The 142,052-nt window shown below is 42.9% G+C and overlaps 7 protein-coding genes across 7 annotated transcripts; 3 read left to right on the top strand and 4 right to left on the bottom strand.

The window, feature by feature from the left end:
- Window positions 1-1,668: 1,668 nt before the first annotated feature.
- CUNH11orf97 (chromosome unknown C11orf97 homolog) lies at window positions 1,669-5,813 on the bottom strand. The gene is made up of 4 exons (XM_088522135.1): window positions 5,714-5,813; window positions 5,197-5,301; window positions 2,847-2,972; window positions 1,669-1,764 (listed from the first exon to the last, which is right to left on the bottom strand). Exons 1-4 carry the CDS (start codon window positions 5,802-5,804, stop codon window positions 1,751-1,753), a joined length of 336 nt encoding a protein of 111 aa, XP_088378261.1. The 5' UTR covers window positions 5,805-5,813; the 3' UTR covers window positions 1,669-1,750.
- Window positions 5,814-7,321: 1,508 nt separating this feature from the next.
- Window positions 7,322-8,910, bottom strand: ANKRD49 (ankyrin repeat domain 49). Its single transcript, XM_010212600.2, has 2 exons — window positions 8,513-8,910; window positions 7,322-7,801 (listed from the first exon to the last, which is right to left on the bottom strand). Exons 1-2 carry the CDS (start codon window positions 8,765-8,767, stop codon window positions 7,340-7,342), a joined length of 717 nt encoding a protein of 238 aa, XP_010210902.1. The 5' UTR covers window positions 8,768-8,910; the 3' UTR covers window positions 7,322-7,339.
- Window positions 8,911-9,501: 591 nt separating this feature from the next.
- MRE11 (MRE11 double strand break repair nuclease) lies at window positions 9,502-31,566 on the top strand. The gene is made up of 19 exons (XM_088522337.1): window positions 9,502-9,585; window positions 9,975-10,107; window positions 11,089-11,249; window positions 11,865-11,952; window positions 12,686-12,827; window positions 14,279-14,393; window positions 15,539-15,724; window positions 16,190-16,361; window positions 17,058-17,138; window positions 17,662-17,788; window positions 19,497-19,597; window positions 21,085-21,258; window positions 22,981-23,043; window positions 26,125-26,341; window positions 27,147-27,230; window positions 29,257-29,312; window positions 29,760-29,827; window positions 30,219-30,297; window positions 31,390-31,566. The coding sequence occupies exons 1-19, from the start codon at window positions 9,566-9,568 to the stop codon at window positions 31,438-31,440; spliced, it is 2,118 nt and encodes a 705-aa protein (XP_088378463.1). The 5' UTR covers window positions 9,502-9,565; the 3' UTR covers window positions 31,441-31,566.
- A 4,197-nt stretch (window positions 31,567-35,763) lies between these two features.
- On the top strand, window positions 35,764-40,290 carry GPR83 (G protein-coupled receptor 83). The gene is made up of 5 exons (XM_088522164.1): window positions 35,764-35,806; window positions 36,735-37,081; window positions 37,975-38,100; window positions 38,673-38,806; window positions 39,608-40,290. Exons 1-5 carry the CDS (start codon window positions 35,764-35,766, stop codon window positions 40,230-40,232), a joined length of 1,275 nt encoding a protein of 424 aa, XP_088378290.1. The 3' UTR covers window positions 40,233-40,290.
- Window positions 40,291-57,830: 17,540 nt separating this feature from the next.
- PANX1 (pannexin 1) lies at window positions 57,831-74,787 on the bottom strand. The gene is made up of 5 exons (XM_010218857.2): window positions 74,592-74,787; window positions 67,737-67,876; window positions 61,810-62,033; window positions 60,155-60,816; window positions 57,831-58,072 (listed from the first exon to the last, which is right to left on the bottom strand). The coding sequence occupies exons 1-5, from the start codon at window positions 74,770-74,772 to the stop codon at window positions 57,987-57,989; spliced, it is 1,293 nt and encodes a 430-aa protein (XP_010217159.2). The 5' UTR covers window positions 74,773-74,787; the 3' UTR covers window positions 57,831-57,986.
- Window positions 74,788-77,993: 3,206 nt separating this feature from the next.
- On the bottom strand, window positions 77,994-111,594 carry HEPHL1 (hephaestin like 1). The gene is made up of 20 exons (XM_088522313.1): window positions 111,425-111,594; window positions 102,437-102,681; window positions 101,432-101,644; window positions 99,488-99,667; window positions 98,777-99,031; window positions 97,833-98,001; window positions 97,029-97,168; window positions 96,725-96,856; window positions 93,730-93,941; window positions 91,496-91,646; window positions 90,008-90,220; window positions 87,478-87,691; window positions 86,106-86,245; window positions 84,871-85,011; window positions 81,806-81,912; window positions 81,038-81,260; window positions 80,197-80,336; window positions 79,403-79,562; window positions 78,276-78,356; window positions 77,994-78,196 (listed from the first exon to the last, which is right to left on the bottom strand). Exons 1-20 carry the CDS (start codon window positions 111,592-111,594, stop codon window positions 77,994-77,996), a joined length of 3,489 nt encoding a protein of 1,162 aa, XP_088378439.1.
- A 15,326-nt stretch (window positions 111,595-126,920) lies between these two features.
- On the top strand, window positions 126,921-141,183 carry LOC104571727 (transmembrane 4 L6 family member 1). Its single transcript, XM_088522364.1, has 6 exons — window positions 126,921-126,985; window positions 129,928-130,107; window positions 134,168-134,233; window positions 139,797-139,942; window positions 140,717-140,903; window positions 141,125-141,183. Exons 2-6 carry the CDS (start codon window positions 129,937-129,939, stop codon window positions 141,143-141,145), a joined length of 591 nt encoding a protein of 196 aa, XP_088378490.1. The 5' UTR covers window positions 126,921-126,985; window positions 129,928-129,936; the 3' UTR covers window positions 141,146-141,183.
- The last annotated feature ends 869 nt before the right edge of the window (window positions 141,184-142,052 follow it).

A 142,052-nucleotide genomic window follows, 5' to 3' on the forward strand; every position in this document is an offset into this window, starting at 1 on the left:
CAGTCTAAGGAATGCCAAGACATCTCTACAATTATATTACAACCTTCTCCTGGAAATTAGAATCATTTTATAACACAGAAGCCCCTAAAGATGCCAGGTTTTGCAGGAAAATTTTGTGCTCAAGTGACTCAGTGACTTCTGGATCATAAAATCTCCATCACTGAATAATGGTTGGCTACTGCATCTGAAGAAAGACACTACAAGGATATGAATAAAAGAACAAAGAAAGAGGGAATAACTCCCTCTCTAAGCAGAACTTCCTTCAAAATCCCAGAAATACAGATCTACATTTACAAAGGCAGCTAGTGATTTGGCATGTTTGTTTTGAGACATCAAATGGGCCCAGGTATTCACAGGACAAGAGTTCAGCAATCTGTAAAAACCAAGATCCTCTATGAGGGATGGGTGAGACACCTGCATAGTGAAGCCTCCACAGCCACTAGTAACTTAAAATGTATCCTGTGGGATTGTTTTTAAGAAAAGGCAATAGAAGGAAGAAGCAAAAATAAATGCATTAATTTCACTAAATCCAGCAGCATGGACATACTTCTTTTTTTTTTTCTTTTTCCTCTTCTAATTATTTCTTCATCATTTCCCCTCACTTTATTGAGTTGTTATCTTTGCTTGGCTTAACTGTGTTCTCTCTGCTTCTCCCACCGCCTGTTCCCTTTGTTCATGCCTCCTCTCTCATTCCTCTTAGTGGTGCTTCTTCCTTTTGACTTGGGTGGTCTTTCCTCCTTGCCCTAAAGCTGGTAGGTTCATCTCTTTTCTAGAAACTTCTTTTGGGTTCCATTTCCATAGCCTGAATCTAGTCCATCTCTCTCTCTCTCTGTTAGTATTACTGCTTCATTTTTTGCCCAGTTCCTCTCACAGTACATGCAGTGTGGATGGAAATGGACTGCTGTAAAGCCAGATTGCTTCCAGTTTTTCCCCTCTCCTGCATCTCCTGTCATCCCTTCTCCCATTACCAGCCTTTCAAGCTGCAGAAAAGTCCACATAGCAACAGAGGACAGACATCACTTGTTTCTAGGGACTGCTGCTACAGACAAAGGCACAGCTGGTACCCAAAAGGAAAACTGACAGATATTAATTGCAGCAGCAAAATCATCTTGAATAAACTGTCTGATTTTTGAGGCTGGGCTTCTTTTGTGGAACTTGGTGGGAAACGGAGGCAATCAGGATCTTTGAAAACTGTGTGCTTTCGCTAGAACCCTTATATGAATATGAGTTTTAAAATTATACTGGCATTCTTCTATGATTCAACTAAGATTATTTGGCCTAAGTACCTACCACAGGTAACTGAAATTAGCAGATGACAGATTAAGTATGCTTTATAACCAAAATATTTATGCAAGTGTTACCCCTGCAATAAAGGCAGCCATGCCAGAAAACTATACTGGATTAACCATTACTCATACTAGTAATAACTTAATTCATGCTGTTGTAATTACACTCATATAACTTCCATATGCAGGCAATGCTGTGGTACAAAATGAATAATGGGATATACTAGTATTATGAAACTTAAAGCAAATAGATCTAGTTGCTGATTCTTTGCATATTTACCCCTTCTAGTCGCAGTGCTGATAGGTGCCCATATAGATACCTTTATTATTTTATTAGTTACCTGATATAGTATAAACATTTTACACTTTTGAAATTAGGAGGGTAAGAAATGACTGCTGTAGGTGTGATAATCACAGATGCTTCTGCCCTGCCCAGTGTTCTTCAAAAATGAAGATGCTGCTTTTCATGAAGCCCATCCTAAAGAAAAAGGTGCATATACAATACAAGTTAGCATGTATTTTATGTTGAATTAATTATTTTAAGAAGGATTTTGTCTCAGAATTATGTCGCACTTTAAAGTAGCTAGATAAGGCACCACAATGTATCTAAACCCCTTATCGAACATGTTTTCAGAGTACCAGTGAAGTGAAAAAACAAGATGTAAATTAGATATATCCAGATGTCTTATTTGTATGTTACTTGATCATTACGGCCAAAAGGGGCTACTTCTTAACATGTTACTATCTCCAGGGCTCACAGGATCAAGATAGCAGAGATTTAAAAAAAAAAAAAAAAAAAAAAAAAAAAAAAAAAAAAAAACACGTGCTGAAAGTGAAGTCATGCAGCCAGTTATATTTTAACATCACTGGTCCGCAGGAATGTGAGACAGCACCTTAATTGCAAAATATGCCAAATTTCTATTCTGCAAGCTCATGGTATGAACATTTTTCTTCTTAAAAGGCTTATGAATTCCACAATTCCTTTGGGTTGGAAGTTCTCTCTTTCTCTCCTCAACAGAGTTAATACATTTCCAAAAAAAGAGAGGGGTGAGAAAGACTACACTAGAACACACCAGCCCAGAAGGAACTTGGCTGCTCTGCAAAGGCAACATCCTAGTGAGTTTAAAAACCAGATGCCCCAGAGCAGCCACTAAGAGCAGGCAAATGCTGAGATACCCCAAATCACACCCAGACCCGTATTTCCAGGAGATGGGCTGTTTTGAATTGGTTAAGGCAGGATAGTAAAAAAAACACAGAAACACAAGGTTCATTATCCTTGCCTAAAAGTCACTGCTCAGTAGTAAGAAACGAGTGGTTATTCTAGATGTTTTAGCAAGGTTTCAGGGTATGAGATAAGGTGACTAAATATAGTGATTCTAAATATGTTTCTTAAGCAAAGATTTGAAGTCACTTATCTACTTGCTAAAGGAAGAGATGAATTATGGCCTTCGAGAAAACAGATTTGCAAGCAAGCAAGATATCTATGAATTATAAAACAACACCTCATTTTAAAATAGCAGGGTGATACTGTAGTGAAAACTTTTGATTATTAACTCTTACTTTTCATTCCTTCATGCCTTGAGTAGAATTTTGGTTGTAAAAGTAAACTGTTTCTGTCCTGTGGTGCTGGTTTCAGGCCTCCCATGGGGAATTTTTTTTTCACAGTCCAAATTCCTTCCAGAGCCACTGTTAATTTGTTAAAATAACATTATGACTAACTACTCCAGTTTCATTCAAAAATTAATGCAACTGTTTAAGAACAACCACTTTGGTCAATAATTAGAAATGTTTAAGGGCAGCACCATAATAATCCTCCATATTCAATGAAAGGGACCTTTAGAGAGCAATTCAGATTGCTAAAGGTATATGTCTCTCTGTACATCTGCCTTTTATCAGAGCCCAGGCCAGTTAAGAAGCATCTCTAATTCTCCGTAGGGATACAGGAAATGAAAAGGAACTAGCTAAATAATATGCACATCATCATCTAATTGACTTTATTATACATAGCAGTAAGTGTTGTAAAGAATAAACCCCATAAAGAATATTGTTGCAGTGGTTCTATTTTATCATCTGAGCTATTTTAACCACATACATGTGATCTGTCACATACATTTCATGAAGGGACTCAGAAATCATGAGAACATATTGTGTGATCCATATATAAGCTTAAACGGAAATGATCAGACAATTTTGATCCGCTGGCAGATGAACAGTGAGACATGGATGTGTTAAGTTCTCAGTTACACTAGATAAATAACAACAGTGTCATCAGAACAAGTAAACTTGGGCAATTGTGCTAGTTGTTCAGATCCCCTTTACAGTCACTAGAAAAAGAACAGACACTTTTACAGTATGAATTATGCAAAGACAGATGTCTAGGTCAAGTCAGAAGAATAGTTTTCCAAAGTGCCTTTTTTTCTCTCAAATTACTATAAGCAGAGCCTACATAAGCAGTTCGAGGTGTCCACAGAAGAGATGATAGTGGGCCTGCTCCAACAAAATACACCTTAAAATAAGCAATAAACAGCTTTAAGGAAATGGCATATTGTAGAGCAACAGTTATCAAGAATATGAGAGTAAGAGTTCAAAGCTAAAGTGCTAATGAAATTTCTGAATGCCAGTAGAAACATTAATGTAGGCAGATGATTCCCTCTCTGCACAGGCCACATTTCATCTGAAATGATCAGATTTGTTATTTACATTTTAAAAGAGAAGACAAAACAACTGGTGAGTGTAAATAAGAGACCGAATTAAGTGCTAAATGAAATATTTACATGGAAAGATAAGAATTTAAACTGATTAACCTAACACTGGGTATTACTGATCTTCGTTACAAGTTAATTCCTCTGAAAGGAAATCCTCAATACTAAAGAAGGCGCTACAGCATAACTAAGAAAAGAAATAAGTTGAAATATGTATATCAAAAATAGAAACCAAGCATGAACTTAAAACACAACCATTACAACAAACTAATGAGAGAAGCTGAGGAATAACCAGCTTTATTCAATCCACTGCATGCACAGTACCTAGTGTGGCCAGTAAGTGCAATGAGACTTGGTAATCAATCAGATAAGCTATCCTATCCTTAAACACAACAAATTTCTGAAAAAAAAAATCCCAAAATTAGATTTAAAGACATTATGGCTGCAGGAGACCATGATGAAAGTCCTACGCAGGTCACAGGGCTATATACTGATTCCTGCCTCAAGACTAGTAAGTGAACTTGGACCAGGCCTAAAGGGTTAAAGTGGAAAATATTTAAAATTGGTTTTGAAAGTAGAGAAGTTAATTGATTACTGTTAAGTTGTTCCAGTATTAAGTACCCTTTTGTAAGAATAAATAAATTTCTACTTTGCTTTTTACCTCCAGTCCTTACAGCTCGTGATATTTTATCCCTCAGCCAAAGGCTCTCTGCTCTCTTGCACAACTTGCATTCCCTTGTCTACTGTAATCAAGCCACTCCATACCTTTACGCTGCCTAAACAAGGCTGATTTCCTAGCAATTTTCCACTGTTTTCCTGTCCTTAACATTATCACAAGAGTTTATTTTCAATAGCAACTTCACTTTTGAACAGAACTAGATGTAATATTCTGGTAACTACAGCACTTCCTTCAAATAAATTAGTAATATAACCTCCCTACTCGTTGATACTTGTTTCCATTTTATTTAACGGATATGGAATTATGCATTAACTATGCTCCTGTAAGTTCAGCCTAAAATCACCTACTAAGGACTATACACAACTTCCTTTTCAGTTCTAAGGATTTCACATGTTATTACATAAATGTTCAGGCTTTGTTTTTTTTTTTTTTTTAAGTAATATTTTCACCAGAATTCTGAGGAAAAAAAAAAAAAAAAGACTTCATTTACCCTGACAAACACTTTGCACTTGGCAACGGTGACGGTTACCTGCAGCTGGATGTTTAACATGGCATTCCTCTTTCCGAAAATAAAGCTCTTCTTCAAGTATTTCTTTAACCCTCCTAGGCGGCTCAACATAGACAAATTTCTTCCCTGTTTGTGAAACACATTACAACAGAAGCAGTTATTTTAGAACCTAACAAATGCTAACGTGCTTTGTCGAGTGCAGTTTCACTTCACCCTGCTCTACTCGTAAGCATCTTTACCACGCGTATTTTACGGCTATATTTAGAGGCGTTCGGGTGGTCCGGCTGCCCCAAACCAAGTGGCCGCAAGTGGGAACCAAGAAGGGGGGCTCCCTGGACCGGAGCCGCGCGGGTGGAGGCGGCCGGGCGGGGCGGCCTCCCCAGGGCGGGCAGCGGGCGGGATAAGGCGCCTTCCTCCCCCTAGGCCGCCGCCGGGAAAGGCGGCGATGCGGCCGCAGGGGCAGCGGGGCCGGGACCGGGCGCGGCGAAGCAGGAGGCGCGTCCCGGAGCCGCTCCCCGCGCAGCGACGGGCGGCTCAAATGGCTGCCCGCCTCCCGCCGCCGCCTCACCGGGCCCGCCGCCCGCCTCCTCGGCCGCCGCAGCCGGCTGCTCCCTGCTCGCCGCCCGCATGGCCGCCACCGCGCCCGCCAGCGTCCGGTTGCCACAGGAGCGCGGTGAGGGCGGGGCGGCCCAGCTCGGCCCCAGGGCTGTCCCGGGTGGACGGGGCGGCCCAGCTCGGCCCTGCTCAACCCGGCCCCGCCATCTCGGGGCCGCCCTCAGCCCGCCCCTGCCATTTTACGGCCGCCTTCAGCGCGACCCCACCATTGCAGAGCCGCCTTCAGCCTGTCCCCCACCCATCTCGGGGCCGCCCTCAGCCCGCCCCCGCCATCTTGGGGGCCGCCCTCAGCCCACCCCCGGCCATTTTAGAGCCGCCTTCAGCCCGCCCCCACCATTTTAGAGCCGCCCTCAGCCCACCCCCAGCCATTTTAGAGCCGCCCTCAACCCGCCCCCACCATTTTAGAGCCGCCCTCAGCCCGCCCCCGCCCTCTCAGGGCCTCCCGTTCGGAGTGGGGAGTCTCATCCCGTGGGGGACCCGAGCCGGGATGGCTCGCGAGCGACCCGAGTTCCCGAAGGAACAATAGATTGACAAAAATAAAGTCAAATGACTTCCCTTTTTTAAGATGCTGGAGGTAGAACTATCATTCAAAGTCATCAACCTGATTTTAATAACATACTTTTCAAAATGAGGCACCTTGTAACATTCCTTATAGGTACAAATTAGACTGTCAACTCTCCTTTTGCTGCTGTTAATCTCTGAAATTAGAGAGTAGTCAGTGATTACTGCAATAAATAGGAAGTGGCACCAGATGGCAGCATACACAGGACAGACACACAAATGAGTTGTTCTGGTACATAGCTGAGATAGCTCTTTGATAGAGCTATCTTGCACACAGTAGAAAATGAGTCAGAAATGCACAGCATCATCAATCCCAGTGCAACCAGTGATGATTTTGGAAACGCGAGCTTGCCTGCCTGCTTCCTCAGATAACAAGATACACAACTGTGTGTGTATATTCTTCTGTAGCTGCTTGATTTAGTAATGTATATCTAGGTGTGTTCTGGAAGCTATTACTAAAGCTTAAATAATTACAAACGGAAAGGGGAAGGGCCATGCAACATTCATTTTTGAGTAACTCATTTTCTACAGATATCCAGAAACCAAACTTCCAAAACACAGAGCATTAAAAAGGAATCTTACACAATGCATATTTCAAAAGTGTGCATCAAGTCTGTGCTAGCAGCATCCAGAAGGAGCTTGGGAGGAATCACATAGTAAGGTGGCTGCACAGGCCAACAAAACGTTTTGCTATAATTTGTAGTAGTCAGTGACAGTATTTCAAATCTTGTATTCACTTTTCAGCTCCAGTTGATCTACAAATAGAAGCAAGTTTCTCCGGTTGTGAATTGTAGATGAGAAAGCTGAAGCTCGGAGCTCGCCCTTATGGCGAAAACCTTTGCTGCCCAATTCTCATACGCTGCTTTATATCACATGCTGGGCTAACAGCGTTGGTGAATTTCTGCCGCTGTTCTTCTAATCTACCCTGATCAGAAGAAAAAAAATCAACCAACCAACCAACCCCCTCTGCCTTCAGAAAGCAATTGTTTCAAAATTTTAACACACAATTTATGCAGTCGTCTGCTATCTCAAAAAGGTAGTGATAGACATCAGTCCTCCTAGCAATGTCAAGGGCAGTTTCGTCCAAGCTGTTTTTCAGGTCTGGTTTCACATAGCGATTCATCAGCAAAAGCAGCAGGATATCTCTGCTGTTCTTGTTTCCTGCAGCAATATGCAAGGGCGTGAGCAGCCCGTTCGTCTGCGCGTTGATGTCTGCGCCCTGCTGCAGCAGGAACGAGGCCACTTTCGTGTTGTTCCACTTGCAAGCGCTGTGCAGGGGGGTCCAGCCGTCCACGGTCTGCGCGTGAACATCCGCCCCTTGGGCCACCAGCTCGTGGGCAACGTCCAAGTGGCCGCTGTAGGCAGCTCGATGGAGAGGAGTGTATTGGTCTTCGTCACGAGCGTTAACTGGAGCCAGCTTTTGGGAAAGAAGCCTTCGCACTGTACTCAGCTATGCAAGGAGAACATAATTCAACATGAAACTCTGCAAGTCTGCAAGTGAAGTATATGGCTCCTACTGTTACATGCTTTATATGAAAAAAAAAATGCAAAAAAGTAAGTTTATACTAGTCTCTAATATGTGCAGCATGAAATTTAAAAGTTAAAGATTTTTTTTTTTTGGAGGGGGGGGATCATTTGTTCTTTCAGAGATAAAGCTTCATCTGTCTGGCACAAAAATACACAGCCATACCCCCCCACTGAGTAGTTTTAAAGTTTATTTATAGTGCCTTTGGAGTGCCTTGGCCTTGAACCTTCTAGAGAGGTTAATATCTCCAATCTCCATATTGCAACTGGATTTTGTCTAAGAAAACCAACGAAAAGAAATGTATATAAGGATATAATAACAGGAATTTTGGTCTTCTCATCCACCTTTAAGCAGAGGAGAAAAAGCAAAAGCCTTTTTGCACCAAAAAGATAGGAAAATAGCCACTCAGTCATTAACTTCTCTGGATATGCAGCTTCAGATAATATAAAGAAAGATCAGATACACCTTTTTTAACTCCAATTAAAAGACCCTGCGTAAAGGAAGAATCTTGCATGTTTTCACAGTTTAAAAAAAAAAATTGTACACGTAAGGTTTTTGTTCATGAAATAAATTACAGCTATCTATTCAAAATAGCATTGCTGTCAGTGATACCTAGGAAGCAAACGAGTGCCTTACCCGGTTGTTTTCAGCTGCCCACAGCAGCAGTTTCTCCGGATTTTTTTCCATCTTTTTTTCTTGCATTTCATACCATTCCTCACTCTTTTCTTGTTCGTCTTCCTCATCTTCCGACTGTCCCGACCAACAGCTCTGAGTCCCCACAGGAATCAGGTGCCGGTGCGTTTCAAGCAGTTCCAGCTGGTTAAAGCTCTCCGTGAAGTCCGATAACTGCTCGCTCTCATCCTCCTCATCCACACGCTGGCTCGCGCTCATTTTTGGCTAGCACCTGGAGCAACCAGACATACAATATTGATTTCCCCCCTCTTCTGCTGCTATCACAATTCTTTCTGCATCATTTCACATTTTTCCCTCTTAAACGCAAAGCTGCTCTCGATTTTTCCCCTGTTGAACAGCAAGGCTCGAGAAGCCCCCGTCTTTTCTCCTCCTGGATATCGCCAACGCTGATTTTCCCAGGTTTCCCCCTCACACAAACCCACCTCCCACCACAGCGGCGCTGCCGCCTGCGCCCGGCGGAAATGACGCAGCAGCTACGGGGCAGGGCCCGCTCCCCGCCGCCCAATCACAGCACCGCTCCGCGCCCAGGCGGGCGGGAGGGCGCCCGCGCGCTTTGAGCTGAGCGGCTCTCGCGAGAGTCCCGCGCGGTTCCCGCCGCCCTCCTGGGTGTCATGGAAACGCCGCGCGGGAGCAGCCGGCGGGTGAGGGACGGGCCCGGGTCCGCGTTAGGGGGCGGCTGCGCGTTGCGGCCGTTGGGGCCTCGCGTGGGGGCGGGCTCTGCACCGCGCCCGCGGCTGAGCTTACTTTCTGCAGCCGAGCTTGGTTTCTGTTTAGTTTCTCCAGGCGAGCTTGGTTTCTGTTCTCTTTTCTAATCGTTATTTATTTATTTTTTAAGGAGTACTTACTCTACCTGTACTATTAAAGCACTATTTAAATAATCCGTTCACGCTTTCTCTCCGGGCACTCTCCAGCATCGGTGAAGCTCGCCGCGCGCTCCCCGGCCTGACCCGCTAAGGCGCAGTGGCTGGAGCCCCTGCGAGGAGCCCTGGCAGGAAGATGAGCGTCGCCAGCTCGCAGTAAGTGCCGGGGGTTCCGTGCGCTGGCGTGGAGCCTCCGGCCTTTCGCGTGTCCTCTTAAGAGGAGCTCACGTTCGCACCCGGGTTCTCTTCCGAGTCCTTACGCTCATCCCACCTTCCTCTGTGTGTGCGCGTGTTGCAGTGCAAGCAGAGGGCTTGTGTCATTGCTCCTAATCTTATTAGAGACAGAAAACATCAAGGATTTTCTAATTTTTCTTGTTAATTCTTCATTTTGAAAGCATTACGGGAAAGAAGATTGTGCAGACATTTTTTAACAAATACTTCTGTGTGTTTAATGACTTCAGATGGAAACAGCTTATCTAAATCAGTTCTGTGCTGGAATTCTGAAGTGTTTCGTTCTCTAACACCAACTTTGCTTTTTTACTCAGGGATGACGAGGATGCTTTTAAAATACTAATTGCAACTGATATCCATCTTGGGTATTTGGAGAAGGACCCAGTACGTGGAAATGATACCTTTGTAACTTTTAATGAGATCTTGGAGCAAGCTCAGAAAAATGAAGTAAGTAGTACTTTTTGGAAAATAAAGCAGTGAGATCATAAAAAGTCCATTAGAACCCACTAGAATGTGCTAGTCCTGGTGCAACCTTAGTAATAACAAACTAAATTTAGTTATTTATTGCAGCCAGTTACATTTATGTTAGTAAAAAAGAAATACTTATTCTCTTGAGAGTGATTTTAAATTAAAATTTTGGTAATGATAACAGTGATTTTTAGCATGTCATCTCCAGTTCCAGGGGAAGGGAAAATAATAGGGAAGAGTGAGGGTAACGATAAAAGTCTTCAGACACCTCAGAAAACAGGAATCAATTAAATTAATTTTCAATCAATTAAAAAATTTTCCAGTGTTTTCACTGTTCTTAAGAATTGCTTGTGTTTTAGTGAAATGCACAATTTCCCATAGTCTTGATGCACTTTTCATGCCTGTTTCTGAAACTAAGTTTATTCAGAAAATAAAACTAATATCCACTCAAAGTAATGCAGATATAGGTACCAATATCCTCTAACTAGTATCGCAGCAATGCAAGGATATGCATCTCCTCTTGACTGTCAAGTAAAATATTCAGGAACTAATTTGGGACCATTATTAAGACACTTCATTTAAAAAAAAAAAAAAAAAAAACTTTGCTGCTCTGCCCTATATATATTCTCTGGAGATCTTCAAAACCCGCTTGGATGCAGTCCTGTGCCACGTGCTCTAGGTGACCCTGCGTGTGCAGGGGGGTTGGACTAGATGATCTCTAGAGGTCCCTTCCAATCCTAAGCATTCTATGATTCTATGACATTACTATTTTAATTTGTTTATTTCATTAAATAAGGTGCAGAATATCTGCAGCTATGAACTATTGTTTTACCTGTAAGTCAGGTATGATGAGAAAGGTGGGGCTCCTTAAAAGACGTAACGTAAACCATTTGTTAGCAAGTCTTTTTAAGGAAATACAAAATGCTGTATTAAAATAATGGAGCTTCTTGTTGCATGCAGGTGGACTTTGTTTTATTAGGTGGGGACCTTTTTCATGAAAACAAACCTTCCAGAAGAACAGTACACTGCTGTCTAGAGTCACTAAGGAAATACTGCATGGGTGATCGTCCTGTTCACTTTGAAATTTTGAGTGATCAAGCAGTTAATTTTCATTTTAGCAAGTAAGTATTTTTCTGTATATTTTGGTGGGACTTATTAGCCTTGCTTATGGGTTCATGTTTTGTGGATTTATTATTTCAATCTCTCTGAATAGAATCTTAACGTTTTAGGCCTGTGTGGGACTATTTGTAGCATCATCTTATCCGTGATCTTTTATGATCTAAGTCCATAAATGGCTATGCATGATTTTTTGACAGACTTCTAAATGGGTTATAACCCTTTGTACTTAGGTTCCACCCTGTCAGTATGATATGAAAAAAAATATGTGAAATGCTGTGTTAAAATCAGTGGAGTTCTGTGTGCGTAAACAAAGATTGCACAGTGCAGTCTGTTCTTGCGCATACCACAGTGTGTTTCACATTTTTTCCCATAATTGTGTCCAAAAAAAAAAAAAAAAAGAAAACCTCTCTCTTTTACCCTACTGTTAGTGGGACGCTCCATTCCAGACTGTGGATAAGAATAGTCTTACACTGTGCAGCGTATACTTGTAAGCATTTAGTATTCATTTATGCCACTCTCATGATGTATTTATGATACTGATTTGAAGAGAATATTGGCAATTGTTTGTAAACAAATGTGTGGATAAAAAATTAATTTCTTTCCTCCTTCCTGATCAGGTTTCCATGGGCGAACTATCAGGATGGAAATCTCAACATTTCTATTCCGATTTTTAGTATTCATGGCAATCATGATGATCCCACGGGGGTAATTATCACAGTTGTACCATATTGAAATATTACATGAATATTATTATAAAAATACAGACTTTGTTCTTTGAGAACAGACTACCTGCAGTCTGTTTCACTCTTCACTTAACTTTCTGTAAGTTTTTAAGAGCTCTCTTAGTGGCCACGCCTTGAATGTGACATTAAAAAACAAAAGGAAGGAGGGAAATTAAGGGGTCTGTATGGGCTACATTTAATTTACTACAATTAATTTAATTTGCACAGAATTCTGTCATTTAGAATGCCATTCTTATGTCAAAAAAGGTAGACCTCCATATGGTTTCTAAAAGAAGTTACGTTTATAGGTTTATAGACTGTAAGTCTTTTTTTAAGGAAAGTAACTTGTTGATTTGTTCCTAGGTAGTGCATATCATGGTTTCATTTCTTCCATTAAATGACTGTATATTTTCAAGGAAGCTAACTTAATTAGGATCAAGGAATTATTTGAAAGTCAGCAACTAGAAGTAATCAGGAAAAAAAATGTATGTTCTGCATCACTAGTTATGCATGTGGTATCTAATAGTTACTAATATTACCAGCATATCATAGAGAGGAGTGTTTTAACAATGAACGTTTAACTTTGGAGCTACTGCTAAATAGTTAATTTAATTAGGTTCTTTTTTTGTAGTATTTGAGAATATTTTTGTAGTATTTTACAGTCTCTGTAAATGTTCTGTTGAAGACTTATATTTGTTTCTTACTATTTTCTATAGGTAGATGCACTGTGTGCATTGGATATTTTAAGCTGTGCAGGGTTGCTGAACCACTTTGGACGTTCATCTTCTGTAGAGAAAATAGATATTAGCCCCATTTTATTGCGTAAAGGCAGAACAAAAATTGCACTCTATGGCCTAGGTAAGTGTCACTGCTGCGATGAGGTTAGACTCATTTCATGTTGCTGAAGTTCAGTAGGTCCAAATGAAAGTGGAACAAATACAGTGCTGCAGTAAATACAGACGTCATCTAAATAATGCTGAAGTTAAATGTGTCAGTTAATACGGAATTTAAGCTCATCAATTCTATGTGAGTGTTCTTGTTCAGAGAAGTACATGCCCTGGCTCTGCCTTTATTTTGTGACTTTGCAACAGGGCTGTTGTGTTAATTAGATTTCTGCCTTCATTTTTGCAGGTCCCCCAATATTTGGTGTCTCTTATCAATTTGGATGGTCTGAGAAATGGCAGCTCTTCCCCTTTGCTGCAATTTCACTGTCAGCCACAGAGCTTTGTTCTTATAAATCCTTTAATAACTGTATTTCTGTCCTTGTAGTCTTAAGTGGACGCTGTTTAAGTTAGCCACAGTGCCTGTTCATTGAGTCAAGCCAATTACACTCTTTAATTTCTCACTTTCTTTGTATTACACTTACTCTCTTCTTTCCAGGTAAAACTTTAATACTGAATATTTATGTGCTGTTTTGTGAGTTTTTCTTTCTTTCTTTCTTTTTGAAAGCCTAAACTGTCTGAGCAGAAATTTAAGGTCTGACCTGCCTTCTAATTCTAATATCACAGTATAAAGTATTGAAAAGCATCTGAACTCTAATGCTGAGAACTGCTACCGGGAAATGTAACAACTTGCTTAAAAGATGCATCTAAGTGTACATTCACAAAATATTTTTTGAGCTTTTGACAGGATTGTGGATCTTCCTGATCTTCTCTGATTTAGAGAGCATTTGTTTTTGTCCAAGCAGTATAAGCTCTGTGCAGGATGTTATGGAAGTGCATTGTAAAAGCTGAGTGTGCAAATTCCCTAGGTGGGAATTTGTTTGTTCTACCCGCCTTGTTAAAAAAAAAAAAAAAAAAAAGGGGAAACGGACAGTTGCATGTTGTGCAGTAAAGCACAGGCTTCTCAATAATCATGGTTTCTTTTTTATTTTGTAAGAGAATTTCAAAGTGAGTTTGAGATCACTGTGTCTAGTTGGTTGTATCTTTTTGGAATCATCTGTGCAACAAAATATCCTTTTTACTCTGTAAATCAAACAAAAAGCGCATATTCAGCTGTTCTGCACAGATGATGGTGAGAAGTCTCGAAGTAGAAGTAGTTAATGCAAATGCTTCTGGCAGTTATTTAAGGAAGATATCATCTTAGGCCACTAAAAAAGATGACATTCTATCTAGTAAAATAACTGATTTAAACTTTGATCTGCTCAAATTAATAATTGCATACCTGACTTATTGATCTCATTTTGCCACAAGGTTTTGTTATCTATGCTCTAATTAATACAGTTGCTGGTAAAGATGCTATAAAATGAAAAGTTGCTTTACCAAATAAAAATAATTTAACACTCTGTATTTTATTTTTATTTACTCTAGGAGCCATTCCAGATGAGAGGTTGTATCGTATGTTTGTCAATAAACAAGTAACCATGCTGAGGCCAAAGGAAGAGGAGGATAGTTGGTTTAACTTGTTTGTGATTCACCAAAATAGGTAGCAATATTGCTTGAATTACAATGACTTTTAAGTTCACTGTATTGTTTCATTAAACTGCCTTTAAAAGAATCTGAAAGAGAGCCAGATATGCTGAATGCTACTTGTACCATTGAGTTGCTCAGTTTTTTTTTTTTCCTCAATAGCCTATTTCGGATTTTTTCCCCCAAAATAAAACCATTCAAAATAAAACCATTATTTTACAGCGGTTCTTGCTATAAAATGATCGTAAAGCAGTTACGGATGTTGGAAAATTGCTGCCTTGACCTTCGTATTTGAAGTTAAGGCCAGATTTGTATTATAAAAGGAATAAAACTAATTTTTAGTCTACATGTTGGAGGTGAAAAGAAAGCCAGCTGTAGATGCAGTTACATGGAGTTTGCTGTGTTAGTTTGAGCTATAATTTGACAAGTAGCAAATCTGTATTTGCCCTTCACAGTTCACAGTTCCTAAAAGATTGGTGAAGTTTTACAACATTTTGTGCGATTTGGCCCTCCATGTTCTTTCATACAGCTTTTCCTGAATGAATAAGAGTGCAGCCCTTGTGTGAGAGGTGATGGTGAGGCAGAACGGCTGAGGAAGCACCGTGTGCTGCTCCCTGCCCAGTAATCTGAAGGACTTTCTCTTTTCCTATGTTAGGAGAGCTACCTGCTAGTTATGGAATAATAAAGATGAAAAGGAGGGGGCCATGGAGGCTGTCTTATGTCTTTTTAAATTGGCCTTTTTGACCTCACTGGTTTTAACCAAAGAGAAGGAGAAAGAGTTGAGGTGCTATAAGCCATTCATACAGAGAAAAACTGAAGATCATGCAAAGGAGGAAGGAAGGAGATCCAAATGAAAGGCTGGAGATAGAAAAACCTCCATTTAGAATAGAAAAATGCTAAGGAAAACTCCTTGTGTAAGTTGAATATTTTTCTGACTTGAATCAGCATACATTGCCCTTTTGTTAATCAAACACTTTAATAATTCATACTTGCATGGGAAATAAAGAGTACTTGATGTGAAATGTCAAATATCCTTACTGGGATGTCCGTATCACTTTACATCATGCTTACATGATTTATGTTGTGATTATACTCCATCCCTTCCTCCGCTCACCCCCATGATTATACGTATTCTCGTTATTTTTCTCTTCTTTTGAACAGGAGCAAACATGGACCCACCAACTACATTCCAGAACAATTTTTAGATGACTTTCTTCATCTTGTTATATGGGGTCATGAACATGAGTGTAAAATAGCTCCCACCCAAAATGAACAGCAGCGTTTCTATGTTTCTCAGCCTGGAAGTTCAGTGGTGACATCTCTGTCCCCTGGAGAAGCTGTGAAGAAGTGGGTAATTTCTTTTTGTTGGCTGATTTTGCTCCTGTTTATATCTTGCCATGTTTCTTTTCTGTATTGTTTTGGTAAGGACATTTACATAGCCAAGAATAATACTTCTACAAAGTATGTACCTTCAGAATGTAACTGAATAACTGAAGCAGAATAGGAGCCTATAGCAACTTTGCTTAGGATATACTTGGGATTACATCTAATATTTCACAAATTCAGCCCAACTCATCCATGAGTTGGGTTCATCCTTGAACTACGAGACGCTGTTTATATGTGCCAGTATGTGGAACAAGCACAATATAACTTTTAGAATAGTTTGGGAGTCAACCATTAAATACAGATTTGAGGCCTTCCTACAGCTTTTATATTTTTGTCTCTGTGAAACAGACATGAACCTAGAACAAACTTTTTTGTACCTTAATTTAGTTAGTTTTTTCTTATAGTAAGTTATGCTTCTCTTTGCAGGCACATTGGTTTATTGCATGTTAAAGGGAAAAGTATGAAAATGGAGAAGATTCCTCTAGAGACAGTGCGAAGTTTCCACATGGAGGATGTTGTTCTAGCTGATTATCCGGATCTTTTTAATCCAGACAATCCTAAAGTAACTCAGGCAATACAAGCATTCTGCATGGAGAAGGTAATTACTGTGCTCTCAGCATATGGGTAGGAATGTTCTGTGGCTAGTTTAAAATTAGAAGATAGAAATCTTATTTCTTGCCCTGTGGATCTGAGTTTGACCGAGGCTGTGTTTCCATAGGAACCCAATTTTGTGCTGTTCCTTGCAGCCTTGGTGGCAGTGCTGACCTCCTGAGGTGAGCTGTGTAACCCCACCTGAGCGTGGGGCAGCGGGGCCCACGTTGTCTGGAACCAGCACAAAGACACCCAGCAAAATCCTGCTAGCCAGAGTGTGCAGGGTGCCATGGCCTAGGTGACTAGGGCAGCGTTCAGGCTGCTCTTGGTTCTTTGGGTCTGGATTAGTCTCTTGTTGCTTTTCTGAAGAACCACTGGTTCAACTAAAATGCTGTAAAATAAGAGAGTATGAATGGTGTAGGTACTGCTGGGCTAACTGTCTGAAAGATAAACCTTTTGTTGTGGGGTTTCTTCCCCCATTCCTATGGCTTTTGGCTGTATCTTTATAGGTAGGTGTGTACAGGATTCAAGGCCTGTTATGTAGTTCTTTATTTTTATAGCCTTGCTCCTCGCTTCACTCTCAAGCCTAATTTTGAATTGGATTTATTTGATCTATACTGGATATATTTTTAAGTTATATTTGAAGGATTCAGACATCTTCAAAAGAATAAAATAAAAATGAAGACTTTGTTTGGTTTCGTAGGTTGAAATGATGCTGGATAACGCAGAAAGGGATCGTCTGGGAAATCCACGCCAACCAGAGAAGCCTCTTATAAGATTACGAGTAAGACAGTGTTCAGTGTGGGTTGATTTGTTCCAAAAAGTTACTGTGGCATGTTTAAGTAAAGTCATGCTGTATGCTTAAAATTATAATATGTACAATCTCATACTGTTTACAAGCAAATATACAGTCTTTATCCCACAGGCAGGTTAGCCTGTTTTGTAACTAATGTTTTATAGTAAAAGATGAGATCGTAAGTGTCTTTCACTGCTACCTTTCTGATTGAGGGTTGATCTGATCAAATGGTTATTTGCAGAGTGGTGCTTTTTGTTTACTTGTTTTTTGTCATATTGTTGTGTTTGTTCATAACATCTGTAAAGGCTAGGAAAGGAAACTAGCTGGCAAGAGGTTGGGAATCGGGGATTTGACTAGCTATTCTACATAGTATGGTAAAGCATTAATTCTTATATGTGTATATATATATATATATTTACATAAATTTTGCCTTTGAAGGGTGAAAAAAAATTCTTGGTCTATGTGACTTCTCTGGTTTTTTCATCTTTATTATTTTTCTTTCCTCTCTCAGGTTGATTATACGGGAGGCTTTGAACCGTTCAGCGTCCATCGTTTTAGCCAGAAGTATGTGGATAGGGTAGCTAACCCGAAAGACATCATACACTTTTTCAGGCATCGTGAACAAAAAGAGAAGAACGGTAATTAGGAAGGAAAGAACCACTGACTTTCCTTGACTTTTAATTTCCCCCCATTTCATATTTTTGGAATTTTTGTTTGTTTAAGAAAAACACATTTAAAAAAGCTTTGTGTCTGCCACCTTATTTCTTGTAAGAAGAATAGAGATGTAACTTGACTCAAGTATAAATATTGCACACAGATTCCTCTTCTGTTTCTTGGGTTAGGCTTAATTTTTCATATTTGGTGCACCGCCTTCTGACAGTTGTTCATAAATAATTCCCTTTTTTCCCTCCCAAATCTTAGTGAGTTGTTTACAGTACTGCCTATAGCCCCCGATAGGCAGAAGTCTCTTCCTAACTGAATTATTCTGTGATTCTATAAGTAACATGAAGGGCATTAAACACCCCATTTCGGGGATTTTCAGCATGACATGGTTGACTTTAGGGCACCCTATAAGAAAAAAAGAAGTCTTGTGCTCTTCCCCTCCACTTCTTTTCTTTTTTTTTCATTTTTATTGGTTTAGTAAATAATTAGTTTATGCCAAAAATAACAGTAAAGGGAATGTGCCTCAGTGACCTTTTCATTAAAAGATAGACAGCTCCAATATGCAGCAGCGTTTTGTTTGCCCTAATTAATCATGGGTATGAGATGCCTTTTAGCTTGCTTTTTCTACAAAATAAATAGTAGATGCTATAATACCTCTCCCTGTGCCTAGAATTTTAAAGAAATGTTTAATGAACATTGACAGCTTTGCCCTAGTGCTGGATCAGGAGTTACTAATGCATATGCAGCTTGGTGAGAACACACAGAGGAACTGTTAATATGGCACATTAGAGTTTATGTACTCCAGTTACATTGGCAGTTTTGCTTAAACTGACACTTCTGTGAAGCTCAAAACATTGCATACTGTAAACAAAAACTGCATTTTTAGTGAAGCTTTAGCAGTTTTAATTTTTTGTTGTATTACTCTCTATTTTATGGGTTTCTCTTTTTTAACCTCTACATAGTTTTCTTAACATGTTCAGAGTGTGGGTAGCCATCACACGTTTTGTTGGTCAATGCATTTTCATTTGTCTATTTTCTGTATCTCACCTTGTGTTCACCTTTATAATACAAGCTAGATAACTAGTAAAGCAATCACCATTCCTTGAATGTTTGCCTAACACTGTGACTTGATACAGGAAGATGCTACAACTTTTTTTAGTAGTCCAGAAGGTTTTGCTGTTTCTTTTGTCATTAAAAAAACAGAGCTAACAAAATATTCTGTTTTATGTTTGCATGTAACAAGTGTCTAGACACAGCCTGGTCCTTTTATATTATTTTGCATGGTAAACAGCACCTCCAATTGATTATCACCATTCTCCGTGCCTGGAAGGTGGGGGCAACCTCAGTGAACTATGAACCTCTCCTCTCCTATATCAATAAGCATGCTTCAAAAGAAACTATAACAAGAGTTACACATGTAAAATTCCTCTGGTTGGATGGGTCCCTTAATTTTCTCCCAGTTGTGGTCTGTTAGAGTTCAGCTTTAATAACCTTCAAGACATAGTGTTCTGTTTCTAAATCTAGATACCTTAGAGTTTGAAGAATTTTATTGTGTTAATCTATCTCATTTATCCTGCGTTAACCGTTTTGCCTATGATTGTTGGAGGGTGATGCTGACTAAAAGCTGCTCTTGAACAGCTTTTGAACAGTCAATGATAATGCAAATATGCTTTTCTGTCCTAGAGAGTGATCTTAATTTTGGAAAACTGGTTAGGAGACCTTCTGAAGGGATGACACTGAGAGTGGAGGACCTTGTAAAGCAGTACTTCCAGACAGCAGAGAAGGTACCTTTATATCTTTTATGAGTATGTTTCTGCTATATAGTGTTTTCATCATCTTTGAACATATTACTTTATTAATGAAAGCAGCATGGCCTGAAAGCAGCGTGGCCTGGACATACACCCCAACCAATTTCCTTTCTAAATGTATCTGTATTCCTTTATAAAGCACATATCTGACAGGATAACAAGTAGGTACTGTGTGTAGAGTATGTGAATTTGTGCTGTTTTGGCTCTTAAAATCTCTTCGTATGAGCTTGCAGGATCTGCCCTGTATTAAATTATATGTCATGGCCTTACCAGAGGAAAATTCAGCATTCTCTGAGAGAGAAGCAACTGTAATTTACCTAGGAGCAGTGTGTGGCTGTAGCAGTTTTTATTATTAGCTGACTTGAAGTAACCTGTTACCTTGCAGAACTTTGCTTACAGTTGTGCCATCAGGCGTACTGTAGTTCCACGTTATATTTAAAATGGAGGGAGTAAGACGAAGAAAAAGTGCTTATTTAGGTGGTCATTTTATTATTTGTTGTTAAATTCTTGTTTTTGTGATAATTAGAATTTGTTCTTCCACTGAGCATTTTTTATCAGGGAAGGCTCATCTCCTGATGTAGCTCACAAAACAGTTCCTAGGAGGCACCTAGAAGGATCAGAAGTATTTAATAAGCATATGTACTACTTATTGCCAAAAACTTATCTGTAATGTAGTTTACAAACAAACCAGAATGCAGCTCGAGCAGGAGTATCCACATATCTCTCCCCTTAATGTGCTGGGGAAGGAGGGCAGAGGAGAGAAGAGGGAATGGCAGTGAAACAGCACTTGTAGCATCTACTGCTTTGACTAACTGGCATCCATAGTAATACCTAGATGAATGAATAAAAACTACAGGTGCTTCCAGAGCTACATCTCAGTAGAGCAGATTTCTGCTCAATAAATCTTGATGCTTCAAAATACAAGTTTGCACAGTTCTGAAACTGCTACTTTTTGATATTAGAACTTGACAATAATTTCAAGTAACTTGTCTTTTCTCTGTATTCCATTATTAATAATTCAGTGTCTGTTTTTAAGGATTTTTTTTTGCAAGTTAATCTTTCTTTAGTTTTAAAAAAAAAAGAGGAGACTAGAAAAGAACATAGCTTACCTTCTCGCCTTCTTCAGTAATACCTTTGAGGCAAATTATTTTACATATGTAAATTGTCATTCATGAGGATTGTAATTTCTTCACTTTTCATGAAATATTTTTCTGTGACTAACCTGGAAAACATTAAGTGTAACATGCTATTAGCAGGACGTTTGTAACTATACTATAAACAACTATCTGTTTGTTTTTTTTTTCTGTGCTATTCTTTGATCGAAATCTTCAGTTCATAGTTGGTTCAAGTTTTCTTGAACCAACTTAATGTAATATTTATCAGAAACGGTAGGAATACTACCTGTTTATTCTAATGGTAGATGTTTCTCAACAATATATATATATTTTTTTCCTTTTATAAAGAAAGTGCAGCTTTCACTTCTAACTGAAAGAGGAATGGGAGAAGCAGTGCAGGAGTTTGTGGACAAAGAAGAAAAAGATGCCATAGAAGAGTTGGTGAAATTTCAACTGGAAAAAACACAGAGGTTTCTTAAGGAGCGTCGCACTGATGCAGAAGAAGAAAAAATAGATGAGGAGGTAGGATACAGTGTAAATCTTAATTCTTTAGAAGAGGCCTACCCAGACAATAGAAACATTAGTATTCAAAACTGCTTTAAGGGCTATGCCTAGCAGGAAAGTGGGTCTTGTTTGTGGTCAGTTACTTTTATTCTGGAGCTAATGTGTTGGTGATGAAGTTTAAATAGATATTTAAAAGCTTGAATTAAAACTGTATATGAATACATAGAATTTGCTTGCTGGCTATTACACTGTTATCTTAGATACAAAGAACCATTCACTCTAATCTTTCCCTGAAGGACTTGAGTCTAAATGACAAAATATATCATCTAGGTAACTAGTACCTTTCTTGCAGTAGATAGAATTGTGTAAAATGATGATATAAGCATATGATATGTTCATGTGTTACTGTTAGAACACACGTCTTGAAAGTGTTAGCTTTGGCATCTAAGGGCATGTCGTACTGCGATAGACCAAAGCGCTCTCAAGACCAGCGTGCAGTCTCCAGCTTCATGTGCTTAAAAGATTAATCTGTCCTTAGCTTTTCCATCGTGGCTTAGGAAAGAGCACATGGACAGGGCACTGTCCCTCAGGCGATCTGCTACCTCCCAGCTGCTTGCACCTTGAGATTGTCTGCTGCCAAAACTCCTTTCTGTGTGTCTGCTCACCCTTCATAGGCTTCCTCATCACCTTCTTGAGCTTCCACTTGAACCTGTGTAAAGCACAGTGTAACAAGGAGATCTGCAGCTCAACCGCGTGCCATGTAAAGGACCCCTTGGGTGTGGTGGGGTGGGGGAGAAGGTTGCGTCTTCTTGCTTCTTGTTTTAACTCTTGAGAGGTTGAAAGAAGCCATGAATAATCAGTGCCTTCAAGTTTTTCTGTGCCACTTTGGTGGTTTTTTTTTTCCTCTTTTGGACTAATATCATCTTTCCTTGTCATATCTTTTCCTGTACTTGATAAGCTGAACTTTTTTAGTCTTACATACATTGCAATCTCTGTCTCCTCACAATTTAATTTCCTTCTGATTTGCTTCTACATCTCAACCCCCTCTTTTCTACTTATTGGTATTTCATTATCTGTTATTGCTTAATTACCTATATTCTGCTCCTCTTGAAAAGAGTCTCCTACTTTTCATCACGTAATTATCTATTTCATCATTCTTCCCCCTCAGTGAGGTAGTGACAAGAGAGCTAACAATTAACATGCAAGATTCTTAAACAGCCTATAGTGTAGTTATGGAAAGGAAGCAGAAAAAAAAGGCTATTGACAAAATGTTCAACTATTACTACACTTCAGTTGTCCTGCTTGAGAAGCTTCTTGAGGATTGGGGAGGACAGAATTTTAACTTCTTAGCAAGTATTATGACTTTTGAGTCTGTGTGTGCTCTAGACCTTTGCATTTGCTTTGGTCCAGAATCTTAATTCAAGTTACTTTGTACTACTTTCACTTGACCTTTTAATGGCAGAGTATTTAGGTCCTTTCTGTGTCTCCCGAAGTAGGAGCTTACACTCCACTTGGGAATGGAGCTGTTGCTCTGTTCTCTTCAAAACTTGCTTTTCAGAATAGTTACCATTCTGCTTCCATTCAGAACAAATCTGCAGTGAAGGTGCTTTATTTACATCTCCAGCAGCAAGTCAATTGAGCTTCAATTAATATTTCAGAGAACAAGACTTCTCACTTTCAGTGGTTGAGACGCGTATGAAATAAACTACTACTTTCATGAGACTTTTTTTTTTAATTCAGGTGCGAAAATTTAGGGAGAGTAGAAGAAAGAATGCTGAAGAAGAGGATGAGGAAGTCCGCGAGGTAAGTCCTTTGAATTGTGAGTGTAGGGTATGGAATGGATTGGTGACTTTGGCATATGAATGAAATTGCTTAATAGTACTAGAACGTGATCCTTGGTGAAAAAGTGCTAATCTGCCTAGAAAAGATTAGCAACTTGTTGAAATCATTCTTGGTAATGATATGTGCCTAAGCTACTGCTTGATTTGGCTTCTAAAGTCTTTTGTGGGTAAATTCTTTTGAGCTGAATGTCCAGTAGTCAGGTGCCCTTCAGGGATCTCTTTCAGTTTAAACTGTTTGTGATTCCATCACTAGTGGAGGTGTGGATGGGTCCTATTGAGTGATGTGACTGGAAGAAATGAGTTTTTATGGCCCTTTAGTGCTGTGTTCTTTCTCAACAACCCAGATCTTTAGTCTCCCAGAGATTTAGTTTTCAGTGGTAGATGTCTTTCCAAAGAGAACTCCCAACCACCAACCTCGCTGGTTCCTTTGCTTCGCAAGCTGTTTGAGACTTCAGCTGTGTTACGGACTTCAGGAGGGCCAACTTTAGCCTCTTCAGAGACCTCCTCGGAAGAATCCCATGGGCTAGTGCTCTAGAAGGAAGGGGGACCCAGGAGAGCTGGTCAGTATTCAAGCAGCCCTTCCCCCACGCCCAGCAACACTGCATCCCTGTGTGTAAGAAGTCAGGCAGAGGGGGCAGGAGACCTACGTGGATGAGCAAGGAGCTTGTGGCAATGCTCAAGCAGAAGGCAGCGGTATACAGAATGTGGAAAAAGGACAGACCCCCTGGGAGAAATACAGGAACGTAGTCACGGAATGCAGAGATGCGACAAGGAAAGGTAAGGCACGTTTGGAACGCAGTCTGGCAAGGGATGTTAAAAATCACAAGAAAAACTTCTTCAAATATATTAACAGCAAAAAGGAAGATCAGGGAAAACGTGGGTCCGCTGGCAGACGGGATGGGCACCCTGGTTACAAATAACACAGAAAAAGCAGAGTTGCTCAATGCCTTCTTTGCTTCGGTGTTTACCAAGGGCAGCCCTTTAGAGTCCCAGGCCCTAGGGACAAGAGAAGAAGCTGGTGGAGAGGAAGACTTGCCCTGGGTAGAGGAAGATTGGGTCAGAGAGCACCTAAGGAAACTCGATACCCACAAATCCATGGGCCCTGATGGGATGCACCCCAGAGTTCTGTGTGAGCTGGCGGATGTCATAGCTAAGCTGCTCTCCATCATCTTTGAAAGATCATGGAGAACGGGGGAGGTGCCGGAAGACTGGAAGAAGGCCAATGTCACACCAGTTTTCAAAAAAGGCAAGAAGGAGGACCCAGGCAACTACAGGCCAGTCAGCCTCACCTCCGTCCCCGGAAAAGTGATGGAACGGCTCATACTGGCTGTTGTCTCCAGGCACATGGAGGACAAGAAGGTGCTCAAGAGTAGTCAGCATGGATTCACCAAGGGGAAATCTTGCCTGACTAATCTGATAGCCTTGTATGATGAAATGACCGGCTGGATAGACGAGGGGAGAGCGGTGGATGTCGTCTATCTCGACTTCACCAAGGCTTTTGACACCGTCCCTCACAACATCCTCCTGGGCAAGCTCCAGAAGTGTGGGATAGATGAGAGCACAGTGAGGTGGATTAGGAACTGGCTGGATGGCAGAGCTCAGAGGGTGGTGATCAGCGGTGCAGAGTGCAGTTGGAGGCCTGTAGCTAGCGGGCTCCCCCAGGGGTCAGTCCTTGGTCCAGTCCTGTTCAATTTATTCATCAATGACCTGGATGAAGGCACAGAGTGCTCCCTCAGCAAGTTTGCTGATGATACCAAACTGGGAGGAGTAGCTGATACCCCAGAGGGCTGTGCCGCCATCCAGAGGGACCTGGACAGACTGGACAACTGGACGCTGAAAAACCTCATGCAATTCAACAAGGCCAAGTGCAAGGTTCTGCACCTGGGGAGGAATATCCCCAGACACCAGTACAGGCTGGGGACCGACCTTCTGGAGAGCAGCTCTGCAGAGGAAGACCTGGGTGTCATGGTGGACGACAAGTTGACCATGAGGCAGCAGTGTGCCCTCGTGGCCAAGAAGGCCAATGGGATCCTGGGGTGCGTTAAGAAGAGCGTCTCCAGCAGATCGAGGGAGGTGATCCTGCCCCTCTACTCAGCCCTGGTGAGGCCGCATCTGGAGTGTTGTGTCCAGTTCTGGGCTCCACAGTACAAGAGGGATGTGGAGCTGCTGGAGAGAGTCCAGCGCAGGGCCACAAGGATGATCAGGGGCCTGGAACATCTGCCCTGTGAGGAGAGGCTGAGGGAGCTGGGCCTGTTCAGCCTGGAGAAGAGAAGGCTGAGAGGGGATCTAACCAGTGTCTACAAGTACCTCCAGGGAGGCAGTGAGGAGGATGGTGCTGATCTCTCTTCACTGGTGGCCACCAACAGAACTAGAGGAAATGGCCAGAAACTGAAGTATCAAAAGTTCCATAGGAACTTAAGGAAACATTTCTTGACAGTGAGGGTGAGTTGACAGAGCACTGGAACAGGCTGCCCAGAGAGGTTGTGGAGTCTCCTTCTCTGGAGATCTTCCAAACCCACTTGGATACAGTCCTGTGCCATGTGCTCTAGGTGACCCTGCGTGTGCAGGGACGTTGGACTAGATGATCTCTAGAGGTCCTTTCCAACCGTAAGCATTCTGTGATTCTATGACTGCAGTGAAATTTTGAGGAAAACGTTGGCACTTGGGATGAGATTCAACTCTTCTAAATTGCTCTAGTTCACACCAAAACACCTAATGGTACCAGTGAAGATCTACATATGCCAGATGCACATACCTGGCATAAGATGGTCTGAATTCTTAGCTGAACTTCACTGACCATAATCTGTTAACCAGTTCCATTCTGAATGAGGGCTTAGGTAACTACTTCACATATACACATCAAAATCAAATAAGATTAATATTGACCCCACGTTTTGATAGATTTCCTTGCCTTTTGTGGAACTGTGGCTTTGAGTCTTCAAAGTCTGAACTGTATAAAAATATATATTGCAGCTAGGATTTAACCTTGCTGTATTTCATCTTTTAAGATTCTTTTCCTATATCACTTACTGTTCCCTTTCAGGCAATGACCAGGGCTAGAGCGCACAGGTCTGAGGATACAATTCTTGCCTCTGCCTCAAGTGATGAGGAACTCATGGATACCGGGATCAAAGCCCCTGGAGATTCAGATGATGGCCTCCCTTCAACCGCGAGTCGAGGAAGGGGTCGGGGAAGAGGTAGGGCAAGAGGTGCAAGAGGACAAGCTTCAGCAGCAAGAGGATCATCTCAAAGGAGAAGAGGTAAGAAAAATCTCATTTCCCTTAAAGGAGGAGATTCTCTTCTGATGCTTCCATGAAGTGCAAATTTGTTGTTTAAGAGCTCCTACTGAAAAATTCTGCACAACTCTTTTTAGTACCAAACAATATATGATTGACTGTTGTATAAAGCTTAGGTTGTGACTTTTTCCATAGTTTGATAGGATCTTCATTCCCTGTCCAGGAAACTTAGAAGGCTCGTAAGAGTTAAGAAATGTACTGTTGGGACATTCTGTCCTGCAAAATGCATGGATATACTGTTCCTCTGCTAACAGTAATGCAGCAATATGCTTCTTATAAAGAGGAGGTACAGATTGACTCTGTCCCAACACATGTGACGTCACTGACTGGTGATGGAGAAAATGGGGAGTGTTTCCTTGGCAAAACAAATTGACTCCTTGGCTGTATACAGTTATGTACTTTACAGTGATTGTGCCATGTCTGTTATGGAGGCCAACTTAAAAAATAAATTAAAGGTAATTTGGGGTCTTGCAATAATATTCTTCTTTGGCTTGTCTCAGCAAGATGTACAAATTCTGAAAGTGAGAAATTGAGGAGCAGGATGAGCTGAAACAAAGACAGTTCTCTCAAGAACTGATCATGTATGTCTTGAAACTATTTTTATAAGCATATGAGCCAACACAGTTGTGATGCAGTGAGTGTGCTTGCATGCAGGACAGCTTGAACTGAAGGGAAGGAAGAAGAATGTAGGTTAAGTGACAGACTAAAGAAAAAAAAACAAAACAAACCCCTTCTGAACAGAACTGCATACTGCTTATTGTTCCTACAGGAAACACTAGCCAAGAACCAGCTACTAGTAGCAGAACATACAAGCCTGTGTCTGTGCCTGCTAAGAACATGTCTATCGTGGATGGTATGTCTACAGTCTGTCCATTGATTTACTCTCAAATTGTAAAGAAACTGCCTGGTTTATGGTGAAGTCTCTTAATTGTCTTTGTTTCTGTTAGTCAGATTCAGCTAAGAGATTCTTTTGGCTCCGGTGAAATGGGATAGCAGAATGTGAGAGACACAGTTGACTCTCTGGTTAGACTTTCTAAAATATAGGAGTGACATTTAACTCTGTAACCAGCTGGCAATAAAATGCAGTCAGAATGGTATCTTCAGAAATGAAGGGCCATGTGTGATCAGCAGGTTCTGGCTTTATGAAGAATTACTTTGTTACAAGAATGGAGGAGGTTAATTGGAGGTGATCAGGATGGTGAAAAAACAGAATTTGGAGAATACAAATAACAAATGCAGATCTGTTTCTTTTTCATAGTGTAAGAAAAATGGAAGATAATGTAGCAATGATTAAGAATGAAGATAGGTTCTGGTGTGGTTTGCTTGCATAAATCTTGAATGATTCACCACAAAAAAGTAAACTCATTCACTCATTGTTGCTTCATAAAAGCAGCTGCATTTGGAAGTTATCTTTATCACCTGGTCTTTAAATGGCCTCTTTGCATATGGGTAAAAGTACATACACTAACTCAAAAGATCTCTTCAGGAAAATACCATGGCTTTTGGATAACCTGAGGTTCTAGTCTTGATTTCCTGAAGCTCATATATTAGAGTGCAGCTTGTCAGGAAGCTTGTGATGTTGATACTGTGGAGTCATTGTCATCAGGGCTATGCTATCAGTGCTGTATAACACATATCACGTGTGTTATATTGCTGAATTCTTTGCCCATTCTTTTCTGTCATAGAAACAGGCACTTGCACGTATAGGTGTTTGCTCTTGGCAAAAGCAGATAGAGCAGAGTTGCATCTGTAGATTAGTCTTACACATTGCAGGTCATGGCAAGGCAAACTGTGTATGTTAACCTACATGTGATACTTGCCCAAATCCCTAATCCTGAACATACCAGGGTTTACAGACTCTTCTCCTCAATTCATTGCTGACTCCTTTATATGGGCCATTGTCATAGTTCTGACACTGCTTCTCAACTCTTTGGCTACCTTCACAGACCATAATGTTCATATGCCAGTTTGTTTTCTTGACTGTAAATTATTACAATCTCCAAAAGAATATTTTCAGAGGTCTGGGTCTGAAGTTGTCAAACTGCAACATTAAACTAAATGCCAGATGGAGAAACAGAGATGCAGGCATATAGAGAGTCCTCTGGTTTCGAGACCTTTCAGTCCTGTCTGCACTCAAGTATCCTGTTCTTGGAAAGGAAAGAAGCAGCTGTCTCTAACCTTCACACACGTTTTTTCAAAAAAAAATAGTAAAAGAGGGGTTGCAATAGTATGATGAGGATTTTAACTAAAGCATCCGCTAAATGAGTTGCTAGCAAGTTGTGTGTGTGTGTGTGTGTGTGTGTGTGTGTGTGTGTGTGTGTGTGTGTGTGTGTGTGTGTGTGTGTGTTGTGTGTTTGTTTTAGAGGCTGATTAGCTCCTTAAAGATCTGCGTGCAACCTACAGTCAGGTGTTTCTGGTTCCTAATTCCAGTCAGATGTTCCTGACACAATTTTTTACCTCTTGTGACAGTAGGGCATAACTATTCATTTTCTTTGGCATCTATTACAAAATTCACGCTTAAAAGCCTCAGTAAATGACCTAAAATACTGCACAGAAATCAAGAAATTTATCGAATGTGGGAATGTGTAAACTAAATGATAAACATACTTTTCATCTTAACCAAAGCTTCCTCCCCCGCCTTCCCCTCCCCTATTTTGGCAAGTACCTGCTGATGCCTGGGGGGCTTCTGAGCCTTTGAGTTGCAGATTCTAGGAAGAGCTTAACTTAGGCTTTATCTGGCAAGGAGCTGTGCTTGGCTTCAGGTTCTCTGCAGAAGAAATGCATGTTAAGCGGGTTTTAGTGTGAAAGGATCTGCATAACATTGTTTGCCTTTTATTATGTGAACACTTAAAAATATTACCTTTGTTTTTACTCTTTAGCCTTTAGGTCTGTGAAACCTCAGTCCTCCTGGAATTCCTCTAAGTCTTATTCAGAGGTGAGAAACATCTTGTGGGAGTGAAGCTGTGTAACTACTGCCTTTTGCAGCCTTCTGATTTAAAATAAATATCTGGTCAGAGCTTTTGTCTAAACCAATGCAAGTTCCCAAGCTATTGGTTGCAACAATAAGGTTTTGGGTGTTAATTTGTAAATTTTGTGTGTGTGTGTGTATTGGGTCTTTCAGAAAAATACAAAGACTGTGTTTTACCTGTGAAGAGTCCATAGTCTAAGGTATGAAGAGAAGGTGCCTGAGGGTTTTTTTGGGTATTCACAAGATCAAGGCGAAGGCTTGTGTTGTAGTTGCACATTGTACAGTTGCAGCCTGGAGCCCTCTGGACTGGGTGTTTTAATGTTATAACTAAGTAGGTATTTAGTTAAAATTATCTCTGTAAGAATGCAAAAAGTTTTATACAAACTTTATAAATGGTCTTTTTTTTGTTTTCAGGACATTATAGATCTTGACTCTGATGAAGAAGAAGCTTCAATTGCTCCTTTTTCCAAAGGAAATCAAAGGTTGGTACATGTATTTTGTTAAGTCCACCATGACTGCCGTATTTCTGATTGGGAATCAGCAGAATTCAGGGTTCTGGTTCACTAACTGCAAAAACAGATTAGAAAAAAAATGAAGTGTTTACAGAACTTATGTACCCTTTGTTACTTCCTGATGTGGATGACCTTCGTATGACAGAAGGTCTACTGACTGAGAAAACCTAAGGCAGAGTTTCATAGTCAGAATTCGTAAGTGTATTTAAAAATTTGGATCATTTATCTCACTGTTATTTCTGTTATTCTCAATTTCTGTATTGATGAACCAGAGCTGAGTTAAAGGGCGAGTTGCTGCAATGCCTGGTATTTGAGAACGCACGTGTAACTTCCCCCTTTCTTTATCTTTGCATATTTTAAGGTTGTCGACTCCATCTTCACTTAGTAAAAGGAGTTCACAGAGCCAGATATCTAGAGGAGTTGACTTTGACTCAGATGAGGTATGTGGTATAGTGGTCTTCTACAACATAAAGTATACCAGAATAAAATTGAGTTTGGGAGTTTTTTTCACTAACAGTACTACATTATTGCAACCAGTTTTAAATTAAAACATATTCATAATCATCAAAAAGTCGTCAAGAAAATATCTAGTTGGTTTCCTTTCCGTCCCCTCACTTTGTTCTTGATATTCAGTTGTCACTCCTGAAAAGTGTGAAATAGGGTGAATACATGCTATAAGGTTACCTGTACTAGTACATAGTTCTGTCCTTGGAGTTATTAATCTATTTTAATTTTGCCAAACCAAGAATTTTACTTTTTGCATTTTTAAAAAAATGTTAATCTCCTACCATTCTTAAGCATTACAAATCATATAAATACTTAAAAGAATTCCAAAATTTCACATGTCTTTTCTTGCTGTATATGTTTGAGGTGCTAGGAAGAAGCTACTTTGTAATAAGTAAACAAGTAGAATTTACTTTATTTTCAGCTTTACACTGAATACAATAAACAAAATATCAAGAACTATGCTGTATTTACCTCCCAGACTCTCTGTTGTTATATATGGTCAGATTCCTACCTTAAGGATGTCAGACATTGGCTACTTCAGGCCAAAAAAATGTAAAAATTATCCTTTCTCTCCACTATACTACTTTCTACTATACTCTTTTGGTACCAGAAATACAAACCTGCATGTCTTCCTGAATGTGCAAAAGATAGTGTTTTCGATTCTTGCATTTCTCCTTAAATTATGATGGGTGATGTATAGGCAGATATAACTTTATTTGAAGTATCTTCTGCTCATAATGATGATATTTTTCCTGATCATATCTGGAATCCATTTTTTTTCCTGATTTCCAGGCAGCTATTCTGATCATACTGACTTAAGTTTACTTTCTGTTTTCTGCACCCTTGTAAGTTGGACTTCAAATTCATGGGTAGTCCCCTGCATACTGAAAACAACAAACATGGGTCTGTCAGGAAGCATGGTATAAAGTAATGCACCTTCGTAGTTTAATCTAAAGACAGTCTCACTTTTTGTGGCTCAGAATGCATGGCTGTTTTAGGGATCTGTATCTCTTTACAAATTGCAGGATGAATTCGACCCATTCAAGAGCACTACAACATCAAGAAGAACTAAATGATTTCAGGCTCACTACATGAGAGAGGCTGCTAAGGAAAATGGAGAACTATGCAAAGCATGCGCTGTAAAGGATGGTTTGCCTTAAATCTTCACTTCTTTGAAATGTTTTATTTTAGTGGTACTGAATTCAGAATGGTCAGTGTGTCGCATTACTTGATGCAGAGCATATCTAATATTTACACACTTTTCAAAGAAGTACTGCCTGAAATTGCTAATTCTTTCCAAAAATTCTAAAAGTCCATTTTCTTTCTAAGGTGGTAATGTAAATAAGACATATGTTTCCTATTAAACTTCATTCTTTTGGGACTTGAATTTTTCGGAGGAGTAGATTTAGGGTAATACGCAGGTATGGAAATGGGCATGGATTTGGCCAGAGCAGTGAACTTTGTATTTATTTGTAGTTTTGATGCAGTTACAGTTAAAGCCATAAAGAGTAGTAATTTGACCCAAAGATACAGCTCTCAATGTTAACCCTGGAAAATGCTGTAATGCTTTCAGCATACTAGGAGGAACAGATCTATTATTGTGTGATTAAACGTCACAGGATACAGGAATGACTTCTGCTTCCTAACTACAGGAGAGCCAAAGACTTCAGGTCAAATTGCATTGTCAGCTTCTTACCTTTTTAAATAAGATGTAGGGCCTAGACCCCTGCAGCTGTGTGAGGAACGTGGTTTCAAGAATAAAGGAATTGTGCCAGTAAAGGCAAGACGTTGCCTCTTGCTTTTTCTTAATTGATATTTTAGTAACTCTCCCGAAATGTCTTTGTTGTTTTTCAAAATATTCCTCCAAATTAGGCATTTAAAACAGAATACAGTGAGGAAAACTCCTGCTATGGAAGGAGCCAAGGCCTAGACCTGTTCCTTCTTTGTCTTTTCCATCACTAGATATCTCTTCATGACCCCTTTTATCCCTAAAAAAAAAACCACAGAAGTGCTGAGCTGTCATAGCTTCAGCTTTCCAGGCAAGAAAGGGGCCAGAAGGATTTATCAGCAAAGCCCCCAGCACATGAGAGACCCGCTGTGCTCACTGAGTAGCAGCAGCCTCCCTTGTGCATTTATTTTCCCCTTCTCCCTCCAAGATGCGGGGTTGGCAGGTGGCTCTCGTTGCATGTGGCTGTTGTTAGGCACACATATACTGCATAAGGGACTTAAATGAGCATTGAACTTCCGGAGGGCTTCCATAAGAGCAATCAAGACATTTGAATTTCTAGTGTGCAGCTCAGTAGCAGTTTACAGAGCAGTATGCTCTCACTGAAGGTGTCGGGGCATAGTTTGGTAGTCCCTGTCTTCATTAAGAGCTCTTAAAGCTATTATGATGTTACCTATGCAATAGACAGGCTGCTGTAAAATCCCTTCAAGAGAAGGGCTGTTTGTTTTTTGTTTCTGTTATTTTTTTTTTTTTTAGCCTTTGGGTTAAATGGTGAATATCACATGTATGGACTATGTTGAATCAGAGGGATTAAGAATTTAATACGCTTTGCTTCTTTATGTTGCTATGCAAAATAAACCTGTTTTCTTATAAAGATTTGAGAAAAAAATAGCTCGTTTTTGTTTCCTGAAAGATTTAAGGGGAGTCCTTTTTATAATGCTGCGGGCTCATCCTGGTCAAAGATTTTCAGCAGACGTATGCAGGATGAACCGAAGTCACTTCAGAGTCTGTGTGGTGGTTCTTCACTTTAACACTAGGGTTTTTTTTCAGTCAACTGTCACATTCAGAAAAGATAGGTTTATGCTGTTTAAACTGCAGCAGTTGGCAAATTGTCTTTGATGAGACAATGATAGCATCTTTAATTTCAGAGAGAAAAGCTGGGGAGCATAGAAAGATAGTTCTAAGGATCAAGGTGCTTGTACAAGGACAAGACACTTGATCTGTGTTTCTCTCACACAGTAGGAGCACAGTGGTCAATATATGGGAAAGAGACATTTCTCATTCATGTAACTTACAACCCACCTTCCCCCAGGGAGCTCTCTGGGCCTGGGGACGGTGTTAGACAGTGGCAGGAGGACAGGACTCTGCTGTGCGGAGGCCACCAGGGAGCAGCTGAGACAGGACGTGGTGGCCTCAGGAAGCCTGTGTGGGCTGGGAGAGGAGACTGCCCTCCCACCCGGCACAGCAGCTCCCCAGCCACCATCGAGGGGCTCCGGGGGCGAGGACACAGTGATACTGCAGGAGACTGTCCCCTGTGCCTGCCTGCAGAGTGACACAGCAGCCTTGGCCTCATGTCACCGCTGCAGTGGGTCACAGGGGCCTCCGCGGCAGTGCCAGGAGCTCCTGGCTGGGCCCTGCACTCTTTGGGTGACCAAGGAGGCGTGAGGTGGTGAGGGCTGCTCTGCAGCCTGAGACATGGGGCAGAGCTTTCACCACTTGCCTTTTCCCTTTGGAACTGATGCCTCAGAGCCTGCGGTTTGAGTCCTCATCACAGCTGTGCTGTGTAGGGAAGGGTGAAGAAACAACTTCCCCAAGAGCAACTGGTTCCAGCTCGCGGAGAGACGCTGGTGTGAGGGACTAGACTGCAAGGGCACAGGGCCTGCTGCTCTGCTTGGGGATGCAGCAGCTGCCTTGGCCTCTTCCACGCTGCCTTGGACAGGAGGATGTCCTGCTGTGTGCAGCCAGCTCGGAAGGTGAGGCCTAACTGGCTGAGGCACCTGGCTGTGCATCCTCGGCAGGTCCTGTGCTGGTGGGAACGGGGCTGGCAGCGCTCCCTGCGCAGCCGGGGCTGCTGCCCTTGGCAGAGGAGGGCAGCCGAGCTGGGAGAGGTGTCACAGGGACAGGTGCTGTAGCAGCCACAGCCCCAGGGAAGATGTGTGGCTTCTCCAGAAGGTGCATGCGCTGCTTGGAGTCGAGCTGGGAAGTGGGATCGGGAGCCGGGCTGGGGCTGAGGGGCCCCCATTCCGGGGCTGTGCTTCGCCGTCTGCTCGAGCTTGCCTCTCTCCTGGCTCTCTGCAGGGCCGGCTCTGCTCAGCCCTTCACCTCCATGTACTCGGGGGCGGCAGGAGCTGAGCTGAGTCCCCCACAGTGGGGACTGCAGTGCTCGCTGTGGTGCCCCTCAGAGGTGGCCTGAGCATCGCCTTCACTCCTGTCCCCTGCCTCGCTCTGCGCCTCTGCACAGCGGCCCACGGGCCACCCACAGGCCTCATGGAGGAGCAAGGGGGCGACGGCATCTCCAGCCCAGCCACCCATCCCCGGGAGCAGGACAGCCCCATCGCAGAGCTTCCAGCTGGCCCCCTGTGGACACCTGCATCCTCCTCAGCAAGGCGCAGAGCCACAGAGGCCAAGGCACAGGATCCCCTCCCAGGCAGCCGCTGCTGCTGTCCCCAACATCCCTGGCCCATGAAGGAGCGAGGCAGCAGGCAGCATTATCCCAAAAGGAGACGAGGTGGGAAGCAGTTGGCAGGAGCAGCTGGGGAAGGGTCCCCAGTGCCTCCCGTCAGTGCAGCAGCAGCAGCAGCCTGGAAGGCAGCAGATGAACAACAGGCGCTCACTGCCCGGGTCCAGCCGCAGCTCTCCTGGCCCTGTGCACGGCCCTGAGCCTGCATCCCCGCTAGCCCGGCGCAGGAGCAGAGCTCCAACAGGGAAGAGCCTCAGGCAGCCGCATCCCCAGGGCAGCCTCAACCAGCATCTCAGAACTCTTCTTCTGCTCTTAGCCCCTGCTCTTCTTGGGGAATCCTTGGCTTGGGTCATTTTCTTTGGCAGCAACAGGAGAAGGCTGAGCTGTCTGAACCTGTGCAGATGATGAGCAGGATGAGGCAGCCGGAGAAGGGCAGCCCAGCGCTGGCTGCCCCCAGCCCTGGAGGCCAGCGCAGCTGGAGGTGGGACCTGAGGAGGCCGTGAGTGCAGAGCTGCTCAGGGCGGCCTGCGCGGGCCTTGGCCTGTGCCAGAGGCAACACCCGGCCTGCAAAGGGCACCTCGCAGCGCCCCAGGGCACGGGGAGGGAGCCCTGAACCACTGTTGCGTTGCCCACACCGTTCTGGGGATGGAGGGGACATCGTGTCTCTGGCAAAACACTGGTGGCTGCTTCAGGTCCTCTGCAGGGCCTTCCCAGACCTCCTGGTGGATGAGCAGCCACCCTGCAAGCACCCGCTGCCTTCCAACTGTCGAAGCGCAGGAGGGGCCAAAAGCAAAAGGCTCTGACTTGAACTATTTGTTGCTGATAGCACCTGCCTCTTGCCCTTGCCTGCACCAGCCTGGAGGTGCTTGTCTCCCTGTGGAACATTGTATTTGTGGCTCTTGGGCTCCCACTGTCTTACATTTCCTAATGCTTTGCAAGAAAAGGGCCTGGGAATAAACACGCTGCAGGGCTCTGAAGAGCTTGACATGCAGCATGCGGCTGCTCGTGGCTGTGGATATTGCATTCCCCAGCCCGGGTCAGCCCTTCCAGTCCTCCTTTCCTTATAATCCCCTGTTTGTGACTACTACTGTATTTCTACAAAACCTAGATTGTACCATTTAGGATCTATTTTTTATTCCATTGGCCAAGAGACAATCCCTGCCAAACGAAAGCCTAGATATTTTTCTCTTTATGTGTGGAGAAAAGATCTTCGGAAAAAATAATGCAAACCATGATTCACCCTGACTTTTCACATGGATATAATAAGCGTTTTTAATAAGGGCTTCAGCAAAATCATTTATGAGTCAGGTGGCATTTTCTTTTGCTACAAGAATGAGAGGAAAGCTTCCAAATGCAGTAAAGCATCTTGTTATTCTCAGGTCATCTGTTGGCATACGCCTATTTCTATGCTAGTTAGTAAATGTTGCTGTGTTGTCCTGCTGCTATTGATGAGCTGCAGTGTTGTTGTGCTGCTAGTGATGAGCTGCAGCTTTCCTGACGGAGCTTTAACAGTGAACTTTAATTTGGAATTTCTCCTGGAAGATAACAGGCTGCCACACGCAGTGCTGGTTTATAAACGAGACAGAATTTGCACGAACTCAGTGACGGCTGTTGGCAGTGAAGAAGGATGCTGGATTGGAAAGAGCGGTTTTGTCTTTCTCCTAGAGAGCAGATGAGATTGCCCTGCGGGAGTGCAATTGTGCATAAAACGAGCACGTCACAACAGCAATATTATGCAGCCCAATGGGCAGAGATCCTTGCTCAGAGCATGTGTAGGATGGGAGCTTGCTGAAGATATAAAAGTAGCCAGAAGCGGAGAGGGAAGCACACGGTGAGCGCGCAGCAGAGCGGTGCTGCGTCTGGCAGCCGTGCCGGCTGCGCCACCGACGCCGTGATCCTGACTCGGGAGGACGGGGCAGCCTTGCAGAAATGCGGCTCCATCTTGTCTGTCTCTCTCTGCCTAGTTAGTGCCTTTGCGACATCAGGAATGTTTCCCCTTAACAGAAGTTTGGAGGAGCCTTTTGAGATTCTCAACATTTCCAGTTTCTTTTCCTGGGATAACTACAGCCTGGCTGACTGGCAGAGCTTCGTGGGCAGGAGCCGGTATGGGGCCGAATTGCAGAACCTCACGGCAAAAGCCCTGCTCATCGCAGCCTACTCCTTCATCATCATCTTCTCACTTTTTGGCAACGTGCTCGTCTGCCACGTCGTGATCAAGAACAAAAGGATGCACTCAGCCACCAGCCTGTTCATCATGAACCTGGCCGTAGCCGACATCATGATCACGCTCCTCAACACGCCTTTTACGCTGGTAAGAGCGGGACCGAGACTCTTCCCTCTCCTTTTTTGTTCGAAGTGTGAAGTTTACTAAAGGAGAGTTGTAGAAACAGCTCGTCACAAGGAACTGCGCTGCTGGGAAGTGGCAAGTGACACTGCAGTGAGGGAAAAGAGGCAGCTGGAGCTGTCAAACTGCCATAAAGACAATTCAGGCACCTTCCTCTCCTTACCCTGTTGTAGGCAATGCATGAATATCTTACAGGCATCTTTCCAGTCCCAACTATAGTGATTAGAGGGCTCTTGGGAAAACTCACTATGTCCTTTTTTCTCTAATTATTACCTAGTTGAAGATCTGATACTGTCTATCTGTTGAAAGTGGTCCTGGTAGCACCTGGTACCAGGTATTGTCCAGGTATTGTAGGACAATAAAAATCTCGTAGGGATTTCTTGGTGCCTTAGCATATGGTCTTTTTTCCCCTTTGTCTGAAATATTTCCAATATAATACTGTGAATGATCATTTTACAAGCTGTGTGGAAAACCTGTAGCTTGCTTGGAGCTGAAATGAGGCATAGAGGTGAGCCATATCCTAGAAGGAAATCTTATGAGGGGAAAATTGATGGATTTGGTGACTAAACTGTTGAGAGAAATATTGTGAATGGAGCAGAACAAACATCTTAGATGCTGCTTTGCTGCATTGTCCTGGAGCCACTAGCCACTGTTCAGGGTTCAGCAGGCAGCAAATCTTACGAAGTAGTAAGAGGGAGACTGAAAGAAATGGGGGATGCACTTACATGAGTTGGGACCTGCTATTTTAGAGAAGCTACTAGATAGTATAAGGAATTTTGTGCTACAGGTGTCTCTCATAAGCATGTCTATGGTTGGCTGGGGTGTGGGGTGCACAAAAGCTAACAGTGTTCTAGTTTTAGGCTCGTTTTGTGAACAGTACCTGGATATTTGGGAAGGGGATGTGCCACGTCAGTAGATTTGCACAGTACTGCTCCCTCCACGTCTCTGCCCTGACCCTCACAGCCATCGCCGTGGACAGGCACCAGGTGAGAGCTCTCTGAAGGAGACGGCTCGAAGTTCAGAAGCACTTCCATTAAGTGAGAAAGTGTGATTCCATTTCATTCAGTTCTCAGTTCTCAGATTAATGCAAGATGCATGAAAAATTGTCAGTGTAAGGGAGATATTGCTCTCAGAGCATGGTAGATACGTTAATACCATGGCCCACTTGACATGCAGTCCTCTGGAGCCTAGCAGAGCACTGTATAGACATCTATGCATATGCAGTACTCACATTATCCAGGTTTCCTTTGCTCTCTGGGATCTCTCACCCCTTACTGCTCTGAATGATGGAGAGCTCACTGAACCCAAGTTGTGCCAGCTTGGTGCAAATACTGCAATGCAAGCATAGGGCTGGGATTTGATTTACCATTTGTATGGAGAAAACTTTCAGGCTTTCATGCCTGAAAGCAGCTTAATGTCAGTGGCACCTGGGTGAAGACAGCACACCTTGCCTGCTAAATTTCTATTTAAATATTTAAGGCTGCAAGATAATATGAAAAAAATAGTGTATTTATTTCCTGAACCAGTATCACTCTGAATACTGATTTATTTTGCACAGGTTATAATGCACCCTCTGAAACCTCGCATATCTACTGCAAAAGGTGTCATCTACATCTTTGTAATTTGGATTATGGCAGCTTGTTTTTCCCTCCCACATGCTATCTACCAAAAACTCTTTACTTTTGAATACAGGTAAGGGTGTTCTCTGTTCTCTACTTTCCATCTACAGTCTCCCTGGGAATCAAATTCTCAGTGGGGATTTGTTGACATCTTATATTAAAAACCCAAGCTTATGTATAGGTCAATCAGCTATGGATCCGGTCTGATTCACATCAGGTGCCTTTTACAGTAGCTGATACCATGCTCTTGTTTCCACTTTTTTATTCTTTTATCCTTATTCTGTTGCACTAATCACATGGAAGAGGATAACAAGTCAGAGGACCTGGCATGGATCCTGAATCTCTATAAAACTGTCAACTTACACTATGTACAAATCCAATGTATTTGGGTAGACCAGGAATGGGGCAAAAAGTAACAAGTTTTAATCCACTCTTTAGCCCTGGAGGAGTGACGGAATCTGCCTATCGGCTGCTTGTTCTATGCAAAGCTGTTGTCAGCTTTGGTGTTTGGAAAGCAGTTGAATGGCCCTTCGTATGTGCAGAGACGGTTTCTGTTTGTAAAAGGACATTTGCCAAAAGGCAGCAAATAAAAACTAGCTTCTGTGCAGCTGATAATTTTGTAATTAATGACATTCGCAAGACTACCCTAATGACGTGAATGCCAATGGGATATTATCATCTCACTGCTCACAGGCTGCTCCATGGTTCAAATCCGTGGGCATTAGAGCTTCACTTAACCATACCAAATCTCCCTAAGTGAAGGGTCGGCCTCAAGGCTTTTTGACACAAGCCTCCTCCTCCTGTTTCTGTTTTGCTCCTCCTGCAGTGCCCTGGCATATGTACACTCACCTGTGTCTGATATCTTCAATTGCAGTGAGGAAGTCACCCGCTGCCTCTGCCTCCCCGATTTCCCTGAGCCAGCTGACCTCTTTTGGAAGTACCTGGACTTAACAACCTTCATTTTGCTCTACGTCCTGCCCCTTTTGATCATCTCTGCTGCCTACATGACAGTAGCCAAGAAACTCTGGCTGCGCAATGTCATTGGGGATGTCACCGCTGAGCAGTATTTTGCCCTTCGCAAAAAGAATAAGAAGACTATAAAGATGCTGATGCTTGTAGTCGTCCTCTTTGCAGTCTGCTGGTTTCCCTTAAATTGCTACGTTGTCCTCCTCTCCAGCCAGACCATCCGCACCAACAATGCCTTGTACTTTGCCTTCCACTGGCTCGCAATGAGCAGCACCTGCTACAACCCTTTCATCTACTGCTGGCTCAACGAGAGCTTCCGATCAGAACTGAAGGCTTTGCTCCACATGTGCAGAAAATCTCCCGGGCCTAGAGAACACGGGCTTCCCTCCAAAGTGTCATCCTGCCAGCTAGCATGGCCGGAAAACAGCAACTTCAAGAAATTGTGTGTGCCCCATGTCCATCCATCAGCCTCCAGTATTCAGTCGGGAAAGACAGACATCTCTTCAGTGGAGCCAATAGTCTCTGTGAGCTAGACAGTGCCCTGGGAAAGCTATAAGGGCTGTAGCCAGGTTTGACTAGAGCTAAAACAGTGGGGAGAGGCTGAGCCCTAAACTACTACTAGTGACAATACTAGTAGACATGTTTGATGCAGATTGATAATGAAAGGGAAGAGAGCAAACTCTTGCTAGCAAGGAAGGTTTCCTATGTTTCTCAAATTGCCTTCGGATCTCTTTGCAGGAAGGGGTTCTCTGCATGCATGTCACTATGTTATCTGCATGACTAAGACATTTTTATCAATGTGTTTTGCTGGTATTTAAATACTAACATGATAATTTAGTCACATGAAGGGCCCTGCCTCTTCTTAAAGCCTCTTAGTAACAACATGGGCAGCCCAGTACAATTGGTTATGAAGCCTTCTCTCCTGAAATGGGAGCTGGCAGATCAAGATCTTGTTGGATGTTGTCTATCTTGACCTCAGCAAGGCTTTTGACACTGTCTCCCATAATATCCTCATGGGGAAGCTCAGGAAGTGTGGGTTGGATGAGGGGACAGTGAGGTGGATTGAGAACTGGCTGGATGGCAGAGCCCAGAGGGTGGTGATAAATGGGGCCGAGTCTGGTTGGAGGCCTGTGGCCAGGGTGTCCCCCAGGGACCAGTACTGGACTTAGTGCTCTTCAACTTGTTCATCAGTGACTTGGACAAGGGCACAGAGGGCACCCTCAGCAAGTTTGCAGATGACACCAAGCTGGGAGGAGTGGCCGACACTCCCGAGGGCTGTGCTGCCATTCAGAGGGACCAAGACAGGATGGAGAGTTGGGCAGAAAGGAACCTCATGAGGTTCAACAAGGATGAGTGCAGGGTCCTGCACCTGGGGAGGAGTAACCCTAGGCACAAGGACGGATTAGGGGTTGACTGCTGGAAAGCAGCTCCGCGAAGAAGGATTTGGGAATCCTGGTTGACAACAAGTTGACCATGAGGCAGCAATGCGCCCTCGTGGCCAAGAAGGCCAATGGGATCCTGGCCTGCATCAGGAGGAGCGTTGCCAGCAGGTCGAGAGAGGGGATCCTGCCCCTCTACTCAGCTCTGGTGAGCCACGAAGATGATTGAGGGCTTGGAGCATCTATCATATGAGGAAAGATTAAGCAAGCTGGGCCTGTTTAGCCTGGAGAAGAGAAGGCTGAGAGGGGATCTGATCAACATGTACAAGTACCTGAGGGGAGAATGTAGGGAGGATGGGGCCAAACTCTTCTCTGTGATGGCCAGTGACAGGACAAGGGGTAATGGGTACAAAACACAGGAAGCTCCATCTCCATGCGAGGGAGAACTTCTTTCCTGTGAGGGTGCCAGAGCCCTGGAACAGGCTGCCCAGAGAGGCTGTGGAGTCTCCTTCTCTGGAGATCTTCCAAACCCGCTTGTGCCCTGTGGTCTAGGTGTCCCTGCTTGAGCAAGGGGGTTGGACAAGATGATCTCTAGAGGTCCCTTCCAACCTCAACCATTCTGTGATTCTGTGAAGATCTATTCAGAATGAATGAACAGATCTGTTTTGCAGGTTTTTCTTTCCTGGCAACACCCTCAGAGAGACGAACCGTTAGAAAAGCACTGAAAAACAGAGCAGTCTTTTACATCATAAACACTCTTTCTACTGTAGAGCTGGAAAACATGCGAGAAGTCATGCCTATTCTTTGCACAAATAGATGTTGAACACCAGCTTGTTACTACAGCATCTTTTGGCACTGTTACCTCACACAGACTTTTTTTCTTTCACAAAATAGCCATGAATACTGAGAAAGATTTTCTTCAAAGAGGACTAAAACCCTCAAACTGCTTTTGAAGGTGTTGGACTGTCTACAGTTAGAACAATGCTGGTTAAAAACTATTTGGAGTTTGGATTAGAAGCTTTGGATCAGGGTATCTCTGTGTTACTCATAAGTGACAGCATAGGAATCCCCCAGTTGGACTTCTTAATTTGCCTTTGCAAGTTGCTCTTTTACCTGCAAAGCACCTGGGTGCTGCTCAGATCAGACAACTGAGACATTGCATCCCCACTAAGACGCAGGCTGTCTGCAATCAGTGCATAAATGAACTGCCTGCAGAGAGCAGATGATATCTATGACAGCAAGTAATAAAAGAAGAACAGTTTTCTGCAGGATACTGACTGATGAGTGAACAATTCTGGTGCATTAAAAGACGATGAAGATGTGTCCTTCATTGAACCACTAGGTTAAGAAATTAATATGCTGTCTAGAGTAGATTACAGAATTCAATATACTGAGTAGCAGAAAATCTGATTGTGAACAAGGGCAGCAGGGGGAGGAATAGTCAAGAAAAAAGAAGGTATCTTGTATTGTACTGGAAAGAAACAATTTTCCCTGTTTTGTGGAAATTAGTTTGAATGTCCCACTGGGGAGCTCCATTCCACATTCAATGTGCAGCGGCTAGTGGTGAAGAGAGAAAAAAAATCTTTTATCTAAATGACCATACATGAAAAAAAAGAAATTATTCTTTGCAATTAACTGTAATAAATTTACATTTGTGAACTTGTTTCAAGGCTTGTGAAGTTTTTTTTTCACACATAGCAGATAATGGAACAACTGCCATTTCTTGCAGCCTGCCTATCTTCCTGACCTGTGCATGTCTCACGTCCCCTCTGTCACCTTGACTTTTTCTTTCACAGATATTATGAGTTATAAATCAAAACAATTCCTTATTTCAGTTGCTCAAGAGGCAGCCAATATGTTCAGTGTAGATTTTAAATTAGTATGTCAAAGCATGGGAGAGAAGCTGCGACCTAAGCCCATTTCTGCTCCAGAAGGAAAAGTGAGCTGATGGATTGGAAAAACCCTCTAACATCAGTGTGGGAAGTCAGCCCAGGCCTTCCAAAATGTGTACAGTGAATATTCTCCTTCCATTTTTCCCTTTGCCTCCTCCTTCCTTGTAATTTCACAGCTCTGCTTTAATTTGAGTCCCTCATAACCCCTTGCAGCCATCTTTATCACTTTTTAAACTACTCAAACTTCTCCGTTGGGTACTTAAATATTTCACCAAGGGAAAAGACAACGTGCAAGTTTCTATATGTGCAAGGAAGGAAGCAACACCATAGCTGCTGCATTTGGTTCCCTCTCTCAAAAGAGAAACGCTCTGTGTTTATATGTAGTTCACAGGAGCAACTGTTCACTCAGTGGTATCAATGTGGAGGGAGAAGAGAACTGAAGAGAAAGCAGAGAAATGACAGAGAGCGGGAGAGCAGCAGGATGGAAAAGATCAGGACACAGAGATGGGACACATGGGCAAGTGGTGGTGTGAGAAAAGGAGGTATATGGACCTCTGCTATCATCCTGTCACCTTGTTTTTGTCACAGATTTTGTAAATTTTGAGCCAAACCATTTCATTATGTGTTTTGTATTTGTTTGTGTATTTATTATTTTGTGCTCGTTAATAAAAAATCTTTAATTAATAGCAATCTACTTGGATTTTTTTAACAGTTTTACTCAGCACAGACTAGGAATGAACAGGAGAACTTCCCCATGAAAATGCTTCAACTCTTCACAGCATCTAATCTTTTGCAGGGTTCTTTATGGCCATGAAGAGCTTGAGAGATGAAACCTACCTGGAGATGGACTTCTGATTAGAGTTTAGCTAGAGTTTCATCGGTAATTTGATCTTCTACTCTGATCCCTCATAGCATTTTCACATTTGTGAATGAACAGGTGGCCTCAGGTTGATCAGCACTACGTGGTGTCTGTCATGTTAGCATCATCTGCTGGCTGGGACCAGCTGAGGAACACCTAGGTGATGCTCCCTCAGAAAACTAATACAAGGAATTTTCAAAATATAACTGTGCTACTGTCAACACTACCAAAGCAGGGAGGGACAAATCTTATTTTGTATCCTGGATTCATCTCTCTGTGCTTTACATCCTTCTTCGTTTCTTTGCCTCTTTCTAGGTTTCTTGGTTGCTTTCTTTCTCATTCAGTAAATGGGGTGCAGTTGTTTCCAAGCGCATGCATTTATCACCCCTATAAAAGCTCCTGGGACTAGATTCTTGTATGTAGCTTTGCTTGAGACTCAGGGATGCTAGTCTGAAGTCAGCTAGGATGCTCTCTTTGAAGCTGAAGGTAACTTTTAGCCATCATAAGGAATATTCTGTCTTTGGGTGCAGTTACCGTCCTTTGAGTAACCATATATGCAGCAGCTTGTCAGAGCACCAAAATCCTCCGAGGCCTCCAGTCGCCCTTGTGCTTGCTCCAGTTAGGCCTGGACAGGCTCCTGCAGTTACAATTCTGGGTCCTGTACCACAGTGTCGACCATAGAGAACATCTCCCAACTCTGCCCAATACCCTGATGGATCCAGACAGAGGGGAGCAATAAAGCACTGATTTAAGTACAGATGATAGGGTGGATTGGACAGAGTTCCTTAATGGCTTCATCAAGAGCTGAACCAAAAGTGCCCAGTAGAGCTATGAGCTAGAGCAAACAAGACAGAAAAATGCAGAAGGACAAAATCATGGTTAAAGCAATTGAAATGATGCCCTTGTAAACAGCTTGTTTCCCTGCCTATATTTAATACTCTGTGCTACAATGTACCCAGTGTACCTATCAGGGAAGTTTCTGATGAGCAGTTGCTAATGCTAATTATGTATTCTTCATTTTCTTCATATCTGATTTGGGATTCTGGAGAAGAATTCTGCATTTCAGCAGAGCTGCTGAAATCAGTGGGGGCTGTTCTTTGAGCACAGCAAGAGTACTATAACACGAGCTGCTCCATAAACATCACATCCCAGGTAATTTAAATTGGGCATCCTGACTTCATGGGTAGTTTTTCACTCTACCTCAGTCATGCAGCTGATTAGAGGGGTTCTTTTAAAATGTACATGCAGTGATTTACACAGCGCTCAGAAACCCTCTTGGTGAGTGTGAGAGGATGGTGATGAGTGACGAGGAAATAAGATATATGCACAGGGCAGAGACTGTCTTCTTCTTTCTTCCCTTTTGTGTGTGTTTCTCTGCTTGATGGATCTTGACTTTCTGTTACTTACTTAGCTATAGCGCAGTGATGCACAACCAGGTTGTTTAGTAATTAACCTTAGAAAGGCAGATCAGAAAGGACAGTCTATGAAGGGACTTTGATGTGAGAAGGGATTAGTTACTCTGGAACACTGTATGGATCATGCTGTTGGAAAGCTCTTCTTTCCCCTGTAGGAATGTAATGCATCAGAGCTGAATGCAAGACGTTATGGAATAGAAATGACATTTTATTTGATTTGTTTTTCTAAACAAATTCATTATATCTCCATCCTCACTCATATATTCACAAGCATCAAGATCTCTGCATCAACATGGCTTGGCCAGGATCACTTCAGTGTGATGCAAAGGCTACTGAGTCATTACGTCCCTCAGGTTCTTCTTGACTGACAAGATGGAACTGGGCTTTGGACAGATCTTTTCTATTTATATAGAAGTGAACAATTATTAAATTATCTTTTCCGTCAGAATCTTGCCTGCTTCCACTGATCTCAAACAAGGACACAGCCTGTTGTCTTTGCTCCCTCCTTTTGAATATCCTTATAGCTACAGACTGTCTTCCAGACAGTCTTCTCTTATCAGACCTGGCCCACTATTATCAGCCAAGACGTGAGCACTTAGGAAAAGTCCCCAGGAAAACCAGTCTGCGCCTGAAGCAGACTATGAACACGAGACATGGCCACCTACTGCAGAGTCGGTATGCGAGGCACTGAAGAACTGCTTATTAGAAGAGAACTACACAGCCTAAGCACAGGAGCTGTGACAAAGAAAGCGTGTTCTTCTAATTAGAGATTGTATCATTGGTCATGTAGATGATGGAGCTCAGTTTTGCACGGCTAAAATTCATGACAGTATTTCCTAAGCTTTCAGAGGATAGCTCTGCTGTTTCAATTATTTTAAGATAGTGGTATGATTTTTCTATTCAAAGGGGATTATTTGTATTGACAATGCTATTTTTTTCCATTTCCTTGAAATATATCGTAAGGCATCAGTCCTTTAAAAATTAACTTGCAGATCCCACGACTGGAATGTTAATTCTCTCTTTCTATATTCTATATATGCTCTCTCTATACCTCTATATCCTGGGTGTTTTATCCAGTTTCTCCATATAGAACCGTACAGGCAACTTGAAAGGGAGTAAAGACTAAGCCAGGCTGTAGGCAGCTTGTTGCATTGTGAATACAACTCAGGGCAGAACAAGCCCTTGAAGTCTTTCTTGCACTTGCTCATGACAGATGAGGCTTCCCTTGCCTTGCCTTGCTTGTCTTACCTTCATTCCCTTTTTTTCCCTTCCCCTCCTTCTCCTCAAATTCGGGTGATGCTACAGCAGAGCATCTCTGTTTTAGCAGCTGCAGTGGCAAGAGATGAGGTTGGGTGACTACTGTCACCCCAGTGTCACCCGAGCATTCAAGCTACCTGCTTGCTATTGAATCTAATGGCTTCCTTATTACTTTTGTTATGAGAAGACTTTTCCTGTCTCCGCTGTCTCTTCTACATATATCAGAGTTCTTCCAACCTTCCCTTGCAGGTGATGTGCCTTTTCCATCCTGCATGTGTTTTTCTTGAAACAAAAGTGCTTGAACAGAATGGCTTATCTTGGATACTCTCTCACCTCCTCCAAGAGGAACAGAAAAGTCATCCCATGCCTTAGTTCTGACACTCCTACTAATGCATTCCAACCTGATGGGGGAATTTGGATGGGAGGGCAGGGGGTTGTGGAATTCTTTATTATTATTATTGCACAAGCTCTACATAGATAACTTTGTGAGTTATCCCACAGTGATCCCATATTCCTACATTCCTTATGTCTATCTGATTGCTATCCATCTGATTTCTCCTTCATAAATGTAGTTGCTCTTTTGCATTTGTCTTTACTCAGTTTCACCTAGCTGCATTCAGACCACTTCTCAAATGATTTGTGCTCTGTAGTGCATCATCCATCTCTGTACTGAACAGAGCAAACCTGCAGTGCGCCACTTCCAGCGCCTTCCCAATTAAATCCTCAAATTCAAACTCACTCCAGACTCTTCATTATAGTATTTAATATCCACTTGCAGTAGTCCAAAGTCCTCTAGGAAGCAGGCAAGCTCTGCATCAATCTCAGATCTGACATGGTGATGCTCAGCAAGAACAATCCACAACTGCTTTTATTCCACTACCTGGGTTTCTTTGTAACAGAGGAATTTCTGTTGTAGCTGAACAAATTACAAGGGCCAGCTGCCTAGCAGGTATAAATGGAGTATTTTTCTTGATTTACTGTGGCTGCTCTAATTAGCCATAAACCGGGATAAGAAACTCTGGTGTGATTATCCTGGAGCACTGGAGGTTTGGGAGAAGCTAGATCACGGATAAAAATCTTTTGAATCACATGAGTCACAAAATCACTACTTCCTTATAAAAGGTTTTCAGTGTATAGCCAATGCCAAAACTGAGGCAACTATTTCGTAAAAGAGGAGAAAATAAACAGAAAAAATACTATGTGCTATTTCTTAGCATTAACATATTGTATGTCATGGCAGTTCAGATATGGCCGAGACACAACCTGGTTTCCCATAGTAAAAATCTGTCTCTTTAGAACATGTGGGGCTGTGTATCAGTCATTTTGTCTCTGATGATACATGATACCGATGCTACACAGTCCAAAGCCACAGTTTGTATTACCCAAAGGAAAGGCACGGATAATGGAATCATTGCAAATATATCTGTTGGAGGCAGGGTTATTTCATGCTGTTGAAGCACAGCATACAGGTAATCCACTGGTGTTAGGCCTTACTGAGCTTTAAAAGAAACAACAAGGTGCTACTGTATACTGTCAGATGTAGACATTTGTTTCAAGAGCTTCCGGGGTACTTCACCTTTCTAAATAGTCAGACATGTAACCAGTATCTGGACACATTGATAAAGCTTTAGAGCAGTAGTTTTCCAAGAGACTAACTGTACTATTTAGAACTGTCTTATTCATAAATCTCTCGAGACCTGGTGGGAGGGCACAGCCTGCCCAGCTGCTGCTGCAGTCCCCCAACCTTGCACTGAAGCCATTGAGCCACCCTGTCCCAAAGCCCTCTATGGCTGGTAGTCATGACTAATTTACCCTCTTATTTCTTTATTTTCCTTTTAGCACTGACACTAGAGGAAGACGAGATCCTCTCCTGCTGTGTTTCTCTAATGGGCAGTAGTGCAGAAATGTTGCTAGGCTAAACCAACAGGTCTTCTGATGTCAGCCTCTCATCTTACTGTTGATATTTTGGTCTGTGCCAAGGGATCATTAGACTGGCAGTGCAATCCCAGTAAAATAAGGGCTGGATCTCTCCAAATTCATTTACATGTGAATGTCTAAATTGCTTTAGATTTTGAGACCTGTATCAGTCAGGAGAAGATAAATGGAGAAGAAGATGAGGAAAAGATGGATATTCCCCCCTCATCCCAGCAGCTGGAGTTACAGGAGCTCTAGGCATCTGTGATGGACAATTATTTAACAGAAAGAAATTTAGTCTCGAGATCTGTCAGTTGTGTTGTGAAACCACTCGGGCTGGTGCTGTGAGAGCATGATGGATGGGCACAGAGGTGGGGTTGTTGGGCAGGTTAGATTTCAGGTGGGAATGTCTCACAGAGCCTGAAAAACAAAACAATCTTGCTTCTGAGTTTACGCTGCTCAAAATTGTGAAAGCTCCAGTGCTGCTGAGAGCCCTTGAAGGGGGCACGGGGAGCCAGGAGGGCACACGACTCCTCTCCTTGCTGACACACAGCCTCCCACCAGTGCCCATCACGGGGAAGCCCCAGCTCCTCGCTCTCCTCCAAGGAGCTCCATACGAGTCCTCCCTTCTCCCATGCCTTGCAGCCAGGCTGGTCTGTCTGGGGCTTCACACATCCCATCCGGATGGGCTGAATTCTCCCATGCTCCTCACACTCCCTCCTGTCAGCCCCCTCGTACCATCCAGCCCTGCAGAGGGGCTCCTGCCTGCCCTGCCCCAGAACCGGTCAGAACGGGTCTGAACCAGCTGGGCAGCCCTGGTGCTGTCCCCACGCCTCACCTCCCTGCCTTCCCTTTGCCACCGTGTGGGGATTTCAGCACTCACAGCGCAGTGAGGCTGACATGAGGATGTGCATCTCACTCACCAGCCAGGGCCTTTCCTCCCGGCTCTCTGTTAAACCCTTTCTTGTGCTTTAAATGCACTGGAAGTAATGTGAAGATAAACTTCTTATCACCACGCAATCAACAGATTCAAAATATCTCTGGGGCCTGAGCCACATCCTCTGACTCTTTGGCTTTATGCAGAGTTCATTTGGGCTTTCGTTAGAGAAAGAAAAGCAGTAAAATTCCATGCTGCATCCTTTCTTTTCCCAAGAAGTGCATCCTCTACAGACTGTCCTCTAGTTCACAGCCTTGGAGGATTTTCTGTGAGTCACAAGGAGCCCATGTTAGTTCAGAGCTCCCACCTATCGCCTTAGGCTCAGAGCTTTTTGGTGATCCTGAGAGAGACAGGGATGAATTCCATCTGCTGTACGGTCATCTTGGCAATATCCAGAGCAGGAGAAAAAATAACCTTCATCCTTAAACAAATGCATGGAGATTTTCACCGCCTTCAGGTCAATCTCTCAGCCACCACTTAGGTGTCTCCCTTCCCTGCAGGATGGATATGGTAGTCAGGGCTCTTTAGGATGGCACAGTCATATCTATGAAACTAAATAAGAAGTCTAGGAATGTTTCCCTAAGGTATAAACTCACTTGTTTCTCCAGTGCATGGGGCTAGAGCAGACTACCTATGTCATGGTACTCTTGACTCTAGGCCCCTGGGGATATCCCTGCAACCCAAGACAAAGTTATATTTTTGTCCGTCCTCCGCTGGAGGACGGGATGGGCACCTTGGTTACAAATAACACAGAAAAAGCAGAGTTGCTCAATGCCTTCTTTGCTTCGGTGTTTACCAAGGGCAGCCCTTTAGAGCCCCAGGCCCTAGAGACAAGAGAAGAAGCGGGTGGAGAGGAAGACTTGCCCTGGGTAGAGGAAGATTGGGTCAGAGAGCACCTAAGGAACCTCGATACCCACAAATCCATGGGCCCTGATGGGATGCACCCCAGAGTGCTGCGGGAGCTGGCAGATGCCATAGCTAAGCCGCTCTCCATCATCTTTGAAAGATCCTGGAGAACGGGGGAGGTGCCGGAAGACTGGAAGAAGGCCAATGTCACGCCAGTCTTCAAAAAAGGCAAGAAGGAGGACCCAGGCAACTACAGGCCAGTCAGCCTCACCTCCGTCCCCGGAAAAGTGATGGAACGGCTCATACTGGCCGTTGTCTCCAGGCACATGGAGGACAAGAAGGTGCTCAAGAGTAGTCAGCATGGATTCACCAAGGGGAAATCTTGCCTGACTAACCTGATAGCCTTCTATGATGAAATGACCGGCTGGATAGACGAGGGGAGAGCGGTGGATGTCGTCTATCTCGACTTCACCAAGGCTTTTGACACCGTCCCTCACAACATCCTCCTGGGCAAGCTCCGGAAGTGTGGGATAGATGAGTGGACAGTGAGATGGATTAGGAACTGGCTGGATGGCAGGGCCCAGAGAGTGGTGATCAGCGGTGCAGAGTCTAGTTGGAGGCCTGTGGCTAGTGGGGTCCCCCAGGGGTCAGTCCTTGGTCCAGTCCTGTTCAATTTATTCATCAATGACCTGGATGAAGGCACAGAGTGCTCCCTCAGCAAGTTTGCTGATGACACGAAACTGGGAGGAGTAGCCGATACCCCAGAGGGCTGTGCTGCCATCCAGAGGGACCTGGACAGACTGGACAACTGGGCGGTGAAAAACCTCATGCAATTCAACAAGGCCAAGTGCAAGGTCCTGCACCTGGGGAGGAATAACCCCAGACACCAGTACAGGCTGGGTACCGACCTTGTGGAGAGCAGCTCTGCAGAGAAAGACCTGGGTGTCATGGTGGATGACAAGTTGACCATGAGGCAGCAGTGTGCCCTCGTGGCCAAAAAGGCCAATGGAATCCTGGGCTGCATTAAGAAGAGCATCTCCAGCAGCTCGAGGGAGGTGATCCTGCCCCTCTACTCAGCCCTGGTGAGGCCGCATCTGGAGTATTGTGTCCAGTTCTGGGCTCCACAGTACAAGAGGGATGTGGAGCTGCTGGAGAGAGTCCAGCGCAGGGCTACAAGGATGATCAGGGGCCTGGAACATCTGCCCTATGAGGAGAGGCTGAGGGAGCTGGGCCTGTTCAGCCTGGAGAAGAGAAGGCTGAGAGGGGATCTAATCAGTGTATATAAATACCTCAAGGGAGGGAGTGCAGAGGACGGGGATGGTCTCTTTTCAGTGGTGGCCACTGATAGGACTAGAGGAAATGGCCGGAAACTGAAACATCAAAAATTCCATAGGAAATTAAGGAAAAATTTCTTAACAGTGAGGGTGACAGAGCACTGGAACAGGCTGCCCAGAGAGGTTGTGGAGTCTCCTTCTCTGGAGATCTTCAAAACCTGTTTGGACGCAGTCCTGTGCCACGTGCTCTAGGTGTCCCTGCGTATGCAGGGGGGTTGGACTAGATGATCTCTAGAGGTCCCTTCCAATCCTAAGCATTCTGTGATTCTATGATTCTATGATTTTTGTATGCTTTTCAGTCGAAATCACTATAAGAGCCTTGCCACAGTCCACCAGAATAGCTTTTAAATATATGAGGTCAAGGAAATATTTGGGGGGATCCTGGAAAGGTACCAACTCTGAAGGTGTAAAACTTGATGCAGAATGTTGGAGAGATGTTTGGGCAGGAGGAACCACCCTAGGGACCCCTATAGTCTCATCTCTTTTGGGAATTGTTCCTGAAGAGACCTGTCCCTGGAGGCCTGCCCAGAGTTTGTCTTGGAGAAAGTCAGTAGGAACAGTCCAAAATACAGCTTGGGAATGAGTTAATAGTTTACCAATGAGGAATCAGGGTTCCAAATCTGGAGCTTGGTCCCTGGCACTCTTTTATTTAGCAGTAGAAACATATTCCCTGATGCTAAGCAGATGAAAGGCCCTTGGTTCTGTCTTTTATCCTGCATCTCTGATGGCACAGAGGTGTTCTGAGTTGTGAAACATCAAGTAATTCTGTCATCCCAAATGTAGTACAATTAAGGGCAAAATAATAATAATAATAATGACTCTTTTGATGCTGTTTGAGAAATTTTACTTCTGTTGTTTTAAACACTGGGGGATTTTAAGTGTGCGACAGCTTAAGAAATTTAAAACCTTGCACAAATACAATGAGCTCAGGCTACTACTTTCCAGGGCCTGGATCCCCATTCAAAAGCCTTCAAAAGCACCTGCTACTCTCCCTGAACTGTGTGGAGAAGCTAGGCTCTTACTTTAGAGGACTAATCCAGGAAGCACTTGAGATATAGGTGGAAGTTCATGCAAGGGTTGTCCCTCAAGACAAATTCTACTTTCCAACTGCCCTGCGCTACTGAAGTGGTGCTACTGGATTATTCAGTCAAGGGCAGAGTATATCTGACCCTCACACAGGGCAAAATGCCTTGGTACCTCTGCAATGCACATAGAGGCTATGCAGACTCTAGTGCTGTCCATCCCAAAGCAGACACTGACAAGTTTCAGTTTTCATTGTGTAACTTTAATTAGCATTTTCCCTTAAACCAAGTCAATGCTCCCCAGAAGCCTGTAACTGCAGGAGGGAAGGTAAATCTGAGGGCCTGAGGTGGTCTGCGTGCAGCCCTGTGCTTCCCTTCCAGCAAGTCTGTCCTCTTTGAAGAACCACAGTGCCAGGAACTCCAAGGCAATCGCCCTGCAGGAGAGCGGCCAACCTACCCCATGTGGGAATGAGGGTTTCTCACCCAGAGCAGCAGCACATAGTGCTGCCTCCTCCTGACCAACAGGCTTGAGCTGAGGAGCCAGTGGCAAGTGCGTCAGCTACTTGCCATGAACTGAGCCCTAAATAGACACATGCCAGGAGGGAGCTCTGCAGTCGTGCTGCTTCGGACCGGCCAGCCTTGGAGCTCTCTGGGCTTGTTTCAAAAGAACATCAGCTTATGTCACGTGAAAGAAAAAGTCCTGTTTTCCTGTTTTCTATTTCCTGATTATAAAAAATGTCTTAGCTCTTGAGATATGTTTTTTTTTAAAAAAAAAAAAACAGGATTTTTTAAAATTCATTGTCAAAACATCTGTGAAAGCTGGTTAAATTATTTTGTGAAAAAGCTTGCGGTTCTAAACTTTTGGGAAATTTACATATAAAATTTACATCTTGGCTTAAAATTAAAACACATCTTAGCCAATTTCATGCTCTGTAGTTCCCTGTTATTCTAACATGAGATTAGAAAAATGAACATATTTTACTCACTAGTTTTCCATAGAGTCAATATTTCTCTGATATTGATAGAAAATTAATGTTGTGCAATGTTATAATAAACATACAGCTTTTAAAGGAAAATAATATGACAAAGTGAAACTATGACTTCATTGTTAATTTTGCTTTCCAGTGGGTACATTTATGACACATTATTCAGTTGTGGGATGTCACGGGAGTTTGTCCTGATGCTCTGCTTTATTTGGTGCACAGGAGGGCAGTGTTCAATAAGCAGTTACTTAATAATTTCTCTATGTTCTCTGTGCATATGCACAATATTCCAAGCCTGCTCTGAATAATGGAACCTTCCCGTGATTGTGAGTCCCAGGTGCCAAAGCTCCCTCTGAAAGCAAGGGAAGTGGGATTACAATTCAACATTTCACCAAAGACATTTCAGAGCATTCCATCCCTCATCCCTCCATTCCAGGGCTGAGCTATGATGAGCATGGAGCTGCAGCTCAGGACAGGCTTGTGTGATGATGCAAGATACGCTCCCCAACATCTATTTTTTAACATGATCTTTACCCCTTACTTTGATGCAGTTCTAGCAATGTGGTTAAAAGACAAACATTTATGTCAAAAAGTGGGAGCAATGCCCCTGAATGGAGGCAGCCCAGTTTGGTGACACTTCACCAGCTGGTCTAAGGAGAGGAAGAGGTGAGAGCTGCTGCTTTTTGTGGACCTTTGGCAGCAGCTGTGAGGCTGGAATTCATCTGTGCCTGTGTGCAGCAACTGGTGTGTGCGGACACATGCTACAGGAGCAAGCACATTGCCTAAAGCTGGGAACCTGCTGCTGCTCCTGTGGGACTGGTACAGAGGGTGGTGCCTGGGCTCCAGCTTTCCCTCCCTCCCAGGAGCCAGTGAGCCCAGTCAGGGCTTGGAGAATTCCTGCTAGGAATTCTTGCCAGGATGGGTTGCGGGTATGAGAGTGGGGAGATGCTCTCCCTCCTTTAGAGAAAGACTTTTTTTCTCCAGAGGAAGGAAGGAAATCTCTCTGGGAAATAGCAACTTGTGTCTGCAGAATGCTGTACCTCATAAAGGCACTTGCAGCTGGGAAAAACAAGGAATCCCTTTCTTCTCTGCAGCTCAAGGAGGCCCCTATCAATGGATAGATGTGATGGACCTGCTTCCTCACAAGGAGTATCAAGGAGTACCAGCTCTCCTGGCTCTGGCCTCAGTATGAGGAGGTCCAAGCTTCTTCCCAAGTGCCCAAGTTGAGGTGTTTCCCAGGACACTGTGTGGTTGTGTGGGCCTCTCTAAGTGTCACCAAATACCAGGGAGCTGGGGAAGCTTTTGACTTGAAGAAACCTAGACAGGAATATACAGGAAGAGGGCTTAAGGGCTTATGTTTTTTTTCCTTCAGATAACAGAACAAAAAAATCATATTTTGGGAGCGTGCAGAGATCCAAATGAAGCCTGGTTTCCTATTCCCTCTGGTTTGGGGGGTATAAGTGGATGCTGTCCTAGCAATGGGATCCAGTTCTTGCCCATTCTTGGAGGGCAAGGGAAGTCCAGAACCTATTCAGCTCATGGAGATAAAAGACCTAAATTGAAATCTAGCTTGTCATTCTAAAAGGGCAAAATAAAGCAGGAGCAATCCTGTTAAAATACATGTAGAACTGAGCTAGGCTGCTGTCGCAGCAGATGTTAAAAGCAGCAAGACATAGCTGACATGCTCAAGCAGGCTGAGACTGGGGCCCACTTTTAAATAGTAACTTGCACAGTAAATAAGCTAGTATCATGTGCTGATGTTTTCTCAACAGTGGCACTTTTAAAAGTTAAGCAAATTTTGAACTAAAATTGTCAGAGTAAAATGAATTATGAGAACAAAAATTAAACAAACACAGTTTTAACTATTGTCCAAAGAGTTTGCTTGGGTTTCAGCAGGCTGTATGTTCTGTAATAAGGTTTTTAAGATGGCAACATATGGTTATCCTTGGAACCTTAAGTCACTCACACTGTTGTAGTTTACAAAATTGATTTTATTTAAATAACCAAGAAATAACCATATATTTTATTCAGCACTTTAGAAGACATCAAGACAGTAAGTCATATTTTTAAATACAAATGGGGAATTAGTAAAAGGTAATGTCCACATCCGACACGAACATGCCACTGTCAGGAGCTTCAAGTTTTAAACACTAAGAACTCATTACTTATCTCAAACACCTCAAACACATGCACATCACAAAATCTTAGTATTGCACTACTGCTCCTGTACACCACATGCAGGGCATAACGTGAAGATAACCGAGTACGATTCACTTCAGAGCAACAGCGCGTGTGTGGCCGGACTGGAATCACTAGTGGGTGGTAAACACTTGACCATATACGACCATACACGATCATATAGTCCAGGGAAGAGAGCTTGTCTGCTTCTTAGGGTGCTTGTACATTTCCCTTTCCAGAACAGAGACTGGTTTTAAGTTCCTGGGAGAAGTACACAGGAAAATGCAGCAGTTCAGTGCACCACCATCCAACATAAACCCTGTTTCTTGCTGGTAATGCAGCAGACGTTAGAATTGTAGCCATGCTGCTGTCCTATGTAAAGAGGTAGCATAATATTATGGCTTTAAAGACTTTCTCTTAAATAAGGCTTGTCTGAGCTGAAAGTCATACAACAGCCAAAGGGTTTTTATAATACTAACACAAGGTATATTATGACAGCACTTACGGATCCACTTGTTTAAGAGCAGCTGCCAAATTCAAGTAGGTTCATTATCTCCTTGAACTCTCCTGCAGCACATCATAAAGATCAGCAGTTCTGTACAATTCTTAACACTGGTTACTTCTGTCTTCCCTCATTCTCACTAATATCAAGAAAGCCATTATTTAGGAACAGAAGAGTGGATGCCACAAATGGGCTGGAAAATGGAAGGCTGATCTAGCTATAAAAGAGGTACTACTTTATTTAGAAAGACAACCTGAAAGAGGAGATAGCAAAGACATTGCGATTACAAAATCCTGGACAATATGGAAAAAACAGTCACCATATAACACTTGTGAAGGATACACATAACCACTGTTGTGGTTAACCCTCCACCCTTCCAATCTTGGGTCTAAAATTCATGAAAAGGATTTCAATGTTAATTGAAAGTAGAGGTCTCAGGAGATAGGGTGTGGGGGGAGAATACATGAAAATTCAAATGCTGCTCTCCATAAGCAGCTAATTAGCACAGTTTTACAATTTACAAGTACCTCTTTTGTTTGTTCCAACTCGCTTCAGCATCTTGTTTTTATAATTAAGTCACAGGGGATCCCGGAAGAACGACCTTTCCTCACACTTACATTTACCTCATTGTGGCTGCAGGGTGCTTGGCTCTGCTGAGGCACCCGAGTGCTACTGTAATACAAATAAATTCTTCTCAAGTATGTTTTGGAAGACAGCACAATTAATATTGTGTTTGCTACTACAAACATATTTTAAAAACTTCCACCCATACAAAAGTTAAAAAGCAATTTGTGCAAATGGTTATAAAAATTGAACAAACTGATCTTCCACCCAATCTCTTAAAAGGCCTTATTAATTATTAAGATCAAAACAACTGAAAATGGTAATTAACAGAGCATTTACTTTAAATGCCATTAAATTTTGTTTAAAAAAGTTTGTTAAGGCATTATTTTTTTTCTTTTATGAATACTTAGAAAATTCAGAATCCCTAGAATCTTCATTGTTCCTTTATACTAAGTCTGTTTGGAGTTTATTCCATCAGTGCCAAGAAAATAATTCAAAGCCCTTCACTGTTGAGATGACTAATCAAGACATCTCCAGTAACCCAGGTGATTCAGATTTCTCCCCTGCTATGTTACAAAGAGAGCTGAACACAGCAACGTCCATCTTTCCTGTAAAGACCCAACCAGTATTTCAGTGGCCAGCCACTGACTCGTATACAGATGAACCAGGCTAATATTAAAAAAAAAAAAAAAAAAAAAACTTAACAGGGCAGAGAGCTTCCCAAATGCCACACTTAAACTCCAGAATTGAGATTGCTGCCTCTCGTGGTTCCCTGCTTACCCAAATGGGATATTTTGCCTTCCTGAATACTTTCAGCATGGAACCAACAGAGACATTTCCCAGAGCAATGTCACCACCTCTTTTTAGTATCTACAGTTATCTTTCCCATTCCTCTGTTTTGCAGTCCTACCTCTTACTGATGCAGCTTTAATTGCATTCAGTGCAATTCACTTGTTACTCAAATTCTTTTGTTGTTGTTTTGTTCTTTTTTTAAAAATAAATAATAGAATCTATAAAATGCCTTTTCAAATATGTAAATGATGATAATGACATAGCAAGTAGTCTGCAAACCACTTTGGCCTCTGAAGAGCTGTCAGGTTATCAAGACGGTTGCGTGCAGGGCAACACCTTGTGTCCAGCGTAGCGAAGGTGAAGGCAAAGCCCTCTCGAAACGCAAAGCTCCTGCCTGCTGCAACTGGAAGGCATCAGCACGAAGCCTCTGTAAGTCTCTGGCGAATCCTTTTATCTTCCTTTGGACTCTCGTTGCTACTCGCATCACGGTCTGGCAGGACTAAACAGAAAACAAAGCCATTAGCACATCCTCCTTCACACCTGCAACAAAGACAGTGCCCCCAGCAGCTCCCCTGGGCCGCACTGGAGTGGCTTCCTGCAGCAGAGCAGCAGAAGGAGAGGCTGCAGAACAACCTCAGCTTCCTTCAGGCTCCTTGGGTGCCACGCTGGCACGAAGGGGCAGCGGGAACCCTGAGGCTGCAGCGCTGCCCAGCCAGACCCTGAGCAGCATCTCCAGCACTGCAGGAGTTCTAGGCCTCAACTGCATGGACACAGGCAGGGCCCCTAGCTGTCCCAGAACAGTCAGGACGTGGCTCTCAGTGCCCAGGAACCCCTGCGGTTTCTGGAGCCATCATCTACCCCTCCTCTCTTTCCACGTTCACTTCTCAAAACACACGAACATCACTGGCAACAGAGGAAAACACAGGCAATGGGAGATGCTCTGCTGATGTAACATGAAGTCCACAACAGGAGCCAGTCAAAATGAGAAACACATGCCAGCTGGCCAGGAGAGGGCAGCTGCTTTTCCTAGCACGTTTAAATAGAGCTGAAGAAGAAAATCGTGATTTTCTTTTGCTCTGAAGAAAAGCAAACTAAAAACCTTTGAAGTGTTTTTGTGAAATTAAAGCAGTTTCAAAAGCTCTGGTTTCCATAAAAGGTAAGTCAGATTTCCTATCAGTGTTTTCAGCTCAACAAGCAGAGATCTCCACCTTGTCCATCCGCCTGTATTTTGGAAAAGGGACGCATTTAAAAGGAGAAGTATTCTCTGTCAGAAGTACTCGAACTGCTCTACGAGAACTGCCTGCCAGAAATGCTTTTTCTGCATAGTTTAAAATAATTCTGAGTATCTGTTCCAAATTCCCTGTTTGTAAATTCCCTTCTCCTCCTCCAAACCTCAGTCTATGAGAGCTGCTCGACCCTGGCATAGAGGAACTGTCACCCTTTGGAAGATGCTTCCTTGTATTTAGCACAGGGCAGTCAATGGCAGAGAAGGTAGATTCCAGTTTTTCCTGCCTTTGAAATAGTCCTTTCGCTTGCCCTCAGTGTTGACATTTGCTTACTCAGGCCACCTGAGCCTTTCCATTCTGGAGCACCTTCATTTCTAGAATTAAGGGCTCTTGGGGGTGGCAGCACAGGGGTCTGAACTCCTCGCTCAGGGGACCTGGGTGCCCTGGCGCTGTGCAGGACAGCTACGACACTGGCTGTGTTTGCACCACGTGGCAGGACTGGATCTTCAGCTCTCGGTGCCTCTGTCTGGACGTTTGTTTTCTCTTCCATAACTGTCCTAGCCCAGGAACTGATGTGCCACATCTGAACTGTTGGGAATATCCCAAGAACAGGTGCACTAATCCAGACTCCGACTCAGAGGATTTTGTCAAAAATCACTTTACAGTCATTGTTCCTATTTCTGCTTAAGGAGGAACAAGAGCATATATGGAGACCCCAGTTTCATTTCCCACCTCCTGTCCTCTTCTGACAATTCTGAATATCAGAGTTGTTATTTCTATGTTAATCTCAGATTTCTGCTATTCTACACTCACCCCAGGGACCTTTTTTTGTGGGTTGGAGGGGGGAGTATGTGTATGAAGGGCAGACTAAGCTCTTTCTTTCTAATCTCGCAGTCTTTCAAACTCTTAATATTTCAAACCAATCTCTTAAAAAATGATGTCCTGAAACTACTAACTTTCTCATTTGCACTGATCTTCAAGTGCAACCTACTGCAGAAGAGTTTAGTGTTCTTCAGTGCAGGTGTTTGCAGGGACTACAAGTTCAGAGCAGCAAAACCCCTTCCTCCTTGAGCAGAGATGTCAGCGAGGACACCACCAACCCAGCAGACCCTTCAGCCTGCAGCCTGTGCCAGGGACTTGCAAACCACAGTCTTCCTGTATGAAAATGAAGTTATAGCCGTTAGACAACAAGGTCTAAACAGACCGATTTCCTTATAGAAGGCATTAAAGGTATTGGTAGGCTGAAGCCTGCCATATTATATGAATGGATTTTGTATTAGTGGATTCCTGCTGTCAATATACTAGCAGGTCTGTATTTTTTTTTCCTTTTTCAAGGAAAAAACAGATCACCTTACCTTGTAGCTCTGTAGCATCTTTTTCTAGCTCTTCTGCAGCTGCTTCTTCAGGCTTCTTTGGCAATGGCTTCCCATCTACAGTATCTGTCTTAATAGTACCCAGGTTTATCAAAAGTTGCATGACATCAAACTTCTCAGAAGCTGCAATGTTCTCCAGCACTTTGAGGCATTTAAATGATTTAAGTTCACTTACATTTTCCTCAAGAAAGAGGAGGTAAAGGCTTAAGTCATCAAAACTTTTTGACTTAACTTTCAGAATATCAAAAGTTGGCAGGATTTCATACACTTTAAGAATCCTTGAATTCCAGCGGAAGGGAACAAACATGGCATACACAACCAGGGGCATCACTAGAAGATAGACTATCAAGTTAATGTAGCTGAGGACCTTGAAGACCCCAACAGCAATAAGTTTGCATTGAACCCTTTCTGGGACACTTGTGTCATTCTTCAAGATTCCTGTTTTGATAGTGCAGAGAAACTCATCACTCAGAGAGGAGAGGCTAATGTAATAGCCCAGGTAGAGGCATGCAATGAAAATAATCACCAGGGTCAGTAAACGGCAGATAACATATTTGATAATTAAAAACTTGGAAAACTTCTTTGTCTTCAGGTATTGCTCCACAATTGGGTATTTGAAGTGGCTCTCTGATATTTCCCACAAACTGAAAAACAGGAAACCAAACCACATAGATCAGATACTGCAGCATTCTTGTCTTCCTCAAATTTCAAATAAAGTAAATATTCTAAAATGGACACAAGCTTGGATTTTCTCTTCCTGTGACAAAATAAAGGTAGGTTAATTGAAGCCAATGGAAAAAAAATAGAATAAAGCAGATATATGAAGAGTACTGATAATTTAATGCAGAAAGGCCACTCAGAAGCTGAATGAGAGCATCAAAAGAGATCAAGCACTTGAAGGCAGAAAGAAGCCAAATATTTCCCTCTCTTTAAGAAAACCTTTTGGTCTTTTCAAATATAAAATATGCAAACTCAAGAGGAAAAGCAGCCTTCCCAAGCACACGTTAGGTTAACAGTGCACTGAGAGGTTTTTTTTTTTAACTTGCAAAGACTTTACTATATATATATTAAAGAACAGCTCACTCAGCTCCCTACTGCAGTGCTCCTATCCCCCCACACAAAGAGATATAGGACCCTAGGATAAACCAGAAGCTGGATCTGTTTGAAGCAGTGCCTCAATTTGATCAGGGAATGTTTTTTTTTCTTTTGATATTTGTTTTCCATCCTCTTACTTTTTGTTTTAAAAATAAGATTTGCAAATCTGAGGAGGCAAGAGAAGACTAGTAATAAATTGTGCATCACAGGATGTGAGAAACTGCCAAGAGCATGGAATAAATAAACAATGCAGCCATCCCTGTTTCCTTACTGTGTGACCGTAAAACTAATTAACACCTGCTACAACAAAAGGAATCCGGACAACCTCAGGTAATTAGTTATCTGAAAAACAAATGTTTTCTTTGATAAAAGAAAGCTATGAGGTCCAACTCCATGTGCACCATAATGATTTCAGATATATCTTTTAAATTGATTTTTAAAATGTACATTCAATTTGCAACAAATTTCTAGGATAATTCAAATATTATATTTGTTAAGAGCTTGAGAAAAAGCACAAAGAAACCGAGGGCTCAGTGTCTTACCTCTGAGTCAAGTTTTCATTAGCACTTGGCACCACATCAGCAGGGTCCTTGGTGTCTGCACTGCAGATGCATTTAGCAGCCTTGATTGCCCTGTTATAGGCTTTGTCCAGCTCTTCCATAATAAACTTCAGGTCTGAGGAAAGATGTGGAGCTGCCGTGAAGCGCCAGAACAAACAGGGCAGGTACAGCAGGATGGCAACCAGCAGAAGGATGTAGGGGAAAAACTAGAGGGGAGAAAAATACGGGATTAGGTTCCACCGCAGTATAAAGTCAGCCAAGTACCATCAGTTCCTATAGGTCTCCTATTCGATTTCCCATGATTTTATTTAAATACTTCTATTAAAATACATTTTCGTGAAGGGACGAAGGCATGTTCATTTGGCTAGCCTGTAAAACACACTTGTTCTGTTCATTAACAGTAGTCTTAGATGACTGAAAAATTGTTTTGAATCATCAAAGTGTGAGGCCTTGAAATAACAGGCAGAAGTGAAAATGCAAAGTCACGGGACACAAGTCAGATTTCACAGCAAAAGACTTGGGTTATGCAGCCCACCCAACTAAACTTCACAGTCATGCACAAGGACTTCTCATTTTAAATACTCCGTGGTATTCATGCAAGGATCAGCACGCAAAGTTCGCCTTTCTTCCCTCGTTAATATATTTACTTCTGTGGAACTGAACACACAAATATGAAGAGCTACTGTAGTTTTGGATAGTTTGTAGTCTTTGCTGCATTTAGATTAAACAGGAGTGCCGCTGAGCTCAAGAACTATAAACACAGAGATATGGCAGAGCAAGCTCTGCCCTAAAAGTAAAACTCAGTTTTATTTTTGCTGCCCTGTTATCAAATTCCTTCTCAACAGCAAGTTCGTAATGCTAGATTTAGGGTGGCAAATGAAACTGAATCACTGAAGAAAGACTTCCTAAAAGAGATTAAAACAGATGCATCTGGTCCAAGACAAAAAAGGGACCAGATCTGTCATGAGCTATTTGGAAACCTGCAGCTCCCATACTCCACCCAGCCCTGGAAGACAGAAACTATCATCTTCCTGCCCCATAAGAGCTTTGGAGATGGGTGTATGAGGATGTGAAGATACAGAGTCTTCATCCGCCCTCTCAGCACCTGCACCAATACATTGTGCGAAAGTCTTCTGCTCTAGTACTCACCCAAGCAGGTTATCATTAAAGGTTAACATTAAATCAAAGTCGTACATCAAAATGTGAACACTTCACAGATGTGAACATGTTTCATTACATCATTGACCATAACTCTGTCAAGCAGTTTTAAATCAACACAGGCTACTATGAACTAAGATGAAAAATAATCATTAAGGATGGAGTCTGTACTCTGGGAATCTTGTATCTGTTTAACATACTGCACTGCTTTTGACCATTTATTCAATTGCATACATTTGCTCCTCTCCTGAAATTACTTGCACAAACTGAATACATATTTTCCAAAACAACTCTACTTTGATAGAATTTGTGACTGTCTGTATTCAGGTAAATATTCAGAACGACGTGAACTGCATTCACTCCATTTCGGTTCCCAGTGAAATGTGCAAAGTCTTTCACGCACTACAAATACCTGAATGAATTCCTAATATTCTCATGGCATGATTTTTGTCCTCTTTTATTCAGAGGCCACGGAAAGCAGCTGTCAAGCATAACTTGTGCCACCCACAAAAGCTTAGAAAGGCATCTGAACAACTGGGGTTAATACACAGCAATAAACTACTGGTTATGGACAGGGATATAGGGAGAGCCCGACATGCACAACACATTTCTAACACCCACAGTATTTACGGGTATTTACAGAGAGAAGAGAATCATTCCCAGGCTGTGAAGGACCTGCAAGTTACCAAGCTATCCCTAAGTCCCGAGGCCTCCTTTCTCTTGCCCTAAAAACATCCTTCTACATTTGCAGAGGCTGACCTGGCCTTCTTGAAAACATCTCTTTCAGTCCTATCAAGTTAAATTTCATAAACTAGTTAACTGTGTAACCTAATTGAATGTCCATGTATAGAAGAAAATGCTTGAGTAATATATTGGTACGAGCAGATGAGATATTGGAATCACACAGCTGTCCTTTAGAGATGTGTTGGCACCACACTATTGAAGGAAAGAAAAATCAGATAAAAGCTCCAAAGAGTAACAGAACATTCCCAGTTCAACTAAGATCCAGTAAAAACACAGCAAACAAATTTAAAGGGTATTTCTTAAACTTCTTTACGAACTGAAATATGTGTGTCATCCAAAGAAAATACTGCTAAAACAAAAATAAGGCCTCTTCCAGACACCTAGCAAAACTTTCTGTAAAGAGCAATGTGACCTAGAAGGCATTTTCAAGGAGATCCACACAGAACTTGCTGAAATCTGGAGACAACTTGTAGAAGATGAGAACAACTTTAGCGACATTCACAAAACAACTCCCATTACATCTGCCATCATATTTACTCTGAGCAAACACTACTAAAGTGACTGCAGGCTTTCAGATTCCACCATATTTGGGGGAGGTAAAATACTAACTTTAAGTACAATAACACAACATTGTTAAACTGCACCCACAGGCCTGAATTGGAGTCTTGAGAAAATTCACTGATATTGAATACTAAACAAAGAAACACTGGAAGTTTTTTACTCAGTGGGGATCAAAATATTTCACATAAATAATATTATGATGAAATAAATCTCAGCTTCATCAATTCCTGTTTTTTACACTCCATTGAGAAGATTCTAAATACGGGAATTCCCTCCTTCCCAACCTCACCACCAGAATAGGCTAACAACAGCAACATATTTCCTCATGCAAAGTTATTTAGTCCCCTCTGGACATAATCATATCCTTGGCAGAGTCAATGGGAGACTTTTCATGGGTTTTCAGGGCAAAAAATGTGAGCTATAAGTGACTCACAATTCTAAAGTTTGCCATTTGGCTCCAGATCTGAGACTGCAACCCAAGCAATTCTTTTTCATATCCCATCCACTCCTTATTTATTTTCTGTTTTGATACAGCTTGAAACACTGTATTTCTCCAGCCTCAGTTAGCAAGAGTAATGATGTGACTAAACATTCATCTACCTTTTTTCCTTTTTTTTTCTTTTTTTTTTTTTTGCACTGACAGCCCTTAATCCTCCTGGGTGGGGCTTCATAGCTGAAAAATGAAGAATCCTCAGGCAACTGTAATGTTGGATAAACAGTGAGTAACAAGAACCAGGTAACAGCTGTGATTATAATGATACCAACTACATAATGAAGGATCAATTTTTTATCTGTAATTGTAGATAAGCAAGTCAGAGAACAATCCACAGGCTCACAGGAAATCTCTTTTAGAGCAAAATCATGATGACTTTGAACAAGGTGTCACTTCACACACACAGACAGAACGATTCTTCATATTCAGTGCTCTGAGCAGGTCCTACCACATTTGCCCTTCACTTTCCAGAGATCTAAGTGAAGAGACTGTTTTTTCCTTGCTGTGTTGTGCTGTGACAAAAGAAATATTTCTCCTGTCTGTCAGACACACAGAAATGTGCAAATGAACATTTTCCTTTATTCCACACTGGTACTATGGCCCTTCCTCAGAAGAACTGTTCCCTCTCTTTGCCTCAGCTTTCCTTCTTCCTCCTTGATGCTCTCCAATTATTAGCAGTCCAGAAAATACAGTAACTAAAAAGCCCTTGAGGTCTGGTGATCAGAGGCACCCCCATTCTAGCAATCCAGGTTTGAGAGCTGGTCATACCTAGTATCCTGTCCCCTCTCCCCCACCACCAGCTTGCTTGCTTGCCATCATGCCTAGAGGAGACAGGATGATGCTGTGGTCACCTTCGCACATTTCTTTACTTTTCTCTAGACTACAAGGACCAGCAACGGGCAGATAACCTTTTTAAGTGAAGAATCAAGGCAAGTTTTATAATAAATTGTCAGGTGGAGCACTCATCCCTAGGAACGAGAAGCAAACAAGGAGAAAAGAGAGACCAAACACACAACTCTCATCTCGTATCTACATTGCCTGCCTTTCCTTATAACCTCTCTTTAGAAGTTAGTAGCTCAGTTCTGGTACTTCAGACAGATACAAGTAACATCTTGAAGGAGTTCAAGTCTCCCAGAAGAAAAGAGAGACATCAGAAAAAACATGACTCCTGACCACTCTATTTCCTCAGTGACAGGCCTGAAGATGAGTCAGATGAGCATCTTGATATCTTTATAGCTTACGAGGATGAGGAAATCTTAGACTAAGATTACAGGCAGTACATACCACACTCCCTTATTATCCACGTGCAAATGTAGTTTATTTCTTGAGTCATGTTTTTGAGTACATAATTCATTTTGCTTTCTGTTAAGGCACACTCAATATTAAGAGTTATTTCAGGATCACTGAAAATTCTCAAGTATTCTGTTTTTCAAGGAGCAACAGTGCTCAAAGAGCGCGCAGCTCACTAGAGAGTCAGGCTCCCCAGAGAACTGCAGCATATGCTCCTCTTCTCCACTCCAAAACAAGTTTTCAAACTTCAAATTTGTTTTGGGAGACATCTACCAAGGCAGGACTGACACAGGCAAAAAGCTGCACTGCTGCCTGGGATGCAGAAAGAAAAACCTACAGCATTTTCTTTACAAGAAAAGCTGTATTTAACAATCCCTGTGGTCCTTTTACTTGCATCCCTGTCCCTGCACTCCTGGGAAAAGCTACCTCTCATCTGAGCGTCTCTCATCTCACTAACATCACTGTGCTCCCACAAAGGCTCTGCACATTTTAAAGCCCGTTACATAGCCCAGGTCTGCGGAGCGATGAGCTCTGCAGCCCGCTGCTTGCACAGCAGACAAGCACGGCTGTGTTTCCCTGCACCCCGTCAGCTGCACGTGCAGCCAGCAGCTGCAGGCCCCACAGTGGAAGAGCAGCCAAATATCTCACAGCAGCAGCGGGCACTGAAGGCCGGGGTTAGGAGCTGTAACACTGCTCAGCCCCTGGAAACTTGCTAAGTGTGAGAGCTGATGAACAAGCAGCAGGATATTTATTAATAGTATCCAAAGAGCCTGTGTGGCTTCCACGGAGTAGATCGGGGGAGGGGGGGTGGCTAAGCATGGATTTAGGAAGTCCACATTGGCACCCAGGCTCAGCCCCAGGCTCTGACTCAGCTGTTCAGATATATTTCGGTCTACAGGGCATCCAAAAGGAAACATCACATGGCACTAAGCTACTGCGTAGGAACTGTGGACACAGCACCCCTGCATCAGCTCCTGAGACAGCAAATTCATGTGGGTCGTGCCATAAAAATATGATTACTTAAGCTATTTGTCATGGATAGGAAATGAAGAGACTTATAGTCAACTATCAACAGATGACTATGGAATAAAATTTATCTAAAAGAGACTAGGTAACAGTAGCTCTGTCCCTCAAGAGAAAGGGAGAACAGTGCAACAGTGCACGTCCACATCTGCAGATGGAGGTTCCTGCCTTGTGAGATGTCCCACCAGCCTTGAGTGGCCTCTATAGAAGGTCTGACTGAGAGGAACTGGAGCAGTAATGGAACAAAACAACATTTAGCCTAAAAATAAGCCTGGGTTTTGTCTTATTTCATAATTTTAAAATAGCTCCCGACTAAAGTCAGGCAGCCAGCTCCAGGGCAACACATCAACATTAACATTATTCTCGTGTCAGATAATTGGTGATATTTGTTATTGTGCCAAGACAGATCCTTTATTTAAAAGCAGAAAATGTTGATGCTTTTGTTGATGCTCTTCTGCTCAGATGAAATGTTGATGCTCTTCCTGTCCCACCCTGCTTGGAAGCAAGAGAAAGAAAACTTCTTCTCTAAAAATAAAGTCAATTCACAGCCAAGCACTACAGCAGAGGAGGAAGGAGAAAGGTAAAGCAAAGGCAGATTTCTGTACTTCAGCTTTTCCCAAAGAAAGAGATCTGAACATACTTTATGAAGCCACAGGGGGATATTTTCCAAGTTGTTCTGGGATGTCTGCTTTTGCTGCACTGCTGCCCAGCAATAGGAGTCCACATAAGCAGCTTGTCGCCAGGAGAAGGAGCTGGGTGCAAAACAGCTTATCTGAGCACCTGAAAAACAAAGCAAAACTTATCAGATATTGGGAAGATTTAAAACAGAGAAATCAAGTTAAGAAAGAAAAGCTCATGCTTGGGTTCACTGTTATCCCAAGCTACTACATCAGACAATAGATGGAAATACGGCGGTTCTGAAAAGTCTGCAGAGCGGCTCCAGTCCCCAGACAGCATCCAAAGGGTTACACTCCCACACGGATTCTCTGAGGCCTGCTGGGGGTTGACCTTTCCTACCTTTCTCCAAAGAAGGGATATTAGAAGCACCTGTCTGTTATGCCTTTTTTGGGTACATATTGTGGGAATGTAACCTCCCTGAGGCAACTCTGTCATCGCATTTGACTCAGTTTGGCCAAAGGGGAACCAAGGGGTATCAAGTGCCACCAGGGCAGGCTGGTTTCCTGAGGAAATGGTTTCCACGATGCCGTGCACAGGTTACACAGGTGGAAACAGGGATTTCCTTTTGGCAGAGCAATCCTGGTGTCCAGGCTCTCCCAAAGGGCCCGGCACCTCTCTTCCCTACACCGTATCTCAGTGTGGACCATGAGTAGGTATCAGTGGTTCTTTATAGGAAAGCTAACAAGAGTTTTTGTAGTTTTTCCTTTCTGAAACTCTGATATTAAAGAAAAAAATAATGTTTCCAACAGGCTTCCCTCAGTTCTGATTGCTTTGGGGTTTTTTTGTGCCTACTTTCTGGTCTGTCTCAGAGAACAAGAACTTGCTTTATAAGAGGAACTTAACACTGTAGCTTCTGTGTTGCAATGTAGCAGAGTTGAGGAGCGTGCTGAATAGAAGCCTTCCCTTCTGAGTCACTCACAATTATTCCAAGGCTGCATGATGTGGTTTGAACTGTCACAAGCCTCCCTTATGGCAAAAAAATAGATATATATTTATCAGAATAGAGCTCAGGGGATTTAACAGAGCTCGCACAACACCAGCAGTTTCACCATATCCAACAGAGAAGCTCCAAGAGTTTCTACTTCCCAGATACTTGCCACCTGTGAAAGAAACCTGTGGGAGCTCAGGAAAGACACTGAAGGGCCCATTTATGCTCTGCTCTCACTATTAACAGAACTCCTGGTACCAACACGAGTCAGTGTGTGAAACCATCAATACGGGGCCCTTCCAGAGGGTGAGCAAGAGGAGTGCTCAGCACCACACGCTGCCCTAGGGTTCCCCTCTGATGGGAAGGGCATTACAGCACCACCCCACACATGGGAAACCACTGGTCAAGTGCCTAAGTTAATGATGAAAATGCCAAGTTTCCATCGGTTTTCCATTTTTTTCCCTCTCTACGTTCTGAAGGAGCAATATCAATAACACACAGACAATTTAGTCTGTGCTTGGATTTTCTAGAGGAAGTGGTGAAAGAAAAAAGAAAAGTTGCAATTTTTACTGAAGTACAACATAGGCAAAGGGCCGAATTGTTGTCACAGAACCACTATGAACATAAATATATATGTAAATACATATGCACGCCTTGGAGCTAGTTTATGAAAGGCTGAAGGTCCTCTGCTATGAAAGAAATGGCCTCCCCGAGCTGGGGATGTGAGGCCAGTCCCAGGTCTCTGCTCCCACAAGTAACAGAAAGGCAAAAAAGTCCCAGCGAGTGCTCATGGACTCCCAAGTCCGTAATGATGACAGGGAGATACAATACAGAGCGAGAAGGATGAGGACTGAGAAGTGGCTGCCTTCACGAAGAGGCCGCTTTGGCCAATTCTGTGACCACCCTGGGCAGTGCATCTTTCTTTACACCAGCATGAGCCTCTCTGCGAGTCAGGGCCTCCTCTCCATGCTCAGGTGACACCTTTTCACCCACTTTGCCCAAGTCCTTGGCCCGGTTCAGTCACTAAGTGTCTGAGAGAAGATGTCCCCATCGTCAATGGGATTTCTTAAGAGTTAGAAGTACAAGCAACAAGTCTGCCCTGGCTTCTCTATCGCAAACAGACATGGAAATGCTGCTGCAAATGCTCAAAGAGCAGGATCTGAGCCACTTCCCACCCTGCTGCGCCTGCTGATGCTTTCCAAAAATAAGAAACTTTCTTCCATCCTAGAATGCCAAGGGGAAGCTCAGGACCAAAGGAGCTGGTCCCAGGATGGTACTGGCCTGCTCTGCCTGTGTAGCGGGTGACTGGAAGCAGGGCAGGTTTCCTGCCCCAGGGTTCAGCCGCTCTCTCCCTGCTCAGGCACCTAATAAAGCCCCGCAATAACTGTGAGTACTCTGAGAACTGATGTTCATCAGAGGCTCACTGCTGAGCCGGGGTCTGCAGGCTTGTATTTCACAGCATGGAACCTCCAGTTAATAATGATTTGTTTTCTGATGCCCTGCAATCACTAGGAAAAAAGAAAGAAAGAAAGAAAAAAGATTCGCATAGGTTTGGATTATTAAAATTGATCGCTCCTATAATTTTACGCCATGCAAAATGAATTAGCCACAATACCACAATACTTGATTTTATCTAGCAAGAATTATCCACTTTATCAGCCACTAAAGAAGAAGCCACAAACAAGAAAATCAAGCCACATATAGGCAGTGCACAGTGTGCTTCAAGGCACCACACAAAGCACATGCCCCGCACCAATATTAAAAACTACGAGAAAAAAAAAAAGAGAGACAAAAAGATGGATAAGAAGCACAAGAAGAAAAGTATGGAGAAAAACAAATAGGTCCATAAGCTGAAATAACCTGTTCATTGAGGTTTACTTTGGCAATGTAGTAGTGCAAAATATAAAGCTAATGCAGCTTACAAAAGAGGAAAAATTAAAAGTAAGGAGAAAAAAAAAGATATTGGTAAATAGTCAGACATCCTTGGTGACATTAATTTGCTCTGAAGCGCTTCTCTGGACTCCTGGTTTTGAACCCCGGGCCCAGACACTGCAGGGGGGAGCAAGCGGAGTGGGGAGCAAAGTGTGTTTGTAATTCCCTTCCCCTGGAAGGCTGCAGGCGCCTGGTGCTGCTGTTGATGCTGTGCTCCTGCTCGCTTTTCTGCTACAACCAAGCTAGCCACGGATATTTTGCCCAGAATTGATTAAAACCTGGAATATCAGCCATAACTCAGAGCTATTCTTATTAAAAAATATAATCATACAACAGAAACTCAGATGAACTACTGAGTTTAACAAGGCTGAGTGTGCCCACATCTTTAATTTATTAATTTATTTCCCCTCCCCCCCTCTATAAATAAATATCCATATATATGTCACTGGTACTGTTTACGTTACTGTTACTGTAGTACCTGACCATCCAAACTATATTTACCCAAAGAACTCCCAAACAATGTAAGAAAATAACATATGGAATATAAGGAAATACATTATTCAAACCCTTGTGTTCCAATTTTTATTTCCATTTTCAAGTTCCCTATGTAAAAACGTATAAGACAAGGACTGGAAGTGAAGAGGTAACAGGTGCAGGATTTCAAGCCTTCTCTTTGCCAGTGCCTGGAGCAGCAGAGCTACCCAGGACAGGCCCAAAACAACCAGGGCTAAGCAATACCAGAAAAAAAATCCTTAAAACCCTGACAGACCTGCAGCTGATGACGGTTTTCTAAAATGTAACAGGGAATAATGTAACAAGGTTATATTGCACCTCCTCCTGCTGACCCTATGAGGCTGCTGATCCCAGGCAGTCACTGCAGCCAGTAGCTGACGACTGTTCTGCACAATTAACAACCCGTAGAACGAAAATTGCTGCTATCTAACACTGCGCTGTGACAAAATACCAAAAGGGAGCAGAAAGTGAAGCCGACAGCAGCAGCCAGCCAAGCTGCCAGGATACGTAGGTGGGAAGGATGCAATTATCCCAACAGAAATAGGATCCGAGCACTCCTTGCTGGATAGCGCGTACAATTTCTGCACCTGGAGACAGGGATATTTTCACGCTGTGACTCGTGTATTGCTTCCACAGCCACTGCTGATTTAGAGTTGCCCTTTTTCAGACCTAAAATAGACCCTACCACCTTCTCTCAGCTTAGCGCTCCTGAAGTCTTTCAAGGCACAAGTGCCTAAGGAAGTGTCTGAAAGAAATCCCACCACCACTTCCAGACTTAGGCGTATCCAGCTGCCAAACCCTCCAGCCTTCCCTCTGCCCACCAAAAGTGTATCTTAATGAAAACAGCTTTGATAACTCACCCAAGAAGCCTGCCTGTTAGGCAGTAAACACTGCGCGAGGAAAGGGAGATAGCAACAGAAATGGGATAGGGCAAATGGAACAGGCAAAGGGCAGCACAGCCGATACAGTATCACTTTCTATATAGAAACCACGCAGTGCAGTTCCACCTCGCGCTGGGACCTTGCATGTCACAGGCTTCTTCCATTTTTCAAATAGAAGAGCTCTGTTTTAAATGCCATTTTTTTTTCTTATAACCTCTCAGAACTACAAGCAAAAAGTAACACACGGCACATTCCTGACCTGCAAGGTTTAGTGCCTGTTTTAACTGTTGCTTCAAGTGTGTGTTGTAGGCTCAGATACAGTTTGAATTATTTTAACACTGAAGGATATAATATATATTGTAGGCTGAGGACTAAGCACTTGATTAGTGAAGATGAGAATTTGTTAACTGATAAAAATGAGAGAAGCATTAAAACACCCCGCACCAAACTCCGCAATGTAACTATAGTTTTGAGCTCTATATGAATCAGCAAAATGGGAAAAAAATCTGCAGAGTAGCACAAGGTAAGAGGGCTCATACACAGCCACTCCTTCAGGCAGAGGTGGATCCTGAGAGAGATTTTAGAGGGGAAGCAGAGGAAGAACTGAGAGGTCCCATCCCCAACTAGCAAACCTGCTGTGTTCACCTGCACTGTCCCGTGAAACAAAAGCCTCTTTTGCACTGCTTCAAGAGGAAGAAATGAGAACACATCAGCAGTGGATTCAGGATTAAAAGCAGCAAGCTGTTCTGCAGAAAGACTTCTGCAAGATTCTGCTTGAAGAGACCTTCCACAGGACTCAGATCTGGTCTTGTCTGGTTGCCCAGGATTATTGCAAGTGACAAAACTCTGCTTATGTCTCCTGCACTTGGTGTGTGCCTGTTCCCTGGTGAGCAGTCTGCTATCTGGTTAATGCTATTCGTGATGCTTTGGCAGATCCACCACCAATCCACAGACCAATCCATTACTACTCCCCTGACAGCACCTTTACTCAGGACTATGAAACACATAGCTCAGATGCAAAACAGGTCTACTGGGCACAAGACACTGAACGCCACTGAACAGGTACCTGCAGCAAAAACAGCTATTTCTGCAAGTGCAGAAGTCCTGTGGCTCACTTCTGTCTCAAAAGTGGCAGGAGTGCTAATTCGCCTAAAAAACCTTAATTCAGGTAGTGCCATTTGAATTCAGAACCATTCTTACATGAAGCATGATTTTTATAAGCAAGCCTCTGGATTATAAATCCAAGTCACCTCAGTCACTTCTCAGGTGCTGGAAGGGCTGCACAACTACTCCTGAAACTTGGGCAGAGGAAAGAAGCACAGTAAAGTAATTAGTTTTAAAAAATAACAAAAAAGATAATTTGGCCTTTCTTGTGTAAAAGGCACGTTGAGGCACACATCCCTTCAACGGGACTTGAACTGGAAGAGTTTCAGAAACGCTATTCCCATCTCCCACCCAGTGCCGCCCCTGGGAACCAGAGCCTAGCAGCTCAAATCCGAGCAGCAGGTGACCAGGCTCAACACACAAACGGAGATATCCTCCGTCCAAACCCAGACGTCTGGAAATCCTCCCAAGCACCTGCTCCTGACGGCTCATAAACAACACCAAACATTATTGCAAAGCCCTCCAAGCACTGGGAACCGCAGCACTGCGTACGGGCAGTCCTCAAGGCACAGTCCAACCGGCTGCTTATGCTTAAGGCTGATGAGCATTGAGACATGAACAGACCCAGGTGGCTGTCACCTTCTCCAGGCCACACAGTGCAACGTTGCCTATCCATGTGGCAGCTGAGCTGCTGGTGGCCTCGCTCCAGGGGTGTTAGAGAATGACACCAAAGAGGTCACATCACCTCAGCGTTTGGATATTCATCAAGAAAGAGCAGGGAATGAGGAAGGAGAAGGAAGGACCAACCCCAGTGCTTGACACCTGGGCAAGACGCGCTGTGAGCAGGCGGTTGGCTCCAGGAGATCTGTGCTGCCTCCCATCCCTGCCCATAGCCCAAGTGAACCTGTTGCTCTGGTCCCAGCACCACAGGGGCACGGGTGCTCCGGAGGGGCCGGTGGGAACCGCTCCTCACCCGCACACACCGCAGCCTCCACCCAGGGCATCCTGCAGGCAGGTGGGTGCTGAGCCCTGGCCCTGCGAGGGCGTCGCTGCTGAGGGCAGCCCTTGGGTGGGCTGAGACCCACGAGAGCTAATGGTGCCCCAAGCCTAGGAGAGGCAGCAGGCGAGCATCCAAAGCCATGTGCCAATGTCCCCTGCGCAAGTCACCTCATGCACACATGTGGTGTGGGGATGCCCACCTGCAGGATGTGGGACACGCTGCCTGGAGAGTTTGGCACCCCATGTCCAACACACAAAACACCCCGTGGTAGCAATGGAGACGCCCCTTCAGCACCACCATGGCCCCACTCCCACGGCCCACCGCGACACCCACAACCCGCAGGAACCGCCGTGTCCCCAGGGCCACCACGGGGCCGCCGGGGCCGCCCGGCTCCGCCAGCCCGCCCTCCTCCTCCACCTCCTCCGCTTCCTCCCCTCCCGCGAGGAGGCCGCCGGTTACCGATGGAGATCTCCTGGGCGAAGGCGAGCGAGATGAGCAGCAGCGGCAGCCCCACGGCCACGCAGGTGACCATCTTGTCGAGCGCCAGCTCGAGCCGCAGCCCCTTGAAGCGCGTCTCGGGCGGCTCCTTCAGCAGGAAGTCGGAGAACACGTACTCGGTGGCGATGTGCGCGATGGCCATGGCGGGATCGACCCGGTTCGGCCCGGCCCGGCCCGGCCCGGCTCCGCACGGCCCGGCCCGGCCCCGCAGCGCCCCGCGCTCGGCCCGGCCCCGCCTCCCGGCCCGGCCCCGCCCGGCGCGGTCGCAGCGCGATCCGCGCGGCCCTTTCATCAGCCCCACGGTGGAAAAGCCTTTTGTTTTCGCTCTCGTTGAAGGGGAATTTCCCGCATGTCCTTTGCCCGCTCGCTGGGCACCCCTGGGAAGAGCCTGGATCCCTCTGGGAAGAGCCGGAGTCCCTCTTTCTCCTCCCTGCCCAGGCTTTGTGCACAGGGCTGGGATCCCCCAGGCCTCCTCCGCAGGCTGAGCAGTCCTGGCCTCTCCTTGCAGGCAGCCGAGCCCTCTTCTCCACCCCAAGTTTGGTGTCCACATCTCAGGTTGCTTCCCGTGGGAGCCACTGAGGGGCCCTTATGTTTAATAACCTGCCTGGCTCCGTGGTGGCCCATAAAGCTGCTGCGAAGGGAGACAAACTGCTTCTTCCTCAACACTGCTCTAATTTTATAAAACCCTTATCCCATGCACTTCCAGTGTTCCTTCGCCTACTGGCAAGTGTGGATCCCAATGCACCATGCGGAAGCCACTCTCCAATCCCGCCTCACTTTCGTGCTCCTTTCTGTGCCCTCCTAGGTCCTTTTCTGGACGGGATTGAAGAATACAACTCAGCCCTATTCAAATCCCAGGTGCACCATACATTTATTTAATAGCTTTTATTTATTTAACAACAATCAGTGATGATTCCTGGGCTGCTCTGTCCTTAATTCCCAATGACCCCCAATATTCAGTTACCTTTCTGCCCACTAACGAACACTGAGCTGACATTGAGCTACACACCGATCTTTTAAAAACCTATTTGAGGTACCATTTCCTTTAACAAAAAAGTACGGATTTTTCCATGAGGTGTTTTGTTCCTTTGACCACTTCTGGGTTTTTTAGAACAGTTTCTTCCACCTTGTGCTGCATGGGTGTCAGGGCTATTCCTTTGCAGTCCCCCAAGTCTCCTTAGGAAAAATGTTTAAAGTTAGTGTCATATATATGACATATAGGTGACATAGGTGACATATGCCACCTTTGGAGCTTTTGGTGCTGACAGAGTTTGAGTTGCTATAGGAGTTAGCAGTGCAGCCAGTTCACCCTTGAAGGCCTTCAGGTCCCCTGGAGAAGACCATCTGCTCCTGCTGAATGGTGGCTGCTTGTGGTGCTCTTTGCTCTCTGCAACATGATACAGATGCCACTTTTGGATGCAGATGTTTTAGCAGCTCCCCACACTGAACACAGATTCAGAACTGCATTTCCATTTCCCGCCTTTGCTTGTTTTTCTCTTGAGTTCTCCTGCTTTATCATGACGGTTCATTGGTCTCACAGATGTGGTCCCCCCAGCTGAAAGGGCAGGTGCAGGATTGCGCTACTCAGAGCATTTATTTGGGGTCCACCCCAAGATGCACAGTCGTGGTGATCCTCTAGCAAAACACATCCCTTTGGGCTGAGGCCGGCCACGCCATCCCCGCGCTGGATGCCCTGCAGGCAGGTGGTGCTGGCACCAGGGCTGGTGCTTTCCATGCTAGGCTGTCGCCTGTGCAAGCAGCATGACACCTCTCATCCCTTTGGACCTTTGGACTCTTCATTCCTGTTTCACAACCACCCTGTAGCAGTGTGCCAGATAAATAAACTATGACAGAAGATTCATGGAAATAACCAGATTTTTATCATCAGTGCAGTAAAAATATATTTATGATCCTGTTTGTAGAAAGTCATCTGCATTAGCTACTCCAGAAGGAAAATACCAAATAATTTGTTTTATTAACAGTGCATGTTTAAGTGGAAGACTTTAATTTTGTATGTGTACAGTTAGGGTTCTGTAAACGCACAGAAAGGAGACCTTAATGCTAGTGTTTCCATAAAATAGAAAGTTAAAAGGATTTAGAGTATCCGTCCTTGTCTGCTTGAAGGGCAGATTCAGAAAGTGATAGTGGAAGTGCTCACTGCTATGATGTAACTCCAGCTTGGACTCAGCCCTGCAGTTCCGCCTCGGCGAGGCGGTCGGTGTGTGGGTGCACTTGCACGTGGCTGAGGAAAACAGAATCAGGAAACGACTGAGAAGCACCCAAGAAACTTCCACATTCATCCAGGGCACCATTAAGCTACATTAAGAGTGATGGGCAGCACCTGCTTTTGAAAATACTGCAAAATATGGAACTGGAAAAAAGAATTTTAAAAAACCCCACCAACTTGAATTTACATTGAAAGTCAAACGTGGATAAGCAGTTTCACAGATTGAAGTATGTGTCTGTTCTGGAATTCCTCTGAAAGAGCTGTAGGTGACGTAAGCAGCTGGCTGGCAAGAATAAACATTATCTAATTAAAAAAGAGCTATAAACATTCAAGTATCACTAGGTCCAGCCTGATTCTGCCAAGTCTTCCTCACAGAGGGCAGTGGCAGCCTCACAGTGACCTGATCCTTCGTTGGGACTGAAGCGCTGCTTGGTGTAAAGAAGAGTTACAGAATCAGGAGCACAATGAGCAGCAATTACAAAACCAAATAACTTTTTCATTGATTGCTCAGGGTTAGATTTTTAAAGGGATTAGCAAAAGCAAATAGGAACTAACACCCACTGACCTTGGGTGCTAAGCTATATGGTTAGGTATCTAAATACCTTTAAAAATCTGTCTGCAGTGCACAGCTTCCTCATTTAACAGGGCAAAATAAAAGGGCATATCTTAATATCATTAGAATCCTTGAGCTCAGTTCTGCTGTCAGCCTGGCATGAGTCCGGTTTCCCTGTAGAAAAGCATGAGGAGTTGCAGATTGACATCTGCACTTTCAGAAACCAGCACGCTTAAGGCAGTCACTTGCAGTACTAACTGGTGTGAGCCCAGTGCCCATCTCGGAGCACACGGACACAATTCTGCCCTCTCCTTCCTGCTACAAAAACCCTTGGCAGCCGGTGCAGCTGCCAAGAGGTGTGGTGCTTCGTGGTTTGATCTTGGGCAAAGCTCAAGTGAACTTCAGAGGAGCAGAAATGGGGAGGAGTGGTGTGTGGATCATGGAGTTTAACCCTATGGCTCACGTTCACTCTCATGAGCGCTGGCTACAGGGCAGGACCATCGACGAACGTCTCGCTTCAGTTTTCTTAGCAGCATAGAAGGAAATCTGGTGCAGCTCTGCGGATGATGCTGGAGGTGGGAATTCACAGGCAGTCCGCCAGAAGCGGGCTCTTGTCCTGCACAACACTGTAATAGATCCTGTTCTCTTGGCGTGTGAGGAGGCAGAAGAAGATTGATGTTGTTGTCAGTAGAACAAGTCCAATGAAGAAAAGGGCTGTGAATATCAAGCTGGCTTCTCCGAGACTCAAAGTTTTGCCAAAAAGACTGGCTCCTTCCCTGTCATAACCTGTCAAACAAGAAGTAGTTTATGAGAAACCTCTGATTCAGTCTGATGAGTTTTATTTGCTGTTTGTAAAAATCCATACCCTCTTTATTGGTCCTGTTTTCTGTAGTAATAGTATCGTATGTGGCAGTTGTGAGTCCTCCTTCTAAAGGAGCTTTACGCTCTGTGTAGGGAAAGGAAAAGCTTAGTTAAGCTGAAAGCCTTATTACAAAGATATTTTTTTTCGTTCTGGAAATATAGCATGACATAATTCCTTCTACCTTGGTAATCTTAATAGAAATTTTGATTAGATCAGCACATTTTTAACAGATTGCTCTAGGTAGCTGTCTGAGTAAAGTCTTTCCCCACGAAGATCTCAGTTACTTCAGTTCTGCATTTGCTTGTCCATTTGGCATGTCACAGTCAGAACACGTATGAGGAATATAATAAGTTCACCCTCTCCAAGGAAGGAACATTTTGGCAGCATCTGGCATTATCCTTGTCCCACTGCTAGGACAGGATCAGAGCTAGGAGGGCGCTTGCTGGGTGCTGCTGCAGCCCCTGCAGAGGAACGTAGGAAGAACTGACTCTGCTGTGCAGCTGGGGACCCACAACAGAGCTGTTGGACCCCAAAATTCACTCAGTGAAATTGGGTGATGTGCAGAGGCCCACAAGCACTTTTGGCTTTATGTGCAAGTGTGCAAGGGAGCGGCCAAACCTACCCTACTATCCCAAAAGGTAAGCTCACCCATGAGAGCAAGTGTTTCCCACTTTTCTTGGTCAACGGATGCTTATTTCTTGGGGCAAAGGGGAGGCTGAACAACCATTTTCTGTAACCTGTTGCATCTTGATTGGTCCCTGGCTGTGTGGGAACATGCTCGAATACCCCATGGACAGGCAGAAAGGAACCAGCAGCATGCCCACCTGCTGGCTCCATGTGGTGGGGGTCCGCAGCTGCTAAAAGGCAGCTTGAGGTGGTCTTCTGCATCACCTACAGCTGGTCCACAGGCTACCACTTTCTTTGAAGGGGTTTTACGAAGCAGCGAAGCAGAAGCAGAGTTAGAGGTGGTTTCCCTGTCCCTAAATGATGATAATTGGCAATTACAGGTGCCAGCTGGGCACAGCCAGGGTTCAGGACTGACATCAACTATTGCCCTTTCCTGCCTGCCTTTCATCTGAATTGCTGTGATACCCCCACGGAGCCCTACAGCAATATTTCTGCTACTGCACCTGATTTATTGATGGTGTAGGTTGTTTCCATGCCAGCGTGGATGTGGTCGGCTACATGACAGTGCAGGAGCCACGTTCCAGGGTTTTCTGCTATAAGTTCAACTGTCTGGAAAGTCCCAGGAAAAAGGTCATACACGTCTGCTCTGTGGTCCTTGTCTGTCTGTGGCAAGGCAAAACGAGCACTGTGAGAGTCTCACTCTGCTCCAACACGGCCCCATGCACTGAGATATTCCAGTTAGACTGCTAGCAACTTGAGGCAGGTGGGAGGCTTCTGGTAGGTTTGTACTATGTCTTATGCAGGGGTCTGAGGCTCATGGGCTGTCCTCATTTAATCAGTTAATTAATTAACAACAGGAGACATTTCCTAAGGACTTAAGGTCTTAGTGGAGTGCATTTCTCTGAAAGTCAGATTCTTCAAATAGTCCTGCCAGCATCAAACTGTCACTGCTTTAAACCATAATGTAATCAGGCAATACACACTCCAGCATCCAGGCATCTTCACTTATACCTAAGGGGCAATGTGTAATTTAATCCACCTAATCATGTCCTCTGCTGATGACATTTATACATGTTTCATAACAGGCCCATAGTGGCAGAAGCTCTACTGAATTCTCAATCATTCTGTACTTTCTTCCCATGCAAAACTCCTGCCAATCTCAGCATTAGCCCAGAGCTATGAGCACAAGGTGCACAAACACAACAGAATCTGGGAGGCTTTGCAAAAATTTCTGATTGTATTGTAAAAAACAAACAAGCAAACAAAAACCCCTGCAACTTTGATTTATTTCACCAACCTTGAAGATGAAGGTCTGGGCATGGAAATGGACTGTATGTACATCAACTTCATTGCCCATTCCTATCAAATACCAGTTTGTTGTATCACCTTCATTCATCGTTAGACTCAGAAGACTGTTATAGATCTTCCCGTTGATTGCTAGAACAACAAAACAGGATGGATCAATCACTATCTGCTTCATGTCAGGCTCTGTTCTGGCTTCCTTGGTGCAAGGAACAGGTAGGGAGGATAGGACAGGCACCACGCAGCCAGGGCAAGGGCTCTCCAGGGTGGCTGCCATCCTGGCAGGGAGACAGAGCAGTTTTTTGCTTCAGTTTCCAAACTGTGTATCATTAAAGTGCACATTAATTTACCTTGAAAAACACAGGATAACATTTTAATCTGTTAAGACTGAGCTCCTGGGCAGAGAGGATTAATGCCAAGAACCCACAAGGAAGCAGGAGGAATTGAACTGTTGCCTAAAATGGGCACAATGTGTAGAAACAAACGTTTTGTTTGGCTTGGGCTGCTCCTGCCCCCATTCAGTCTGTTCTGCCTGGGCTGATTGCTACTCTGGCTACAGTTTCCAAACACCATCGTCACACTCCTACCACGCAAGCCAGCAGGGAATGCAGCTCCGAAGTGACAGAGAAGTCTAATTTTAACCACATCTTAAAATTAAATTAACTTGTTAGAAAAAAAATATCTTGCTGGGTCTCATGAAAATTTCTGCTTTCCAGTTTTGCACTTCATGAAGATGTCACATGGCTGGGTGGTTGCAGGCTAAATGTGGTGTCTTCCTAAAAGGGCTGTCAAAAATAACCCCCTATCCTCTTGGCTGCTGCCTGAGTCCTCCATACCATGCTTGCAGTTGCCTTCCACAAAGTTCTTTGTGTGATTAAAATCATCAGGATTCTTATGAAGGTATGTTTCAATGTTTTCTTTCAAATACCAGGATTTATTTTCATCGAACACCATGAATAGAAGTGTAAATTCACGATCAATGTCTTTCCTTAGACCATTTTCATTTAGAATTCCTTTTCTGCAAACTACGAGAGGCCCGATCAGACCGCTGTATGTGTCCTGGAATAAAATGAATATTTGTATTACAGATTTGGTAGCTTATCCAGATTAACTACACATGAAATAAAGATGAAATTCAATTTTCCTATCAGGCAAAAAAAAAAAAATCACTGATCTGTCTAATTTGAGAAATCTTTCTCTATATTTTAGATTTTAAAGACCCAAAACAATGTTTTTCTCCCACCCAAACTCCCTTCAATTACACTTTAAGAAGGAAATTACACTGATTCACCTTATCCCAGGGTTTTCAATAGATTACATTACCCAAAGGCGGACAATATTAAATATTACAATATTATCAAATATTATTATATTATTAATATATTTTATGTATTATATATGTGATTATTTAATTATATATAATTATAATTATTATATTATGTATTTTATATATTATCAAAGAATACAAAGCATCTAGCTTTGTAAGTTCTTCCTCTAGCCTGTGGTCCTTAAATAAATGAGAAACATTTCAAAAACATTATGCAAGATAGGATGCTTTGTCCAAAACAATATCCAAAACAGTGTGATGACTATTTCCTGGTTACCTTTACAAAATTTGCTGTTGAATAGTAAACCCAAGTGATACAGTTTGGATCTGTTTTCCCTGGGCCTGATCTTTCTGGGACGTTCCACCTGTAGGTATTTATTTCCTCTGAAACAGAGAGAGAACAATTTCACCGAAAGCAATTGGATTTGGGGAGCTTTGAGTAGTAACTGGATCCAACAGCCTCCCAACTAAAAAGTGATCTGCATTGCACAGTTTTGCCTTTAGGTGTCAGGCAGGTCCCAATGCTGTAAGTGAAGGCAAGTATGACCCAAAAAAAGAGTTCTGCAAATGATGCTGAAAACAGTGGCATTCCCCAGAGCAAAGTCTGGAGATTTCACTTTTCGTCTTTCTTCTTGGGCAAAACTTTTAGTAGATAAATGGTCTTTGAAGCCAATGTTTAAAGTTGTCAGGAGCCAAATTCCAGAAAATATTCCCTTGGCTGTCTCATTTAAATGTCACTGCCTAAAAATAGCTTGTATTTGAGGGGGTTAAAAACAACATGAAGATGTCTGCTCATGTATGAAGATGCCACAGCACAGTTTATCTGATGTCAGCATCTCCAGTTTTGTGCTGACCTTTTATTTTACAAAATAAAATAATTGTATGGACAAATTATGTATGTTGTGTTCCTCCACTTCGATTTTTTGCTGGTGTCAGAGGGGAAGATAGAAAACAAAGATGCGGTCAGCACCTTGTCCTTTTAAGTGTTGGACAAATGTTGAACAAGGCAATTTCTGGCCCAAAGATCTTCTAGGATCACATAACTTGAGCACAACCAAGGCTACACTACAAGTCAGGAGAAACCAAAGAAATCATGAAACTGTTGGCCTTAGTAGAGGTGCTACCCAGCAGCTGTCAACAGCTGTGAGCATCATGACAGAGGAGAGTTTTCAACCTTTATTTCTAAAGCAGCTGAGGTAGCTTTGTGCTGCTGAGATGTTAGATCATTATAATGGATTGTGTAATATTGTGTTTTATGGTATGGCAATAATTGCAAAAAGAGAGATGATGACTCTCAGATATCATATTGCGTAGGATAAGGCTCATATAGATGCTGCAGTACCAGTTAATCTTACAGGATGAGCCCCTTCTGTGAATGATAGCAGGGGTTTAGGTACTTAAGCAGAGATTAGCAAGGCTTTTAGGACGGCATCTTCTGTACCGTCTAGCCCTCATATTTTGGGTGTACCAGAAAGGTGTTTGGCCACCCTCCAGTTCATGATGTCTGCGAGTGTTGCTTGTTTGCAGGTATAACAGCCTATCCAAGACATGAATGCTTCAGGAGATACTGCTCAGAACAGGTCAGCAGAGTTTTCAACAGTAGTACCTAATGTGCAGGAGACAAGTGAGGGAAGATGGCTTTTTCTTCAACACACTTAAGATTTTCAAGGATATGCTCTGCCAAGAGAAGTAATCTTGCTAATGTCACAGTATCTTGGAGGAACAAAGGAAACTTAAATCCTGGAAAGACTGATAAACAAGAGAAAAGTGGATTTCCCTCTTTTCTTTTGGTTAAGTGGGGCAAGAGACAGAAAGAGGATGAAGCTTTGGCAGCCAAGAGACGCTTTGATGTAGGATCCTGTGAGTCTCTCCCTGCATCTGTCATGAACGTGTCATGCACTGTTCCTTTAGGAAACCGGCAGTGCTCTAGGAATTATGAGTCTGGTAAAGCATATATATAACTGATGACTTGCTCAGTATTTAGAAGGGATGGGCATGAGGAGCTTAGCATGGACAGTCCAGCTGGGGTTAGGAAAGCCGGCTAGCAAGGAGCTAAGCAAAGGGACTTCCAGATGATGGTGTCGAGGACTGAGATGCCCAAAGACTATTCTTGTTCTGAGGTGCTTGATTAACTTGCTAAGTGCTATTTCTGAACATCTAAATAAAAGTCAGTGCTTAGACCTTGCTGAAGAGGCCTTTTCTTTGGCTTATTTTCAAACCCGACCTGTGCTGATGCCTTTCTTCATCTAAGCCTGCTCTTCATTCTTAGGATGCTCTTACCTCATCCTGAGCCTGCTCTCGTGTGGCTATGAGAGACATTGCAGTGTTGCCTCTGATATTACCCCACAGCTGTCAACAAAGGAGCATTAAGACCAACACAGAGCAAAGAACTAAACAAAGGAATTACATAAACTAGCTCTGTTTTTTTATATATTTACCAGAGGTATGCATCTGTCAGACTCCAGCAAGCCAGACACAGGCTTGGGTCTGGCCATGAATTTTTGTGTGACTGTACTGTCTCAGCATAGCTACACAAAAGAAGCACCTTGCAAAGAGGCTGGAAGAGCTTTTCCCCCGCTTTGAGACTGAAGCTCACAGATACTGTGAAAGAAAACTCCAGGGGTAATAGAAAGCAAAGGTGGGTGCATTCTGGGTTGACTATAATACCCATTTTTGAGTTTGCCTTTCTATTATAATGTAGAACTCAATATAATAATTGAAAAAAATATGCAATTGTTAAAAAGGTACTTCTCCAAATGACAATATAAAAAAATGGATGCTGTGAGAACTACTTCCTTCCATTCTCCTGACTAAAAGCTGAGGCATATTTGACACAGTTTTTCAAAGACTTTTAACTGATGTGGCAAACAGCTCGATTTTACGTTTTAAGCCTCAGCTCTGAATGGAGATGCCAGTTCTGTGCAGATTAACAAAGAAACACAGTCAATATTTCTGACTGCAACTTTACCACTGAGTCACTCCATTTTGTAAATACTATTTGAGTGCCAGTCCTGAGTCAAATGCAACACTAGCCTAGGCTTCTTTTGCAGGGATTATGGGCTCCCTCCTGCTTTTTTGGAGGAGATCCAGAGATACTACATTACTGTGTCTATCCCTCACGAACAAAGATTCGCTCTTGCCCTAACATGCTTAAGTAATCAAGAACCTACATGCTTGAGAACACAAAGAATCGCATATAAATAAACTTTGAATGTACACTTGGAAGAACATAGAGGTATGAGGAAGCTTGAAGCAGGGTATATTATACAAGTATTTTTATAGCAGGTTTTTGTAGCTCAAGCAGAAAACAAACAAACAAACCCCCAAAAACAACAAACTTACCTGGTAGGGTAATTGGTGTCTCAGCCTGTTCTTCGCAACCCACTTCTTCTATACCATGTGCCGTTATTGAATAAGGCCGGCTAGCTTTGTTCTTAAATACAATCAATATAGTCTCACCAACCTCTGCATGCAGCAGTGGGCCTAAATTAAAACAAGAGTCTCTAGTGATTAATACAGCTATTACAAATTGAGAAAAAAATGAAGTTAATCAAGAAATATGTTTTCTATTATTATTTATAAGCTATAATATTAGCTAACCTTGAATTTAAGAGCTGTCCTCTGTGAAATGCCATGGCTGTTTACAGTGCAGATTAAGAGAATTTTTTGTGATCTGCAAGCTGATTCTGTGAACAAGATTTCCAAGGGTCTCTTCAATAATAGATTTCTGACAGTTCAAAAAAATCACTGTTTTAACAAACTGAGTACTTTGGCCATAGAAAGAAGCAGTGGTCCTTTTCAAAAGCCTCATGTTTACTGTTCTTTCAGCTATGCCGTCAAAATCTGTCAGTTACCCCAGCGGACAAAACCGATCTTTTTACTTTTTGGGTGATGAGAATTGTTCACTCTGGAGACAAGTCTTTGGGTAATACTTTTTTAGGGAGAAGTCTTGTGAATAGTTTTTGCAACTCAACTATTTTTTTTAATTGGTAACTGCTTTTCTTTCTTTTTGGGGAAAATTAAGCTACTTATTTTTTTGGTTTTGTACTGCAAAAAAAAAGGAAATGTCCCTGCTCTATGCAAAAAAAACCAGTACCATTAGAAATATTTTTAAAGAAAGTTAGTCATTTTAAGAATAGTTGTTCCCCACTTCTCATCCCATAAAACACGAGTTGATAGTTATTTTATAACATGCACAATCTCAAATTGTGTAAATTTTGATCTGCACAATCCCAGTACAAACCAAGCACCTTAACATCTTCTCTATTCTACAAGCATCTCCAGATCACATGCTCTGATCTAAGGCAAATACTAGAATTTCCATTTTCACTTCCTCCCTGTAAGAACCTCCCTGTAAGAAGAAAGATAATCTTTCTTCATTTGGGAATGAACCATTAATTTGGAAAATGTCTTTACACTCAGCACTTAGTTAAACAAACTGGGTGTAAAATCACTGATAAGCAGGAAGAGGTGTCAGTGCAACTTCTTTTCCTTTCCAAAGCTGGGGAGAGCTTCGTTTTTGGAAAGTGATCCTCTCACTTTTTAGGCTCAGTCTGTGAGCCCTGAGAGCTACTTGCCCATGATTTCCAAATGTTCCTCCTCCTCGGTCCTCACTTTGCGCTGGGTGAAGTTGCCATTTGTGTACTCCCTGTAAACAACCTTCTTGTATTTGGAACCAATCAGGTCTTCTGTTTGGCTCAGGAAAACATGCCCATAGCTGCAGAATAAAAAGGTGGAAATTAAAAACTTTATATATCCAAAGACTAGTAAGTGTTGTGTTGTTCATAACAGATGCAAACAGAAGCAAAAGAACATACAGGTTGGTCATATATGGTGATGTACTGCAAAAGATGTTATGCAGCAAATATCAGCAATAATCCTTGCTGAAAGCACACTCTCTCCAGACAGGTAAAGCCTGGAATATATTGCACTTATCACCAACTTTTGGAAGCACAAGTCCTTCACCAGAGTTGACAAAGCAGAAACAAAGTAAATGTAGGTTTGGCCACTCTTTCCAGCTCTATCTTTCATTCCAATAAGAGAGCGTCTTTTCCTGGAAACATCAATTCCCCAATTATGGTGGCTGCTTTCGCTGTCTTGTGTATTAATCAGCCACCTGAAGATGATAACTGCAGCCAGATATGCAATACAAAATGCTGCTATCGTTTGAGACAGGGGCTGTGTGTCCTCACCCAGCTGGGCTGGCAGTACTTAGAGCAGTGCTGCTGCTCTCCTGCACGGGCCGGCACCTACATTGTGCCAACTGCACCCAGCGGTGAGAAACGTCTTTTTCTTTCTGAATCTGGCTGAGGATGCCTTTCTTAGCACCCAGGTTTACCAGTACCACTGCATTTTTGGTTGATGCTCCTGCTTGGTGAAAGAAGACCGACTTGCCAGCAGAGGACACTCCCAACTAGCTAAAGAGGAGAGTGCTCAACACTCTGAGAGCAGAGCTATTGCATGCTGTGTCATCTCCAAGGCCCGCTGCCAGAGCAGTTTTCAGGTTGTGTCACAACATACATAAAAAGAAAGGCTCCATCAATACTCATTTAATTTACGTATAAGAGTAACCTTTTAGCTACTGGAGTTAAGGTATTCTCCAAATGCATTTCTTGATCACCATTAGAAGAGACTCCACTTGTGATGCTTCAGGTGTGTTTTCTACTGCTTCCACTGTATACTTGCTTTTTTATTGAGTGCCATTGCTGAGCCATATTTCTAACTTTAGTCTTCCAAATGTTTCCCTTTTGTTCCTTTAAGTTGTCACCAAAGGCAAATGTCTCAGAGCTGTCCATTTTTAAATTACATTTTCTCTCAGGGAAATTATTTGATTCAGCAAGCTGCTTTCTGAAAAGCACTAGGTGAGCTTCATGGGAGGATGTTTCCAAGTTCCCTCTCGAGCTATGAATGTGTCCCATACCCACAAGCCTTTTTTTTTGCCTTCAGTACCTTTCTTCATTGCTGCTTATGTTGTAAATCTTGGGTGCCGAGCTCTTGTTTGATGCGTAGTCCCATTCCACCTCCTCTGCAGCGATGTAGTACAGCCTCACCCCACCATACTGCTGCTTGGCTGGAGTGCTATTGCGGCAACTGCTAACTTCATAAAGATGTTTCATCCCACCAACAAAGTGATCAAAAGTCCTGCAGACCACATTGAATGTACCTGGAAAGGAAAGCTCTTGAGATCTAGGTAATCCTAGCAACTCAAAAGCTGGACAGCAAACTCAGTCTGGTGCACTGCACATCTCTGATCTGTCCACAGGCAAACATAAACCATGAAGTAGCACAAAAAACCTAGAGAGTGGATATTTATGTCACCTGGAGGCCTACTAGCTTGTTGCTAATTCCAAAAAACACCCATGGGGGCCTTAATAGATGAAGGGACAACTAGACAATAAAATTTATATGCTAATTTTCTCCTTTAGTCACTATTCTCCGTGGCCCCAAGACTTAGCATGATAGTAATTCAGAATAACATTTGCGTGCTGAACTGCAAAAACACGCATAAGACTTCTCAGGGTTGTGGTCTATAAAACCTAGGTTCTTCAGGTACGGGCAAAACCTGAGTGCGGATGCAGATCCATAAAACAGCAAGTAGTGTTTTATTCCCTCGGAAAGGTTAGTCTATTTTCCCTCAAAACCTCCATAACTTCTTATTATTTGATCTGGGATAACTTAGCTGGGAGAGCTCTCAAGAGCAGTCAATTGAATGCCTAGCTTCAGAAACAAGCTTGTCAGAACGTCTCTGTTATACTTGCATGTCTCTGCCATGGGCTCTGGGTTCCCAGGTAGGATGTGGTGCTGCCAAGGGAGGGCAGGGCACCGGGCCCGGTTTTGTGGCCATGCCTACAGGGAGCACTGGGGGACACAGGTCACAGCGTAGACTAAGAGCAAGGGGCAAATTTAGCTCGAGGCTGCTGAAAGACATATTGTTGGGTGATTATGGACATTTTCTCAACAGGTTTGGGATGGTTTGAGTTGGTGTAGTGTTTCTGATGACACTGGGCTGGCCTCTGGAAACCTTTGTAGTGCCTGCTCCTAGCAGGTCAGCAGCTTAGCTGTGGAGCTCCAAATATACTTGTAAAATTAGAAGCAAAAGGTCCCTGTACCCAATAGTACTAAGTGTGCATTGCCAGCACTGATAAAGACACAGCCAAACAGCCTGCCTGTGTCAGAGATACCATTTCCTTGTCCCTGAGCAAAGAGCCCCTGTGCTGGCCTTGGAGTGCACGAGAGTCTGGGCCTGTGTGGTTGCTCAGTGTAATATGGTTAATTGAAGCCCCTTAAAAACTTCATAATTCAGATATAGATCAGACATGCAAGATCCATTATAGAAGAATACTTCTAATGAATGGCAAGATCTCATCCCCACAGGCTTGAGCAGATGCTGACCACAACATGGCCCAGTGTAGATCTGCCTGCCAACACTGTCATGAAGCAGGAAGGCATTTTCATTGCTGTTGAATATTGAGGAAGCTGAGGAGTTCAATGAGTTACAGATATCCGACTTTGTAAGTGAGTGATGGAACCAAAACTAGAGGTGTAGCTTCCTCCAGTCTGGGTCTCAGTCCCTCCCTGGTGCTTCTAAGGAAAGTTATGAAAAAAGTAAAAGATCAGTTAGTTAAGAAAACTTACAGTTGTTGGATACTGCAAAGAAGTGAAAATTTATTCGTTTTCTCTTACTGCCAGTAGAGGGTTAGCAAGAAATAAAAAAATCATAAAATGTCTTGCTTAGCCTGCTTCCTGCAGGGCCCTTTCATGATAGATGGTGGAGCTGAAGGGATATATGCAAGGAAAGAATCTGTCACCAGATTCTTCTGGTGTCAGGTAGACCCCAGGGCCAGGTGTCTAACCCTGGGCTTGCCGCATGCACACAGGTCCAACAGTTATTTTTACCGGCTGCTCGGGCCAAAGATGGCTCTCAGGATGGATTGCAAAACTCTGGTGACACCACTGATTTAAACAGAAATGGAAAGAAAAGTGACATTGCACTCTAGCTTAAAGCTTATCTGAAGCTTCCCCAACCAAGAAATCATAACGTTAATCTTGAAAAATATATCCCTGGATTATACATGAAAATTAAAAATACTCCAGAAGAATCTCCTATACAGTAGATACTTTTGAAGTTCTAAAATATCTTTAAAAGTATTGACTATCTACATGGCAGAGAATTCCAACTTTTCTTAAAAAAGCTTTTTTAAGAGTTATGGAAATCTTGTGAGCATCCCTTTAGCTATCGGTCTGTCTGCTGATCTACCTTTCCGAAGACTCTGGTCTTTGGTACATATTTAACTTACAACTCTTGTGCAAAACGTTCCCCAGCCTGATTTCTCAATTATTTCTCAATTATGCTAAGTTTCCCACAGCCCCTGCACTCTCTCGTGCTCCCAGAACAGATTAGAGCATCTCATTGCAAGTGTTATTTAGGCTGCCTGATTTCTGCAAATGCCACAGCACTAAGATAAGCCCAGGAACATACCCACACGGTCTGGCTGCATCAGTGCTGTTCCTGATAAATGAGGAAACAAGGCCAGGCCATCCCTTGTTGTCCCTCTCAAGTTGATGGTGTTTCCTTGGAACTGAACTCCATGCATGTCGTAGTGACTGCCCAGCCCAATGAGATGCCAAGAAACCTTGTCATCCTTGCACATGGCCAAGCCTGGCAGATTACCAAACAAGTATCCATTGACAGCTGAAGGAGACAGAAAAAGTCTGGTTAGTAGAAGACAGATGGTATTTCAGGAAATAACCTCCCAGCACATTTGTGACTGAACAAGTCCCAGCACAAATTAAAGGGACATTTGTGAAGCAAAGGTAGCTCTGACTGACCCCAAATTAATGCTTCAGTGCTATTCCTGTAAACTCTGACTGTCTACACTTCTTTTTGGCCAGTAAAATGGGATTTTATACTGACGTAGCTTTTCAAAGTTCTTCACAGACACCAGTTAAGTCTATAAATTAGGTATCTACTTTCATTCTAGAGAAAATATTATCTTGTCATGAGGTCACAAAATGGACCATAAGGAGTCTGAGTTACAATTTCAACTCTGAAGCAGCATTCCTGTGTGATTTTGACATTCGATTTCCACTTTGGTTTCTGTATGAATCTCCTTCCTTCACAACTGAGGCTGAACTCACTAATTCTTGAAAACTTTCTAATTCTTAGAAGCTCTTCATGATCACCGGATAAAAGATACTGGGGCAGAATTAAACTTTGCTGTGGGATAACTCATCATAACATAAGAATACAATAAATAGTCCAGAAAGCCCAATGATGAATTTATAGGAAATGCATTAAAGCAGGTGGAATCACTCCAGGGTGCCCAGTCATGGGAGGTGCTCTATATACTGTGTGTTTCATGCCCTTTGCTTATTATCTGTTGATGACCAACACATATTTTCAATGCTGTCAGGAAAACTAAGGCACAGAGAAGTTAGGTGATTTGCTCAAGTCTGTCATGTCTGAAATAATTATGAGGATGTCTACACAGAAGTGATGCTTTAAAACACTATTGGCCATTTCCCCAGTCTTTGCTCTTCCAGTCCCAGAGACGGTCACTGCTCAAGAGAGACTTGGTAGAACACAGTGGGTGGATCTTCATTAGCTGATTCACTGTAAAGTCCTGCAGCTAAATTTAAATCACCATTGAATGTGAGCTTTCCTGCAGCTAGTGTCTGACTATGGCACTATGCCTGGGTGTCCTGTAGACCCAAGTGTAATATCTCAAAGCTAGACTCTGTCCCTTTTCCCCAGGTATACTTGATAGGTGGATGTGTTGATTTTTAATGGGATTAAGGATTCCATGTGAATTCAAAAGACATCAGAAGTTGACTGTTGTGTCTGCCAGCTTTCTCCTTCACCCTCAAGTGCAATAGAGTCATCTAAGAATGATGATAAAATCAGCTGGCTTGTCTTCCTATGTGATTGCAAGAAAGGTCTTACTGACAGATGCTTGATTTTTCATACCATGCATTTTGTTGGATTCTTTGAAATCTTCATTGTCTTTGTCTACTTTTGAAGGGTCACCAGTAAAGGCTTCAATATTTTTATTCAGATACCAGCTGTCATTCTCATCGAAGATTGAAAAGAGCAGATAAAATTCTCTGTCTATTCCTTTCTGTAGCCAGGAAGAAAAACAAGGCATTAGACATTAAAACCAAAGTGTGTGCAGAAACACTCAAATAAAAAAGGCTTTTTTTAACATAACTTTCCCTCAAACATTACAATAAAAACACAAACTGTTACAGTAGTTGTCAGTCTTATTCTTGTTATGTCCTTATAGAAAAGGAGACTGGCACTCTTCCATTAGCCAAAAGATTAAACCTAGGACAATCATGATTTCATGTCTAAGGATCTTGTGTTCTACTCTGGTTCTTAGAGTAGAGTCTTCTGGTTTGTCTAGCTGCTTTTATTTGTGTTTGTTAATGTGCTTCATAACATTCTTATAGGTGTTTTCATTTCAATCTCTACTGCATAATTTAAAATATAAAATGATACACGGTTCTTCAGTACAATATCAAAGTCACAAATCTGGAATTCTGAAAACATTCAGCTACAGATTTGGACCAATAGTTTTCATCAGACTCTATCTTAAACTTGGATCCAGATCTGAACAACCCAGTGTACAGGCAAAATCAGAATCTGGTGGGAACTTCAAAACTTGTGAGACTTGTCAGGCCTAGACAATTGCTTTGTAAAATATAAGGGAAGGAGGAAAAAGGTGGGAATCATAGAATCACAGAATGCTCAAGGTTGGAAGGGACCTCTAGAGACCATCTAGTCCAACCCTGCTGCACATGCAGGGTCACCTAGAGCACGTGGCACAGGACTGCATCCAAGTGGGTTTTGAAGATCTCCAGAGAAGGAGACTCAACAACCTCTCTGGGCAGCCTGTTCCAGTGCTCTGTAGCCCTCACTGTTAAGAAATTTTTCCTTAAGTTCCTATGGAATTTTTGGTGCTTCAGTCTGTGGCCATTACCTCTAGTTCTGTGGGTGGCCACCAGTGAAAAGAGGCCAGCACCATCCTCCTCACTGCCTCCCTTGAGGTACTTATAGACACTGATCAGATCCCCTCTCAGCCTTCTCTTCTCCAGGCTGAACAGGCCCAGCTCCCTCAGCCTCTCCTCATAGGGCAGATGTTCCAGGCCCCTGATCATCCTTGTAGCCCTGCGCTGGACTCTCTCCAGCAGCTCCACATCCCTCTTATACTGTGGAGCCCAGAACTGGACACAATACTCCAGATGCAGCCACACCAGGGCTGAGTAGAGGGGCAGGATCACCTCCCTCGACCTGCTGGAGACGCTCTTCTTAACGCACCCCAGGATCCCATTGGCCTTCTTGGCCACGAGGGCACACTGCTGCCTCATGGTCAGCTTGTCATCCACCATGACACCCAGGTCTTTCTCTGCAGAGCTGCTCTCTAGAAGGTTGGTCCCCAGCCTGTACTGGTGTCTGGGGTTATTCCTCCCCAGGTGCAGGATCTGGCACTTGGCCTTGTTGAATTGCATGAGGTTTTTCACTGCCCAGTTGTCCAGTCTGTCCAGGTGCCTCTGGGTGGCAGTGCAGCCCTCTGGGGTATCAGCTACTCCTCCCAGTTTGGTATCATCAGCAAACTTGCTGAGGGAGCACTCTGTGCCTTCATCCAGGTCATTGATGAATAAATTGAACAGGACTGGGCCAAGGACTGACCCCTGGGGGACCCCGCTAGCTACAGGCCTCCAACTAGACTCTGCACCGCTGATCACCACCCTCTGAGCTCTGACATCCAGCCAGTTCCTAATCCACCTCACTGTCCACTCATCTATCCCACACTTCTGGAGCTTGCCCAGGAGGACATTGTGAGGGATGGTGTCAAAAGCCCTGGTGAAGTCGAGATAGACGAAATCCACCGCTCTCCCCTCATCTATCCAGCTGGTCATTCCATCATAGAAGGCTATCAGGTTAGTCAAGCAAGATTTCCCCTTGGTGAATCCATGCTGGATCCCATGCTGAAAACCAGGGATGTGGAAGGGGCAACGTTGCCTTCGTTGGGAATGAGTTTTGCCTTCCCCAGGTCACCTTGCACTGTGAAAAATGACATTTCTCATGAGTTTAAACTCTAAAAAAACTTTACTGGGTATGTGGAAAATTGGACCATATGGGAAAAATCCCCAGTCTACCTGCTTGCCATTTGGAACAAGGCAAGTGTCTATTTTGGATACCTGCGTCCCATCAGGGTTCAGTGTGTTTTTCCGACATACTAACAAAGGTCCCACAAGGCCGGAGTTAGTATCCTTGACAGCATCAGTTGCTGAGTAATACAGATAGGTCAGGCATGGTGGGTCACTCTCTGTTGGGCCTCCGTTTTCAGGCACTCTCCATCTGTATGTGAATGTCTCCCCTGGTTTAACATGGGCTCCCGGCTTTGGGTATCCTGCAAGCAGGAAATTGAGAAGTGCAAAGGTTACACAAAGGTTATATTTTTCGATAATATAAGCACATAGCTTGAAGTCAGACCTAGCTGCTGGTTTCTGCTAACAGGTTCCCTCTTCCAGAAAAAGCTGAACCACCATCCCATAGCCTGGGGACTTCTGCTCTAACCCTCAGTGTGAAGCAACATTCCAAGCCCATTCCCAGCAGAATCAGGTTAGCTCCTTCACAGAGGCTGATGCTTGCCAACAAGACATTCAGAGCACCTCCTTGCTCTTCATTACCTCCTTCTAATGCTTGCAGCTTGCCTGCCCTATCATGAGATTCATCTAAGATATAAATACGAGCTCTGACTTTTCATTAAGCATCAACAAAGCAATTACAGTAGCAGGTGAAGCTAGAGCTGGAGCTGGGACTGTTTGGAACTGCAAACCAAATCTGACCCTTATAAATGTTTATTTTTAAATGCACAGCCATGAACAGGAAATGTTCTGGAACAGGAAAACAGGAAAACTATCTGTCATAGTCTCCAAAGGGCAGTTGCTCTTGCTTCTTTTGGAAGCTTATTTTAAAGGATTTAAGTGTTTGCCTGTGTGCCATGCACAGTGGGGAGGTAGCACCATTCATAATTTAGCCACAGTGTTGGTATTCACTGAGGGAAGACTGAAAAAAGTGACTTGAAAGGGAAATTAGGAAAAGCAGTCAGCTCTGCACCCATTGTAGTTCTAAACAATTTGTTTCATCTTTGATATAAGGAAGATCAAACCAGAAGTTTAATTTAAAGCTGAAGCATCCATTGACTGGATTTTCTCAGCCCAATCAGATGTGTCTGTCAGTAGGGATACTGCACTGACCTAATTTTGTGTGTGCTGCTTCAGTTATTACCGAGATCCTGGAATGCCTCAGGGATAATCCTCTTGAAGACTCAGACAGGAGTGAAAATATTATTACATTTAAACACATACTAGGTGCCATAGACCACAATAGCAAAACAGAGAGTTCCTGCAATATTATCCGATGCTACAGAATTCATCCTGCAACAGCACTCGGTAAACAGAGGTTGCTTGAGAGAGAAAAAATAATTGAGAATGGATAAGCACCAAATGCAACATAGAAGAATACATTTTGAGACCATATACGGAAAAAATAAAAGCTGCCCAGTCAGCCTTAGGTATGTTTAGCTAAAGTGTAGCACATGAACAGTTTGTACATAGATAATGTGCAGCCTTTGAAAAATAATGCTCCTTCAGTGTAGAGCTGCAACCGCACTGCATCTATACACACTGGGAGGCAAATACGGAGGAAAACTAAGACATGAGGGCTACAGGGAGAGATGAAGGGGCAGAAGATTATTAGGAAGAGATAGATGTGGTTTCCTCTTCAAAAACCCAGAGGTGTGCAGCTCATGCTGCTGCTGAACTGTAGGATTTGGGTTGATTTTGCTCCACACCAAAGGGTGCAGTGCCAGCAGACACTGTAACTGGGAAGCGTTAAGCAAAAACATGACAAGAGGGTGAGCAGATGGAAACCACATTTCTATCAGGGAACTATATCTGCCTTTAGTAGTGTTTGTGAGTGTATAGTGGATTTCAAGGCTGAACCTAAGCTATCTTGTTTCAAGATACACTGGGGCCTGCTGCCAAATGTGCTCCAATGCAAGGTCAGCAACTGCAGATGTTATAGGATTTGATGAGCCTTCTGTGTTGATTTTAAAAGTTTTTGTTTGTTTGATTAGATGATTAGAGTTTTGCATGTTGATCTAATTCTACTGGAACAGTTCTCAAAGAGGGATTAGGTCCTAGGAGTTTCTTCTGGTAAATTGCAGTGGAAACAAAGCAGTTTAGACAAGTGTTCAGACAGTTCAGGCAACTACTTTCCCCTCAGTGAGCAGTGCTGCAAATGCAGCAAAAGAATTATTTTGGAGACCACAATATTCTCTCTACAGAGACTACAGAGAGTCTGTACAGATTCAGCTCAGCTAACTTTATTCCCCTAAAATTTATGTCACTAACCCAGGTCTAGGCTTCTTCTACATTCAGTGAAGAGAGGCACCACCAGAGAGCAGCTCACTGTCTATTAGGATAGGTGTTCACAATAAACGGGACTTCTCACTGTCTGAAGGGATCGTTTCTTGCCACTGACTACACAATTAGACAGATCCTAGATGACAAAGACCCCTTCCTGTGCCCAGTATAGGAGGAAGCATTCAGTAAATGCTCCGTTTCAACACCCATATATTTACAAGGATTATTAAGAATTGTTGCTGCTTCAGACCCCAGGCTGTTCATATCAAAGACGCTTCCCATGCTGCAGATCCTGACAGCGAAGGAAGGGGAATGCAAAGCTGGACTCCAGAGCAGGACATGAAGCAGCCCAGATCATATAGCTCTTCTCAAAGACTCATCAGGGACACGGTGCTAGAGCCCAGGCTCCTCTATTTTGGAGCATGCCCCAGGCAGCTCCATTAAGCGCAATTGAATGAATTTGTTTATAACTAATACAAGTAGGATTTGGTTTCTGCTGTTTATTCATCATTAACAGATAGACACCAGCTAGTTTCAGATGCCTTGTCTGGTATACACCCAAGGGAAAGAATCACCACAGGAACAGATTAGGGGAAGGCGCAGCCCTGCAGGCTGTGACATAAGAGCTAGATATAAACTAACCAAATGATCTCTCCTGTGCCTTAAAATCCATGGACAGGACAAAAGTTGCAGAGCGACAGAAGAAGAGCCTCAGACCCATGTCTTATGGATGCAACAATGCAATAGTAGTTTTAAAACTCACCATCTAAGTATGGAGCACCTTCTGACAGCTTGCTATAGCTCACACCGTGGGCCATAATGCTATAGCTCCTCTTAGCTTTGTTAGCAAAGGTAACCAGCACTGTATCTCCCACTTCAGCTTTTATAACAGGACCTGCAGAAATGAGAGTAAAGGAGCGTATCAGAAGAACTGCCAGCTACCATGTTTTCATCTAAAGAAGAGAGGGCTGATCAGCAGCTGTATGCCCAGAATTCCTCTCTGGATCCAAGTGGACTTCTTCATTCAAACTTGATTGAGTAACACGATGGGTAAGTATTTACTATACCAAGTATTCCCAGGTGTTTCAGTTCCTCTGACCGCCTCTTCCTTTTTCGGAACGTTGCATCAGTATATTCCACATATTGAACTTTCCAGTATTGCCCTCCTATTCTGTCAGTTCCTTGGGTAAAATATATTGCAGATTCACTGTGAAGTTGGAAAATCAGACAGGTTAAACAACTGGAGGTGAAAGCAGAACCTTTCCTTTGGAATAAAGTTATTCCAGCCATGGGACAAATGATCCTCAGATTATTAGTTTTCATATGATTTTCCAGCAAGCCAAGGGAGATACTACTGATCTGTACTTCCGTTAGAAATTAGTTAACTTATTTGTGTTCATTGTGCATTAGACTTCCTTACATTTGACTCCAATTTAATTATGGCAAGACCTATGTCATTATATTTACACTATGGATCTCTCTCATCCTCTTTGGTTTTTTTTCCTAGCATATAACATAATAAAGTTTATTATCATGAAAAAGAGATTACCACTATGGTTTCTCTGAGATACTGATTGAAAGTGGAAGAGCTGCCTAGGCCATCTAGACTTACTGGGATTCATTCGGTCGATCTTTGTGTACCTCATCAGGGTTCACTTTCCCCATGCAGTTAGAGGAGCAAGATAAGCGCTTCCAGAAGGCAGACTGGAACATCTCACAAATCTAACTTCTCAACAAGGTTGTTCAAAAACATTCCTACCCTTTCAATTAAAATTAATAGTAGTGTAGGACCTAGCCCTGATGACTCACTGTAAAAGTCTCTCCCAGACACCTGAAATTAAAACACAACACGAAAGGACAAGAAGGCTTACCTGCCAGTGGCATTTAAACCCTGCCCAGTGAATTTATCATAACCGTCAGGTCCATAATTCCAGAGCACTTCTTCAGCAGCAATATAGTATAGTCTTTTGTGACTGAGTGGTGTAGGCCGAGAGAAGTTTTTCTGGCAGAACTGAACATCATACAATGCCTCCATGCCACCTGAGAGGAGAAAGAGTCTGGAGACAGCTCTTGTGCCAGCAGAGTCAACAGTCTCACCAATACAAATGTACATTTGGAAGTCTCTAGACAGGAGCTGTGTGGACTGGAAATTTCTACTTTTATAGACTCCCTATGCCTTCTCTAGGCCAGACCCTATCACTCTACCTTTGCACCCACAAGTGAATCCCACTGAAATCCATGATCAAGCTTTTAAAAGTATTTTTTTTTCCCAATCAGTGACTGGTTCTAATTATACAACAGCTAGTATCATAACACTTGGATTATAGTATGTGCTTTGCATCTCCCACACCAAATAGCTATCACAGCGTCATTTTCAAGTTTGTTCATGCAATTGTCTCCTACCAACCCTCAGGGAAAAATGCCAATTTTTGTCAGATTTCTCTAAAATCTGTCAGGATTTTTCTCTGATTATCTCTTTCTATATCAGAGAGTGAATATGAAGGCTCTTCTTACCACTCATTAAAGTCTCCAGTTTACGTAGAAAGTGCACTGTCAGCATTGGATTTAGCAAGCTTTTCTCATATGCATTGCCTCTATTTATGATTAAGTCATTTGTAGTAGCTGAGGATTTATATAATACCGTATATGTATAACTTTCATGGATGGCTAAATTCATACTCATATGTACAAGTAGACAGAAAAAAAGCTCCAAGTCCTGCTCCCCCTGGAAGCTGTACTCTCAATTTTCTTTTCCTAGCATAAGGCAAGCTGAGTGTTGTATCTGAGATGATCAGGGAGATCTCTAGCACTGTACCTCGTAAATGTTCATTGACCTGACAAGTTATCAGCCACCTCCCAGCATTTCCAGGAGTCATCTCCGCCGTGATGAATGTTGCTGGAAACAGCCCGACGACATCTGCCCTCTGGCCTCTGTTGGTGAATGTGTGGCCATAGAAGTACGCAGCGTGGATATCTATCTCGCTTCCCATTCCAAACAGGTGCCAGGACATGGGATCGTTGGCACACATCTCCAAGCCAGGGAGATTGCCATAGATATATCCATTAATAGCTAAAAACAAAAGTATGAGATTTCATGAGGGATGGAAGACAAGTGTCTCTGACCCCCTTTCTAAGGATGATGCATTGCAGACCCTGAAGCATCTGAATGTCTGCTCTGAGTCCACAGCTGGGTTACTTGCTCACAGACTTCTTGACAGAGAACAACAATTTTGAAACGATTTTAGATTTGAAAACTATGATATCAGCCAAGTGAGTCTAGTTGGCTCTCTCTTCATCACCTTGCACACATGCCAATGTATCAGGACACTGGGAGAACAAGAGTCATACTTCGAAAAATGTTTTGTCTTCTAGATGTCATGCGGCCTATCAGCATGGCAATTTAACCTCCAGACCTGTTTCATGATGAGAAAGGATAGCTATCAGAGAAGACAAAAGGTCCTACTGAAGTGAAAACAGACAGGTCACTCCTAGATATTGCTACTATATGCTCAAAAGTCCTGCTCACCATGCATTCGGTTGCTGGTCTGGAAACCTTCATCCTCTTTGTCCACTGTGGTTGGTTCTAAACAGAAGGTGTTTATATTCTGATCAAGATACCAACTGAAGTTTTCATCTACAATGCTAAACATCAGGGCAAAAGCGTTAGCAGCACCAGTCCTTTCTATTGAGGTGTCATCTGCAGTTCCTAAATTGTAAACAAAAAGCAAAGTGCTAGGAAAAAATCTTGGAGAGATTTGAATTTAAAAATGACAATAACTTTGGAGCGCATGGGGACATACAGTGCTCTACCCTTGATGTAAAGGGCAGGATGCATCTCAGCTAATTTCACTCTTCTGAGACAGTTTCATCCCCCTCTACAGCCTTTAAACACGTAGGTGCATCTGGAAGTTGATATTTTACAATCACTTTTTCTGGACATAAGTACAAGTAGTGACCAAAAGCTGCTGTTTCATTTTCCTCATCCTCATCCCAGTCCTGACCTTCATTCAGTGTTATCAACTTTGTGTCCACTCAGTGAACCAGGTCACGAACCTGGTCCAGCTGGAAACCAGTGATAATTTTTAACTAGGGATTAAGGATAGGCAAGTTGTAGCCTGTAGTTCTGTTGCATGGAAGTTGCTGTAGAAGCAGGCAAGAGGCAAATGGTCTTCTGTACGCACCACTCTCCATGAACTAATGAGGGAGCTTCGGGGATCATCTTGGCATAGACAGTTTCTAAAAGGTCAAGCACAGGATGAATCTCACCTATTTACGCTAAGTTCAGTATCATTATTTGAATAATCATTTGTGAATAACATGAGAACTTAGGAGTGGTTATACTGGGTAATCTATTATTAAACTCTGACAGATTTCTAATTCATCTAATTACCTGACCTACCTCTGAACCTTGAAAACTGTTGCATCCCCCTAGCTTATAAAAAGGAGTCCCGAAGCCTGACCATCAGCTCTGTGAATAGTCAGGCACCACCTTCCAGGCAGAGAAAGAGCAAATCATCATGCAGAACCAGAACTCAAATTCAAGACTGAACTTGCAGATAATCTGTCCTTTCAGGCTAGGATTGTTTTTAATATGCTTTTCTCTAGTTTTGCTTATTGTCCCATAGTTATCAGCTCAGTTTCACATATTCGGGTGGTTTTGCAGATTTCAAAGGCTCCCTGGGCGAAATAAGTCGGAGAGATTTTAATTATCTGAGTTAAGTTAGAGATCAGGGCCATCCTTTCCACAATGAAGTCTTTCTCTTCTTCTGAACATATGAAAACTAACCCAGGTATATGTTCTGAGTATAAAATTAGGGTTGAAGGAAGGGCTGGAAACAGGTGGTCAAAGAATTACTTGTACTCTAGGTGGAGAAGGGACGACGGCTTAGCTGACAAGAGAGGAGAAGGCTGGTATGTGATTCCTGACCATTTCTGCATAAAATTAGCAGACTATAATGAATATGAGACAGGCAGTCACCTCAGGTGTTCAGAGCACATTCCTGTATAATAATCATGTTATTGGAAGATACAAATATATAATCCACGTAGGAAAAAATAACAAAGAACACTGGGCTTTCAAGTATCTAAATACCAATACCAAAATAACCCTCCCAGCCATAATTTCATTTCCTGGGCAATGAGTCTTTCGACTGTCTTGAAACGATGCCAGTTCTGGAACATTTATTCTGGTCTGGGTCATGACCAGCAGACTGCAGAACATGCTGCAGTTCTTCCATGAGCTGAGACAAATCTCTTGTGAAGCCAAAGGGGAGCAGGAAGGGACTCGTCCCAGAGCTACAATACCTACCCTGGGATGCTCCTGGAATGGCCCAGCTATTCCTTGCCCCTTTTTATGGGCTATGTAGGGATAGATTCTAGACCATCAGGCTTATACCTGTAAGCAAAAATGACTGTTAAGATGCCAAGCTTGGCAGAGGGGCTTGCTTTGTCAATGGTTCCAGCTCAGTACCTTTTTTACAAACCAGCAGTGGCCCAATTAAACCAGATGCAATATCTCTTGGTGTGTCAATGTGAGAATGGTAAATCCAAGTCAAGCAGTTGGGGTCTGACAAAGTTGGGGAATAATCTTTCCTTACTGGCCATGTGTACGTGTAGTTTCCACCAGGAACAACAAAATCATCCTCTTTGCTTTTACCACCGGTTCCATCTGGGTAAAGTGCTCCTAAAGCATTAAGCAAAAAGAATAAACTCCCTTTTAACCTCCTTTATCAGAAAAACTGCTTTCTCTAAATAAATATGTAACTTCTGTTTTATTATCACTTTCAAAAATAATAGCAACAGCCACAAACACACAATCACTAAGAAATTGCAAAAAAAAAAAAAAAGAATGTATGAGGAAACTAATAGCATTGAGAATTAAAAACATCATATATCAGTAGGCAATGGCTTTGAAAACACATCTAAAAGGCCCTAGTTTTTCCTTGGCTCTTTACTTGCATCAGGCAATCATTTGCATATTTTGTCAGCTAACATTCTATATCTTCATGGAAAATTGATAGGAGTAATGAAGGTAAACAAAACACATAATACCTTAATTGAAATACACATGCATAGTTCTTGGATTCGAAAATTAAATCATGCATGTTATAGCCCTGTCAAGAGGAAGCCATTTGCTTACAAGAACTTTATGCATGCAGATAGGCTAGAGGTGGGAAGAAGGTACTTCTGTGACTAAATTCAGTAGAAGAATTCAGGATAAAAACTCATCTAACCTGTTTTGGTTTCAGATCTGTTCCAGGCATCTAAGGATTCTGGCAAAAAGTTTTAAGAGGTGAGGCTGTTCCTCTTTTTAGTCACCAGCTGCTATTGCCAATGAGTTTATGAGGCAGTGATCCAAAGTTAATGGCCATAGTAACAAATTATTAACCAACTTTTAGTCATGATAGTTACTACGTAAAGGGGAAAGGAGAAGGGAAAAAAATAAAGGAAATTAAAAAGGCAAAACATCTTTTACCTTCCGAGTCCTTGTCATAGAAGACCCCATGTGGATGCACAGAATATGGTCGGGAAGCGAAGTTCTTTAAATGGATGATAAAGACATCCTCTTCTTCAGCCTTCAGCACAGGCCCCAGAAAACCCAGCCAGGCTGCTTTGGGGATCTCCTGGGTGTAAGTGTCATCTGTGAATTGTCTAAAAATAGCCTTTTTGTACACACGCCCTATCCGGTTGGCTCCTCTTGTTGCATATACACTTGCAAACCTAGTGTTAGGAAGGGAAAATAATTTAAAGACAAAAAGCTCCTTTTGGAGATATTAAAAGACGTGCAGTTCAGATAAAAGGCTTGCTAAAGATCAAGGCTTGCCTTGATAAAAGGCTCATGTAAGCCTGAGATATATCATCTAGCTGACGGAATAAAGGCTGAGGAATCAACCTGGACAACACTAACAGGTTACAAGAAAATTTTGGTGCTCTAATAGTTACTCTACTAGGACGTCTGGTCATTAGCACAGTTAATATAAGTCTTCACTTGAGGAGCAGCTTCTCAGGCATTTCTGTAGAGTTTTAGTACCTTCTCCCTCTTTGGCATGACTGAAACCTCACATATAAATCTATGATTGTTCAGAAGGAAAATAGAGCTAAACTAATTCAAGGATTAATTCTAAAACAACAACAGCAACTATAATCATCTAGATATTCTAAAAACAAACAAACGAACAAACAAACCCCATAGAATATTTTTTTGCCTGAAATGCATAACTTCCACATGCTAGAGCCTATGCTTTATAGCCACTTCAAGGGATGGAGAAGCCAGCATACGGTCAGTGGTTAACATATTATAGCTATTAAATATCTGCTTCATTAGAATCCTGAACTTTATTTGTAACCTAAACCAAACCACTGGTTTCCATTATGCCCTTTCTTTCTTAGATCAAAGAGGACACATACCATCAAAACCTTCTTTTCCATGCAGGCACTTGCATACTGTGATTAAATTGTCTCCTACCATTCTCTTGGACAAATCAAGTACACTGAGATTCTTTATTCCACAAATCTTTCCTGAAGCTCTTTTCTGAATGTTTTCCAGTATTTCAATATCTCTTTTAAAGTCTGAACACAAGAACTTCACACAATACTCAAGTAATACTCCAGCTAGAGATGCTTTCAGTCGATATTCCTTTGCTTATACAGCTAGGAATTAGGTTTGCCATTTTATCTAAAACATCATATTGGCAACCCACATTCAGTCTACCTCCCCTTAAGTCTTCTTTACCTCTCTCTAGCATGTCTTTTAAGTGACATACACACATTTCAAGTCTATGTTTTTCACACGGTGTTCAAATTACCCCTCTTTACCACACAAGAAAGCGTAAACTGTGCGACCAATTTAGTCTAATTCAATGCTCCATGAGTTTTTGCATCCCCTGAAGATTGTTTGAACTTTTATATTTTCCAACAAACTCATTAAAAATGTGCTAAGTACTCATGAGGTATCATTTGCAGTAATATGACAATTTCCTATTTATTGTAGATTTTTGTAAGTGACTGTTTTATCCCATTTTTCTTTCGCTGCTTTTTTACAGCTTTGGTGAACATTGGGTGAAATATGACTTAAAAAGTGCAGCTGTATGCTATATTTTTTTTGACATAAGATCTGCAGCTTAGTCCCCTGGCAAGCCATCCCTGTCTGACACTATTATACACAGTATCTCCACCATTTAAACTAAATCCTCAAACTGATCCAAATTTAAAAGCTTCCAGAAAGAATATTTTTTCCATTTGAAAGTTATGGTTCAAGACATAGACAACCAAGAGCTATTTTGGCACAGAGAAGGCATCACCAAGGATACCACAGTGGCAGAAACACTCTGCTAGGACAGAGTGCAAGGGATAGAGGTTTCTCCATCCTACCACACACACATAAAAGAACATATATCAGATAGACCCCGAAAGCCTGATTAAGGATCAAGGGCCAAGAAGTGTGGATTTTCAGTGAATTAGCTGCTTCACGGTATTTGTCAATGTGCACAGCATGGCCTAGCAAGTTACCCCGCGCTCACTCAAAGGTAGGAGATATCTTCATTGCCTGAGGGGAAGAGATAGCACTAGGAAGTTACCACATCGCAGTAAGGGATAGCAGTAACGCAATGCAAATGCACACACATCCTTACCTCACGGCAGTGTATTTATATGCCCATGCCGTAATTCAAATGATAAGTTAATGTTAAAAATTATTTGAAATAATTTTTCTCTAGAAAAGAATTCAAATGGAAAAAAAACAGATTTTTTTTAGACAAAATCTTTTCTTTTTCATAAGCTATCAAATATATGAGACGAGTTTCTGCAATGCTGCTATGTTTTCTACCTGATGACAATCCCTCTCTCCCCTGGCTCTCTGCCAGATAACATGTGTGTGCTTTTTTCTTAACCTCAGAGCCCTGGGATATGTTGTCTTTTCTCCAGAAGAAGTGTGCCCTGGGAAAATGAACACCTTTTGAGTTGCTTTGGTGAAATGTTTGACATGAACATAGAGCAGGAATCCCAAAATCCAATTAGGTACCAGGTTCAAGAACATATTCTGAAAACTTTTGAGGTTTAAGTACCAGAGCCTTTCTGGTGCCTGAAGCTGTCTACAGATCTTGTTCAGTAGCATCTCTAGGACCTGTGCCAACCTTCCACTTAAAAGCATTTACGAGCCGGGGAAAGAAGTTCTTTCTGGAGTCAGCTTTCTGAAAGGAGCCCTACTCAAATTCTCCATGCACTCAAACTGCAGTGACTTCACAGTGGCGATGCCTGCTGCCAATGCAAGAGCTATGGTCAGTTGAAACACTGGGGTGGCTCTTCTGCTCTGGGCACCAAGAGCAATGGAGCCAGCAAAGGGTTTACAGTAATTTGCAGCCTTCATTAATTAAGGTTTTCATTTAATTGCGCTAAAAAAAAAAAAAAGAAAAAAGAAAAAAGAAAAGAAATTAGCATCATAATCTAAACACTGTGTTAAAGATTCAGGCTCATTTGTATCTCCATTTCCTGTACTTTTAGAGACTCACAATCTCTAAAGGATGGAAGCATTTCCTACTGCAGGTGCTCAAGTTTTGGGAGTTTTTTGGAGCACAGAAATTACAAATTCATTTTACCTGCTTGCTGGAAAGGTTCAGAATCCAGTTCTTCTACCTATGCACACATACACACTTGACCATATCCCTATGGTTGCCCTCAACATACAAGGAGAGAGCACATTAATTATCTGAAGTTCCAGTCTAGGCCTCTAATTTTCCACGCCTCATACAGGAGGACCTCCACGTGCCCACCTCAGGTTTGTGAGCAGCTAGTAGCTCTGTGCCTCTTATATGTGCTGTGGTACTGCACATACAGTGCTTGAGACCCTCTGCAGGATGACTGACTGCTCTAGAATTGGCAGAAGCAGCCACAGAAATCTCATGCAAAGGATGGATCTCCTTTACACCCCTAAAATGGACCACTTGGCATGGTCGCCTGGCCAAACTGTTGGTGTTCTCTGCTGCTCCCTTTGTGGGACATAGAGGTTTTCTCTCCTTCAGCTGTTTCAGCAAGAGCCTCTTTTCAGCGCTCTGTGAAATCTCCACTGTCTGCGTCATCTACACCAGAGCATCTTCAAGGCTGTGGTTCCTTGCCATCCTTGCCATCCATCTCTAGGATCCCTTGGAGGTTGAAGTTGCTTTCATTACCTCTCTTTGACATCAGTGGTCAGGCAGACCTCTACCTATCTTCTTCTGGTGGCATCTTCTTCCTCGGGTAACATTCCACATTCTCAGTCACTAAGTTAAACATCCCCTTCAGCTGCATTTCCTGCTTTGTTCCTTCCCTCTGACTTTAAACATTACTGCAGCAGTTGCTGCTGCTCCAAATGCTATAAAGGTTAAAAATGTCTACTTCTATGAATCTGCCTTTGCCTCTTTCTTCCAACTGTCACCCCCTGCCAAAATGTCTCATATCTCTCATTATTCCCTGGTCACAAGGCAATAATCTTTCTCCCTGCTTCCTCATGCTTTCCTGCTCACTTCAAATAATTTTATCCTCCTGCAGGCATTGCAGTATTGCTGCCTGGATCTCTTCCATGTTTCTGGTCTTGTGGAGATGTAAGAGCCGTCCTTCCAAATCTTCCCTCTGATCCTCCAGCCCAGTTATCATCCTGCACTTTGTGTGCAGAAAGTCTTGAGGATCAGCCATTCCCTCTCCTTGTAATGGGAATTTTCCATCCCCTGGAATTGTACTTGTGCGAATGTCCTAGTTTCCCTCAGAAATCCTTCAGTTGTACTGAGTCATTCCTTAGTCTCCAAGCAGGTCTGTCTTAAGGTTACATGTAGAAATAAGCCTGTTTGTGAATCATGACATAAAAAAATATTGTTCAGATTGGGAAATCCATGCAAATCCTTTTCTTATTTCTGGATCTGATTTTATTTTCCCAGTTGACAATTTCCAGCAGTTTTTATGCTCTAAAAAAGAACTGCTATGCACCATGAGTGGGACTGGAGGGTACGTTTTTTTAGAGGGAAATGAGCTCTAACTCCCTAAAGACAGTATTAGTTAGCATTAATATAATTACAGTCAACTATCTTCCTGCAATGATGAGCACTACGGTTCCTCCAAACTAGAAGAAGAGTGAAACAAGAGTGTCAGGTAGATTTAATTTCAATGAATGCAAGACTCGACTTGCAGATAATCTGACATCTCAGGGTAGGACTGTGAGTTAAGTGTAGTTTATACATCTATTTCTTTTATCACAAAGGATTTTTTTAAGGCTTTTACTTTATTTATGTTACCTTTAATCTTAAGAAATAGTGTTAGAACCAATAGATGTTGTTAGGTTTTTCATAAAGTGCTCACGTGTACTATATTACAGAGTATTTTAAGAAAGGAGGAGATGGCTACACATTATGCAGGGCAAAACAAACAGTTCCACGGTGCATTGGAGCCAAATCCTTCCTTGATCAGACTTCAAAACTTGAGCTTGTTTGCCACTGTCATCACTGCTGAGAAATCAGCACTTCCAACTACTAGATGTGGACTCTTCAATTTTCTCCAGAAGTTATCATGCCTGATACCTACAGCAAAAGGGGCAAGCAGTAGACTTCTTTCTTTGCTGTTGTCCAGTTAATGTCCCATAGATTCTTTTTCCTCTCAAAGTTCTCCCATTTTCTTGTAGCAAGAGGCTATAGGCTGCCTATCTTAGTCCCTGGGTCAGGTAACCTGTTCAGAAGTGATCCTTAGCCAGCTGATAGCTGCTGTGCTATAGCCCATGTAGTGGCTGAGAGATTGCTGGGTAAAGGTAGACCAGGTAGCCAATTCCGATTTATAGATCTCCTGAGCATAAAGCATCAAACAACAAGGGACGTTGCACGTTTTCAAAAGGCATATTTTAGTCCATTCCTGACCCACACTGGCAACAGGAGAGGTCAACCAAACCTGTAACACCTTAGAGAAAACTCTGATGCTGGTTAATTGTGTCTATATTGGTTTCTCTCCTAGAATAAACCTCTGTGTTGACTGAAGTCAACAATAAAATGCCCCTCAAGCTTTGTTAGGGCCAGGATTTTGCCTTGACTGAACTTTTGACATTGTCCCTTCTCAAAGTGATCTCCTCTGATGATGCAGTTGGGTCATTTGGCCACATAATGACTCAGCTATTAGTTTACCACCTATGACGACAGTTTCACTGTCATCTACCTGGGGTGGGATCTCCTTGTAGGCAAATTGCACAAATGGTAACAAATCACCCATTACTGCTGTTAGGTTGAAGACTTGGCCCAGGGAAATGTAGCAATGATGGTATAAAGAGAAGGGATGAGATTTCTCATTAGGTAAAACCTAAAACATCTTCCACAAGCAGCGCAAGACTTAAGTGCCCGTTGTATAAACTAGCACCAAGTTAATTTACAGGGATAATGAACCAAACTCTATTTCTGAGGGCTGAGCCACAATGGGGAGAGAAAGAGTTATATACATCAAACCAGAACACCTACATACATATGTATTTTTTGAAAGGTCCTTGCCTATGTAGACATTAAAGGGAGCAATGTCTGATCTCACCCTCCTCCTGAAGCTGTCGGGGTGATAGTCATCTTCTGCACACAAAATTTCACTGGAATCTGCAGCATATCCAGCAGCACTGACGGTGCCTCGCACCCTGCATGTCCAAACCATGATAGTTTAACCATGTCAGCTCTTTCATCAGCTATATCAGACAGACAGGGGTGCTGGGCACTTTCCCAGCTCATCTATATTCAGTGACCATGATTCAGCTCTTTCTGCAGCTACCCAAGTCTTGTGTATTTCAGAGAGTCTCTGAGCTTGATATTTGAAGGAGGAAATGGCAGTGAAGTGTCTTGGCCTTACCCATAGCAGTTTGAGTGATGAGAATTAGTGGAACAGCTTGAGGCTTCAACTAGGCAGGCCTCATGGCAGAGGCAAACAGCCTCATGAGATTTGCCCTGTGCAAACAGCATGCTGGCCCTTGAGTGCTAGAGCATAATAGAGTACAAGTCATAATAAAAATTAGCATCCAAGGCGGATAGCTACGTTAACCTGGTGCTACTTCTGGGTTAATCAGCTCTGATGAGAGGCAGCCCTTTCAGATCACACCCAGGGAGGTGCTGATGCAGCTCTCAGGCTGCTGGTTCTGGAGCCAGCTCACTCAGCACTGGCACCGCGGGATGTGAGCACGGGCTGAGCCTGGTGACATAACCAGGTCTCCCCATTTCCAGCCCCATGTCTCAGCTACCAGAGTCTCTCTTCTATAAAGCAACCTCATCACTGGTAAACTCTAAAGACTTTGGAAGATGCTATCACCACTGGCAAAATAACGTTGAAACACATCTCTTAAATCTCATTGTCTGATCCAGGTAATGTGACACTTTCCATTACATAACTGTTAATTCAGCATTTTTATTGAGTAGCTAAAAATAAGTGGTTTTGATTATATCTCTTTGGGCTAGCTGGAATCAAAGGGATGTGTATGCAGCAACGCTTTAAAGATAATCATTTTGTCTGCAACCTTTTTATCTGCAGTTCCCTATCAATAAAGCTGGGATAGTGCTCATCAAATGGATGTTCTGAGGGTGCATCACAAGGTGAGAAGTGCTAGGCTCAGCAAGCCTGAGCACTGGTTCTTGTAGTACATAGCTGGCTTAAGAAGTATCTTGCTTCTATCTAAGGACTGATCTTAAACTTCACAGGACTATGTTTTGCTTAATACCCACAGGAACAGATTTATTAGCTGAAAAGACAATCATTAGTATTCAGTTTTAAATTTACATTAGGGATTACTCTAAAGAGTTAAACTTCCAAAAAAGCTATTATCATTTCCCTGTTTTACCTGTGCAGACATTACAGAGCATAGCAGTTTTATTCTGGCTTAATTTAAAGCAGCTGGGGAATGGGCTAAGCTATTTACAGGTATCACTTTCTTGTTTTGCAGTCTCCTCAGAACAGTTCCCTAGATTTGAAGCTGCCTTAAAAGACAGATAATATTTCCTCTTTGACTAAAGCCTTTGGAACTAACATTCTGTAACTATTACCCTGCATCAGTGGCTGAAGGCAGAAGCTATCCTTCCTCCCAGTCATGTCATTAAAAAAGCATCACATTAGTGTCATAGAATTTAGAGTAAATGTTTCATTTACATTCCAAGAATTCAAAATGCAAATGGAATTAGAAGTATGTTTAACAAAAGAGATTGAAAGTCTCTCTGCAGTGTTGGAGAAGATTTACAGATAGTTCCTCTCCACTTAAAGATAAACTCTTTCCAGTTTATCCAGAAGGGAAATATATCCTCTGATAAAAATAGTAGGAAAGTGAGAAGTTTCAGTGTTTAAAACAACCAGAAGAATAACTTTTCCCCTGAAGCCTATTTCTATGGTTTGAAAACAAACTGTTATTCAGACATTAACCTCTAAGCACAACATCTTTAACTTGGATGCTATCTGGGACCTTCGTTTAGGAAGGGCATAAGTCTCTACAGTTTGAATTAAAACATAAAACTTTTTATTGACTGTTCTTTATGAAGTCCAGCTAATAGTGGTTCTCAAGTTACCACCTGCTAGCAAAAAGTTCTGCATTTCCTGGGATTTCCTAAGAAGCCAGAAAAGACATTTCTATTTCTAACTCCTGGGACAAGCCGTTGATCTCAAGACCAGCTTGTACGGGCACTTGGACCTCCTCACGCACCCCTGGCTCCCAACCCAACCCAAACCTTAGACACAGAGTAAGGACCTTCAGAATATTTCTAGGTTGTGAAAGACAGCAATTCCTAAAAGTTTTCATAGAATCATAATGGTTGGAAGAGAACTTCAAGATCATCAAGCCCCACGTGTGTTTCATATAAATGGTATACAGAGGCACCAAAGCTCTCTGCCATGTCCATACAGCGTTCAAGCCAGCGTCTCGATGCAGGCAGGCAGGCAGCCAGCCTCAGCAGTGTGACAAGTGTGCACCTTGTCCTCCTCTGGCTGGGACAGGACTCTGCAAGGTGCCTACCTGCACACCCTGCTTTCAGGGGCTTCAGTGCTGCCATTCTCAGTTGGATATTTAAGCATCTACCTAAACAGGTTTCCTAAACAAAAGTCTGCACACTTACATGTGGAATAGGTGAACCATGGAACAGACCTCCACGTCTCATTGGAAAGAATTGTGCTCAATTATGGCAAAATTGCAATTTCAGATGGAAAAATCATTCCCAGAAATACCTCTGCCTCTGTGAAACATGCTACATGACACTTCTTTGACAAATATCTGTTCCTTAATGTCCCTTCAAATGCATGATAACTATCACCCTGCTAAATCAACCACGACAGAAGGGAAGTTCAGCCAATATCTCCTCTTACCTTGAAGCTGAAATCCTTCAAATCACAACAACATCAGAAGAACAAATAGAAGCCAGCTTAAAACATCTACAGCTAAATTAACAAGATAGTCAATTTTCTTTGGAGTCATGAATATATCTCTGAGTTAGCAAAGGTCCCAGTGACTTACTTGTCCTCTAAGAGACTTTGTCCTGTGATCAGATTTTTCCCACTCGGTGCATAGTCCCAGTTCTCTTCCACAATCCCGATGTAATAGGTTCTGACCCTTGCTTCTCCAAATGCAAACAGCCAGAGGAACCCGAGAGTGCAAAGGCAGCCACCAAGCTGCACAGAAGGCATTTGTAATTGTGATTGCAAGGCTGGCAGCGGGCAGGCAGCAGCAGGATGCACCACAGGGAGCTCACCCCTCCCTCCTGGCTCTCAACAAGTTATAAATAAGGAATGGTCAGAGCAAAGCTCCTCCTTTTCAACAGGTTAGGACTGGGATAGGTAGAGAGCCTGGCTATGCAGAGCAGGGCTAGGGAGGAGGTTGACACCATGACAGGACTCCCGCCAGTCCTTCAGTGAATGCCCAAATTGCTCACTTACCTGTCAGGAGACAGTCAGGCAGTCCCCCCCGCCTTTTTTTTTTCCAAAGCTGGAGTGCTTTTTGGTCCTCTTCTTTCAAACTGCATGATATGGCCTGTTGGGACATTTTGCTTTTTCATTTTTTTTTCCTGGTCTTTCAAAATGCTTTTCATTGTTGTTGTTTTTGTTGTTCTTTTAAAGATTTTATTAGCTCACTTTGTTAAACCTTCTGAGATTTCTTAAACTAGCATCTTTCAGCCTTAATTCAATGATAATGGTATATTCAGTGATATATATCACACCCCATAATTATCAGAGAGAAAAAGAGAAACTTTGTCATTGCTGTTCCAATTTCTAGGCTTTTCTGACCTATTTGTTGATATGATGAGGGATCCAGACATATTCATTTTTACAGTGAGACACCTTGTGCAACAAAGGTTTCTGAAAACTAGAGACTAGAGACTAGAGACTCCACTTTAAAGATTTTCCATTTTGATACCTAAAATTTAAGGTATGCAGTGATTACTTTTTTATTGAACTTATTAACTAACATATCCACATAGCTTTCTAGAAAATCTCTCCTCCTTTTAGCCTAACTTTCGCTAAGAGGATATCTGTATTATGTCTTGTCAAAACTAAGTACAAACCACTATGACTATGAACTCTAAACTTAACATCTCCAAGAAGTTACCTAAGTACCAAAACACTTTGCAAAATACTATTTTTCAGTGATTAAAGACTTTTAAATTTGTAATTGTGGAATACAGCATTTCACCTGAGATTCATTCACAGCTTTAACAGTTGTGAAATTCCCCTTCCAGCTCCAGAATTTTGACCTCTTCCTTGCCAAGTTAATGCTTATTCATTGGTAAAGGTATTAGAGGCTTCCCAGGTGAACTTCGTAGTGACATGTTAAACAACATGAGGCAAAATCCAATGCAGCAATGTGAATGGATTGTTACATGGTGGCTGCATGAAGTTCACCCTCTAGCTCCATGCTACAGCTACAGCTACTCACAGGGCTGGCTGCACTGAATGCTTCTCCCTGGCATGCATGTTTCTCTGAAATCACACATACCTCACTCAAAAAGCAAATGCAATTCACATCAACCCATTTTCTAGCCATGGTGAGTCTCAACTACATTCAGAAAGCATGCAGAGGAGCTTATTAAGGAAGCTTTCCATTTCTTTCGTCTATGTATTGCATCTCTTTAGACATGATTACTGAAAGCCCATTATACATGAGTAAAAATACAGTCTGACAATTGCAAATAATGAGCTTAACATAGTTTTAAAAGTTAGAGCGCCTCAGATGGAAGTCACTCCGATAGAAGATGATGTTGTCTATCTCGAGTCAATGAACTGATAGATAGTGGGAAGAGAAGTGATATAGCGACATAGATGGTGCACAAAGGTCATGGATCTGGCAGCTACCAATTTCTTGATCATCTTTGCAAGGTTGTCCTCTCTTTACTTTTTTTTTTTTTTTTTTTTTTTGTAAATCACACACTGCCCAGACTTTCAGTATCTCACGTCATTCTGTTCTCTCCTCCAAAATACCATTACTTAAAAATCATCTTCCTTTTCCATTGCTTTGTCGTGTCATCATTTGTTACTCAAATGATGCCAGCTAACAGCATTGCGATTCTAAAAGGCATAATTAGAAAGCAAAAGAAGAGGCAATGAGTGCAGGACAGGCAGAGATTTTTTTCCACTAGCTGTCAAATGTGCAACGCTGCTGGGAATTATAGGCCAGGTGGTGGGCTATGGAGCTGTGCAAAGGCCAAGGTGACACTTTGAGGTTAACAGAATTTCACTGCGATCTTTGCACAGGGCCGAGGACCCTGCAGCTTGCCACAGTGCATTCTTCCCCCATCCAGAATAGCTGCCCTCTGAGCCCAGGCAAACTATGAGCTTCGACTCTGCCATACAAATAACTGAGTGTCCAGAGCTGGGTACTTGTTATGCAAGTGATTATTGTCATAACATAGTCTGAGTTTTGTATCTGAATAGGAAATGTGTTTAGTTAGAGGATAACACGCACCTTGAATGAGATTGCATACACTTTGCTGCTTAAATCAACCATTTACTGTCATTGGAGAAATTTAAAGGACAGATACAGGGCAAATTTCATCCAGGCAAATTGACTTTATCTTGCTTTATTTCTAACTAAAGATTTCTATTATATGTCTAACATGCATTTATTTATATAAGCTCATCTAAATTATATTGCACCAAGCTAATGCAGAATAGGAAGGGGGAGTGTCTAATTCTGAGCTGCCCTATTGTCATTTAAATAATAATAGTGTTATGTCCTAGTTTTCCTATTGCTTCTCATTGGGGCCCAGTTGCATGTTTGCCAGAATACATATTCAAAATGCAAATATGAAGTTAATATCTTTGTCTCTTACTATGAAATTTCTTTGTGTAACAGTAATAAGGTCTGAATATTAGCACCTTATATCTGCAAAAGTGTTGTAAATCTGGTAAACGCCTTAGCTTGGCTTCAGCATTTACTAGATCTGGCACCTTTTATACCTTTTGCATCCACGCATTACCACTTAATTACCTTGTCACATCATTAAAACCAGACACATTTACATTCCGGAGAGGTACTGTAGGCATGACTCAGAAAAAAAGATGAAAGAATAGCTTCCTTGCATCAGGAAAATTTCTGGGTAATTCCCTTCAGGCAGTAAAGTAATGGGATTAAGTTTGTCCCTTTGCTGAGGATCCTTTCAGCAAAAAATGGCTGGATACTGGCTCCTTCAAGAACTTCTGCCCCTTTGAAGGCTAAAATTAGTGCAAGTGGGTTTCTAGGTTCTCAGGTTTTGTAGTGATGTTCGTAGGTATGAAGGGTACTAGCATCTTGAAACTCTGAAAAAATCAGTAATGGAGCTTCTCAGGAACAGCAGGAATATGTTTGCAATAATAAGCTCAACTTAATCCTCTAAAGTCCATACCTGCTTTAAACTAATTTTACTGAATTACATAGAAGTTAACATCATTATGACTGTTAGGTCAATGAAGAGAGATTTCTGGATTTTTGGATTTTTTCCTCAGTTCCTTGAAATTTTGTGGCACAAGTTCAGAAATGAGCACTTTATTCAGAGTACCTACTATCGAAACCCATCTTATATTTTCCATTTAGCAGATGGTGAGCTGATGTTCAAGCAGAGTAACTCCACTGGTCCCTCTGCTTTTGCTGGACAGCAGTGCAGATCCTGCTCCTACACACTCATCCCTGGGCCTTCTGCCATGTCAGTTTGTGTCAGCTTCAGCCCAGGGTGGGGAACTGATCCATTGATTCCACCATAAGACCTCCGTCAGCTGGTGTTGCCACCAAACCTGGAGTCATACCTGTAGTGACTACTTCAAGGCGATGAAGAGTGCCTTTGGCATAGCTGGGATCTGAGTTGCACCCACCCAAGCTCCACACCAGGCTTTGAACCAAGACATTCTTCCCCTTCCTCATTTTTTTCTCATACTTTCCAGCCGCAAACTCTTATTATAAGAACTTCATAGTACATCAGTGGAAAACAACCCCCCTTGCACTTTCTAATTATCTTTTGAGTTGCAACAGCAGTGATTGGAAGGCAAATCTTACTTGGTAGTCTTCAATAGGAACACAAGGTTTATTTGAATTAGCTGAATCTTTTGAATATGCACTCATCATTTGGAGTCTTTTCCCCAAGATTTTCAGCACTTCTGCTGCAATGCTGGATAGGGCTTAATCAAGAAAGCCTTTCTTGGCATGTATAGCTCCTTACTCCCAGATGCACTAAAAGTCTCTCTGAGACAGAAAGACCAAAAAAAAAGTGTTGAAAAGTGATAAACACACTATAACCTCAAAGAATAGTTACATGGAGCCAAAGGAAGGAAACTGGGATGGATTTTAGAAAAGCAACTATAATCCACATTACATTTGGCCCACAGATCCAGTCTGACTCACTTCCATCCAGAAGTCCCTGTCGCAGGACTGAGGCTGGCTCCAGCCCTCCAGAATCTCATGTCAGGACCCGAACAGCTCCCTGGTATTGCCCTCCTTCTATCTGGGCTTAGTCCATGTACCAAAGTCAGGGTCGTACTTGGAAATTTCACAAGGTTGTCTGGAGATTATAATGGCAGATTAATTTTCTCTCTGCATCTCTGTACACATTCTTCTTGCAGAATAGCTGTTTTGGTACATTTCCAGTTGCAGATAAGCCTTGAGCCAAGGTTTGAAATGGAAAAGAGATCTCCCTTTTTATAAGAACGAGCCTCACATCTTATTTCTTTTTCACTGTGTGTTTGAACCTAATCATACAGCTGCTCTGACGAGGGCACAGAGAAATGTCAAAGATGAATTTAGGCTTTAGATGATAAACTGATAATACATGAGAGAGAAAAAAACTAAAAGTCAAAGATATTGAAAGAAGGCAACAATGACATGGAAGATGTCTAACATTGGACAGAAAGGGAGCTGTAAATTTGAAGAAGTGATTATAATGAATTGCCAGAAAGACGGAGCAAGTGAAATGTGTTCAGCCTCAAAAGTCATTAGAGCAAGTCTAAAAAAAGGGAAGTTTTGATCCTAATTAAGAGAAGCTTCTTGCGTGTAGCAACTCATGTAATATCTGCACTGTTAAAACAAGGCTAGTACCTCAACAGAACTTCAAGGCACATTATTTATGGGTTTCTATGGTGCTGCCCATTGTAGTTCCTAACAAACATGAAAGGGCTTAACTTTACGTCATCACTCTTCATTAACCCTATTATACAAATGAGGAAATTTAAGAAGGTTAGGTAACTTCCATGTGCTTGTGCATGAAGGGAACAGGCTCCTGGCACTTTCCAACACACCCAGCAAAGCAACAGCCCTCCTCCCTGCCCACCAGTCTCCCTGTCCACCTCTGTTCCTCTGAGCGCACAGTGGGGGTGGAGGTTGAGGTCCCGCTCGACCTTCCCTCTTCCCAGCAGTGATGCCTGTCAGTGGCTTAGTTGCACAAGGAACCCTTCTCATCCCCACCAGGCCTGCCTTGGCTGCCTGCCTGCTGGAGGAGTGTCAGTGCCGAGGGCTACCTTGGCTTTCCCCTTAGCAGCTTCACCACGGGCTTAACTCTCCTCCAGCCTTGCCGTGGGCCTCGTGGGATCCCCTTCGACTGTTTCTCATGGTGCTGACCTACTTACTCTAGAGAGAACTTGGCCCTTTTGGCTTCCTGCTATGAGATCATTGCCCTCTTTTCTCTCCAGGTAAATAGGGGAGTTGTAGTAAGAAACAGCAACACTGGAAAACTAAGCATGAATATTTAAAGCAGAGAGCAGAAAGGAAGGCAACGAGTAGTGCTAGGTGGAAAAAAAAAAGAAAAAGAAAGAAAGAAAGAAGTGATGTGATCATATATGACAAGGATCTTCCAAAATGTTTCCTTTAGCAGCCTCACCTCTATCAAGCATTGCAAAGAGTGCTATAAAACATAAAATGCATGCCACCAAAGATGCTTCACAAGGGGTCTACTGTGTGTGGTGAAGGAGCTATCAAGGGGCAACTTTTGTCTGGATAACTCCTGTCCAACTTCTATCTTTGAAAAAGAGCAAGTTGGAAATACAACATGATTTTCTGGAAGCCTGGATGGTTGCTTGCAGTGAAAAGGCATGATGTGTGGGATGTGCAGATGACGCGACACTTGGAAAGTTTTTCATTTGTGTCTACAAAGTTTTACAATATAGACCATTCTTCACTGACTCTGTTGCATCCTATATAAATAAGTCTTTCTTATGGCCAGAGTCCCACTAGGCAGAGGGGAAAGCTCCCAAGACTAGTACTAAATAAGAAAAAACACAGTGTATAGAAAAAGAGCTTTCCCTTCCCTCCACACAGTTGTTCCCCAAAACAACCCAACAGCACTTGAGACTTTCTTTTAAGAGCTTGCTGTGGTTTCCAAAATGTAATTTGCCTGTTTTAGTCATTTAGAACTAGTGTCAAATCTCAAATAATTCCTGCTCAAGGATCCTTCCTCTCCTCTGCCCTGCTCTTACCCTGTCTCTTTTTTCCCCTGATGAGTTTAATCCTGGGAGGTGCAGAGCGCTGTCTTGGTTTCAACAAGACATCCGGGAAAGAAGACAATTGTGGAATAAGCCCCTAAGTCCTAACCCCTAAGTGTTGAGTTAGGGCTCTTGGCATCTTTCCTTGTAAGAAGAGCCTTATAAACACTGACAGAGAAACAGCCTGGCAAGGCCACACTGTGCATACAGCATTGAACAAATTTAGCAGCCCATATACAGATCCTTCTCCAAAAGACTTACAAAGTGAAAGGCAGTGCAAGGCAAGAGTGGCCATGCCAGGCTCTGAGTCGAGGCTGGCTTGCCCCAGGCTGCCAGGGTGTTCCTGCATTGGAGTCCACTTACGTTTATGAAACCAGGAATAACTCAAGCAGAGTCACCTCAGCTGTGCCTACTCCCACTGATGTCGACATGGCATAAGGTGAGCTTCCTCCTTTCTCAATCCGGGCTAGCATTTCGAATGGCAGACCATGAATCACAGTGCCTGAAAGGCCTCCTCACACCTCCCGCAAGACTTCGGGCAGATCACGCAGGTCCAGTATCTGTGTGCTTTGGAAATAAGAAGTAGACCATCAAAACTCACCTTTGGGCACTGGAGAAATCACCCAGAGCCTCAGAAGTGCTGAGCAACCTCCATCCATGAACGAAACACGGCCTCAGCTGACTAACTGTAAGCACTCAGTTAGCCTGCGCTTCTCTGTGTGCCACCCGCATGCTCATCTGCAAAGTAGGGATCATTATATCTGACTCACTCTCCAGGTACTTGGAAGCTAATTTAATTAATGCTTGTCAAGCACTTTAAAGGTCTTCAGATGAAAGGAGCCGCAGATAGGCAAAGCACTGCTATTACTATTAATTATTTCTATTGTGCAAGTAGACATAAAAGCAGCAAGAGTGATGATTACTTGCTTCCTTTACAAGTGGCAAGACACAGTACAAATATATAGACAAGGGACCATCCCTGCCCTGCAGTGCTCCTAATCTTACAAGCCAGATAAACCAAACAAAGAGCTAGAAAGAAGCACAAGTCCAGAGAAAAGCAGCAGATGTGACAACTTATCACACACATTTTTTTTGGCAACACCTGCCTTTGAAATATGTCCTGTTGGCCAAAAACAAAATTGCCATTTTCAGGTATTTAAAAGTCACAAAAGCTCTCAAAAATCAAGAGTGCAATAGTGAATGGTACATCTTATTTAGTTTCTGCTTTTTGAGCACTGACGAACAAGATTTCAAGTTTTTCTCCACAGCCACGATAACTGAAAATTTTCACTCATTCTCCATGTGTAATTGAAGTTCTTGAATATGTAACACAGGCTAGCAGCAATAACGTTTTGCTGCGTCCCAGCTACTCGGCAGGAGCAATCTGCATGTGCTCGTGTGCTTGATGGCAGCAGCTTGTCCCATCTCCTTCTCCTCCCACGCATCCAGGAAATATCTCACCTCCCTTAAGCAGCGGATAAAGCAATCGTGATTAGTTTTTACTTCCCACAGCACGCGTGTGCACATCACAGAAGGGCTGCATGCAGTGACAAGACACTCCACAATAATTTGTTCCTTTATCTAATCGCTAACTAGATGGATGACGAGACAGAGGAGAGGAGCAACCCAGAGCAATTCCCAGCCAGATGCTGAAACCTCTGGGTGTGCGGCTGCAAAAGGGCTGGTGCTGGCACAAGGACAGGGGATGCCCAGATAAGCTGTGGACTTTCCATCTTTGGAGATATCCAAAACCCGCCTGGACAGGGTCCTGGGCAGCCTGCTCTAGGTGACCCTGCTTGACCAGGGGGTTGTACTAAATGACTTCCAAAGGTCTCAACCTATTCTGGTTATTCTGTGGCTCTGTGAAATGTGACCAAGACCATCTGGTGTAGCAGAGCCAGTCAGTAAATAGGTTTGAGACAACTCCAGCTGTGGTTTTTGGCGAGTTTATCATAAGACAGAAGGTGTCTAATGGAAGCTATGACCACATATGATCTGCTCTGAAACTATTAAACTTCTCTTACAGAAATCCCAGCCTCTGTGAAAAGAAATTCCTAGAAGGAAGAGCCAACAGTGCTTCTGCCCTCTCAGAGGCAAGTGCACCCTTATCTCATGATAACCACCACAGTACTGGTGCAAGTCTGCTCAGGGTATCGAAGAGAGGAGAGAAAGGCTGGCTGGGGTGCCCTCAGCATTGCCACTTCAGCAATCCAGGTCGGCCCAGGGTTCCTGGCACTTACACCAAGCTCCCTCTAATGGCCAGAGACAACGTGTTTCCCCACTGTGTGCATGGCTGGATGAGCATAAAAAGGCCCTCTGGGCCTCTACTTATTTTCAGTGCGCATAGGTCAATCCCTCAGCCAGTGCTCTTCTACAATCCCATGTCCACCCTTGTCCATCTTCCCTCTTAATTCTTCCCCTGACTCTTCCCTTTTCCCAGAGCTCTCAGACTCATGGCAGAGTTCATGGACCTGCTGCTTGGGCTCAGGCTAGCCCGGTTCCCGTGGGAGGAAGGAAGGACAGATGGCACCACCAATGAGCAGCAGCCCCATGTGCCAGGCAGTTGGTTCAGCTTTTTTTAAGAGTAGCTTTTTGATGTCTCCCTAGGAGATGCTGTGGAGTGGCTCTCCTTGGCACCACCGCTGCTGAGGGGGCTGCCGAGCCCTGGGCGAGCGATAGCACCGTGAGCTGCACCAGCACCGCACTCTTATCCCTGTCCCATACGTGGGAAGTGGAGATGGGCAGTCCGCACATGTTCAGGAGGGGCTTCTAATTATGTCTCCTTTGGGTACCTAATTTTAGAGAACAAATAGAAATGCCTGAAGTTAGGTGTCCACTTTTCTCAATCCCCAGTAAAAAAAGAGCCTGGAATTCCCTCTCAGTGGACATAGGAACAGAAAAGTGCAGCTAGCCTGAAGAGATGATTGCTTAATTTCTTGGAAAATTGAAAGATGCAATCATGCAAATAGACTGGCACTTTCAGAAATCCAGGTGGCACTAAAAAATGTCTAAAGGAACTTCCTATTCCTTGGGCCCTTCGGCTGTGTATGATATGTTGAGACTTAGAATATTCTTCTGTCCCGTGATGACCCCAAAGCAACAATTTCAGGGTCAGCAGGGGGATGTTCTATCCTTCCTTAAACCAGCCAAAAAGATCTGGGAAAAAAATAGACAGACTTCAGGATTTGAAAACAAGCTATATTTCCAGAAGTTTATCTGGCTTTTCTACCTATGTGAGTTTCTTTTATATCACAACTGGTATTGATTTTTCCTTTTCCTTTTCCTTTTTTCTTGGCAGAAAATCAGATGGTGAGAGTGAGCCCCCCTCAGAACAACACAACACTGAGTGATGGCCCATAACCTTTAGGCTGTTGTCCTCCTCCTGCATTTTGGTGGATTGGCTGCCCTAGGTGCCTTAGCAAAGGGACTCGCACCAGAGTTTTTAATTTCTCTGTGTGAGCCATAAGCTCCTTGGCCAAGCCTGGTGTCTTGCTCAGTTTGAGCAGATTGAGCAGAAACACCACCCTACATTGCAGAAACTTTTCCTCATGAAAATGTCAAAGTGCCTCTGACAAAGGCACTAAACAGGTTTTAACAAAACACACATTTCTTTGGAATATTCCCAATATTCACTCTTCATAACTGAGGGCTTCCTGAGAGAAACAGAGCATTTCAGGGGAAGTTGAGAAGGCAGGATGGTGTTTGAATCATTAAATCAGCAGATGTAGTAGTATTTCTCCCTTGTATTCTGGTAAATAGGGACATTTTCTAGTGGGTACTGATTTTAGCTGCTAATTCTTTTGCACCTTGAGCAGATAGTTGTGAGGACAAACCCCAGTGGCAAGATGAAGCACAGGCCTTTGAGTCAAAACCAGAAAAAAAACTATTACACGAAACCAGCAAAATGAGGGCACAAAGCTCTAATTATCTTAATACTGGATAGCACCAGTGTTAGTCTCTGTTAGGTGCACAAACAACCCTTGGCCACAGGTCATGGTTCATTACCATTTCAGAAAACAGTGGTGTTAACACAGTGCTGTCCCTGTACAAAACATCCTGGTCAGGAAATAAAATGAATTCTGTGCTAAATCAGAGGGACACATGTCCATACAAGTGAGTGCTGGGCCTGTTGCGGGGTCCCCGTGGTCCGGTGCGTGGCGGTGCTCCTGCAGCGCGTTGGCTGTGCAAATGTGGGGTGTCCCTGTGCCCACGGAGCTGCAGGTACCTCTGAGCTGGTAACGTGGAGGTATGCTCAGAATCGTAGCAGCCTTTTCTGGAGAAGGGGAGACAGTGCGAACATGCAGGAAAAGAGGATATGAAAGGAAGCATGAAAAGAAGAGACAAGAAAAGACAGAAGGAATGAAAATACACACAAAAAGAGGTAAAATAGAAGTGAATGAAATCTCTAGACATGCGACACGAGGTATTTTCACTGAAAAGTGCTTCTCCAGAACAAGCTGTATGGAGACGATGTATGTATATTAGTACCTTGTAGCAAATGTTTTTCCACAGAGTGTAGAGAGCCTATTTCAAACTTGATCCACAACAACTTCCTTTCCTTTTCTTCAGGCTCCTATATATTCTTCATTTAAGCACAGTAACTTCAGTTATCTGTTGGTATTTATTATTGCTCCAATTCAAAGAAGGGAGACAGGAATCTTTTTTTTACCTGAGCTCTTCTTCATAGTCTGCTGTGCTCTAGCTGTAGGGTCAACGCTCAGCTGGGATGATTTGTAACTAGGATGCTCTAGATAAAATAAAAAATGAATAACACTGCTACTGCTTTTTCTACCTTTCTGCTTCTACCTTTGCAGAGCATCACTTGCCACTGGAGAGAAGCAGGGGTGTTAAATTAGGTGCCTGCTGCAAGAACAGGGAGAGCCGGCTGGGGCTCCGGGGCAGGTTATCTGCGTTCCTGCGGTGCATGGACCAACCTAGGAAACCTCCCCAGAGCCAGCTCATCTCTGAAAAGCCTCTTAACACCAGCTTGGTCAGGGTAAGCATCAATTCTTCCTTGGGAAAATTAACACTTCCTTCCCCTCAGTTGAAGGAAGCATTAACCATAGACTGTCACCAAAAAAAAAAAAAAAAATAGCAAGAGATCATCTGCCCCATGGTGCTAAGGTGGAATAAATTGAATTGAGTGAACTATCACTGTGTACCTGAAGTAATGTTTTGGCTTCAGGGGAACCACTTAAGACTTATCCTACTATAAGCAAGCAAGAAAATGACTGTCCCCTTTCTATACAGAGTATCAGCACCAAAAAGGGCTTATTCTAGTTCACGCACTACAGCTGCCCTCCAAATGGAGCAAATCTATTAACTGAACAAGTGGGCAGTCAGATATGCCCTTCAGCAACCCGAGTGCTGCTGCAACTCTCCAGTTCCTAAATCGCACGTTGCACCACACAGGGAAATAGCAGGGTTGGAGTTGTTTTCATTCCTAGCATGGCATACAGGATTTTTCACATACTTATATTTCCTCTCTCAGTACCTAGGCTATTACGAGGAGTAGGGAAATTAATAAAGAGTGTATAACTAAAAAGCAGGAAATAAAAGGCAGACCAGAGCTGATGGAATAAGCTCAGTAAATCAATATAACCAGGAGGCATTGATTAGTGGAACACAAAATGCTCTTGTTGCCTTCAAAGTCAATACTGAAGGGAAAAAATAGATGTACACAAACATATACATGCAGCTTGGCTACTAAACACTTCACAGAGTAAATTCAGAGTTTTCCTAAACATTTTAGGGCTTCCCCATGCCCCATTTCCTTAGGGCTATTCAGTCACATCAGAAACCCAAGTAAGGGTAAGGACCTAAAAAGCCTGACAAGTAATAGAGATTTCAGTTTAGGCTTCAGAGCAACTTGCCCATACTTCGCTTTTGTTCTGCAAAACAGAACAAAATTCTCATTTCAAGAGAATAGAGAACAATTTTCAGCCTGCAAGAGCTAGGTCTTTTCCTATATTTTAAACTCCCTTGCTTTGGAGATCGTAAGGAAGGATCAAAAGGGAACAAAAACATGCATAATTTTCCATATTTTACAACTATTTTTAAGGAGTTTTAAAAATAAGTTGAAGAGCGCTGTCCTTCAAAAAGAGTAAAATGATGATGATTTAGTAATAATAATAATAATGATTTTTTTTTCCTTAATGTTGATGCAACTTTAGCCTCAGACTAGTCAGCGAGGAAATCATTTTTGGCACCTATCAAAAGGAATTTCAAGTTATCTGATATATCTGAGAATTTTTACAGTGCTCTTCTCTTGGATATTCCTTCTGTACACTCTAAAGGATCAGGGATTCAGGCCCAGAACAGTGGCACATAATCCCAGAGACTAAGTGGTAGTATTGCTAGCACTCAAAAGTCTACATTTCAGAATGAAATTCTCATTCCTTTTTGGAATGAGAATTAAGCTATTCCTCTGGCCCTAATTTTATAGTACAGTGCAATCTTATTAATTTTTTTAAGTAGTGAAGTCTCCTATTCTCTGCAAAAGAGCTTAGTTGACTTTCCATCACAGTCTGAGAATAGATGCTACACAATAATCTGTAAATCTAAAGACATTTTAGATCAAAAGCAGCAAGACAGAATTGTATTTAATCTAGCTTATTAGTAATCTTATTGTTCTGTAATGGCTACAAGCCCTAATCACTGGTTAAGTCTTCTAAGTGCAAAGTGTTGTACAAACAGGCAAAAACTCTGAGCTCATCCCGAACAGTTTAATATCTCTGTAGTAGAACAAAAGGTAACAGATTTCTGTAAACTAGTGGGAAAGCCCAGAATTAATGTAGTGTGAAGATTATTTGAGACTTACTTGTAACCTCACCTCTCCTATTAGATTTTTGTTCCTTTTCCTTAGTGTTGAAGCACCACCACTTAAAACATGCAAGAAGAAATGATGTTGCCGCTGACATCAGGTGAAGTTTGGGACTTTGGATAAAGTGGGCTCAGCTCAGTTTCCCTCCCTTTTTTTACTGTGCTGAAGTTTATTTGCCTGAAATCACTCTATGAGCTTTTTTACTTTTTCACTGACAGTGAGCATCTGCTCACATCAATGTCTAGACTTTCCGATGTCTAACTGCACAGTTAATGCTTCATTGTAACTCTAAAGTCACTCCTAAATTAGGTCAGATGATTGCTCTTTAAAAGTGCCCATTCTCTCAGTAATTATAAAGTCAATCTAGGCTGATATTTCTCTTACAGATATCTGAAGTCATGTGAGATGAATTTCACCCTACAGGACCAGTTTTTTGTAATTAGAAACCTTCCAGGTGAGATGAGAAGAGGCTGTAGAAAATAGAAAGCCAAGAGGGTGGAGGTTGGAGTATTTTATATCTTTACTTTCATTCATCTAATTTTGAACAGATGCAAACAGGCCTGACAGATCAATGTCCGACTTTCATTGATCTCTGACATTTGTACAAGTGAGCCTTCCTTCTATCTTGAGGTCAATGAGCACAAGGTAACTGGAGGTGCTGTTCACTAGGAGTCACCATGTTGGCCAGCGGTGGAGTCAGGAACAGAAACTGCGATACCTGAATCCCAGTTCAGTGTGCTGTCCTTAGGGAACCTTCTCTCCCTCTGTGTGTTTAATTGGCAGATTTATTCAATGTGGTGGGTATCTCCATCAAACACACATAATGATGGAAATACATTGCATGACCAGCACCTTGTCAAATGGTTATGTCCCCACAGACCATGACAAAGGGGGCAAAGGACAGGGGATGATCAGGTAGCAGTGGCAGTGATTGCTGTGTGGTCACCACAGGGGAAATGTTTTTCACCAGAGGGAGATCTCAGGATATTCCCAGCCTAAGTAGGGCCTAATCTAACCCACAGGGTTGCATATGCATTTATATATTTGTATGTTTTAATATGATTGCGTATATTTCAACTGTTATCATTATCACATTTTCTCCAATAGAAATTCCCTTGCTGCATTCCTCTTTCCTCAGTATGTGGCTTCTCCCAGTAAGACTTTAACATTTCTTCAAACTTTTCATCATGTTTTCCATTTCTTGGTCCATCACTTGTATCTCTGCAAGGCCTCTCATTCCTTCCTACCTGTTCGCTCTCTTTAGCCAAAGCGAATAAGCAGTTTCCCTTCTGTATTCTCACTCCCCTGAAGAGAATTGAGCTTTCCTTGTTGTCCCACTTAGCCACATCTCTCCCCTTTTCAAGCTCTTCCATCCTTTTTCCTCTTTCTTTCCCTGCCTTTATTGGCAGTTTTCTTTCATTCACATTCCCAGCTCTCACCCACGATACATCTGACATGCTGCTCCACATGCCCTTGCATCTGCAGTACTTAGGTTGGTTTGTTCTCTCCCATATCTCTTGCAGATCCTCCTACGACCCACTACGCACCCCTCTGACCCAGCGCTCCTGCCCTCCTGTCCCTACAGCCTTCCCTGCCCAGCTCACTGACATGGTTCTTTAAAATGTCCCGGGATCACAGAGCTGCTTGTGCCAAGGGGCAGCTTTCCAACGCTTTGGAATCTAACAAATCATCCAAAAGTGGTGGAGGAATGTGTACTTCCAGCCTGTGGTGGTGTTTTAAGAAGCAGCACCCATTTCCTCACCACAAGAGCATTACCTACCCATGGGCCCATGGAGCTAAGAGCCCATGGAGCCCAGAGCCATGCCCCAGCCTTCCATATAGGCTAAGGGCAACGCATGTTGGAGCAAAGCTAGGGTGGGATTTTAACAGCCAAAAACCCATCCTGCAGAAAGCAACCTCACACCAGCTGTGGTCTGCTTTGCACACTTGCACTCCTGCCATCCCTCCCCTTTCCTCTCCTGTGAAATTGTGCACAACAGAAATGGTTGTGGCAGTAACAAGGACCCCGCTGATCTGATCTGTGTCCTGTGGGGCTGAGGCATTGACCACTGGAACACGGCCTCAAAGTAATCAATAGCGCAGGGTGACACGCAAAGCTCGCCTGGCCAACCAGGGATAGTTTGGGGTATTTCCTCATTTGCTAGAGAGAAACAACTGTTTGCTTAATAAAACTCAGCACTTGGGAACATTTTTGCAGCTCTCTCCAACTGGTACATACGAGGAAAGGAGAAATAAAAAGCTTGAAGACAGTTGAGGGCAACTCTGAAGTCAGGAGGCCATTTTAGCCCTGTAGAGAAGGTAAGCAAAGTTACTTACTGACTTCTCTCAGCATTACAAAACGAAACTTTCTAAAACACGGGTTAAAAATTAGAAGCTTGCTCTAGCTGCCTTGCTTAACGAAGCTGTGTAGAGCGCCTCTGTTTGCTGAATTAATGAAGCATTTTGAGTGCTTCTGGCAATCTAGGATGTTTTCCTAAGCTGTAATAACATGGCCAGATCCTCTGATGTAAACAGGTAGCAAAGCAGTGTTGATTTTGGTGGTAGAGGCTCTCATTAGATCTGGTGGTTGATGTTCAGGCAAATTCTCCCTGCAATTTGAAGTGGTATGGAGATAGGTCAGAGAAAGTGGGCCAGATCCTCCCCCGGTGGAAATCAGTCAAATCAGCACCACATTGCTTCACACGGGGCAAGAAATGAGCCCTCTGGCTATACGGGAACGATGCGGAAGAGGATTTGTAGCTCACCTACAAGATCTAAGTTTTGGAGAAGGAGGTGAGGTTGTGCCTGTGCTTGTTTGCTCCTCTCTATGAGGGAAATAGGTGAGCTGGGTGAATGCATGCAAGGGTTGAAAGCAGGCAGACAAAAGTCAGTATAAAAACACTTTGTTCCTAGGTGTGCACAGTGGACATTTGGAAGAAAAAGAAGTAAAATATCCCATGTTCTTTCCATTTCTCTCCACTCCCTCCCTGCTTCATCCCTCACCCACACACTGCCAGGCTACTTAGATTCCTATCTTTTTGAGCCCAGGGTTTTTCTTTAGATTCCTGCAAAATGCCCTGCCCAGCTTGAGCATTATATAAGCAGTAGGTCATGACCATAAAACAAGACTTACCTCTGTTAAATGCACCTTTCTGAAATAGTTTAATCCCAGCTAACTTGTTTCAGAACTGCAGTGCAATATATATGACTGTAAAGTGCTCAGAGGAGAAGGCGTATAAGCACAGTGCTCATTGCATTCACAGTAGCAGAGGACAATGCAAATTTTTCTCTGTAGAAGTGCAAGCTCAGAAGCCCCTGTCAACCCCAGCTACCTCACAGCAACATACGGCATCCCTTAAATCTTTCCGTTTTCTCTCTCAGTTACACATGTCTGAGCACATCAGCCTGTCTTCATGCCTTACCTCACCATTTCGCTGTTCTCCTCCTGTCAGCAAAGCCAGATGCAGCCCCATCTCTGGCTTTCTCAAATATCTTCACACTGTCTTTCGCTTGGGCCTTTACATTCGGAGAACCCAATCTGGATTGATTTTAGGTACTCCTGCTCTGCTTAATACCTTCTCAACACTGACTTCTGTCACAAAACGTTCAGGATTAGCCAAAGCATGTGACTAAATTGAGTGACTTTTCGCAGTTTACTGCCTTTGTTGTTACAAAAACTGTTTGTATGTAGCAGGCATAGGTGTGTGTGCATGCACGGAAGTGTGTGTGCAGCTGTAATGCGGGTGTGCAGATGGATCACCTTCCTTCTCTTGCATTTTACGACCTATGCACTGGGGAGCAAAGCCATATTTGCCACAGCTCCTTTTATCAGCCTCTTTGAGGAAAGAAACCTGTAGTTGGTATTTTGTGATTTTATACAGTTACAAGTCCTGAGCTGGAGGGAAGCTATGATAAAATTGGTAATTGATAATGACAGGGTAAAAGCTCAAGAATCTCAGTACCAGGAGTCTGAATTCAATTTCCAACCTGTCATGGAGAAATATCTGTGGCTTCACTTTAGTATTGGCCAGCCTTTTCTCTTCTAGATGACTATCCCAGCGTAGGTGCTCTGTGAGCTGGGATCGCTCAGGCTGGTGAAGGGGAACCTCATGGCTGCCCACACCAAACTCACGTGTGGAGTAACAGAGATGGTGGAGCCAAATTCTCCTTTGTGCTGGCAGAGGATATGACAAGGAGCAACAGTCACATTTAGAGCTGTGGAGGTTCAGGTTAGTCACTAGAAAGACATCTCCACCCAGGGGTTAGGGCAGTGCTACATCAGGTGGCCTTGAGAAGTGACAATATCTACACCCGTGGTGGTTTTTAAGGCTCAGCTACACAAAACCATGGCTGATATCATGACCTGGTGTGGATGGTTGTCATGTTTTCAAGAGGAGTTTGTACTGAAGACCTGCAGAGACCCTCCCATGATTACTTGATTTCAAAAGAAAAACCCAACGTTTGGGATAAAAGCTACTGTTTTTCACATTACACTAAATTTCTGAAAATGAGGTGGGATAGCGCTGTGACTTGCTGTGTCCCAGCAATGACCTATCCTTAACAAATAGCACAAGTTTATCCATGTTTCCACTCTTTTTGATACTTCAGCATGGGTGACAAAACAGTTCTGCAACCCACAACCTTATTTACCCTTATCTGCAGGACAGGCACAGCACAGAAAATAGCATTGAAAGCTGCTCCAATTCCTACTGGCAGCGTAACCTCAGCTGAAGCTGGTCAGGGACCAGAAGAGGCGCTCCTGTCTGCCTGGATCCCAAAGCTGGACTGGCTCTTTCTAGGGCATTTCCTGCCCTTAAAGACTTCCAGTAGTGGAGATTTCGAATCAGCTTCCCAAGGCAGGCACTCCTGACACCCTGGAGTATCCATTTCCTCATTGACCTAGACCTTTACCCTACCAAAAAGTCTGCCAGCCTGGGTATCAGTTTGTGAAACCACAGTGTTGTTCCCAAATAGCTCAGACAACTGTCTGTTAACAATTAAAGCAAAACTATCAACTCATTTCATATCAACATTTTTACTCATGGTAATTTAAAACAAACTTAATTAAATATATTTTTTAATAATTGTACTTTAAATAAAGGCTCTGGAGGGAAGAGGCTCTGTAGAAGAATATTATCTGTGTCTTATCTGGAATATTTCTTGCTTAAAACTAGTTCTTCTCTCATTAAAGAAGAAAACTGCCGAAATCCCATGCCTCATGTGTTGCAGTAACCCAAACTTTCTATGTCTTTCCTCAGCAGTGAGCTACCATGTGCACAGGGAAGTGTTCCAAATGCATTGGGATCGCCCTGCTCCCACTGGCTGCATGTGCCATAGTCTCCAATCTTCTCCTGTACTTTCCCAATGGACAAGTTCTGCAGCTAAGTGAGATAACTGACCTGGTCTGGTTTTTCAATGGCATTGTGGGAGCCGGGATACTGGTAAGAGAGAAGCGTTGCTCTTGTCACTTCTGTTTATTAACTAAGAAAACCTCTGTTAATTTAATGAAAAAAAAAAAAACATCATATCAATGTCTTTTTTTTTTTTTCTGGAAACCTTATCTAGGAAGGTGGTGTTTAGGATAGGAAAAATGCCTTCAAGACCCTTCAAATCCTTAATTAAAGGAATACAATCTATTTCTGAAAATGAATGTTTGTATTGCAAGTCATAGAGAAGCACTCAGGCTGGCTTTTTGCTATAGAGAAGAGTACCGTGAGTGCTCATGTCTTAGTGGGTCAATGCAGAGCTAATGCCACAAGCCCAGGTTGAGTTTTCACTCTAGCCTGAGTGAAAGTAGCCCTTGCTACTCCTCTGGCTGATTTTATTCTCACCTATTTCCCAAGAATGCTAAGGGTAACGCTGTCTGTGTACCTCTACATTCACATCCTTTTGGCTTTGCTTTGGGTTTTATTTTACTGTTCTGCCACCAACTCCCCATTCCACTATTTTTAAGTGAATATCTGTAATCAGCATGGAACATGTTCTGCTATACTGATCTATTCCTGGCTTATTAGAAAGACTGCTGCCTTTGCACTCTTTCAATCGTCCAACCCAAGGACAGCTAAAAAGCTAAGCAAAAGGAATGTGGCCAGCTGCATATTGGCTATATAATGGCTGTAATACAGTCTAGACAGAGGATAAATTGGCACCAAGCTGGCTACCAGCATGTCAATTAACTGAATGCCTAAGAACAACTAATTTACCATAAAAGCAAATCTCACCTTCAGTCAGACTCCGATGCCGTCACTGCTTAAGTCTATAGAAAAACTAACAATGGACATGGTTCAGACTTGTATTTCCCAAAGCAGAAGTGTTGTATAAGACCATTCAATAAATTGTTCATCACCAGCAGATTGTCTGCTTCTTCTTTAGCTAGCGCTTGGGCCAGTTATTCATGCTGAGCTTGAACATAAGCATGAGTGTGTGGAGGAAGCCTAAAGGGAGAAGTGGAACTGCGTGAGACACCTGTGGAAAAACCCTGAGCCCAGGAGTCATTGGCTTTCCATGAAAGGAAAGATGGATGTTAAGCATGGTAGCGTCACAGGCTCATCCAGAACGTGCCTTCCTTTGAGGCCTCCACTGAAAGGTTGCCTGTGGCCAGCACTGTGCACATCAAAACTGAGAGAAGCAAGTGAGAGGGGAGGAAAAAAATTGCACTATTCTTCAAAACAAAGACAGCAGCACTAGGAGCAATTATTGATTGTGATAATTGCACAGAAAATGCTGTCGAGAGTACATGTTTTCCAGAAATCAGCATGACAGATGCCCACAGGTGAAGAGCAGGGAGAAGAGAGCAACAGCTCCATTTTCCAGGATGGAGAGAGCTGAAACATGGAGAAATAAGGACAGGCAGAAATAATCCAAGGCAAGGGATGCTTCATGACACACTGCAAAGTCCTGTCCCCATCCTGAGCCCAGGCCATATCCTGACTCCCCAGCAAAGACAGACTGGGCTGCAGCCCATTCCCCCATGCACCCAGGCACCTCCCCAGGGAAACCCAGGGCTGCAGGAAAAAGTCACTGGAGTAGGTCACCTAACTTGGTAGTTTCTCTGCAGACCGGACACCTGGAACCTCCTAGAGCCAGGAAAGTGAGGGACACTTCACATCAAACACCCTTGCTTTGCTCCATCAACCAGAAAATCTTTCCTCCTCCTCTACTGCTTTTCTACTGGAATTTTATATAATATGAGAGCTTCTCAGTTTCCTTTTTTTTTCCAGAAATATAGGATGTAAGGAGAGGAATGTGTCATAGTGATGTCTTTCCTGACAGAAAATCTACATGCAGACCTAGGAAATGCCTGTATGAGCCATGTGGTCCTCATTTTACTGACAAAAAACAAATCTAGCAAATTCGCATTCCGGTGCCAAAAAGCAGGCATTTATAATCAGACAGTGTAGCAAAAGAAAGCTGCCAAACAAACCCTTCATCCCTAGCCAGACTAATAAATAAAAGAAAAACGCTCACAGCTGAGTCAGGAAACCTCCAAAGAAGAAAGATGGCCCTGGAGGAAAGGGAGTGCTGGTTTGATGGGCAGAAGCCTTAGTCTTAATCTGAGGGCTAGGCAGTGACTCTGGGCCTGCACTGCCTGTGGACCACCTATGAATATTCAAGAAATGCCTTCTTTTCATGAAGAAAATGTCTTTTTAACCTCAGTGCTCTGCATCTGCTGTCCTCAAACTGTGGTCAGGGACCACTGAGGATTCTGGAGGCTGTTCCTAAGGGGTGCATAAAAGGTAACTAAGAAGAGGAAAATCCACTGGAAAATGTTCAAGGTTCTGCAAATCCAACCAGGCTTCATAACACTGTCCTTCACAATCTGACATGGACAGGCATCCTGTACACATTTATGCCCCATGCTTCGCTTACTTTGGACATCCTGTTCATCTTGCCCTAAGTGCCCATCACTCCAGTATCTAGTCAGGCGGTTTTAACAAACTGGGTTAACAGTGGTATAGCAGAGCTTTTTGTTGTTGTTGTTGTTGTTTTTCTGTTCTTCTTCTTTCCTTGACTGTAAAAGGACAATTTCCTACTTTGTCAAATACTTCTTCTCTTGTGTTGCACTGTGAGGTGTCTACACAAACAGGGGTTGGCAGAAGCAAAGCAACCGGAATCATAGAATCACAGAATGCTTAAGGTCTAGAGGTCCTCTAGTCCAACCTCTAGAGATCATCTAGTCCAACCTCCCTGCACACACAGGGTCACCTAGAGCATGGGGCACAGGGTGGCATCCAAGCGAGTTTTGAAGATCTCCAGAGAAGGAGACTCCACAACCTCTCTGGGCAGCCTGTTCCAGCTCTGTCACCCTCCCTGTTAGGAAATTTTTCCTTAAGTTCCTGGGGAACTTTTGGTGCTTCAGTTTGTGGCCATTACCTCTAGTGCTGTTGGTGGCCACCAAAGGAAGGTTCTGGCTGCACAGTTAAACCCAGAAAAACCTTTTTTTTCCTGTAGCTACCAAACTAAATGCAGCCTTCCAATTCCAGCATGCCTGCATAGGGTGACATTGTATCTGGAGTCACCGATGACTGCTGATTTCATTGGAGCAGTTCTGCTCCACCTGCTAATTACTATGCTGAAAATTCCTCCCTTAGAGCCCTTTCAGTGAAGTCCGTTTTGGAATGTTTCCAGAAGTCTATCACAAAATCATGCTTCAGGAAGTTTAATTTCTGAATTCTAATCTGGATTAGGATGCTTATAAGCAATTCTTACCCCAGTAATTCATTAAAATTCTTTAGAGTCTGCTGAAGAGAGAGCTGACTGGGAAAGGTTTTCTTTGCCTCATGGAAATTTACAGTATTTAAAATATATATATCTGTATGATGATAAACTAACTTTTTTTTCATAGATATACAAAAATCCCATTCTGATGGGATCCTAATGATTAAAACACTCATTTGAGACAGAGGAGCACGGATAAGTCTTAAGCCATCGCTGGGCCTTACCCAAATGAGACATTTGAATGGTGATCTCCAAGGCCCAGCGTCCTGACCACTTCCTACAGAGAGGATATTTCGAGCTTTCCTGTCAGAGCTGTCCTGGTATGGCCTGGGAGAGAGACTGACTTTACTCTGCAGTGCTCAGGGCACTCATGTGCAGGGTGGAAGACTAAGATTCATGTTCTAGACCTGAGAAAAGATATGAAAGTTGGTCTCCTACTTCCATAGCTCCATCAGCAAATCTATTGGCTACATCCGAGTAGGAGGAAATCCTGTCCAAGCAGAAATTCCATTTTATCAGAATTGATATATGTCTCTTGGAACAAAAATGACAGCACCTCATATGAAAGAAATTATTGTATGTATTAGAAATTTGCCAGTGAGCTCCAGCTGTCATCCCACACTCCCTCCTGATCTTGCTTCCTACTGCAAGCACCAATGTCTAAGCAGGTGTAACTCACAATGGGGCAGGAGATGGTTTAGATTTGAGTCACGTCTCAGCTCTTAGACTTTAACAAAAGTCCCAAAACACTGCATACCAAACCAGCTTGTGCTTTTCTTGCAGGTTATATTGCCGGCATTTATGATGCTGGGAGCAGGCGGAGCAGGATGTTGCGCTAACAGGTGTGGGGTAAGTGGATATTTATGTGTTGAAACGTCACTATGTGGTTTGCACAATAGCTCTTAAATGGCTGCTTAGCAGGTGGAAATGTACAATGACAAACCATCACACCACCATCAGCAGCCAAGTCAGGAAAACGTAGAAGCAGAGCTTGATCTACAGCGTCCCTGGGCTGGGGCTAAGAAATCAGTTAGCAAGCAAGAATCTTATGATATTGCAGCCACTGATATAAGTCACTGAAATTATACATAGCCAGGACAGGTACCAGAACCTCTAGCCACAATGCTGAGAGTCAAGGGAGGAAATGCTGCTTTATTATTTTTGCTTTATCCTCCATAAAGCAAAACACTGCTCCAGCTTCTTCCTCCCCAAATTGATCCTAAAAGCCAAGGCAGCTGCCCATTTCTTCTACTTTCATCTGGTCCTTTCCTTTTCTGTTTTGGGGCGATTTCCTTTTCTACAGATTCATTCTTCCTTACCCCTGAATGGGCAGATAGATTGGCTGCCTTGTTGGCCACCGCTACAGGAGCAAAATGTAGTTCCCTGAGTGCCAGAACCCTGAGTTGCTCTGGTGGGCGCAGAGGAGTGAGTGCTGTTGCACTGAGGATGGTCCCAGACACGGGTGCTCTGTGGACTGATCTTGCAGAAGCTTTGACCTGTAGCACACATTTGCCCCAAAGGTTATGCACATAGGAAGTGCAAATGCAATTTGGGCTTTTTGTCACACAAACAAAGGACAGAGATTTTTTTTTTTCCCTTGATAATTAAGAATATTATAAAGCAACAGGCTTTATACAGGCATCTCAATTATTTTCAAGCCTTGGGCACAGACTGGTATGTGGCCATCCTCGTGAACAAGAATAAACTGAATTAGAAAGGCTTGCCTAATCTGCAACCTTCCCAAAAGCAGCCTGTACCTGGATTCCATACAATAAAGAGTTTCTTTCCTGTACTTTTCAATTAATATTAGGTTTGATCCATGGCATCTTTGACTCTTCAAATTGTTTTACTTTAGTTAATTCATTATTAAAAATACCAAATTGCATTCTTGGTTAAGACGCCAACAGGTACCTCACAAGGGACATGCTCTGACACTGATTTTACCAAGTATGATGTGCATGGTGGGGAGGATTTGCTAAAGATGGCCAAGTAGGCCAGCTACAGGGCTGTGAGGTCAGCCTCAACCCCCAGAATCCAAATCCTTAGCCAGCTGCTTTTCCTAATTTTGAGTAATATAGAAAACTGTGATCAAAAATGACAGTGCTGAGTAGTACTATGGGTGCCCACATGCTCTGCAGAACAGGTTACACAGAAATTCAGCTGAACAGGGCTCAGTTGTAACATGAGGTGTAGAGTCTCCCCCCTCAATCTTCCATCTCAATGATAAATATTCCACTGGGCCTCCCAGATTAAATCTGGGCAAAGAGTCAAACTACTGCAGACAGGTTGGGTTGGTTGCCTTATCTGACTCCCTCCATCTGCTGACTTGGCCAGTAGCACGCTCTGCTTGGCAGCCCACATTTGTAGACTACTTGTCCTCTGCTACTCTGCTTCGCATCCTCTGTCCTGTAGCTGTTCGAAGCTTCTGACAGCACCTTCTCTGTACTGACAAGTTAAATATGAACTGCTCCTCCTCTTTGTTATGGTACAAGAAGAGTATTTGTTATGGTACAAGACTATAACAACCACTTCTGAGAAAACTGTTAGATTATGTGCTACAATATCTGTATAAAGGACAGTGCTAAGTGGTGAAGCTGCTCAAACCAAACTAGAGAAAACAATAGCGACAACAATTAATCTCTCTAGAATGGAAGGGGGTGCAGTACTCCAATTCAGCCTATGGATTAAACAGAATGTAGTTCAATGTAGAGGTGGGATGGACACATGAATAAAGGGTAAGCAACTATGAAGAGTGTTACAAACAACAATTTCACATGCACACACAGTGCTTGGGAAAAAGTGACTTCCACGCATAGAAAAAGAGCTGAGATTTGCCCGGACATCTGAGGGCTGATGTGCTTCCTCAGAGGAAGAAACCTCTGGGAAATTCACTTGAGGATAGTGGGAGGAATGGTGCAAAGACCCACATCAGGGTTGCTCAGCCTTCTTGACTGTATGAGCTGTAAACTCAAGCCTGAGGATGATGTGAGCCACCAGCCTCTGGAGAGCAGGAGCTCTGGGACTGGTTCAAACATGCACAACGACAAGTTTCCCCATGGTGTCAGCTCTCCTTGCAAGATGGGTTCGGGGTGGACCTGAAGCTAGGCCCAGGCTCTTGGTGGCTTATCTGTCAACTCCTCCCCTGCGCAACCCTTCTGGCAGGGAAATAGTCCACACTAAAACTACTCAGGAGCTAGCATGGTACAAAAACTAATCTCACCACCTTTCTGCTTTGGGGACCTTGGATGTAAAAGATGAGGTTTCCAGAGAACACCCAGCATTGGTTTTCATGGCTGATTTGGAAACAAGACTAAGGAGACAATGTTATTTAGAATTATTGTTAAATGAGAACACAGTCATGTTCCTCAGGGTAGAGACTGTCCTGCTGTATTTTGTGCAATTCCAGGTTTAATAGATCCAGACTTCACAGCCTTTGCATGCTGCCAGTGTATCAACAAAGAAAGTAATAGCAATTACTGTATTTCTCATCCCTTTGCTCATCTTATTGAGTTCTCCAATTCAATTATTATTTTTTAAACATTCTAATTATGTGTTGCATTGAGTAACTTTTTTCCATTAATCCATTTTAAATTATTGTCTGTAAGTATCCCTAGATGCCTTCCTATTCTTGCATTGTAAAATAGTGATTTTGGAAGGTAACAGATTTAGAAATCCTCAATGTATATTAGCATGTATATAACTAAGAACATCCACTCCAAAGGCACAATGAGGAAATAAAAAACCCTACTACATATAGTTTATGCCATTACACCAGCACACATATTCTAATACATCCCTCTAAGCTTTTTTTAAGAGTTGCTAGTAGAACGAGAATAGCATTAGCAGCTTTCCAGACAAACAAACCTAGGCAAGCAAAGATATCTAGATAACCATAGAGGATATTAATTCATAAAAAAAAAAAAAAATCTTCAGAGAAAGAAGAAAAAAAGTCTTGATGAAACAAGGACCAGGGCATCAAAGACTAGTACGGAGTGGTACAAGCTGGGACAAGAGGAACGTGGTAACATCATCAAATCAGGCAGTTCAAATGTGCCAACAATGAGGACTGCAAGTCCTCATGAGCCCAACAAAGACAAGCCAATTGTGTAAGGGATAAATCAAGGAAGACTTTACAAGCAAATCGCCAAAGAGAACAACCAGCAAAAGCTTTGCAAGCAGCACAGAACAAGTCATCATCATGGGAAACTGGTGATGACAACAAACTCAAGCATCTCAGCTTAAATTTCATTTGCAAAGAAACAAGTGAAGTAATACAAATAAATAACAACAACAACAAAAAAGTACAAATGAAGGTGATGTGACAGTGGGAAATGCTGAAACACTGAGGTCATGAGATAATAAAATTGTTAGGTTTCCATAAAATACAAGACAAGCCCCAGAAAAGTTTGCATAAAGTAGAAATAATGGGGAAATGCCGTTATGTCCATAGATAATGCCTAGGACAGGCAATCTAACAGTTACAACCCGAGACATTTGAGTGAGAAATTTGACATGGTAATTGAATTTGGAATTGGAATTAATTTTCAAGGTAATTTGAAATTATTAAGCAGATACTTAAGATGATGATGACATGAAGCTAAATGTACAGCCAGCACATTTCAAATCAGAAAAAAAAATAGTTAAAGAATAATTATCAAAGATAGCACTGATGAGTATAACCACTATAACTATACTTAGGAATAGCAGGAAGCCATTTGACACTTTCTATTATAATTAAATTTGTACTGCTACGCTGTGCTAAAATAAATTGTCAGCACAATCAAGATCCTTATATCAAGCTGCAGAATGCACCATTGAGGTAAATGAGAAAATAGATGGGGAGAAATGGCTCGGCATAGACAGGAGTTTCAGGGTATCAGTCCCTCACTCCTACTGCAAGGCATCAATAGTGATCTTATTTTTAAGAGACACAGTGCATCAGTTACAAGCCAAGCACCATGGACTATGACGATATATTATCTTCATTTTGTTGACAATGAAGCTCTGTTAAGAGGTAACCCAGCCAATATGCAAATAAATACTGAAAGGGCATCTAGCTTTTCAAAAAAAAGACAGAACTGTTAATCATTTATGATGAAATAAATCCCACGAGAAATTCCAGCAGCTTCTAACTCAAGTGTTGCTTTGAAGGTGAAAGAGTGCACAGAATGAGCCAATTCTCACTCCTACAAAAGGCAATAATGTCATCAACTGGCAAGCTGGAAGCCGCTTTCAGCAGCTTAGACAAGTCTGGGTATTGAACAGCTTTCAAGACTAGGACCCATGGATACCGGATATTTGCATTTGTCACTGCAACACAGAGCTCTGTGGAGCTGCTGATGGTAGTGCAGAACTGCTACCTTCTTTCTTGGTATTTCACTGGTATTTGCTGTCAATGGAAAAATGTGAGGCCTGAGATATTTGGTTTCAAACTCAAGTCCTGGATGGGAACGTTTCTCATGTAATTCCTCAAAAGTGTCTGTGCCCCAGCTCAGAGTGCCCTAACTCCTAGGCGGGCTCGCTCCTCTCCTCGAGCTCGGATCTTCCACCAGCTCTGCCTGTCTCCTCCACAAACTACTTCTGTCTTCTGCTTCTTGGCAGAGTTGTGCATGACCCCAAGGAGGGACAAGACGAGTGGGCACCTTTCCCAGGTGTAACACTGGTAGCACCAGGTGGAAGAGCTTGTTTCTAAATGTAAACGGCAATGAAATACATCCCATCCATTAAAATAAAACAATGCCAAAAGAGAGCAGAACTAAAGCTTCTGTGGGAGTGACCAATGTGAGACATGTGGGCACCTTACATGTCATTCGAAGGCACTATTTGTTGTCACATTCAGCACAATTAGATTTCTTATCATGAGTAGTGATAGTATCATTTCATGCTGTTGAAAAGTAAAGGGAAGCCACAATTGCAGGTCTCTTTTGCATTCTTCATCAGTTGTCAAAAACAGCTGAAGTGTTTGCTATTGCTTTCACACCTGGTTCAATAATGGATTGCCTCTTGGTTTCTGCTTGTAGAAAAGGGCCATTGGCTGAAGAGCTGGAAATGTCAAAGCACCCAAGATACAGACCACATCAAGCCAAGGTGTGGTGGCTTTGTAATGGCTTTTTGAAAGAAGACCCATGAGATTTTCTATTATTTTTTTAATTGACAAGTTAAATATGAAACGCAGTAAGCTTGTACACTTTTAACAGAAGAACAAATACAGGTTGAAATCTTTCAACTCCCAGGATAGCTGCACTAGTCAAAATTCAACTACTTATTATTCTCAAAAATATCATGCTGCTGTAATTTGTTTCTGCATGTTGTAGGAATCAGATAAAGTTGATTCCCTTCCCATTCAGCATAAGCTTTCCATCCTACTCTGTGCACCTGTGAATATGATGTTGAAGGTTTTCCACCCTTTCAGATGCTGCTGTCAGTGATTCTGGCTGTGCTGGGTTTCGCGGGAGGTGTGTACTGTGTGGTCATCTCGTCGCTGGGGCTGATTGGTGGACCTCTGTGCGACACGGGTGATGGAGAGTACGTTTACCCCTTCAGGAATGACACTCTGCAGTGAGTATGATTTACAGACTCTTCTAACTTCACATTGCCAAACCTCCCTACACACATTATTCATATCAAATTTAGCTTTGTCCATAGTGAATGAATGCTCCACCCTGGTTAAGCTTGAATTCACGTTTCTCTGAGCCAGCATGTTTGGGTTGGTCATCACCTTGACCAAGGGCTCATCTTTAGGCAAACTGTTTGCTGCGTTGTGCTTGTCAACACCCTTTCTGGAAGTTGCACCAGGCTTTCAAAAGACTGCTGAGTTGTGAGCTGTGACTCTCATCAAAGTCAAAGGAATTATTTGATAGGTATGTCACATTAGTCTGCAAAACCACACTGGGCAGAATCTACATACTTCTGGAGAGCAAAGTGTCTGACTTTAAATAAAATTAGCCTTGGGAACCACTCTTTTCATGGCAGAGCTGTGGATGGGCTGAGTTGAGACACCATGGCAGAAATGTAGGATATGGAGATGCATTTTAAAGCCATTAGAGACCTTTCCCTTTAGTAACTAACTTTGTCATAAAACATAAGGGAGATTCATGTTTATGCAGCAAAGTACAGGTCTAGCTCTCTGCCCCAGTCATCAACTGGACTGCTTACTAAGTCTGGTTCTCAAAGAAAAACACCAGTAGAATCTGAGACTCACTTTACATTGAGCAAATGAGCCCAGAAAATGTCATGCCAGAAGATGCAAAGTCTCTTTTTATTGTTATGCAAGTCAAGCTTTTTCATATTTTTGTTTTCTAATGTATTGCCAACTACTTTTCTCTATCACAGAGACAATTATTTGTTCAATCAGACAACATGGAGCATTTGCAAAGAACCTGAAAACATCATCCTTTGGAATGTTGTCCTTTTCTCAATTCTCCTGGTGATTGGTGTGATTGAAGCTGTCCTTTGTTTTATTCAAGTCATCAATGGACTTACTGGCTTCATATGCGGCACATGTATGAGAAGACGAAAGGTTGGTATGCAGCGAAAAGTAGGTAAAATGTAGGCACTTGTATTCCGACTACTTTTCTTTCCAATACTCTTTGGGAATGGTATATGGTTGGACATATCTACCCAACCTTTGAACCCCAATGGTTTCTTCTCACTGTTTATTTTCATTGAACAAGGTGCCTGCAGTGGGTCTGATATCCATCTGGAGTGTTAATTAATCATCTTTCATTCATTGCCTTTCAGACAAACATTTCCGGAATGTGACTGACTGACAAGACAAGCCCCAAACTGCAGATTCACATCCAATAAGGATCATACACTGTGCTGTATTTCTGGTGGGGAGGACAAAGAAATCCCAAAATGTTCAGGATTCTCAGGGGAGCGACCTAGATTTTTTAAAGCCTTTTATAAAGGTGGAAAGGAGTTAGATTATTTAGGATCTGAGATTCCAATTTTTCTTCTAAACAGTCTTGCTAAATTCCTTGTCCAGAAAAAAAAAAAAAAAAAAAAAAACTAATCTGTTCAGCTCCAAGCACCCTGCGTGGCCATAAAACACAACGATTCTCAGGTAGAAGTTCACTACTTACCCTGTGGTTCACATGAGAAACGGAATCTTTGTTAATATACGCATTTATCAGCTGCACTAAACTGGTGCTCTCTGGCTGAATGTAAATACAGAATCACAGAATCCCAGAATGGTTGAGGTTGGAAGGGAACTCTAGAAATCATCTAGTCCAACCCTCCAGCAGGGACACCCAGAGCACGGGGCACAGGGTGGCATCCAGGCGGATTTGGAAGATCTCCAGAGAAGGAGACTCCACAACCTCTCTGGGCAGCCTATTCCAGGGCTCTGTCGCCCTCACAGCAAAGAAGTCCTTCCTCACATGGAGATGGAACTTCCTGTGCTTCAACTTGTACCCATGTACATAAATACCTTCCGGTCCCCTCAAAATCTAGGCTTGATCTCACCTGCCTGTTCTCATTAACTTGCTGGCTGGGCACTCCTAAACAGACCTAAATTAGGATCTTCAAATAATATATTGAGCAGCATTTGTGACACTGTAGGATTAACTGAAGGAGTGAGTTTCCCACCTTCCTGAGTCACTCTGAAGTCAAATCCCCGCATGTTTATTCCGTAGCTTGCTGTCATATTTGACAGGGTCCGATGCAC

This window comes from Tinamus guttatus, unplaced genomic scaffold (genome assembly GCF_059628265.1).
Source record: "Tinamus guttatus ecotype Peru unplaced genomic scaffold, ASM5962826v1 Tinamus_guttatus_pri_ptg000150l, whole genome shotgun sequence".
NCBI classification, from domain to species: Eukaryota; Metazoa; Chordata; class Aves; order Tinamiformes; family Tinamidae; genus Tinamus; species Tinamus guttatus.

Coding starts and splice junctions, on each gene's coding strand:
- HEPHL1 (XM_088522313.1), bottom strand. CDS start 111,594: ATGCCTTCTGTGCAGCTTGGTGGCTGCCTTTGCACTCTCGGGTTCCTC. Junction 99,668..101,431: donor ACTGCTGGTTTGTAAAAAAG/GTACTGAGCTGG, acceptor TTTACAATTTAG/GAACTGCAGATGACACCTCA. Junction 91,647..93,729: donor TGAACCCTGATGGGACGCAG/GTATCCAAAATA, acceptor TCCTGGCTACAG/AAAGGAATAGACAGAGAATT.
- GPR83 (XM_088522164.1), top strand. CDS start 35,764: ATGCGGCTGCTCGTGGCTGTGGATATTGCATTCCCCAGCCCGG. Junction 38,101..38,672: donor TCGCCGTGGACAGGCACCAG/GTGAGAGCTCTC, acceptor TATTTTGCACAG/GTTATAATGCACCCTCTGAA. Junction 38,807..39,607: donor CTCTTTACTTTTGAATACAG/GTAAGGGTGTTC, acceptor CTTCAATTGCAG/TGAGGAAGTCACCCGCTGCC.
- MRE11 (XM_088522337.1), top strand. CDS start 9,566: ATGAGCGTCGCCAGCTCGCA. Junction 12,828..14,278: donor AATTGCACTCTATGGCCTAG/GTAAGTGTCACT, acceptor TATTTACTCTAG/GAGCCATTCCAGATGAGAGG. Junction 29,313..29,759: donor CCTCTAAGTCTTATTCAGAG/GTGAGAAACATC, acceptor TTTTGTTTTCAG/GACATTATAGATCTTGACTC.
- LOC104571727 (XM_088522364.1), top strand. CDS start 129,937: ATGTGCACAGGGAAGTGTTCCAAATGCATTGGGATCGCCCTGCTCCCA. Junction 130,108..134,167: donor TTGTGGGAGCCGGGATACTG/GTAAGAGAGAAG, acceptor CTTTTCTTGCAG/GTTATATTGCCGGCATTTAT. Junction 139,943..140,716: donor TTCAGGAATGACACTCTGCA/GTGAGTATGATT, acceptor TCTCTATCACAG/AGACAATTATTTGTTCAATC.
- PANX1 (XM_010218857.2), bottom strand. CDS start 74,772: ATGGCCATCGCGCACATCGCCACCGAGTACGTGTTCTCCGACTTCCTG. Junction 62,034..67,736: donor TCCCCCTGTGGCTTCATAAA/GTATGTTCAGAT, acceptor TCTCCCCTCTAG/TTTTTCCCCTACATCCTTCT. Junction 58,073..60,154: donor AGATGCTACAGAGCTACAAG/GTAAGGTGATCT, acceptor TTTTCTGTTTAG/TCCTGCCAGACCGTGATGCG.
- ANKRD49 (XM_010212600.2), bottom strand. CDS start 8,767: ATGAGCGCGAGCCAGCGTGTGGATGAGGAGGATGAGAGCGAGCAGTTA. Junction 7,802..8,512: donor GGGCAGCTGAAAACAACCGG/GTAAGGCACTCG, acceptor CTCCTTGCATAG/CTGAGTACAGTGCGAAGGCT.
- CUNH11orf97 (XM_088522135.1), bottom strand. CDS start 5,804: ATGCGGGCGGCGAGCAGGGAGCAGCCGGCTGCGGCGGCCGAGGAGGCG. Junction 5,302..5,713: donor GGCGGGAGGCGGGCAGCCAT/TTGAGCCGCCCG, acceptor TTTCACAAACAG/GGAAGAAATTTGTCTATGTT. Junction 2,973..5,196: donor TGTTAAACATCCAGCTGCAG/GTAACCGTCACC, acceptor ACAAATTAACAG/TGGCTCTGGAAGGAATTTGG.